Below are 144,179 nucleotides of genomic sequence, written 5' to 3' on the forward strand. Positions count from 1 at the left end.
AGAGGTGGGATGAGAAGGGAGATGGGAGGGAGATTTCAAGAGGGAGGGGACATATATATATATACACACCTATCGATTCATGTTGATACATTGCAGAAAACAACAAAATTCTGTAAAGCAGTTATCTTTTAATTAAAAAATAAAATCAGATTCAAAATCTGACTTTAGTCTCTGCCAAAGTCAGCTTCCTACTGGTGTGTGTCCTGTTTTGCTCTCCCAAGCTCCCCCCCACCCTGCCATGGCCTCTTTTCTCAGGCAGCGCCCCCTCTCCCTCCTCGGAAAAGTGTGGTCAGGATCCTGCACTGCTCCCAGTGAAACGTGCACACCCCCCTTCATTCAATCCTTCCATCCTTCCCCTCTTGTACAGGTGACACGATGTCAGCTTCCCCCTCTGAGACTTCCCACTGATGGCTTTACTATAACTATCCTCCAATTTGCCTTTTTTTTTTTTTTTTAACTACACCCACTCCCTGCTCGGAAGTGATCTAACACCCGAGGCGCAAGGGAACAAAGCAGAAAAGCCTAGAGCTCCCATCTCCCTCACTCAAAACTCTGAAGCCTTGTAACGCAGTCTCAGATTCCATTAGCTTTTTATGAACTGTCATGTCATCCCGCAGACCTGTATTGAATAAGGTCCCCAAGGCACTTCCCTCACGTGTTTCTACAAAGCCGAGTCGCCCCATCCTGACCTTGCACTTTGGTTGTTTGAGCTGATGCATGAGAGATCGCATTTATCGAGGTTCCGAGGCACAGAGGGTTTTGTGATCATGGTTCTGTCTTCCCCACTGGGTGCAGGTTCCTGCAAAGCCTTGGCCCTGTCCTGTGCACTTGGGAAACGCTAGGACCTGCCATAAAAAGTCAAGGACAATGGGAAGGGGGCTGGGGGAGCGACGGAAGGAATGATGGGAAGGGCAGCAAAAGCAAAAAAGGCAGGAAGGTTATGGGAAGAGCAGAGAGGGGATGGAGGGAACGTGCTGCACCTGAGGGGAGTCAGGTAGGCCTGAGGCATGATGGGAAGTGACCAAGGTGACCAGTGTGGCTGAGAGCGGTAGGCAGGCTCAGGAACTCGGGAGCCCAGCGTGGGTCAGGGAGGCCATCACTTGGAGGTTCTGGATGGCAGAACCTAGGCATGGGAGGGGACAGAGACCAGATGACGTGGAGGCAGGCAGCATGTGGTCCAAGGCCGTGCCAGCTGGTCTGTTCAGCCTCCTGGGAAGAAGATACCCTGCCTGCTCTCTGATGCAGTGGACATCAGGTCTCTAGACTACAAAAATCTAACACCAGCCCATCAGAAAGTGAGGTCAAGGTGAGGATTGTCATGGGGCCTGGAGTGAGGCTGGGCTGGATCCTCCCATGGGAGTCATACAAGAGGCTGTAGGGAGCCCAGGAGCTGGGAAACCTGAGAGAGCATGTGGAAGAGAAGACAAGGGATGGGAATTAAATGAAATGATCTAGGAAAAGCCCTCCACACTGTGCTCAGCACTTAGTAAATATTCATTTCATGGTGACAGTGATGGTGGTAGGGGTTGAAATGAGGGAAATCAGGAAGAAAAAGAGTAAATTAAAGAAAGAGGAGCAGAAAGGAAATAACCTGATATTTACCAAGGGTCTATTATATGCTCTTGGCACCTGCTAGCTGCCTTTGTCTTTTCTAGTTCCATTAATCCTGCTAAGCAGTTTGATGAGATGGGTGAACTTACTCCATTTTACTAATGGGGAAACCAAAGCTCTAAGGCTGCAGGCAACTGCCCAGCTGGAAATTACCAAGGCAGGATTCAAGGTCTGTGCAATTGGAAAGCTCCTGCCTTCTAGTGAGGAGGAGATACAGAAGGTGCTGATGACCAGCTCCAGAGAACCAGCTGGCTAGACACAGAAAATTCAATATGGGTTGTGACCCTGGAGATCTCCAAGAGGTCAGGGAAGAGGCTCTACACAATGGAGGTGGTCTGAACAATGATCCCATCAAATGCAGACCGTGCAGCAATAGAGGATACACAGCATCCTTGGAGCACAGAGGAGGCAGAGATGGAAGACTTCCTGGAGGAGGTGACATTTGAACTGAGCTGCATGATGACCATTTTTCCGGAAGATGGAGGCACATTTGGTTTCAGTTTAGTTCAGTCGCTCAGTCACATCCAACTCTTTGTGACCCCATTAATTACAGCACGCCAGGCCTCCCTGTCCATCACCAACTCCCAGAGTTCACTCAGACTCACGTCTGTCAAGTCGGTGATGCCATCCAGACATCTCATCCTCTGTCGTCTCCTTCTCCTCCTGCCCCCAATCCCTCCCATCATCAGAGTCTTTTCCAATGAGTCAACTCTTCGCATGAGGTGGCCAAAGTACTGGAGTTTCAGCTTCAGCATCAGTCCTTCCAAAGAACACCCAGGGCTGATCTCCTTTAGCATGGACTGGTTGGATCTCCTTGCAGTCCAAGGGACTCTCAAGAGTCTTCTCCAACACCACAGTTCAAAAGCATCAATTCTTCGGTGCTTAGCTTTCTTCACAGTCCAACTCCCACATCCATACATGACTACTGGAAAAACCATAGCCTTGACTAGACAGATCTTTGTTGGCAAAGTAATGTCTCTGCTTTTGAATATACTATCTAGGTTGGTCATAACTTTTCTTCCAAGGAGTAAGCGTGTTTTAATTTCATGGCTTCAATCACCATCTGCAGTGATTTTGGAGCCCAAAAAAATAAAGTCTGACACTGTTTCCACTGTTTCCCCATCTATTTGCCATGAAGTAATGGGACCAGATGCCATGATCCTTGTTTTCTGAATGTTGAGCTTTAAGCCAACTTTTTCACTCTCCTTTCACCTTCATCAAGAGGCTTTTTAGTTCCTCTTCACTTTCTGCCATAAGGCTGGTGTCATCTGCATATCTGAGGTTATTGATATTTCTCCCAGCAATCTTGATTCCAGCTTGTGCTTCTTCCAGCCCGGCATTTCTCATGATGTACTCTGCATATAAGTTAAATAAGCAGGGTGACAATATACAGCCTTGACGTACTTCTTTTCCTATTTGGAACCAATCTGTTGTTCCATGTCCAGTTCTAACTGTTGCTTCCTGACCTGCATATAGGTTTCTCAAGAGGCAGGTCAGGTGGTCTGGTATGCCTATCTCTTTTAAGGCAGTGCTTAGAAATGGGCAGCTCTCTAATAATCTGTCCTGCCTTCTGCCCCATTCCTAGTTCACCCACCTTCCACAACAGTCCAGATCAATGATGTGTGTGTGTTTGTGCTCAGTCGCTTAGTCATGTCCAACTCTTTGCAGCCCCATGGACTGTAGCCCGCGAGGCTCCTCTGTCCATGGGATTTCCCAGGCAAGAATACTGGAGTGGGTTAGGGTTAGGGTTCAATCCCTTCTCCAGGGGATCTTACCAACCCAGGGATTGAACCCACGTCACTTTCATCTCCTGCCTCATCAGGCAGATTCTTTACAACCTTAGAAGCCCAAATCAATGATGACTGCTCCAAACGTCACTACTAACATCTTCCTGGTCTTTGTTCCTCTTTCTCTCCAAGAAACTTTCAGACTCCATCATTCCTCTCATAGTACACCCAGCCTCTGGCTAGAAAAAGAGCTTTTTTTGGCCAAGCCAGCTACTGCAATGGGTCTCCATCAGAGGAGAAAGAAGATTCCTAGGTTTGGGGCAAGGGTATAAATCAATTCACAGAGTACAAGAGGAATAAAATAAATAGTATCTCACCCAAATCAGTTATGTAATATTTAAAAGGCAGCTCTCAATTGGAAGAACATTTATCTATTATGAACATTTTCCATTTTTAGTGGTAATTGAAGGTTTTCATCCATGCTAAAAGCACCAACTTATTGTGATGGTCGCCGCCCATCGAATGCAATTAGAGAATTTAATCAAACGCCACTGCAAGAGCAGAGGCAGCCAGGCTATTTTTGAATTTTTCCATCTAGCATCATTTGGGGACTTTTTAATTGTTAGTTGGGTTTATTTATTGAACTCAGGCTTAAAAGAAAATAAACAGCAAGGAGGCAAGAAGCGGCTGGAAAGGCAAGAAGAATCCAATCCGTGAGATTCAATAAAGTCTGCCCTTGTTAGTGCCAGCGGTGGGGAAATTCCAATGAAGTCAAATTTCAACTGGGTCTCTAAACATCATGTTATTTACATCTTTCATCTATTATGATATTTCAAGTAAGATTGTTATAAAATTGCCCCAACTTTGGGCAACCGCAGATCATAAAATAGGACCATTATTGCATTAAAAGAGAGGAACTGTATCTCATTGAAAACACATAAGCACATAATTTCATAGATGTATATCTGTAGCTGGATATCTATCTATGAACAATGAAATTGCCCCAAAATTAAAAGCCTTCTGGCTATATATTTGTAAACACAATCAGATCACAATCCAATAAAGGGGCCCTTTTGAATTAATGCGCATCACATGACCTTCCTATCATTACATTTATAACTTTCCTTTTGAACAGCTCACTGCCTCCTCTTTGTCTCTGTAAAAATGCAGGGGTTTTTGTGTGTGTTTTCTTGTTTCCTTTGGCTAATGGTATACAGAACCACGCTTGTTTTTAAGGCAAGAGAATTGGATCATAGGTGTGGAAAATACCAAAAGAAAGAAAGTCACTCTTTTATACCTGCATATATGGAGAGTCTCCATCTAATTTCTCATCCCTTCTGACATAAAACACTTTGCATTTTAAAAAGAACCTGTCACCTCACTCATTTTTATGGTTCTGATAATGAGAATGGGACTTACATTGTTAACCAGGAAAGCGCAGTGATTTTATATGCACATTAAAAGGGAAAGACCGTTCCTTTAATTTAGATCATTTAAAACAAAACTTTCCAAGTGCAACCTTTTTGTTGTAATTCATTCATCTCTTGCTGTTCAGTGCTCATGGGAAAGACTTTCCTGAGATACAGGATTCAAATAAGTGAATAAGGCATCTTCTTCCACAAAGTCACATCCTGAGGAGGCTGAAATATTATGTGAGTTTACTGCAGGGAATCCCAAAGAGTCCGGGGGAAGGAGTCCTCACTGGCAGTCAACAGAGCTAGTTACTACCTGTGCTCTGCCTCACATGAGGTTTCCAAATACACAAGAGCCACTCAGCCCCAAGTGACTGAAAACCAATTCAGTAAAGCAAAACTGAACTCATTGTCCTATGTATCTCCAAAGTATATGGTGGATAGAGTCAGGAACAGCTGGATCCAGGAGCTTCCACAATGCACGGGGAATCTAGTCTAGCCCCACCTCTTGGCTCTGTTTTCCTTCGTGTTGGCTTTATTCTTGGGATCTACGTGGTTGCCCTTAGTAGGTAGAGGCTTGCATTATCCTTGCTGCTATTTTGCTCTCAGAAAGTAGGATTCCTACTCACTGGTCACACCAGTAAAAATCCTAGTGTTCACTCCCATGGACCACCTGGAGTCATTGCCCACCTCTGAACTTAGCTTGGTGCCAGGGCAATGCCACACACTGTGAGCCCTTGTCCAGTGCTATCACATAGCCTTAGTGTATTGGAGTTTCATAAGGTGATGAACTACTGGCTTAGGAAATAAATTCTAAAGTCCAATCACTAATGTGCTGCATCCCACGCATTCATCTACAATCAAGATCTTGGTTCTTACTTGGAAGTTAGATTCCTGTGGGAGTTATTCAAACCTCTGTTTTCTAGTCTACAAATTGGTTATGACACTGCCTCTCCCATAGATTGTAAGTGAGATTACATATGTGAAAGTATTTAGCAGAGTGCAAATAAGGAGCATTATATAATACTAGACCTTAACAGCACATTATTGTTACGAGATCTTATGCAAAGTGAATCAACAGATGACAACTATCAGTATCCAAATGAGTCACAACAGGTAACCTTAGTCATACCTGCCCCCGTGTCTGACAATTCTCAAGGCAAGAAGCATTGGGGTCTGTAATACCATCTCATCATAGTGAAATAAAATGTTCTTTATAATCAGCTTCAATGTGTACAACCTTGTCCTTGACCCAGTGTTTGGCTCCACTTCTTTCAGACTTAACCCGAGTTATAAGGCATTTCAGCTATTCTTGGGAAAGATGTTAGAAACAGGAAAGGTCAGCTTATAGTCATTACTAGAATTCAAGTCCGGAGAATGGCAGCTCTCATCTTAAAATGGGGACGAAAAAAGAAATTAGCTTTGCCTCTTTTATCCATTGTGATTGCTTCTTTATTTTAGAATTTTGACTTAATTTATTTAGTAAGTATAATACATGATCATTGTGAAAATTTTCCAGCAACACAAAAGAAGTACAAAAGGGCTAGTTAAAAAATTCTGTAAAATTCCACCTTTCAGAAACAATGGTCATCAATATTTAGTAAACATTACTCCAGCCTTTATTCTGTTTAAAGGTAGATAAAAGGACAGAGACATGATAAAGTGAAAGAACGATATGGGGACAAAAACAGGAATATATCATGTACATTATTTTTAATATTTAAAAGTACTAAATTCTCTTTAAGTTTTAGTTGAATGGAGGAAAAAAGAAGCCAAAGTAAAATTGAAAAACTTATTTTAAATCCATTTTCTTCACTACAAGGAATATGATTTTTTTCCTAAAAGCTTCCTCTAAACTAAGAAAAGAGATTTTAATACACATTGAAGTCATCTTTAAATTATATTTTAGTTTTACACTATATTTCTCACTCCCTACCTTTCAACATACATCAGTTATGTTACTAGTATTCAGCTTTACAATATTTATGGCTTGTTCATTGAAGAAAATTTCACTGGATCAGTCTCAGCCTTATATTTAATGACTATGATGTTCACTGTCTAACCATGATGTCACAATCCCTGGATTTTTTACTTTAGTTCATCTTTTAGTTGTCTAGATTTAAACTACAAAATAAATTAGGATGTTTAATTGGAGAAATACACTGTGCTTATTTTCCCTGAAAGATTCCTAGGTTGATACAATTGGCAAGTCTGTGCATGTTTGTCAATACTTCTAAAACTTTTATATCTGAATTTTAAAACAGTGCAATTTGGCTTAAAATTTGTTTTGTTCTGGGACTTCCCTGATGGTCCAGTGGTTAAGGCTCTGCCCTTCCATTACAGAGGGAATGGGTTCAATCCCTGGTCAGGGACCCAAGATCCTGTATGATGCAAGATGCAAGCCAAAAAATTAAATTAAATTTTAAAATTCTGCCTTCTTCTGATTGAAATAAAGAGATTTTTGTTTCAGGTTGGTTCATTTCAGGTCAGTCGCTCAGTCATGTCCAATTCTTTGTGACCCCATGGACTGCAGCAAGCCAGGCCTCCCTGCCCATCACCAACTCCCGGAGCTTGCTCAAACTCACGTCCATCAGGTCAGTGATGCCATCCAACCATCTCATCCTTTGTTATCCCCTTCTCCTGCTGCCTTAAATCTTTCCCAGCATCATGGTCTTTTCCAAAGAGTCCATTCTTCTCATCAGGTGGCCAAAGTATTGGAGCTTCAGCATCAGTCCTTCCAATGAGTATTCAGGACTGATTTCCTTGAGGATTGACCGTTTTGAACTCCTTGCAGTCCAAGGGACTCTCAAGAGTCTTCTCCAACACCACAGTTCAAAAGCATCACTTCTTCAGTACTCAGCTTTCTTATGGTCCAACTCACACATCCATACATGACTGCTAGAAAAACCATAGCTTTTCCTAGATGGATCTTTGCTGGCAAGGTAATGTCTCTGCTTTTTAATATGTTGTCTAGGTTGGTCATAGCTTTTTTTTCCAAGAAGCAAGTGCATTTTAATTTCATGGCTTCAATCACTATCTGCAGTGATTTTTCAAGCCCAAGAAAATAAAGTCTGACACTCTTTCCATTGTTTCCCCATCTATTTGCCATGAAGTGATGGAACTGGAAGCCATGATCTTCGTTTTTTCAATGTTGAGTTTTTTTTTGTTTTTTTTGTTTTTTTAATTTTTTATTCCTTTATTTCTCATGTGTTCCCCATCCTGAACCCTCCTCCCTCCTCCCTCCCCATACCATCCCTCTGGGTCGTCCCAGTGCACCAGCCCCAAGCATCCAGCATCGTGCATTGAACCTGGACTGGCAATGTTGAGTTTTAAGCCAGCTTTTTCACTCTCCTCTTTCACTTTCATCAAGAGGCTCTTTAGTTCCTCTTCTCTTTCTGCCATAAGGGTGGTGTCATCTGTATATCTAAGGTTATTGATATTTCTCCTGGCAATCTTGATTCTAGCTTGTGCTTCATCCAGCGTGGCATTTCACATGATGTACTCTGCAGATAAGTTAAATAAGCAGGGTGACAATATACAGCCTTGATGTACTCCTTTCCTAATTTAGACCCAGTCCATTGTCCCATGTCCAGTTCTAACTGCTGCCTCTTGACTCACATACAGATTTCTCAGGAGGCAGGTCAGGTGGTCTGGTATTCCCATCTGTTTCAGAAATTTCCACAGTTTGTTGTGATCCACATAGTCAAAGGCTTTGGCGTAGTCAATAAAGCAGAAGTAGATGTTAGAACTGGCTTAAAATTCTTGAAGCCCACCTTTTATTCCTATCTTTACCATTTGGCAGACATTAGACTTCTGGCTTGGATTATAGTTGTGGGAAATTCTAGGATAACCCTCTTTTTCTCCTTTATATCTTAAAACTTGCATTTTTCTCGTAGAAGCCAATAGAATTCTAGCCTTCTTGAAGTTCAGTTTTTTTGCAGTGGTGTACATTATTGTCACTCACTCATTCTATATCATGCTTTCCTGGGACACTATGCACTTTCTAATCAGCCTTTTATTTATCTAAGTAAAGTTTTCTTCCATTATATCATTTAATATGTTTCTGTATAATTTGTTCTGGTCTCTTCCCAAAGATACACAAATTTGTATATTTGTCATATTTCTCTTATCTACCTATTATAAACGTACATCATCTTTTATATCATTTTCATATCCTTATACTTTGAAAGTGGGAAGGTATCTTTGGTTGACACAGTAACTAGGGCAGGGATGGACATAACTGGCATTTGGGGGATGAGGGTTCAGAATCCTAAACGTCCTTAAACAATATGAATCTAGCCCTATGATGCACGACCTGTTCAAAATGCCAATGGGACCTGCAGAGCTAGCCAGGCCATCACATCTTTGATGACGCTTTCTGTCACATTAACTCTAATTTTTAAAAACTCTAACAGGGCTTTAATTTATGTAACATTTGTCTTTTACACATCGGTTGTTTTTTTTTCTTGAGTTCTGCCAGTTCACTTTGTGTTGTTTTATAATTTCTTCTTGTGCTCTATCTTCAAAGGATTATACTTTCAATAATGTTTTCAATATTATAGAGAAGCATTTGTCTACACTTTTTCACTATTTTCTTGGGCAATTTATGTTATATATTCCTTTGATGTGCCTCTTGCTGGACAGCTTTTTCCCTCCATGTTAGTTATTTCATTTTTACTGTATAGTAGGTAGGTCTCCGGAGAAGGTAATGGCACTCCACTCCAGTACTCTTGCCTGGAAAATCCCATGCACGGAGGAGCCTGGTAGGCTGCAGTCCATGGGGTTGCTAAGAGTCGGACATGACTGAGTGACTTCACTTTCACTTTTCACTTTCATGCATTGGAGAAGGAAATGGCAACCCACTCCAGTGTTCTTGCCTGGAGAATCCCAGGGACGGGGGAGCCTGGAAGGCTTCAGTCCGTGGGGTCGAGAAGAGTCGAACACGACTGAAGTGACTTGGCAGCAGCAGGTAGGTCCCAGCCAAGTTCCTCTGAGTAACCACCCATGTGTTGACTTGGAGCAGAGGGTAAAGATAATTAACTGTAGACATCACCTGTGGTCTGGAGTCTCTCGGTTGCTACATGTGATTTTTTTTTTTCTTTCTTTTTTTTTTTTTTTTTGCCCTGAGTGATGTCTCTATCCTGCTTGACTTTCAAGAGGGAACTTCCCTTCACCACTGGAGGTCTCTGCATTTGGTCCGGCATTTCTCACTTTCCTGTCCTCCTCCAAGTTGCTTTATACCCAGCACTTCCCTCAAACCAGGAACCTTAGATCAGGGTATCAGAAGCAGCATGTTGGCTTAGAGTACCCTGTCCCTTCACCATTCCATCACCGAGTGATGTCAAGCGGAGTCCACCTGTGTCCTAGATGATGTTGTCATGATCAATGGGTCATTGGCTGTGCTTTTTAACCCTGGGTCACTTATTCTTGGGGAAATGAGTGTCCTACTCAGGGTTCAAGGAGATGGGTTCCAGCTCTGGGCACTCTCCAACAATTAACATTTCACAGGTTTTGGAAGGCATGCTTTACATACTATAGTTTGGGACTCTGCCTTATTCTGATTTTTAGGAAAGTAAAAAGTTATTTTCATTTCTTTGTTGGCTAGGAAACATTTTGAAAAATAGTAATACAGAAAAATATCCTAATCAGAAGCTTGACTTGAGTCTTATATAGAAAAAAAGAATTTTCAATTTCAAAGGGTCTTCATGCAACTCAGATCAAGCTGCATAACCTCAATCCTCAGTTTTTTAACTCTGTCTCAACTTCCTCATCTACTTCCTCATCTAAGTGAGCATAATAATCAGCCCCAATCTCCATAGATTTGTCTTGAGAATCAAACAGATGCATGAAAAAACATCAACACTGCCCATGGCACCAAAGAAGTACTCAGTAAATACCTCCTATTATTATTATTATTATTATTCTCATAACAATTCCATGAAGAAGATATCACCATCCTCATGTTACAGAGGCTAAATGGCTTTCCCAAGCTTTCATAGTAAATCAGTGCAAAACAAGCTTTCACAACCCAAACCAATGTTCTCCGTGTACCCAATGCTGGAAACATATTCTGCAAAGAGCTTCTCATCAAACAGTTTCAGATTCAGTAGAATTTTGAATCAAAATGTACCCATTTTACAGACGAAAGACACCAAAAGCTGAGTCCTGTAAGGCCAAAGAGCTAATAAGTCACAGAGTCAGGACTGGAACATAGACCTCTAGCAATCCAGTATATCTGGAAAGATGCGAACAGGCCAGTGAATTTATGTCCCAGTGGTATCTGTACCTGAAGATAGGTATGGAGAAAGAGAAGGCAGGGAGGTGACAGGAAGGCACGTGGCTCCCACGTTTACCCTAAGAACTGTAGACTAGTCATTCCACATCCCGAAGCCTCCCATGGAAAGTCGGCATCAGAAGCTCATCGTCAATGTCAAGTGAACAAAAAACCCTGCAAAACAGAATCTGCTCTCTTCCCTCAGTTCTGTTTTTAAAACTGTCTATCCATCCGTGTGTGTGCCTCTGTAAGGTCGTCTCTCTTTCTCAGATCTAACTGCTTATCTGTCTAAACATCAGGAGAGCGTAAACAAAACGTACTTGTGTGTCTTTTTCTGGGTGGCAAGGATACAGGTGATTTTAATTTTCTTGGTACATTTCTCCACTTTCAAACTTTCCTGTAAAGAAAAGAACATGTGTTATTTATATTACCAAAGGAAAACGCGGGTCTTACAAAAATATTGACCTTGTGGTGCTGTTGCAGCGTACCTGAGACAGCAAGGGGGCTGCAGGCGCTTGAGTTCACTTCCCTGGGCCCTGGCCTCTGATCCCCGGTGCGTTTCCTGCCATCGCTGGACCCCCACCTCCTCCTAAGTTGAGGGGGGGACGACACTGACTCCTGGGTCGGGAGGACGGCTTACGGGGATTACCTATTTAAATGTCTCCCAAGGAGGCAGGGCACACAGTAGTCACTCTCCCAGGTCAGTTCCTTTGCCTTTGCTGAAAATTCCAGCTGGATCGTCTGCAAGCCTTTGAGACATACCGGCCAGAACTGCAGCCAAGGAGAACTCCTGAACAACACTGTTTATTTATACAGCGGGAAGATTGAAATCATTACGCTTTGACTGGCAGGAGCTATTTATAGGCCTCGTTCCCAGCAAGCTGTTGGGAGCAGGGCTCTCCCCAGCGAATTTACCACCTCCCTCCCGAGCTTGGCCGTAAACCCCGTGGATGTCTGTGTGGGCCTCTGCTTCCCAACCACATGAAAGCGGAATCCCTTCCCCGTTCTATTAAGAGAAAATCCTTGACTGCACTCAACAAGACAGGAGAGGGAAGGGGCCAGAGAAAACCCTCCCAAAACAATGAAGCGGAGCTTAGCGGCCAGCGCCAACGTCAGCAGCCCTTTGCACAGCTCAGCGTGCTGAGTCTGAAAAGGGCCGGTTATGGGTTTCATCACAGGTCCTGGCTCTGCCGCAGCCCCATCTCGCTGGGAGTCCTTGGACATCCCTCCAAGTGTTGATGGAGCACAGATTCTGGGCTGTGTATTGTCGGCGTGAATGGACAAGATTCGGATAAAGCCTGGGACAGGAGCATGCCAGGTAGAGGAAACAGCGCGGGCAAAGGCGGAGAGGCGGGGACACTGAGCGGCTCCACTGCATGCAGCATGGGATAAGAAAGAACCGGCACAAGGAGTTCAGATAAAACCCACCAAGAATGCTGGCACCTGGGAGATGCCCCGTGCTTGCTCACTGACCGGATATTCATATACCTCAGGCAAAATCAGGATGGATGGGAGGATGCCGAAGCTCTAGTTTTTCCCCAAATCTTCAGCCTTTCCCTAAGCTCAGAGCTGCAGAAAACCAACCTGGGTTCAGTGCTCGTGGGACTTGGGGGGCCCACACAAGTCCCTTCTGCCTCCTGGCCAACTGGAGACATTTCCAGAGAGCCCACGTACTCTGCAAATACTTCAAGCCAAGTTTTCAAAGTCAGGGCATTGAGTAAAACCCAGACTGTTTCTCTGCATTTCTTTTCCTAAACTTTCCTTTAAGTTCAACATGCATTTGAATTCAGGGGAAACACGGACCACATGTTTCTAATCCATCGACACTTAAATCATCAAAATGCTGGAGGCTGATTCTTTGGAAGCCAACAGGAACACCAGAGCCTTTTAAAGACTTTCTCCTCCTTCTCCAGCAATCAGGAAGTAGCCTTTTTCCAAGAGGAAACCGAATTTTGACTCCAAAGGGGCTTCTGCATTCAGTGCCAAACTTGGCACGCTCCGAGGCCGAGGTGGATCCAGACCTACTGCAGTGGCAGGGGAGAACGGGTTTGCAGGCTGAGAGGCCCCCTCTTCTCGCCCATCCCATGCCACCAAAGATGGAGAAAGGGGGTGGGGTGGGGAAAGGAGAGAGAGAGAGCAGGAATGGGCTTGAAGGGACAGGCCCAGTGAGTGGTGGAACCCAAGCCAACAGAGAGGCAAATGTGGATCCTGGCTCCACACACATGTCCTGCATGGACCACAGGCTGCTTCATCTCTGCTTCTACTTGGGAGAACAGAAATCAACCCTCCCTGCTCAGGGCTGTTCCAGAAGAGGACAAGAAAGTGAAATAAGATGAAATGATGTGCTAAGTAACTTTAGTCATGTCCGATTCTTTGCGACCTTGTGGACTATAGCCCACCAGGCTCCTCTGTCCATGGGATTCTCCAGGTAAGAATACTGGAGTGGGTTGCCATGCTCTCCTCCAGGGGATCTTCCCGACCCAGGTCTCCTGTGGCTCCTGCATTACAGATGGATTCTTTACCGCTGAGCCACCTGATGAAATGGAGTATATGCAGATAAATAACAGGAAACCAGCTTGGCCAGACAGAACTCCATTCGCTTTGTCTACACTCGGGAACAAACCCTGCCTCTGATCATCATGACATCTCCCATCCCAGGAGCTGTCCCATCCCGTCCCTGGCTAACTGGCTGGAACAATGTGTTAGCAAGGATCACCAAAGGGTGAATCAATAAAGGTCGGAAGCACCCCCTGACCTCCCATGGAGCCAGGACCACACAGAGTATACTGCGTAGTGACCAGAAGGACCTTCTGGTATCAACCACGTGAGAACCTCACTGAGAAATGGTCCAGCAGCAGCAGCAGCTATAACTGATAACTGTCTGTCCCTGTCCACCTAAGATTTATTCTGTGGCCCTCTTTCTGTGTGCCCCAGGCTGTCACTTCCGTAGGACAAGGGTCTGCTTGTATGTGTTGGTGACACAGCCACCCACGACCATCCCTGGCCTGAGGGAGAGCACTGCAGCTCAGGCTCTCGTGCATGGAAGCATGCTCAAGAGAGCAGTGTTCATAGCAGTGTTAGAGCTGCAGTCTGGATGTGCAGCCCTCCCCAGGCCCCGCTCCCAGTCAATATCTCTGTCCCCAGTACCTACCACAGTCTGGGGGAACCTCTCCCTATTAAGTAATTTGCAATCTGAAGAAATGGATAATAGCTTGGACCCTGGAGTCAGACTATTAAATTTTGATTTCTGGCTCCATCACCTCTGAGCTGTGTGACCCTAATCAAGTTATTGAACATCTCAGTGCTCCAAAGCCCTCTCCTGTAAAATCGGATAGTAAGAGGTTCCACTTGAGAATATTCCTATGAAAATTAAATTAGTAAGTACATGCAAGTTCAGTTCAGTCACTCAGTCGTGTCCAACTCTTTGTGACCCCACAGACTATAGCATGCCAGGCTTACCTCTCCATCACCAACTCCCGGAGTTTACTCAAAGTCATGTCCACTGAGTCAGTGATGCCATCCAACCATTTCATCCTCTGTTGTCCCCTTTTCCTCCTGCCTTCCATCTTTCCCAGCATCAGGGTCTTTTCCAATGAGTCAGTTCTTCACATCAGGTAGCCAAAGTATTGGAGTTTCAGCTTCAGCATCAGTCCTTTCAATGAATATTCAGGACTGATCTCCTTTAGGATGGACTGGTTTGATCTCCTTGCAGTCCAAGGGATTCTCAAGAGTCTTCTCCAACACCACAGTTCAAAAGCATCAATTCTTCGGCGCTCAGCTTTCCTTATCGTCAAACTCTCACATCCGTACATGACTACTGGGAAAACCATAGCTGTGACTAGACGGACCTCTGTTGGTCCATGCAAAGCACTGGGAATAATTTCCAGTACATAGCACCCCTGTATGCACTTGCTGCCCACATCATTGTTATTATTGGCCCAGAGTGACAAAATCTGTGGGCAGGAATAAAGCGCATAGCACTGAGGACGGTCTCAGCAAACATCAGGGGTCTTTCTTCCTCTCTGCTGTGTTGCTCCGATCCACCAAGAGCAAACCCTGATGACCTGGGAAGACCGAGGTCATGGGATCTGGAGGCTGGAGAGTGAGGTCAGATCATCTTGTCTACATACTGCCTTCGGGATATTTTGTCTCTCTTTTTTTTTTTTTTTTTCCCCTTTTAATTTACCATGGCAGTTGAGTCTCTGATGTTTTGAACTCTCCTGGGAAGATGTTCCCACATATGTCAGCAGCCCATCTCCCTAGAGCTGGAGATGCAGAGAGCAAATGCTCTCAACCGTCTAGACCACCCACAACAGAGCCCTTGACCAAGCGGCCCCACCCATCTGCTAATTGAGGCTTGGAGAGCAGGCCAGGGGAAGGTGGGCGGGGTAGGTGAGGAAGAAAGGGAAGGAGATGAGCAGATAAAAGGGGAGTTGGTCCAGGAGGAACTGCAAATCTTAATCTTTTCGTTCTGCCGTCCCATCCAGAAATGAATCATCGCTATTTGGTTAAAAGTTGTTTTTAGAACCTCAGAGAAAGGTTATGTTAAAAAACAACAGGTCTGGCAGCCAGACAGAGGATGAGCAGGCCCCTGTCTTGGGGAGGAGAATTAAACATCAGAGTCAACCAAAGACATCTCAGAGAAACTGAGCATTTCCTGGCATTCAAAATCTTAAAAAAAAAAAAAAAAAATTTGAAAAGTGTTGCAATGGCCATTGTGTCAGGGAGCAATATGTCACTCTGACAGTTGGGAACAGCTCTGACCCATGAACAAGATGTGAAGCCAATTACAGAGGATCCCGTCTTTCCTGTTGCCACGGCAGAGGGTAGGGATGGATACAAGTGTGGACTGGCCGGCTCACTCGTATGGAGATGAACCGTCACCCTGGGCCTCCTCCTCTCACCCCCGCCTCCTGCAACCACGGCGGGCAGGTCTCAACCTCAGGCCGAAGAGCTGACGCTGAGGGAGGGGTAGCCAGATGCCAGCGGTCAGCCAGAAGAGGTAGATGCAACACCAGCCGAACTCGGGTCCAACCTGCCGCGTCTAAAGTGACTGGGGTCATGGAAGGGAGGAGCGGGGAGAGGGGCGGAACCGCAGGCGCAGGCGCACACCGCCAGCCTTGGGAGCAGGGGCGCTGCCGTCGACCCGGAGCTTTGGGAGCCCCCAAGTGCTCCCGGAGCAGACGAGGAGCCCGGGTGCTGGTGGTCGGCAGCAATGGTGAGGCTTCCCCGCACCAGGTGCCGGAACGAGCATCGGTTCAGACGCAATCTGAGCAGCGTCCTCCTCAGCATTGCAAGGCCCCGTTTCCCCAAGAGTCGATGGTCTCTGGTGATTTGCAAGAGAGAACGGGACAGACAGATCCAGACATCCAGAGGGAGATGTAGAGAGGAGAGAGCAAGAGGAAAAGGAAAGACGGGAAAGGGAAGAGAAGAGAAAGCAAGACAGAAAGACAAGAGGAGACTTTCCACGGTCAGAAACTTGGGGAACTGGAGAGAGAAACTTAACTCCGAAAAAGACGGAGCATCTTTTCCAGGTCCTTAAAGTGCCGATGTGCCTTGTAAATCCCCGAGGAGGTAGCATCTGCCTCACCCCTGCTTCCTTGACCCTCTCCCGCACACGCCGTCCTTCAGGGGACACACACAGTAGGTGAGACACGCCATGGGCCGGGGGAAAGCTGAGAGGAACCTGCTTCTGGAGGAGTTGTGGTCAAGCGGATCACATTGAGCAGGACCATGCTGAACATCTGGGCTTCATGATTGCAAACCAGATGCCTAACTTCTCTCTGTGCCTCAGTTTACTGATCTGAAAAGATGGAATAAGAAAACCAAGCCCCTCGGTTCACTAGGTTCGATCCCTGGGTTGGGAAGATCCCCTGGAGAAGGGAATGGCAACCCACTCCAGTATTCTTGCCTGGAGAATCCCATGGACAGAGGAGCCTGGCAGGCAACAGTCCATGGGGTCGCAAAGAGTCGGACACGACTGAGCAACTAACACACACAGATGTGAAGAGCTAAGTGTGGACTCACCACCCGAAGGGTAGCTCACTCTTGTCACACTCAGGCCATCATGCGCTCTGGCCTCCCACGAAAGGGCACTGGAGGTGATTAACAGGAAGCAATTCACTAGGACCCTTACCTCATTTTTTCCAGAAAGACCAAAGCAGGTCTGGATCAACCAGAACCTGGTCTCTCATCATGGTATGAAAAAGCCACTTTGCTACTTTAAATCTGGGTTTCCTCATCTGTTGAATGGGTCTACGAGTCCCACCTCCAGGACTGGAGCTGATAAAGGACAAGGAATGAGGCACGGTTTGTCAGCCTCAGAGAACCAAGTGGCCCAAAGGGAAATGGATGCTTTCTGGCGGGGGGGGGGGGGGGGCGGGGAGCGGTGCGGGGCGGTGCCGCGTGGGGTCTGGGGAGCCTTGCAGGCATCTCACATCACACCCGCGTGCAAGGTGCCCAGAAACCTTCTGAGCGGTCATTCTGAGGTCAGGCCTGTGAGGCGACTCAAGAACAGAGTCGGTCACAGGCGAGAAGATAAATGAGAAGGGAAGCTGTTTGTCTCACAGACAGGAGCGCATGATCAGTCAGTCCATCCAGAAGCAAGGCCAGGATTTATGACCAAGTCCTTTCTCCCCACCCAGAAAGTCCTTCATATTTTATAACCTGGCACGTCCTTGAAGGCCTTCAGACGGAACCAGAAACAAGTTCAGTCCTGAGCAGAATGGCCATGGTGTAAATGAAATAAGATCCACCTTCCTAAGACCATTTCACTCCTGGGACAGCACCCTCACCCCACCCCCGAGCTCAGTAGATGACGTGAGTGAGGCCCCCAAAGGGCAATAGAAAAGAAGAGTAAGTTCAAAGTCAGAAAGAGCTGGCTTTAGCTCCAAGCCCCACTGCTTAGAACGGAATGTCCTTCACTCACCTTTCCAAAGGGATCTTCGAGTTGACGTGTAGTCAATGTGGGAGCACAGAGCCGGGGTCACTTCCACAGTCTCCACCCCCAGCGGGGAAGCCAGAGGCTCAAATCTGGGTGCTGAGCCTCCCAGGAGCTCCACGGGCCTGGTTGAAGGGCTTGGCAAACAACTTAGGCGTTTCCAGGAAAAAACAGAGCCCAGCTTGGGGCCATGGAAAGCGCGGTCCCCAAAGTTGAGTCAGCCTTGAGTCATGAGCTAAAAGCATGCTTTTGCCAATTACAGCTCTCAGCAGCTGTAATTAATGCAGGGCTGATGAAAACTGCATTTTTCACTCAACAGAGGAGGGTATTTCAGGTAATTAGACATAACCTCATGTACTGGTAACTCGCCTTTACACATGAGCTCTAGCCGCCTTGTCCAGGCCCTACCTCCAAAAATAACTTACACCAACATTAACCAACAAGTTGGGTCTGATTTCAAAAGATTACCCTTTCTCCATAAGTATTTTGAATGCAAAACGCTAAACACACAAAGGCCCTTAATGGGTTTGTTCTAATCCACCGACCTGAGCCTCTGAGAGATCGCCTCTGCATCTGGGCCAGGTGGCCACCCTGTCTTTAAAGACGACCCTCCTCTGAGCTGACCCCCGTGCCAAGCATTCTGTGGGCTGGAAAGAAGCAGGGGAGGTGTGCTTTGATCCATAGGCCCTTAATCATTAATCCATTGGCTCATATCAGTGCTACTGGGGCACACCGTGCTCCATTCTCTGGGCCGAATAAGGAACCAAGAGCCCAATATGGTGGTACTGGTTGAGTCACCAAGTCATGCCCGACTCTTGCAACCCTATGGACTGTAGCCTGGCAGGCTCCTCTGTCCATGGAATTCTCCAGGCAATAATACTGGAGTGTTGCCATTTCCTTCTCCAAAGAGCCCAATATAGAGGAATTTAAGCTTGATGTGGGTATTAGAGGACGAGGTGCATCGCCTCCTTTATAGACAGGAACCCTGAGGTCCAGACTTGCCCAGGATCATCCAGCAAGTGGATGGTGGAGAGAGGAGGAGGAGCTGGGTGTCCACCTCCTGGCAAGCCCAGAGGCCTCAGGAGTCCCACCTGCAGCAGCCCCCCTCCTGCCAAGCCCGGGCGGCCCTTCCAGCCTCTCCTGGGCACACAGAGATTGCCAGGTGTGTCCCCAGGCAGGCCAGGAGCTCTCCTGCCAGGTGGTTACTTGCAGAGCAAGGTCCTTCCCGCCAGGCCTCTGACTAAGCCCCGATCTCACCGTCCAGACCCGGCCCGCCTGCAGGACGCTCCCGGAGAGCTTCCCGTGTTCCCATGACTCAGGTGGCCCTCCCAGGACCGCATTCTCCTTCACTCCGGGCTGAGGTCACCACACCCGGCCAGATGAGGCAACAGGGACTCTTGGTGTCAGCCAGCACTTCCAGAAAAGCCCAGGGAAAACTGCTGAAAGCTGGAATCCCTCAGGGCTGACCCCCGGCTCCCCTGGACCCACCCGACTGTCTTCAGCATCCAAACCCCCTTTCCTGTTCTGTTAACTCTCACAGCCTCTACAGAGAGACAGAAATAAAAACAGCAGTTCAGGCTGGCTGAACGGGACATGTTTTGGCTCCAAGGATCAGAGAGGTAAGGGATTTCCAAAGTCACCCAAGGAGTACCAACAGATCCGAGTCTGGAAACAAAGGTCTGTCCAATCATGACGATAATAATACCAGCTAATGATGGGAGCTGTCTGCTCAGCCCTTGGTGGGTGTTACTCCTTTAACCTTCATGGGCCCCAGGGGAGTCACACCCAGGCCCTGCATGTCTCCAGCATACTCGCCTGCCTGCTGGGCAGCTCCTCCTGCAGGTCCTGAGTCCCTTGTGCCTACGGTCTGGTCACTTGCCCTCTCTGGTCTTCAAGTTTCCTTCTGTGAAATGGGACCACGATGCCTCCCTCACTATAAAGGAGACAAGGGGACTCAGGAAGCACTCGGTTCTCTTCTCTTTTTATCCCCACCTACCAGCCCATATCTTGCCCAAAGCCCATGTGGTTTCAAAGCCTGGATGTCCTGGAGACCCCCTGAAGAGCAGCTATTTTATGAAAGTACAGTCTGAAAGCAGCTGGGACGAGCCCAGGTTTGGCACTGACTGCTAGGCGCCCTCAGCATGTCCCTTCCCCAGGCTGGACCCACTGTTCTTATCTGTGACATGAGGGCCCTGAAGCAAAAGAATAATTCATGTCCCTTCCAACCTTACCATGTGATGGCTCTAGAATTCAGAAGTTATTTTCAAGTTCAGTTCAGTTCAGTTCACTCGCTCAGTCGTGTCCAACTCTTTGCGACCCCATGAATCCCAGCACGCCAGGCCTACCTGTCCATCACCAACTCCCGGAATTCACTCAAACTCATGTCCATTGAGTCAGTGATGCCATCCAGCCATCTCATCCTCTGTTGTCCCCTTCTCCTCCTGTCCCCAATCCCTCCCAGCATCAGAATCTTTTCCAATGAGTCAACTCTTTGCATGAGGTGGCCAAAGTACTGGAGTTTCAGCCTCAGCATCAGTCCTTCCAATGAACACCCAGGACTGGTCTCCTTTAGGATGGACTGGTTGGATCTCCTTGCAGTCCAAGGGACTCTCAAGAGTCTTCTCCAACATCACAGTTCAAAAGCATCAATTCTTCAGCGCTCAGCTTTCTTCACAGTCCAACTCTCACATCTATACATGACCACAGGAAAAACCAAAGCATTGAATAGACGGACCCTTATTGGCCAAGTAATGTCTCTGCTTTTCAATATGCTATCTAGGTTGGTCATAATTTTCAAGTTACTTAGGTCCTAATTCAATTGACCAGGGGTCTAACTGTGTTCATTTCCTTCTCTCAACAGAAGGCAGCCAAAAATCTTTTCCCGAGCACCTCTGATACCCTGAAGAATGCTCAATAATTCTTGAGTGAGTAAATGCACTTAGCTGATTTGTGCATTCCCTCACAAATAAGTGAATGGATGGATGGATGGATGGATGGGTGAAAGGATGAATGGATGGATAAAAGGATGAGGATGGATGGATGAATGGATGGATGGATGGATACCCTTTCTAAGCCCAGAGCTTGTTCTCTAGCAGATGTGGGCACTGAGTCAGCCACATGGATGCTCTATGGTGACCCACAGTTAAGGAGGCACCACCGCCAACTCGATCACACTTGAGCAAATCTATGGGAAGCTATGAACCTTCATCTTCTTTTTTGTAAAATGGAGTTGGAGCTGTTGGTGTCTATTTTAACTAGGTAGCTGTATGGATTCAATGAGATGCCTTGGTTGTTGGTAAAAGTGCCTGATGCCTGAATGCATCTGCCACGCAATAACGACTGCCTTTATTCTTTATTTTACCATAAATCACTAGAATTTAAGGCAGAGAAGTGAGCACTTGTTAGAGAGGTCAATATCCCCTTTCTTTCAGGGACACATGGCATTGACCAGAGCTGCCTTCGGGAGGGACTTAGGTGTGGCACAGGAGAGGGTATTCTGGGTGGGGGTTGGCAGGGGGTGCAGAGTGAGGAACCATAGGTCAAGACAGCAGCTGTGTCACTCACTCATGCCATCGTGGGCGTGGTGGTCCGGGGGATCGTGGAAGGCCCAGGCCACCTTCTGCAACTAGGGGTAAGTTGAATTGAAGAGGGAGAGGTTCACACTTCCAGAAGGAGGTTGACAGCTCAGTCGTAGAGAACCATGACTCCCACAATAAGGAATTGAAGTTCTCTTGTTAGCAAAGGGAGCCATGAAGGATTTTTGGCCAGAAAACTGTACTAATAAAAACCAGCTTTAGAAAGATACACTTCACAGTGGTTTGAGCAAAAGATTTGACCTAGGAGAGACCTGGAGAGACGAGAAGGGGGGAGTCACCCGGGATTCCAGGTAAGAGATGAAAACAGCACAGAAGTCATGGATGGAAAAGTGACTGTGGACATGAATCCAATTGGACAGAGTGCGGGGCCAGGGGGAAGGTACCAAGGAGGCCAGGCCAGGGCACAAGAGCCAACAGTGTCTACAGAGGAGTCACCAGCTGGGGAGCCCAGGTCAGGGCATTGGGAGCCATGTCTGGGCCACCCCAGAGCAGGGTTCTCACCAGCAGTGGAAGTTCAGGACAATGGTCCCCAGTGGAGATCAAGGCTGGAGGTAGTAGGGTGCTACCTATGACCCAGAGTGGGGAGGTGACATCATCAGCTCCCCCAGGGGAAGAGTCAGGACAGCTCAGGGTTGACGGGGAGAGAGCCTGCAGGGAGCCACCAGGCCACACTTAATCCCAAGTTCCTTCAGCCTCTGAAAAAAAGATCTTTGTTGTTGTTGTAAGTCTGTAAATCCTATCTAACTCTTTGCAACTCTGTGGACTGCAGCATGCCAGGCTTCTCTGGCCTCCACTATCTCCTTGAGTTTGCTCAAATTCATGTCCATTGAGTCAGTGGACTTGACCATCTCATCCTTTATCTTACTCAAATATGGCTTGTGTGTGTATATGTGTGTGTGTGTTATTTCTGAGACCCACTATAGCTCCAATACTTCAGCCACCTGATGCAAAGAGCTGACTCATTGGAAAAGACCCTGATGTTGGGAAAGATGGAAGGCAGGAGGAGAAGGGTTGGAGGATGAAGTGGTTGGATGGCATCATCAACTCAATGGACGTGAGTTTGAGTGAACTCTGGGAGATGGTGAAGAACAGGGAAGACTGACCTACTGCAGTCTGTGGGGTCGCAAAGAGTTAGACATAACTTAGTGACTGAACAACTAGAGACCTTGTGGTCTGATTAGAAACAGAAAGGGAAATCTTTGGTTTCCCTCTTCTCAGAGCTTCTCAACCTCGGCAGTATTGATGGTTTGAACCAGATCTTTGTTTGGGGGTTGGGAGTACGCTTAGACAATGTTCAGCAGCCTCCTTGCTTCTACCTACTAGGTGCCAGGATGGCCCACTCCCCACGATGGTGACAACAAAAATGCCTCCAGACAGTGCCAAGTGTCCCCTGGGGGTGGGGAGGAGCAACTCCACCCCCAGCTGAAAACCACTGTCCTCTGTAAAGGGAAGCTTTCAAATTCAAGCCCTCACCTTTCTCATCTAATACTCATAAGAATTTTAAGAAGTAATAGTAACAACAAGGAGGGCTTTGCAGTCAGACCCCAGGGCAAAGCTGTCCCCCGCCCCCGCCAGCTCTCCGCCCATGAGGCCATAGGTAAGTGGCTACAGCTGTGGCCAGCCTCGGGGTGTTGGTGTCTGTAGAATGGAAGGGGGAGTGAGCAGAAGACCCCCTGAGACAGGGCTCCCACGAACAGCTAGCCAGGAAGCTACAAGGCCTTCCCCAGGTGAGTCAGGGCCACTGCACCACTATCATTTTCTGGCTGGAGTCCCTGTGACTCAGCTGGAAGGGTTGCTGCTGTTTACAAAGGAGGGTGGACCCAGTGAAGGGAGAGCTCGGACCTGCCCAAGATGCTGAGAGCAGCCCTGAGCCCTGCCTGGCTGACGGAGCTCTCACTTTCTAGAAATCTCTGCCTCCCCAGCCATGACTGCATCAGGAGGCTTCAGAGGACTCAGGGCCCTTGGTATTTCCTGGTTGTGCTTGACTAGAGGCTGAGGGCATGGAGTGAGCTTCCCGGCCACTGCATGGAGCTCAGATGGCTCATGAGACCTCAGGAGGGTGGCCGCTCCAGTCCTTCCTAGGAAACTGCTTGCCCGAGTCCCTCTCGTCCACCATGGGCAGATACTTATCAGCTGGGCGGGAGTGGGTGTGGGCAGGAAGGATCCAGCCCGTCATAGGATTACAACACTGGGAGGCGCCTGAGAAATCACCGTCCACTATGCCCAGGCCCCAGCCCAGCCGAGATCAGGAGCCACGTGGACAGCTCTTGCCTGCCGGCTGACAGAGACCAAGAGCAAGCAGAGCCTGGAGAGGCAGCATCAGTCCCCTGAGAGCGCCGCCAGTAAGGGGTTGCACTGAGCTCCTCCCAACTTCAAAGCAGAAGCCAGCACACCCTTCCAGCTGACTTTACCAGGGGCTTGGTTGGGAGCCATCCCCCTGAGCTCGCTCAGAACCCTTGGTGAAAGCCTTTTTAACTAAGAGCCCAACCATGTAATCCCACCTGGCATCCAAACCTACGTCACTGGGCAACGCACGTGGGAAACAGGCCATCATGTAGCCCAGCCAATGGGTCCTTCAAGACAGGAGAATGCATTACAGTCATTAAAAATCATTAGGGCTCTGAGGTCAGATCAGCAGGATAAACACACTCGGAGGAGCTGATTCTGCCTTTTCTTGCAGCTGCTCTCACTCATCCAACTGCAGCACCCAGACAATCAGACTCCCCCAAGAACCTGCCGCAGGGATCCCGGTGGCTGCCCGCCCTGCCACGGCGCTTTCTTGAAAAGCACTTCAAGGATTCAGTTAGTTTTCAGAGATCTTTTACAAATGGGCAAGGTGAAAAGACTCCATCCAAGGAAAATAAAATAAAGTGTTATTTTCTTGGGCTCCAAAATCACTGCATATGGTTATTACAGCCACGAAATGAAAAAACGTTAGCTCCTTGGAAGAAAAGTTATGACAAACCTAGACAGCGTATTCAAAAGCAGAGACATTACTTTGCCAACAAAGGTGTTTAGAGTCAAAGCTATGGATTTTCCAATAGTCGTGTAAGGGATGTGAGAGTTGGACCATAAAGAAGGCTCAGCACCAAAGAAATGGTGCTTTCAAACTGTGGTGCAAGAAAAAATTCTTGAGAATCCCTTGGACAGCAAGGAGATCAAACCAGTCAATCCTAAAGGAAATCAACCCTAAATATTCATTGGAAGGACTGATGCTGAAGCTGAAGCTCCCATACTTTGGCTACATGATGTGAAGAGCCAACTCATTGGAAAAGACCCTGGTGCTGGGAGAGATTGAAGGCAGGAGAAGGGGATGACAGAAGATGGGGATAGACAACATCACTGACTCAATGAACATGAATTTTAGCAAACTCCAGGAGATAGTGAAAGACAGGGAAGCCTGGCGTGCTGCAGTCCATGGGGTCACAAAGAGTCAGATACAACTCAGAAAGTAAACAACAACAACCCCCAAAGAAATGTCCTTAGATCAGTTTCCTCCGTCCCACCCATCCGTTTTGGCTCAGCTGGTAAAGAATCTGCCTGCAGTGCGGGAGACCTGGGTTCGATCCCTGGATTAGGAAGATCCCCTGGAGAAGGGAAAGGCTACCCACTCCTGTATTCTGGCCTGGAGAATTCCATGGACTGTATAGTCCATGGGGTCGCAAAGAGTCAGACACAACTGAGTGCCCTTCATTTCACCTCACCCATTATACCCAGAGGCAGAAAGAGAGATGCATTTTTACACAGGATAAATCATTCTGGACTGTATCTTCTAATCCACTGTCCCCACAAGAGACCAGCAGTCTCTGTAGGGCAGGGACCACATCTTAGTACTAAATGAAAGTTGCTCAGTCGTATCTGCCAGTGGTTCCATGCACCAAGTATTCTACACGCATTATCTGTGATCCTCACAAATAACCCCGTAAGGGGAACATTATTACCCTGATTATCCAGATGAGGACCCCGAGGTCACAGAGTTGAAATGTCTCACCTGAGGTCACGGTTAGTAGATTGCAGGGACGGATCATATTGGAGTTCGCCCTTTCCCACAGCCCCACCCCCTCCCCACTCTTTTCAGCGTCCCTGGGGAGCAGCAGCGACCTCACCCATAGTAGGTACTGGCCACTTGTTTGCAGAAGAAGTGACTGAGTGAGTCAACAAAATACATTTGAAAACTTCAGTTACTTAATTTGCATTTTCCAAGCTGAGTACATCAGTGTGGCTGCGAGGAAGAAAACAGACTGTTGATTAAATAGTCTCCTGGATTTTTGAACTCAGTGAAAACAGTCTCTAAATAATTTTGTGACTTGTGGCCTCTTCTTAGCACAACAAAAACATTTTAATTGAAGTTTATTCCTAAGCCAACTTTTCTTTCTTAAGATATGGGGAACTAAGGTTCACTGAGCATCTACTATGGATACACACACCACGGTCAGCACACACTCTTCCCAACAACCCTGCAAATAGGCATCAGTACCAGGTTCCAGAGGAAGAAACTGAGGTTCAGAGTGGTTACGTGACTTGCCTGGGGACACACAGCTGGGTGAAGACAGGAAGGTGAACTGCCAAACTATATGAGTCCACACGCTGCCTCCAAACACCTTTTGGCCCCAATCAACCCTCCTCTCTTCACATGGCAATCTGCAAGCTGGCCTTTTTTTCCAGAATCATTGTTTATCCATTAGGCCTTCTAAATATGTGCTCCTCAAATGGCAGCCCACTCCAGTGTTCTTGTATGGAGAATCCCATGGACAGAGAAGCCTGGCAGACTATAGTCCATGGGGTTGCAAGAGTCCGACACGACTTAGCAACTAAACCACCACCACCAGGAATCAGAGAAGTAGAGACACGCAAATGAAATAAATAAAGAGAAAGAATCCAGACACTTCCCTAGCAGTCCAGTGACTGAGGCTTGGCCTTTCAACAGTGGGTGCAGGTTCGATCCCTTAAGCTAAGATGCCACGTGCCTGATGGCCAAAAGTTCAAAACATGAAACAGAAGCAATATTGTAACAAATTCAGTAAAGACTTGTAAAATGGTCCACATCAAAAAGAAAAAAAAAAAACCTTTAAAAGAGAAAAAGAACCCAAAAGTCAAAAAAGAAGCTGCTTATTTCCAGCATTCGTTAACGCTTAGTGTTTTCAAAAAAAGAACGATTGTCTTTTGTGGTTTGAGTATTGACTCTTGAACGGCAGGTGAGGGGTGGAGAGGAGACCTCAACTTTTTCAGTTAGAGGGCCACAATATCCAGCCTAGTCTCTCCCAGCAAATGAGTCTTCACCCAGGAAATGTTTCCAGTGGAGGGAGGGGCACCGACCAGTCAGTTCTGGAAGAAGGGTCTGTGCACAGAAGCTCGACCCTCCGCCACGCCCCGCCCCACACACCCCCCCCGCCCCCCGCCCCAACCAGGTGAGCCCTACCACACCCCACACTCATTCCTGCCCCAGGACCTGCAAAGACAGGCAGGGGAGTCTGGGCACCACAGAGCCCCAACGGCCGGCCTGGGGCCTGTCGGGACGCCCTTGGCACGCGGCCATCCCAACAGCGCCTGGAACCTGGCTCCTCTCCTCGTGGGCACGAAATTGATGGCGGAGCCCCCGCCCTGGAACCAGGCAGACAATCCCCTGTGTCTTGCCACCTTCCCACCCTGGCTGCCAAGAGCCGGCCCTGTCTTGGAGATGCTGAATAGGCCATTTGTTGTGAGATCAAAGGGCCACCTGCGGGAAGCACCCCACCGCCTGGAACAGGCCCAGGCCACGTCCTGCCCCAGGATGAGCTTTCCCCAAACGGCCCACCTTGGCCAGGCAGCTCTCCGCTCCCAGCTCCCACTCACGGTTCCTTTCCTAAGGACACCTCCCCACCCTCCCCAACTCTCACAGGTCTCCATGCCTCCCCGAGTGCCGTTTTCTGCAGCCAGAGGGGCTCAAGTCAGGCAGAATTCCTTCCCCTGCTCCTCGGGGGGCTCAGGGCTCCCAGAGGGCGAGGGAGCTCCCTTATCACTGCCAAAGCTCCCCACCAGGCTGCCCGGGACAGTGGGGATCCCCGGGGGCCTGCCCTGGTCGCAGGGGTGCTCAAAGACCCAGAGCCCTGGGCACAGCCCTCTTGCCATTTCATCAACCTCTAGTGGACTGAACGAGGAGGCAGAAGACACCTCTACCTGGTCGTCAGAGAGAGACCCAGTAAAGAATGGATGAATGGCCAATACAGTATATTAACACACACATATGGAATTTAGAAAGAGGGCGATGACGACCCCATACTTGAGACAGCAAAAAAGACACAGATATAAAGAAGAGACTTTTGGACTCTGTGGGAGAAGGCGAGGGTGGGATGATTTGAGAGAATAGCACTGAAACATGTACATTACCATATGTGAAATAGATGACCAGTCCAAATTCGATTCATGTAACAAGGCACTCAAAGCCGGTGCTCTGGGACAACTCAGAGGGATGGGCTGGGGAGGGAGGTGGGAGGGGGGTTCAGGATGGGGGACACATGTACACTCGTGGCTGATTCATGTCAGTGTATGGCAAAAAACCACCACAGTATTGTAAAGTAATTAGCCTTCAATTAAAGTAAATAAATTACTTTTAAAAATAAAGAATGGATGAATGGGCACTGCTCCGAAACAGGTCTGGAAACGAGCTAAGATGAAGCACTTCCCACTGAGCCCCATGAGGACCAGCTCTGTTGCAGCCCTGTCTTAATCCCAGCATCTCTCACTAGGACCATAGCCCACGGGCCGCTTCTGCTCCTACGCCTCCAGTCAGTCCACACCAAAACCACGTCATCTTTCCAAAGTGCCGATCGGCCACGTCCCACATCCCCACCAAAAACATGCTTGAGGCCCTCACCGGTACCTTGGAGGCACAGACAGAACCTTCACCTCGGCTCACAAGCCTTGAAGCCAGGCTTTGAGGCTCTTATCTTTTGGGCATGGAGGTATTCGGCTTTTCCTCCCTTTTTATTATTTTCTTCTTTCTCACTTTTCCCCAGAGTCCCCCAAGATGTCATTGAGTCTCTGCTAAAGCCAGAAGGTCATTTTCACCAGCTTCCCCAGCTCTTACTGCTGATGCTCTGATAAATGCCTGACTCCCTCACTGGAATGTAAGCTCCAGGACTTTGTCGTGTCCACAATGCCAGGTGCATACACCTGTTCAGTTAGTACGTGTGCATGAACGGCCACTCCAACTAGTAGATTGTCTGTGCAGAGTCAACTCTGGGAGATTTGACAAGGCTTCAGTGCCCTTGATCAGCCCCTCATCTCTTGGGGCTTTGGTTCACCTCTGATCCATCCATCCCCTGGGGCAGAGAGAACAATTTGTTCACCTGCCCCACCCTCAGCCCAGAGCAGGGAGCTCCGCCCATCGGAGGCTTGATTTTTGAACAAATGAAGGAGCAGTGGCTACTGCGTCAGAGGAGCGCAATCCCTGATGTTGCATTCCCGTGTGCTGCCTGGGAGCCCTGATGAGTGGGCCAGCCTGAGCCCTGGGGAGCTGCCCGGTCTGCCCCTTTTCATTTTCCATTGGCCCTGCCTCAGCCCTCCTGTGCCATCTTTTCTGAAATCTCGACTGAGTCGAAAGTGAATTGTGGCCAGCTGGGCGGTGGAGGAATGCAGACTTACTCTCCTACTTGGAAAAAGGTTTGTTTGCCTGTTAGCAGAGAGGATATTCTGATTGGTCATGGTTTGCCCTACCCCACCTCTGGTGGCACCTCCAGCCTCAGCCTCCATCCTGCGAGATGGAGAAGAATGGATTTAGGAGTGAGACACCACCTTTCAAATCCCATCTCCAAGGCCACCTGCTCCCGGAGTCCATCCGGGACCTTCTGGGTCCCCTGGGGAAAAGCAGGCAGGCCTCTGGGCTCCGCCAGCACATCACTTGCTCCTGCCCCTGTGGTGTGTGACTCTGTGCTTTTGCAGTCTGATAGCCCTGCATCCGTGCCTGTTCCTTCAGTTGGGACTGTGATTGCTGTCCTTCTATGTCCATCTATTCACTTAACCAATACTTTGGCCACTTGGTGTGAAGAACTGACTCGTGAAAAGACCCTGATGCTGGGAAAGATTGAAGGCAGGAGAAGGGGACGACAGAGGGTGAGATGGTTGGATGGCATCACCAACTCCATGGACATGAGTTTGAGTAAGCTCTGGGAGTTCGTGATGGACAGGGAAGCCTAGCGTGCTGCAGTCCACGGGGTCGCAAAGAGTCGGACAGGACTGAGGGACTGAACTGAACTGATACACTTAACCCACCTGGCCTTTATTCCCCACCCAGTCCTGGCACTGTGGATGCAGAATTGAGTTAAATGTGCGTCCTCCATTGGCTGAAGCTCTAGTGGGAGGTCAGACAATCAGCCCTCACCGTGTAGCATGATCAGAGCTCTCAGGGCGCCGGCGCCGGCCTGTCACAGCAGGGTAACCACTGACCAGCCCAGGAGGACGTGCAAGTCCAGAAGGAATTCTCAGAGGAAGGAACATCTGAGAGGGGTTTGCAAGGATGTGTAGGAGTCTGTGGAGCCATCAAGGAGGGAAAGTGCAGACCAGGATCAGGAAAAGTTACCCAAGGACTCAGTAGTCTGGCTGACCACAAGCAGCCCAGGGCAGCCGTCATGTGAGGAGGCCCATAAAGCATGCTGGGAAATTTCTTCTTTCTCTCGTTTACCTTTCTGAGGCAAGAAAGAAGGGTCAGGCCAATGTGCGAGACGCAGAGGGTGTTGAGGAAGCGGATGTGTGGTGTCCATTCAGTTGGTTTTCTCCCTGCTGCCCCTGATCCTCCAGGAGATCTGAAGCTTCTGGTTGCTTGCCAAGGCCCAGATACTGCTGTAGTGCGGATCCCCACAGCAATGGACACACTCGTGACACTTAATAGACCAAGACACGGGTTCAATCCCTGAGTGGGGAAGATCCCCTGGAGAAGGAAGTGGCAACCCACTCCAGTATTCTTGCCTGGGAAATCCCATGGACAGAGGAGCCTGGTGGGCTACAGTTCTCAGGGTCACAAAAGATCTGCTTTAACCAACACGTGCACGATGCACTGGGCTTGGCTAAGTACCCGTGACCCGGGGTAGCTTCCACCTGCCCCAGGTCTGGTGATGTGTTAGGCACGCTTGCATGTGCTACTTACCTGATGCCATTTGTCACTGGTAACAGCACTATGAGGTTGAGAGGCCACCTCTATTTTTTAGGTGAAGAAACCAACGGTCAGAGGCAACTTGCAGGCTTGTCTGACTGTGTGATCCCAAACTTTCACATCGGTTCCCATTTCACAGGTTAGACAAACTGAGCTCACCTCCCTTGCCCTGGTAGAGAATAGTGAATTCAGGGGGAGAAAAAAAAAAAAAAAATACATGAAGCATGGCTTTTTTGGCTTGGCAGAGTTCCCAGCTCAAGAAAGATGAGTACCCACGCATTTCATCACTCGTGGGCCTTTCACATCGAATCCTGCAGGGACCCAGTGGCCAAGCAACTCCTCCTCCAACCCCACATGCCCAGCCCAGCTCCAGCCACTCGGGCTTGCTGAAGCCAAGCAGCCTCTGCCAGCCTCTGTCTGTGAGGTCCTGGACACCAGGGAGGGCTGGTGCCCACTCGCCCACCCACTGTGTGGCCCTGCCTCAGGAAAGACGACCTCCTACCAAGCTGCCTGAAGCCCATGAGGTGAGAATAAAGGCATCCAAGTCGGCCCCCACCCTACCCTTCCATCCCTGCCGTGGATTTAAGAGGCCTCGGGGCTGAGGCTTAGCCCTGACACAGGCCTGTCACCTGGCCTCGGTATCCACTCTAGAGAAAGGGAAAAACCACACGGACCTTCCTGCACGTCGAGAGGATGAAGAGAAATGACCGCAGCACGGACCAGCCCAGCTGCAGCAGAGACTCCTGCTGTTGTTCAGACACTAACTCGTGTCCAACTCTTTGGGACTGCGAGGACTGCAGCACACCAGGCTTCCCTGTCCTTCACTCTCTCTCGGAGTTTGCTCAAACCCATGTCCATTGAGTCAGTGATGCTATCTAACATCTCATCCTTTGCTGCCCCCTTCTCTTGCCCTCAATCTTTCCCACGATCAGGGTCTCTTCCAGTGAGTCACCTCTCTGCAGTCAGGTGGCCAAAGTATTGGAGCTTCAACGTCAGCATCAGTCCTTCCAATGAATATTCAGGGTCAATTTCCTTTAGGATTGACTGGTTTGATCTCTTTGCTGTCCAAGACTCTTAAGACTCTTAAGAATCTTCTCCAGCACCACAGTTCGAAAGCATCAATTCTTCAACACTCTGCCTTCTTTATGGTCCTTACATTCGTTCATGACTACTGGATAAACTATAGCTTTGACTATACAGACCTTGGTCAGCAAAGTGATGTTTGCTTTCTTTAAAGATCTCAGAGACTCCTGGGGGCACCTTAAAATGCATACTCCCTGGCCGACGCTGCTCACCTGAGCCTGGGGCCCAGGGACCTGTATTTCCAACAGATTTTGCAGATGATTCTGGTGGGGAAACCAGGCAGGGGATGCAATGAGATCACGGGCACAGGAGATCCCAACACCCCAAATGTTAGTCCCGGGAAATGTTGTTAATCCCCCAAACTCCGGCCAGCCCTCCGCCTGTCTCTGATGGTGTTGCCAGGCCAGGGCCCAGAGCAGCCCCACTCCTCTCCCTCCCCACTATACCACCAGTTTTCTCTCTAGCAGGAACCTCAAACCTCCTCCCTCCGTCCCCCTCCCCTCCATCCCTGCAGTGACCACTGGGCCCAGACCCCACTCACTCTTTGCTTGACCAGCACTGCAACCCTTGCAGGCTCCGCAGCTTCCAGCCTCTCCCCAGTGCGTCCATCTGTCCTGCTGTATTCCTCCTCCCTAAACATGGTCCTGCTCCCATCACCCCCTTCAGGAGACACTAACATCCTGTAGAATCAGACTCTTTTGCAAACAAGGAATCGAGCCAGACCTCTCCAACTCACCTGTGCCTTCTGGGTGCTCATCAAATCCACGTGCCTGCTCCTTTTCCCTCGCCCCCTACTTCCAACCTGCACACTTTCTCCTCTCCAGCCCCTTCCTCATCCTGGGCCTTCCCCATCGCCATCAGCTCCTCCAGTCCCAATTCTTCACTCGCATCAAGGCCATCTCAAAGGTCACACTCTCTACAGGATTGGCCCCTGGGTCTCTGAGGAGCACTCAGGTGCCAGAGCCGCCCCAGTCTCCTCTTAGAGCCATGGTCCATTCCCGAGCACCTCCTCCTCTCTCCCTCTGCCCTCCAGCCTCCTCCTCTGGGTCCAGTACGCCGGTCTGAGAACCAACAGCCCTCGCTCCCCCGCTTCCTCAAGCTGCTGCCCCCAGGGCCTCCCTCCTTCCTCTCCACCTCTGCACAGGGCATGGGGCACCACAGTGTCTCTTAGATTCTCCCTGATCCCTGCTCAGCCTTTGCAGATGGCATGTCTATTCAGTTCACCCCAAGTGACCCAATTTGAGGGTGCCATTTCCTGCCAGGGCCTTACCAATGAGCATCCTGTACCCAAACAGCCAGGCTCAAGTGGCTGCATCAAACGGGCCCTCCCAAACCACCTGCTTCCTCAGGCAGATCACACCATTTCTCCATCCAGGTCCAGGGGCACCTCTGTCCCCTTAGAGAAATAACTTTCTAGACCCCCAGGATGTCCAGTGGTGAGTTCAATTTCTGTGGAGGCACGAAGCCCTGTTGTCTGGAAATAGGAGGGCAGGGATGGCCCAGGGGCTGTTGGTGACATTGGAACCCATGCCCTAGAGAGGACAGGAATATGTCAATTCCCCAACTAATGCTCACTTCTTGGGGACACTTCTTCAGACCCTTGAGTGGGAGGAAGTTTGAGTATGTGGAAGCGCAGAGGGAGGAGATAAAATGTCCCTGATATTTCCCCAGACTCCCCCAGAAAACCCCACTGGGCCCACCCTACCCACCCACTCAGCATCTCAGGGAGAGAGTGGGTCAAAAAAGTGACTTGAAAATCCTACCAACTCAGTGCATACAGGTCTGTGGTCTAATAAACAGATTCTAGAAGGGTTCGAAGTTTGATTTCACTCTGATCCTTGGAATGGCCCAGAAGGAATTTGACAGGAGCATGTCATAACCACCCCAAACCTCCTCCTTGGTTTCCCAGCCACCATGCACTCTGAAGACGCATACCCCAAACTCAGAGCCCACAAAGATCAAAAGATCCCTGAATGCAGGTTCCAAAGAGACACAGACGTTATTGTGACATCCTGACCCATCTCGGGCATAAATTCCATTAACGTTCACAAAACAATAAGCACATGTTTGAATTAATACCAATATTTATTGGTGTTTAACAAGAATCCACACCGGTACATATCTCTGAGGTTTATCTACATGTCCCTTACAGAGTTATTAAAACACCAAAATATAATTTTAACCATCAGCAGGATTTTAATTAACACACAATAATGATTCCCGTTCAATCGGACTCTTCAGATTCAGAAAGTAATTACTCACTCACAACACTAAATTTAAAGTGTTACCACAGATCTGTATCTCCTGAAGCCACATGAAGTTAGATCATAGTATTTCTTGTTAGAACTCATAGAGCATGCTCACTTCAGAGGGAAGATGGAGACCAGGCCCAAGGGAGGCGGGAAGAGATGGGAAGAACTTGGAGCCAGCTGGGTGGTCCCCGAGGGAGAACACATCCCTGCGCTCGGCAGCTCATGGGCTTTCTGACAGTCCTGGCACGGTCCTCTGCCCCACGCCTGGGGGTCCCCAAGGTTGAGTCCTTCTGGCAATAGAGAGCTCATTACCACAGAAGGAAAGTGCCCTGTGTAACCTTGAAAAGTCACTTCTCCTCACCTCACCCCCGCAATAAGAGACTGCTCTTGTTGTTCGGTCACTAAATCTGATCAAAGTGCTCAGCTCTTTGAGAACCCATCAACCTCAGTATGCCAGGCTTCCCTGTCCTTCACTGTCTCCCAGAGTTTGCTCAAACTCATGTCCATTGAGTCAAGGATGCCATTCAACCATCTTATCCTCTGTCGTCCACTTCTCCTCCTGCCCTCAATCTTTCCCAGCATCAGGGTCTTTCCCAATGAGTCAGCCCTTTGCATCAAGTGGCCAAAAGCTTGGAGCTTCAGCATCAGTCCTTCCAATGAATATTCAGGGTTGATTTCCTTTAGGATTGACTGGTTTGATCTTCTTGCTGTTCAAGGAACTCTTAAGAGTCTTCTCCAGCACCACAGTTCAAAAGCGTCAATTCTGCAGTGCTGAGCTTTCTTTATGGCCCAGCTCTCACATCTGTACATGACTACTGGAAAAACCATAGCTTTGACTCTACAGACTAGCTTCTTAATTTAAATACACCATCTCCATTGACAGGAAGGTGACTATTTTAAATAGATATTATTCCACCAAATCACTATCCCCATTCTACAGATGAGGAAACTGAGGCCTCTAATGGTTAAATAACTTGTCTGTAGTCACATGAAAAGATGCAGAGCTGAGCTGATCCATGAGCCGTCTGCCTCCCAGGATCTTTGTAAGACACCATATCTCATCCTATGGCAGGATGCTGAATGTTTTCTGGAGTTTAATCTGAATGTTTCAAAGCCTAAAAATAGTAAATTGCCTCTGCTCTAGAAATCTGCTGCTAGATATTTATATTAAGGAAATCATCAGAAATGTACACAAGGACTCCACTTTAGGAAGTTCCAGGGCTTCCCTGGTGGCTCAGTGAGAAAGAATCCACCTGCCAATGCAGGAGACACAAGGTCAGTCCCTGGTCTGGGAAGACCCCACATGCCAAGGAGCAACTAAGCCCAGGTACCACGACCATTATGTCTGTGCTCTAGTGCCTGGGAGCCACAGCTACCGAACCCAAGCACACTAGAGTCTGTGCCCCACAGCAAGAGACGCCACCGCAATGATAAGCTCGTGCACTGCAACTCGAGAGTAGCCCCCACTCACTGCGACCAGAGAAAAAGCCCACACAACAGCAAAGTCCTAGCACGGCTATAAATGAACAAATAATTATTCTTAAAAAAAGGAAGTTCAAGCGAGAATTGTTCAAAATGTCCAAAAACCAAAGATGATTAGATAAATCATGGCAGTTCTAAAAAGGAAAACTTGGTAGGCGCCGAAAACGACATAATGCAAGAATATTCAATTATGTAGAAAGATGATGACAGAATAATGTTAAGTGAAAATTTACAAATAAATCAATTTATTCTTCATAATGCCTTTTTTTTTCTCTAATTTTATTTTATTTTTAAACTTTACATAATTGTATTAGTTTTGCCAAATATCAAAATGAATCCGCCACAGGTATACATGTGTTCCCCATCCCGAACCCTCCTCCCTCCTCCCTCCCCATACCATCCCTCTGGGCCGTCCCAGTGCACCAGCCCCAAGCATCCAGCATCATGCATCGAACCTGGACTGGCAACTCGTTTCCTACATGATATTTTACATGTTTCATTGCCATTCTCCCAAATCTTCCCACCCTCTCCCTCTCCCACAGAGTCCATAAGACTGTTCTATACATCAGTGTCTCTTTTGCTGTCTCGTACACCGGGTTATTGTTACCATCTTTCTAAATTCCATATATATGCGTTAGTATACTGTATTTATGTTTTTCCTTCTGGCTTACTTCACTCTGTATAATAGGCTCCAGTTTCATCCACCTCATTAGAACTGATTCAAATGTATTTTTATTTAAAAAATTAAAAAAATTGCAGAACATGAGTACAGAGAAGAAGGACTGGAAGGATGTGTAACCAAAGACTGAAAATTGTGGTCATCTGTAAGGAGTGTCAATTTTCTGTAACTAACTTGCTAATTTTTATAATATAAAAATCATTATGAAAAATAAAATTTCTTTTTTTTTACAAAAATTACATGATCTGATTAAAAAAATATAGGACTAAATTGGCAATATACTGGACACAGACAAGCTATCCAATGTGGACTCATACAAGGGAGAGAATTAATAAAGTCCAGGTGGCAGATTTATTAATAATGTTAGAGCTAGAAGGGAAACTTCTGAAGCTCCATTTATATCTGGAGTTTGAGCCCCAGAAAAGAGGAGGGTGGGCCTTGACCCTGAGGCAGCCTGACTCTAAAGACTTCCAATATAACTGGTTGTGATTTTTGTGGCTTCTTCCCCTAAGTTCTATCTTTGAGAAATTGGCTGGGCTCAAGCATGAGTACCAGAGATTCACCATAAGGAGAAAAAAATGATCAGAAAGCATGAGGGTCATTTGTCTAGTTTCCTTGTGCTGCCCAAATTACATATGTAAGCATAGATTTTGGAACTCCACCTGAGCCAAGGAGATGATGTTGTCATCTTCCCCTGAAGGACAAGACAAGGTTGCCTGTGAGGGAAGCAGACATGAGCACCACAGCCAAGAGGACATCACAGAAATCTCCAACACGGTTTCTGCAAATCCAGTTGCTTCTACACAACATGGAAGATAGACTTGTCTTCAGTGCAACATGGAATCCCAAAACTTTGTCATTGAAGCCTAAGAGCTTAACTTTGGTAGCAAAAGGCATTTATTCATCATCACAGTTTCAACAAAGGGCTGCTTTCTCAGGTTAAAAAATACACATCCTCTCCTCCTCAGTCATGTGATTCCTGCTAGTGATAAATTATCATCCTTCATGTACTGTCCTTTAATTCCTCACCACCAACCCTGCTTCTGGGATGGAGAATCAGCTCCTTGGCTCCTGCCTCAGTGAACGGCTGGCCATAGGACAGATTCCTCCATGTTCTTGTAAAATATTCCACACAAAAGAAATCATTTTAAATTCTGCCACCCCCACCACACATCCCCTTGAGAGCCTTAGGGAGCAGTGGAAAGGAAATTGTTGGCAGATCTGTGAAGATTTTTGAGACTGTCCTTCAGTGAGTGGAGACACAGTAATGTCTTTTCAGACCCACAAAAGCGGAAGGATTACCTCACCAGTAGACCCGCACTGGAAGAACCGTTGGAAGTTCTTTGCGGAGAAGGAAAATGACACTCAGTGAAAACTTGGATTCACATGAAGGAATGAAGAGCAACAGAAATGGTAATGCCATGGGTAAATATAAACACATCCTTCTTATTATTCAAAATTCTCTGACAGATAATCAACTGCTTAAGAAATAAGTAAAACCAATGTATTGTGGAGTTTATGGCATAAACACGTGACAATAGCTTGAGGTCAAGAGAGAGGAAACAGAAGTGGACTGTCGTCAGGTTCTTATCCTAGACGTTAAATTAAAGACACATATTAAAAACCCTAAAGCCACCACTAAAATTATTCAGCAAAAAAAGTAAGGCTAACAAGCCAATCAAGGAGACAAAATACAATCATCATAAAAGTATTCCATCCAAAGGAAGTCAGAAAAGGGCGGGAAGTTCACCGAACAGAAGAGACAAACAGGAAACCAAGAGCAAGATGGTAGATTTAAATCACAGCAGTGATGGTACTAAAATCAACTATCTAAACACCACAATTAAAAGGCGGAGTTTGTCAGACTGGATAAAAAACAACGAAATAAGTCCCAGTGCTATCCTGCCACAAAAAGAAAACTCACTTTAAATATAAAAAGCCTAATACCAAACAAAAGAAAGTGGATGTGGCTACATGAATATCAGACAAAGTGGATTTCAGAGTGAAGAATCACAGAAAGATAACAAAGGGCATTTCATGATGAAAAGGGTTTGATCCATAAAAAAGACATTCTACTCTTAACTGTGTATGCACTTAGTAACAAAACTCCAAATTACATGAAGTAAAGCAGAACTGGATGGAGAAATAGACAAATCCACAAGTTTGGAGATTTCAGTATCCCCTTGTCAATAACTGACAGAACAAGTAAATAGAAAATCTAACAATATCCCAATACTATCAATCAACTTGACTTTATTGATATTTGGAGAGTACTTCTCCAAACAACAGTGGGATATACATTCTTTATAAATGCTTATTAAATAGTCCCCAATATAGAACATATTCTGGATCACAAAACAAGTCTCAATAATTTGAGTCATACAAAGTATGTTCACTGACCACAACGGAATTAAATTGAACATCAATAACACAAAGATATCTAGATAATTTATAAGAATTTGGGAACTAAGTAGCATACCTCTAATAACACATGAGTCAAAGAAGAAATCAAAAGGAAAATTAGAAAGTAGCCAAGAAATGAAAATAATCAAAATTTATAGGATATTACTAATGTATCACAGTAAAAAGTATAGCATTAAATGCCTATATTAGAAAAGATGAAATAAAAGATCTCAAATCAATGATCTTTGCACCTTAAAAACACATAATCCCAAAATTAAGCAGGCAAAAAGAAAATAAAAGAGAAATCAAAGAAAGAGAAAATCAATAAAAATCAATAGAAAAAAATTTTTAAAAACCAAAAACTGATTCTTTGGCAAGATCAATAACTGTTGACAGTCTAGCTAGACTAATTAGAGAAAATGCTGCTGCTGCTAAGTCACTTCAGTCATGTCCGACTCTGTGCGACCCTGGAGATGACAGCCCACCAGGCTCCCCTGTTCTTGGGATTCTCCAGGCAAGAACACTGGAGTGGGTTGCCATTTCCTTCTCCAATGCATGAAAGTGAAAAGTGAAAGTGAAGTCGCTCAATCATGTCCGACTCTTAGCGACCCCGTGGACTGCAGCCTACCAGGCTCCTTCGTCCATGGGATTTTCCAGGCAAGAGTACTGGAGTGGGGTGCCATTGCCTTCTCCATTAGAGAAAATAGAGAGAACCAAACTACCAACATCAGAGATAAGAGAGTTGATATCACCATAAATTCTACAGATATTAAAAGAATAATCATGGAACATTATTAAAAATTTTATGACAAAAAGTCAACAATTTATGTTAAATGGACAAACTACCAATACTTAGAGGAATCTTTCATCCCCAGGTGGCTCAATGGTAAAGAACCCACCTGCCGATGCAGGAAGCACTGGTTTGATCCCTGGGTTTGGAAAATCTCCTGGAGTAGGAAATGGCAACTCACTCCATTATTCTTGCCTGGACAATTCCACAGACCGGGGAGCCTGGTGAGCTGCAGTCCTTGGGGTCACATAAGAGTCAGATACAGCTAAGTACATGTGCAACAACACTTAAGCAAGAAATAAACAACCCAAATAGTACTCTAATTGTTAAAGACATTTAAATTTTAGTTAAAAACTTTCTCAAAAATAAAGACCAGGCCAGATGGTTTCCTTGGTAAATCCTACTCAAACATTTCAGGAGATGATATCAAATTCTTCCAGAAAATAAAAGAAGGAACATTTCTCACTGCATTCTATAAAGCCAGCACAAACCTGATACAAAAACAAAATTAAGATATTAAAGAAGATGATAGTACAGTGACCCACATGAAAATAAATGAAAAATTCTTTCTAAAAAAATTTTATGCATGTAAAAAGAACATCACAATCTGGGAATATGAGATTGGTTTAATGTTTGAAAATCAACAATATATTAATAATTCATTATATTAACAGGCCACAAAATGAAAAACCATACGATCGTTTAAATGATTATAAAAAAGCATCGGCTAAATTAAGCATCCAGTTTTCAGCAAACTGGGAATAGAAAGGAACTGCCTCAATCTAATATGGAGAAATATTCCAAAAATACATGCTAACATCATATTTAATGGTGAAAGATGAACTTCTTTCATCCTTAAGATCAGGAGGAAATCACAGAAGTTCACTCTCACCAGTTCTATTCACCACTATACTGGAAGTTCTAAACACTGCAATAAGACAAGAAAAAGAAATCAAAGGAATCCAGATGGAAAAAAAATGTAAAATTGTTTTTTTATTCACAGGCATGATAGTCTACATAGGAAATTCTATGTAATATACAAAAAAGTGACTAGAACAAATAAGTGAGTATAACACAGTTGTTAGGCATCAGACTGATATTAAAGAATCAATTCTATTTCTCTATACTAAAAACAATCAGATTGAAATGGAAAAGAAAAGTTACAATAGCATTAAAAAATAAGAAACACTGGGAGATGTAGAAAGATATATAAGGCTCAAGCACAGAAAACTACAAAATATTACTGAGAAAAATTAAGGTCTAAGTGAATGAAGATTTTTATTATAATCATGAACCAGACTCACTCTTTTTAAGCTATAAGCTCTCCCCTAATTGATCTATAGCTTCAACACAATCTCAAGTAAAATCCCAGCAAGCTTTCTTATAGAAATTGACAAACGCACTCTAAAATTCTTTTGGATGTGAAAAGGGCCTAGAATGAAAAAAGAAAAAAAAAAAAAAAAAAAACCTTTTAAAAAGAAGATTATAACTGGAAGATTAACACTCTTGACTTTAAGATTTATGAAGCTACTATTATAAAGACAGTGTAGTACTGCTGTCAAAACAGGCAAACAAGTCAGAGTCTAGAAATAAGCTCACATAATTGAAATTGATTTTCAACAAAGATGCAAACATAATTCAGAGGAGGAAAGTTGGTCTTTTCAACAAGAAGTAGCACTTCCTATGAAAGAATCATAGGAAACAAAAAATGAGCTTTAATCCATTTACCATATTTGAAATTTAACTCATAACAAATGATAAACACAAATATAAAACATTTAGAAGAAAACTTAGAATAAAACCTTTGTAACCTTCAATTTGGAGAAGGCAATGGCAACCCACTCCAGTACTCTTGCCTGGAAAATCCCATGGACGGAGGAGCCTGGTGGGCTGCAGTCCGTGGGTTCTCTAGAGTCAGACACGAATGAGCGTCTTCACTTTCACTTTTCACTTTCATGCATTGGAGAAGGAAATGGCAACCCACTCCAGTGTTCTTGCCTGGAGAATCCCAGGGACGGGGGAGCCTGGTGGGCTGCTGTCTATGGGGTCACACAGCAGCAGCAACAGTCTTAGTATGTTCTCCTTGCCTTCAGGGACAAGTGCATCAATGCACTCCTGCCCTTCAAAAAACCACCACATAGAACATTCCATGCAACAGAACAGAGCTTCCAGCTGGGGTCCAGAGAACTGGAGCCTGCTGCCACCCTGTGACACTTGGTCTCTTCCAATTCTTCCATCCATCAAGCAGATCAGGAAGCTGAAACGCAGAGATGAAATCAGACTTGCCCAAGGTCCCACTGAGAAGAAAGTGAAAGCAAAAGTCACTCAGTCGTGTCCAACTCTTTGTGACCCCATGGACTATACAGTCCATGCAATTCTCCAGGCCAGAACACTGGAGTGGGTAGCCTTTCCCTTCTCCAGGGGATCTTCCCAAACCAGGGATCAAACCCACCAGGTCTTCCACATTGCAGGCGGATTCTTTACCAGCTGTGCCACAAGGGAAGCCCAAGAATACTGGAGTGGATAGCCTATCCCTTCTCCAGGGGATCTTCCTGACCCACGAATCAACCTGGGGTCTCCTGCATTGCAGGTAGATTCTTTACCACCAGAGCTATCAGGGAAGCCCACAGAGAAGAGCTAGGGGGCAAAATCTGTACTTAGACCCAGATCTGACACCAGAGCTGTGCTTGTTCAGGGGGCCACGTGTTCATCCCAGGAGGGCCCCCAAGACATGTAAGCAGGCAGCATTCAGTGAAAACAGAAGTTGACCTCCAAGGTTCCAAGGTAGAACCACCAGCTCCTAGAATGTCGTGGCAAAACTTTAGTGTTTAAACAACAAGGTCCTACTGAATTGCCCAGGGGACTGCATTCAATATCTTGTGATAAACCGTAATGAAAAAGAATATGAATAAATACGTGTGTGTGTGTGTGTGTGTGTGTAACTGAGTCACATTGCCGTATGGCAGTAATTGACACAACATTAAAATTCAACTGTGCTTTAATTTTTAAAAAAAATTAGTGTCAGACTTCCCTGGTGACTCAGTGAATGGGAATCTGCCTGGCAATGCAGGGGATACCAGTTTAATTCCTGGTCCAGGAGGAGTCCACATGCCCTGAAACAACTAAGCTTGGGCACCACAGCTACTTAGCCCATGCTCTGCTGCTGCTGCTGCCAAGTCGCTTCAGTTGTGTCCGCCTCTGTGCGACCACATAGACGGCAGCCCACCAGGCTCCTCTGTCCCTGGGAGTCTCCAGGCAAGAACACTGGAGTGGGCTGCCATTTCCTTCTGCAATGCATGCGTGCATGCTAAGTCACTTCAGCCATGTCCAACTCTGTTCGACCCTATGGACAGCAGCCCACCAGGCTCCTCTGTCCCTGGGAGTCTCCAGGCAAGAATACTGGAGTGGGTTGCCATTTCCTTCTCCAAGCACATGCTCCAGAGCCTGCCAGCCACCACTACTGACGCCCGTGGGCCCAGAGCCTGTGCTCCGCAGCAAGAGAAGCCACCACAATGAGCAGCTCGCACACGGCAACGAAGAGTAGCCTAGGCTCACCACAACTAGAGAAAACCCACACAAAGCAACAAAGAGAAATAAATAGTTTTGTTTTGTTTTTTTTTAATTAGCATCGACAGCTTAGTTGGGAGGACAGACATCACTCCAAGTGAATAAGCACTTAAAGTGTGTGGTGTTTGCTATGGCAGGGAAATATGTGTAATGTGTGAGTATAGGTAGAAGGAACAATTGAACTGAGAAGCCAAGGAGGTAGCGGAGCCTTCTTCGCCTGCCTTGTGGATTTCACAAGGTGATGTCTCGGATGTTGGGGGCGAGAGGATGTTTCGCAGCACCCCTCGCCCCCTGGCATTCTCTAACAGGATTAAAATTTTCGACTTACTGCAAATCGAGATGCCAGCTTCACACAGCAGTCTGTAAAGGGGCTAACAGCCAATTTATGTTACTAGGAAGTCTGCTGTGAACTTACCCAATTTGTTGCCACTGTCTGCATGTTTAATGTTTCCTGTTAGGAATCATCTGTGTTACTGTTCTGTCCCCGTCATTTCAAGCCCCCATCCTCTCTTCCTTCTTTGTATGAACATGGCACACCAATTAATATTCCGGCGGTTTGTGTGATCGCTCTCAATCCATGTGAATAACCACCCGCTATTTCATCACTTGTTAATGTCTGAAGTTTTTAACCTAGATTGGAATATTCTTTCCAGCGGGGCCTGGGGCTAGGCCTGGAGCTGCTACACAGTAAATGAATAAAACGCATTCTCTCTCTCCCCCTTAGAGAAAGCCCATTCCCCGAGCTCTGGGCCCTCCCTCAAAGGATGGAGAGAGAGAGGGATACAGAGAGAGGAGACAGACACAGAGAGAGACAGAAAGAGACAACAGGAAATGAAAACAGAGCCAGAGAAACAGGAGCAGAGGAAAGTTCCCCTTGCCATCTGAGGCATTCGGAGCCCTCTAGACAGCAAACTGTTTCCTAGTGCACTCGGAGGGGGTGTGATGTCAGAGTTCGTATAAGAAAGGAAGACAGTGTTACTCACATCCAACTCTTTGAAAGCCCAAGGACTGTACCCAACCAGGCTCCTCTGTTCGTAGAATTCTCCAGGCAAGAATACTGGAATGAGTTCCCATTTCCTTCTCCAGGGGATCTTCCCCACCCAAGGATAGAACCCTGGTCTCCTGCATTTCAGGCGATTCTTTACTGTCTGGGCCACCAGGGAAGCCCGAGTTCAAGTAAGGTCCCCAGCAATGCTTACAACCTGCTAACAGGGACATAAAGGGCTATTTTTTTTTTTTTTTTTTGACACTTTATTTTTTAATTGAAGGATAACTGCTTTACAGAATTTTGTGGTTTTCTGTCAAACATCAACAAGAATCAGCCATAGGTACACCCATGTCCCCTCCCTCCCGAACCTCCCTCCTAAGTGTTACTTTTGAATCAGCTTTGAAAGGAAGGAAAGAAGGAAGGGAAGGAGAAAGGAAGGAAGGAAGGGGAAAGGGAGGACTAGTAAAAAGCCTAGAGGGTCCAGGTTACGGCTGTATCCCTAGAGCCTGGTATATCACTATGGAGCTTAAGAAAGATCTGGAATGGACACCCTGGGGACACAATCAGGCTAGGACAGCAGTTGACAGCAGTTGATAAAAAGAGTATCCACCCGGACTTGCAGACACAGCGGGGGAAGGAGAGGATGGGACGAATTGGGAGCGTGGCACTGACATATGTACACTGCCATATGTAACATAGATAGCTAGCGGAAACCTGCTGTGTAGCCCAGAGAACTCAGCTCCGCGCTCTGTGATGACCTGGAAGGGCATGGGGGAGTCGGAGGGAAGCTCAATGGGGAGGGGAGATACGTACACGTACATAGCTGATTCACGTTGTAGAGCAGAAACCAACACAACCTTGTAAAGCAATTATACTCCAATTAAAAATAAATTTTTAAAAAACCCAAAAAACAGAGTACCCACCTTTTGTTAAATATCTATTCTATACCAAGTACCCATGTATGTACATCAGGATCATTAACTGCTGATTCCTAGCAAGGGTGTGTTGAAATAAGAATTGATAACTCCATTTTACATGTGGGAAAGGAAGCCCAAACAGGTGGAATGACCTTCCCACAGCCTGGGGCTAACTAATAACAGAGCCGAGGCTGAAACCCAGTTTCCTCCCCGAGTGTCTCAAAGGGTTCCTGCGTGGACCAGGTGACCGGAGGTGCAGCCTCCTTGCAGGAGGGAGCCAGAAGTGCAGCCTCAGCACCTTGGTGACCAAATCAGCAGGTTCCGCAGGGCCAGCCCAGCCCACAGCCACAGATCTGCCAGCCAGTCAGCCCCCAGCAGGAAGCTCCTTCTGCAACTCTTCTGCCCTTATCTCCAGCAGGGCTAATCTGCAAGGCCACTATCACAGCTCCTTATCAGAACATCTTCACCTCCTGGGGACACAGCCCAGCCAACAGAACAGCAATTTCCTCTAGGTCTTCCCCCGAAGAAGCCCCCACCGCAGGCATGGCAAATTAAAAGAAGAAACTCTAAAAACTGAAATCTGAGGTGGGTCCTCCCCAGCAGGGCCTGGCTTAGAGCAAAAGCCACAAGCAAATATATGTAGCAAGAAACTTTTCCTGTTTCTCCATCTGGTGAGCTCCTAACTACCCCATGAAACCCCAGCTCAAATGCCCTTCGCCCTGGAAGATTTCCCAAGTCCTCCCTGACCTCCAGGTGTAGTAGCGGTGAGCAGTCTGACATTTTGTCCACTTTTCTCCCTGGATTGCAATTATTTGATTTTGTGTCCATCTCCCCCACCAGACTATAACCTGGTGTGTATCAATACAGGTTGTAAGATCAAACCATTTAAGATGAATATGAGATTTAATCACAGCTGATCCAGTTACTAGCTCTGTGACCTTGGGCAGGATTGCCTTTCTAAACCAGCTGGCCCATCTGCAAAAAGGAGATAAAACAGGTCTCTCTATCACTGCAGGAACTAATTCCTTCAAGTGCTAGAAATACAGCAGCCACTAAAATCCATTAGTGAAACCCCCTCCCACTCCCTCCCTCTCATGCCAGCATACCTACCACCCTGAGATTCTCATCAGTGTTTGTTTAACGGGATCACTGATGGGTGGAATTAAATGAAATGTTGAGATTTTACTCAGTACATGATCTTTAGGAGAGCAAGGAGAGATCTGACTCAAGGAAAGGCTCCCAGTTTCAAGCCAAAGAAATGGATCCATGAAGCCAGATCCTACCACCCATTTCCTCTTCTTGGATTCACAGAAAGACTACATTTACCAGCATCCCTTACAGTTATGTTAGGATCATGAGACTAGGTTCTGGCCAGTGCAATGGGGGTTGACATAACAGGGACTTTCAGAAAATGGAAAGTGATCCTCCATTCTCTCATCTCTCTTTCTCTCTGATGGAGGTGAAGGTCTCTGAAATAGTGGAGCTGCAGGATAAAAGGAGCCCACTTTTCTGAGTCAACTCTTAAAGGAGAGCTACTAATCCTCAGTGGATGCTAACGTGGGTAAAAAAATAAACTTTTATTATAAGTCACTGAAGCACCAGCTTTTTTGTTATAGCAGCTAATGTTACTTATCCTGACAGATACGGAAATAGGGGACAGAAGGTCACTGAAGATCTAAAGTGAGTGATGTCAGCTTATCAATCAAGATGTGGGAAGTGAAGAAATAGATATACTAGAATGGATGGATGGATGGACATCTAGGTTATGCAGGGGTAAGCACTTTCTAAAACTATTGCCTATGATAATTCAGAGGGCAGAACCTGTACCTCCTGAATTTATGGCTCTAGAGAAAAAAAATTGAAAGCACAGCATTAATAATTTGTGTAAATCAGATACAGCTGGACACTGCTGTATAAATATGTGTTGTATATCAGATACAGCTTTACAATAGTTTCTGAGAAAATATTATAAAGAAAGATAAGCTCGAAAAAAATTAGTAATTGACAAATTGACAAGCAGAATAGAAAGGGAATAGAAAGTCCAGAAATTTGGGGCCTCCCAGGGTTGGAAAAGCCACTGTTTGTAGTCCCAAATAGAAATGGAAAGTTGGAGGTGCAAAAGCTAAGGAAATCCTCAAAATTGGATAAAGTGACTTAAAGCAAAGATCAGATTAAAGGTGTGTCCTTTCTGTTCAGGCTAAGGGGGAACTTAGGTGCAGTTTCTGGTAGAGAGAGTCCAGTTCAGTTCAGTTGCTCAGTTGTGTCCAAATCTTTGCGACCCCATGAATCGCAGCACACCAGGCCTCCCTGTCTATCACCATCTCCCAGAGTTCACTCAAACTCACGTCCATCGAGTCAGTGATGCCATCCAGCCATCTCATCCTCTGTCATCCCCTTCTCCTCCTGCCCCCAATCCCTCCCAGCATCAGAATCTTTTCCAATGAGTCAACTCTTCGCATGAGGTGGCCAAAGTACTGGAGTTTCAGCTTTAGCATCATTCCTTCCAAAGAAATCCCAGGGCTGATCTCCTTCAGAATGGACTTGTTGGATCTCCTTGCAGTCCAAGGGACTCTCAAGAGTCTTCTTCAACACCACAGTTCAAAAGCATCAATCCTTTGGTGCTCAGCTTTCTTCACAGTCCAACTCTCACATCCATACATGACCACATGAAAAACCATAGCCTTGACTAGACAGACCTTTCTTGGCAAAGTAATGTCTCTGCTTTTCAACATGCTGTCTAGGTTGGTCATAACTTTCCTTCCAAGGAGTAAGCATCTTTTAATTTCATGGCTTCAATCACCATCTGCAGTGATTTTGGAGCCCAAAAAAATAAAGTCTGACACTGTTTCCACTGTTTCCCCATCTATTTGCCATGAAGTGACAGGACCAGATGCCATGATCTTATTTTCTGAATGTTGAGCTTTAAGCCAACTTTTTCACTCTCCACTTTCCCTTTCATCAAGAGGCTTTTTAGTTCCTCTTCACTTTCTGCCATAAGGGTGGTATCATCTGCATCTCTGAGGTTATTGATATTTCTCCCAGCAATCTTGATTCCAGCTTGTGCTTCCTCCAGCCCAGCGTTTCTCATGATGTACTCTGCAGATAAGTTGAATAAGCAGGGTGACAATATACAGCCTTGATGTACTCCTTTTCCTACTTGGAACCAGTCTGTTGTTCCATGTCCAGTTCTAACTGTTGCTTCCTGACCTGCATACAGATTTCTCAAGAGGCAGGTCAGGTGGTCTGGTATTCCTTTCTCTTTCAGAATTTTCCATAGTTTATTGTGATCCACACAGTCAAAGGCTTTGGCAGAGTCAATAAAGCAGAAATAGATGTTTTTCTGAAACTCTCTTGCTTTTTCGATGATCCAGCAGATGTTGGCAATTTGATCTCTGGTTCCTCTGCCTTTTCTAAAACCAGCTTGAACGTCTGGAATTTCACAGTTCACATATTGCTGAAGAATTTTAAGCATCACTTTACTAGCGTGTGAGATGAATGCAATTGTGTGGTAGTTTGAGCATTCTTTGGCATTGCCTTTCTTTGGGATTGAAATGAAACTTTTCCAGGCTTGTGGCCACTGCTGAGTTTTCCAAATTTGCTGGCATATTGAGTGTAGCACTTTCACAGCATCATCTTTCAGGATTTGAAAGAGCTCAACTGGAATTCCATCACCTCCACTAGCTTTGTTCGTAGTGATGCTTTCTAAGGCCCACTTGACTTCACATTCCAGGACGTCTGGCTCTAGGTCAGTGATCACACCATCATGATTATCTGGGTTGTGAAGATCTTTTTTGCACAGTTCTTCTGTGTGTTCTTGCCACCTCTTCTTAATATCTTCTGCTTCTGTTAGGTCCATACCATTTCTGTCCTTTATCGAGCCCATCTTTGTATGAAATGTTCCCTTGGTATCTCTAATTTTCTTGAAGAGATCTCTAGTCTTTCCCATTCTGTTGTTTTCCTCTATTTCTTTGCATTGATCACTGAAGAAGGCTTTCTTATCTCTCTTTGCTATTCCTTGGAACTCTGCATTCAGATGCTTATATGTTTCCTTTTCTCCTTTGCTTTTCCCTTCTCTTCTTTTCACAGCTATTTGGAAGGCCTCCTCAGACAGCCATTTTGCTTTTCTGCATTTCTTTTCCATGGGGATGGTCTTGATCCCTGTCTCCTGTACAATGTCACGAACCTCCGTCCATAGTTCATCAGGCACTCTGTCTATCAGATCTAGTCCCTTAAATCTATTTCTCACTTCCACTGTATAATCATAAGGGATTTGATTTAGGTCATACCTGAATGGTTTAGTGGTTTTCCCTACTTTCTTCAATTTAAGTCTGAATTTGGTAATAAGGTGTTCATGATCTGAGCCACAGTCAGCTCCTGGTCTTGTTTTTGTTGACTATATAGAGCTTCTCCATCTTTGGCTGCAAGGAATATAATCAATCTGATTTCGGTGTTGACCATCTGGTGATGTCCATGTGTAGAGTCTTCTCTTGTGTTGTTGGAAGAGGGTGTGCGCTATGACCAGTGCATCCTCTTGGCAAAACTCTATTAGCCTTTACCCTGCTTCATTCCGTATTCCAAGGCCAAATTTGCCTGTTACTCCAAGTGTTTCTTGACTTCCTACTTTTGCATTCCAGTCCCCTATAATGAAAAGGACATCTTTTTTGGGTGTTAGTTCTAAAAGGTCTTGTAGGTCTTCATAGAACTGTTCAACTTCAGCTTCTTCAGCGTTACTGGTTGGGGCATAGACTTGGATTACCATGATATTGAATGGTTTACCTTGGAAATGAACAGAGATCATTCTGTCGTTTTTGAGATTGCATCCAAGTACTGCATTTCAGACTCTTTTGTTGACCATGATGACTACTCCATTTCTTCTGAGGGATTCCTACCCACAGTAGTAGATATAATGGTCATCTGAGTTAAATTCACCCATTCCAGTCCATTTCAGTTCACTGATTCCTAGAATGTGGATGTTCAGTCTTGCCATCTCCTGTTTGACCGCTTCCAATTTGCCTTGATTCATGGACCTAACATTCCAGGTTTCTATGCAATATTGCTCTTTACAGCATCGGACCTTGCTTCTATCACCAGTCACATCCACAGCTGGGTATTGTTTTTGCTTTGGCTTCATCCCTTCATTCTTTCTGGAGTTATTTCTCCACTGATCTCCAGTAGCATATTGGGCACCTACTGACCTGGGGAGCTCCTCTTTCAGTATCCTATCATTCTGCCTTTTCATACTGTTCATGGGGTTCTCAAGGCAAGAATACTGAAGTGGTTTGCCATTCCCTTCTCCAGTGGGCCACATTCTGTCAGACCTCTCCACCATGACCCACCCGTCCTGGCTGGCCCCACATGGCATGGCTTAATTTCATTGAGTTAGACAAGGCTGTGGTCCGTGTGATGAGATTGGCTAGTTTCCTGTGATTATGGTTTCAGTGTGTCTGCCCTCTGATGCCCTCTCACAACACTTACCATCTTACTTGTGTTTCTCTTACCTTGGATGAGGGGTATCTCCTCACAGCTGCCCCTCCTGACCTTGAACATGGAGTAGCTCCTCCTGGCCCTCCTGTGCCCATGCAGCCACGGCTCCTTGGATGTGGGGTTGCTCCTCTCGGCCGCCGCCCCTGACCTCGGATGTGGGGTAGCTCCTCTAGGCTGCTCCTGTGCTATTGCAGCCTGGCACTCTCGGTCGCCACCCCTGACCTTGGGCGAGGGGTAGCTCCTCTCGGCCAGGCTTCTGCGCTGTCTGACGCAGCTGGTACCAATAGAGAGTAGGGCAAAGCAAATTGATCTGGAGCACTGCAAAAGAAATCAAAAGTATTAGTAAATGTGAAAAGCCTTTCACAATTCAAGACTAAACATTTTGTTCTAGAAGAAAGCAGGAGAATAATCTCTGTGACCTTAAGTTAGGTAAAGATTTCTTGGATACAGTACTAAAAGTACCATCTTAAAACAAAAATCTGATAAATCAGACTTAATCAAAAGAAAGATTTATGCTCTTCAAAAGATACTGTTAATAACTCAAAAGATAAGCCAAGGACTGGGAAAAAATATTTGTAAATCACATATCTGATAAAGAACTTGTATTCATAACATATAAATAACTCTCACAACTCAAAATAAGAAAGCAACTCAATAACAAAACAGACAAAAGATGTGAAGACACACAGATGGCAAATAAACAGATGAAAAGGTGCTCAGTATCGTAAGTTACTAGGTAAATACAAACCACACACCTCTTGGAATGGCTAAAATGGAAAAGACAAAATACCAGGTGTTGACAGGAAGGAAAGCCACTGTGTTCCTTCACATTGCTGGTGGGGATACAAAATAGCACCTTCCCTCTGAAAAACAGTTCAGTCGTTTCTTATAAAATTAAATGTATGGTTGCCATATGACTCAATAATTCCCTCCTTAGGTTCTTCCATATGACTCAGTAATTCCCTCCTAAGGTTCTGTTGAGAAACTAAGGTTCCTCAACAGAACCTTAGTTTCATATAAAAACATATATGTGAATATTGACAGCAGTCCCAAACTAGAAACAACCTAAAATCTTTCAATGGGACATCCAATCAATGGAATACTTATTTGACAATAATACAAAAAAAAAAAAAAAAAAGAATTTTTGATGCAGGAAACAATATGGATATGTCTCAAATGCATTGTGCTGAGTGAGACAGAAAGTGTGAAGTGTGAGCCGCTCAGTCGTGTCCGACTCTTTGCGACCCCATGGACTACAGCCTGCCAGGCTCCTCCGTCCATAGAATTCTCTGGGCAAGAATACTGGAAGGGGTAGCCATTCCCTTCTCCAGGGGGTCTTCGCCACCCAGAGCTCAAACCCCTTACACTGCAGGCAGATTCTTTACCATCTGAGCTACCAGGGAAGCCCATGAGTGAAGTCTGACTCAAAAGCTACACTCTATTTGATTCCAAAACAGATCGGGTGGGGTGGATACTAGATGAATGTGGGGCAGTATAGAGAAGAGTGTGGTCAGACGGAGCTCCTGCATCAGACTCCACTTTGCTCCAGCCGGGACAGTGTGAACTGACCTCTGGATGCCAGACTGCCCCATGCCACTGGCAGAGAATCAGGGATGTGGCAGCCCAGGGATGAGCTCCAGGGACAGATGGGGGACGCTTCGATACTCTGTCACTCATTCATTGAGCAGAGCCAGGATCTGGTTTCTGGGAGAGTTTTCTACCACCACAGGCGTGAGGGGATTGGAACGACCTCAGTCGCCAAAAATCAGCTGCAGTAGAGAAACCTGCTTCCCCAAACTGGGACTCAGTTAGAAAACCAGGACCTGGGAGGAGGCCAAAACTCAAAGGCTACAAAAGGTCCACCAGGGCAGGAGGAGGTTAACCCCACGGAAAGGCAATATTGAGCTAAGAGTGGAGAGTTCCTTTGCCCCTGGCTCCACCAGCCAGGTGACTCTGGTCCTAGAGGCCAGCACCAGGGTTATGCCTGCTGGTAGGAGTCAAGTGGTCCCAAGGAGGGATCCTCAGAAGACGCAGGAGCCAGGCAGCACCCTTGATGTAAATTTCCGTATAAGAACATGAGATGGTTAGATGGCATCACTGACCTGCTGGACATGAGTTTGAGCAAACTCTGGGAGATAGAGAAGGACAGGAAAGCCTGGCATGCTGCAGTCCACGGGGGTCGCAAAGGGTCGAACATGACTGAGTTGAACAACAACAACAAATAAGAACTTTATCTCGCATATCAAAGTTCCCTAATGAGTAACGAGGGGTGTGTGCATTGGTAGGAGTTCTTTGGTAAACGGGAAGTCTAAGGGATAAAACAAGCCAAAGGAAGTATTGCTTTAAAGAACACGTAGATCGCAGACCAAACTCTCAGTGGTCGCCTCTAACAGGACAGGAACTAGACCGTAAGCGCCGTAAACATGAGACCCACATCTCTCTCTGCGATTGTTTGTTTTGTACTGTGTTTGGTTCCCGAAGTGTATAGACAGGTAAGTGGGTACATGTTCACTAAAGGCAGAAGTTACAGAAAACACATTTTGAATAATTAAATGGCCCTTCATGTTCCTAGCGAGTGGTAAAGTTTACACAATGCATTTGTATTGTCTGATACAATTTTTTCCCAAACCCTTAAAGGCAGCTGTCCATTCTCTACAGTGGGTAGATACAGAAAGAGAGGCGCAGAGTGTGGAACAAGAAGGAAGCTGGCATCTACAGGGCAAGGCTCTAACCACTGGCACCACTGACATTCAGGGCCAGAGGATTCTGTCATGAGGGCTGTTCTGTGCTTTGAAGATATTTAGCATAATCCCTGAAAAATAAGAAAGTGAAAGTGTTCCCTGCTCAGTCATGTCCAACTCTTTGCAAACCCATGGACGGTAGCCCATCAAGCTCCTCCATCCATGGGATACTCCAGGCAAGAATTCTGGAGTGGTTTGCCATTTCCTTCTCCAAGGGATCTTCCCGACCCAGGGGTTGAACCCATGCTTCCTGCACTGCAGGTAGATTCTTTACCATATGCGCTACCAAGGAAGCTCTTCCTAGCAGATACCAATAATAACACCCACACACAAGTTCTCTCTATATACATGGCTAATATCTCCTGAGGGTTATCCCCCGTCCTGGTGAGAATCACTGCTGTAGATGGAACAAATCACATCCCCAAGGCAAGGCTCTGGCCCAGGGTCCTTTATCTCAAACCCCTGGGGCCTGATGTGGTTTAGAATCCAGAATACTCTGGGTTTTAGAAAGACAAATATACAATATCCCAGTGGAGTCTGGGGCCTTCCTCCTCTATCCCAAATGTTACCATTTCTATAGCAAAATGCATGAATCTGAATTAAGCAAGATGAGTAAAGATTACAAAGTCTCACATCAGTTCAGGTCAGGTTCTGCTGCCAAATGAGGCTGCTGCTGCTGCTGCTGCTAAGTCACTTCAGTCGTGTCCGACTCTGTGCGACCCCATAGACGGCAGCCCACTAAGCTCCTCTGTTCCCGGGATTCTCCAGGCAAGAATACTGGAGTGGGTTGCCATTTCTTTCTCTAACGCATGAAACTTTAAAGTGAAAGTGAAGTCACTCAGTCGTGCCCGACTCTTAGCGACCCCATGGACTGGAGCCTACCAGGCTCCTCCGTCCATGAGATTTTCCAGGCAAGAGTACTGGAGTGGGGTGCCAATGAGGCTGCTCTAAACCTTCGAAAGAACTGACTTTGGAAAGATTTTGGATTTCAGAATTAGAGAATGGTTCATGACCAAGGGGCACCACAGGGAGATTAGGTGATGCGCCCAAGGTCACATGACCATTACGATGGACTGGGATTGGTTAAGTGACAGGCCTGAGGTCACATGACTGTGACTAAGGACAGGGATTTTGCCAAGAGCCAGTACTCTACCCTCAATCCACACCCACCCTCCACCACTGCCTTTCCATCTTCCAGGGCCCCATGACGGTGAACAGAGGACCCAGATGCAGGTCTTGGGCCTGGTCATGCCCCACCTGCCCCCAGCATACACTATCCAGCTTCCCTGGGGACCCCAGCTTGATTTCATTAACCATGGTCTTAATTATTTTTTTAAGGTTATCTCAGTTTCTGATCGGGCTTTCCAGATGGTCAACCCACAGGATGAAAATCAGTAAGGTTAAAGAACCAAGGATTTAGGAAACAGAGAGAAAAAAAGAGACAGTGAAAGAGGCAAAGAGGAGACCCCTCTTCCCCCAGAGTGTTGGCTGAAAGGCCAGCTCCACGAGCATCCCATGCAGGCATGAAGGCTCATCCGACAAGGGGATGTCCATCCGTGTGTCAGTCCATCACATACCACCTCCATCCTGCCGGTGACACCCCACTCTAAAGCAAACCTCACAGGGTCAGGTCTGTTTATTCCAGTATTTGTCCCCAAAACCGAACTGCAAAACTCATTAACCTCACCCAAGGCTAGGAACACAGATTTGTCTCCATCTCAAGAAGCGACTCTTCTGCTTTTGCCGTGGGGACCAATCAGAGGGTGAGATACTCCACAGGGAATGGGAGTCCATGGTATCCGGCCATCTGAGGGCCCCCGCTTTTCTCAGCCGATTGTGGAAGCCGGAGAGATTTTTTTTCCAGAGCTTGGTAGAGCTCCATATGGTCGAGATCAAAGGTGTTGCTGGGTGCATGGTTCTGCTTTATTTCCAAGCACTGCTGTTAATTAGAAAACAAGATCAGAGGCAGTATTAAAATCCAATTAAATTGATATGAACAGATTGCCAAGTGATGTTCACTAATGTATAATTGAGCACCATGCAAATTTCGGTGGCTGGCTTTTGTTTTTCTCCCCCACACTCTGGAATGAATGATGAGGCTATGAAGTCTCCCTTCATTGTAAAAAACAAACAAGTTAATGCATTGATCTAGGGGGTATTGCCCTGGTGATTGATGAAAATGAGAGAGGAATAGTAAATTGTGACTTTTTGAAGGGAGGGAGCAAGAATCCTTTGATTCGTCCTGTTTTTTCCTCTCTTTGGTTCCAGAGTCATTTCTTATGCAGGGTGTCAAGCCTAGCTTTCTGTTGACATTCCATCGTTAACGATCCAGAGAAAGTTCCTCTGGGTTTCAAGGATGGATTGGAAATACATTTTGGAATTTGAAAACAAGCATCACAGATTTTTAAAAAAGAGAGAGAGAGACCTATGTGCAGGTAGGTTTTGTTTAAGTGCTAATTGCTTGTTTGGGCCTTTTTGTATTAAAAAGATTTTGTCCTGGTTTGGGCTCCTGAGCAAAACACCCCAGGATATGGAATCTGGAAGAGGATCCCAGGAAATGAGGAAAAGCCAGTTTTACCAACAGAGGTCAGAGATCCCCCCAAAAAGAAGCCATTCGCATAAACAAACGTCAGGAGTTGACCGTCACTGTTGCAAGAGAGAACTGTTTGCTCACTGTGGATGCAGCAAATTTGCTAGCATGCTGTCAGCATAACGTTTAGAGGGAAAAAATACCACCAAGGACTCGAAAAAAGACAACGGCGGATGGCAGTGTCTACATATTCATGACATGCTGGTAGCATTTGGGGGTTTGCTTTAACTCCCTAAAAAGAAAGGAAAACCTAACCAACTCAAATTGCAATGGATGAGCTGGGCAGTAAGGAAGTGTCGAAGACACCCCAGACCTTGGCCTTGACCTGCAGGCACCCAGGGAGGAGGCAGGAAGTGTAATAAACACGTATCGTGAGACACGGAGAGAGGTGAGCAGTATCTAAGCATCCGATGCCCCGCTAGTCCCTTTCCTTAAGAAGCCCTGGTTTGATTCCGGAGACCACCTGCCTACTGGGGACCCCTACTGCTCATGACTAGTCTATGCCGGAGGGGCACTTCCACTGGATGGGACCCAGTGCTGGCCAGAGAGAAGTCATGTAAGTGGCCTCCACCCAGCGGGCTGCTAGGAAAAGTCTCCCAACTGACAGAGAAGCACGGGTTGCTGCTGCCACCATCCTGCCACCTACCCAAGCGTGACACCCACACATCCAGCAAACCTGGAGGTCCCAAAGAGTGAGCCTTCCCCCCGATATTCAGCACCGGAAGGCTACACACCTCTGGCCTTGTTCTTAAGTATGACAGCAAAGCACCCCATCATGTAAGCCTATCTGAGCTGAATTTTCTGAAAAATGTTGCCAAAATCGCCCAGTTGATCTTGGATGGGTCCCAGAGAGGAGGATAAACTTCTTGCCCCTGGTCAGATGCAGGGAAGCTTCCTGAAGGAAATGGCCCTACACCTCCTTGTGGGTGTCCACTATTGGAGATGGAGGGTGAGTTTGGCTGTTTGGTTGCTTTGCTGATTCATTTCAGAGAAAAGGATCTCTGATTCAGCAGAAGGTCTGAGGACAGGATAAGGTCATTAGCAACCACTGCTCTTTCCCACAGAAAGGGAAGGAGAATGGCATGTAGTAAGCAGCCCAACAACATACTTCCCAAATAACCACTCTCGAAAAAGAAAGGGATAAGTGTACACAGAGTCTCTCTTTTAACCTTCCCAATAAATCTCTGAGATGGATATTCAGTTCAGTTCATTTCAGTTCAGTCACTCAGTCATGTCCAACTCTTTGTCATCCTGTGGACTGCAGTACACCGGGCTTCCCTATCCATCACCAACTCCCAGAACTTGCTCAAACTCATGTCCATTGAATTTGTGATGACATCCAACCATCTCATGCTCTGCCGTCCCCTTCTCCTCCTGCCCTCAATCTTTCGCAGCAACAGGATCTTTTCTAATGAGTCAGCTCTTCACATCAGGTGGCCAAAGTATTGCAGCTTCAGTATCAGTCCTTCCGATGAATATTCAGGACTGATTTCCTTTAAGATTAACTGGTTTCCTTTAGGACTAACTGGTTCGATCTCCTTGCAGTCCAAGGGACTCTCAAGAGTTTTCTCCAACACCACAGTTCAAATGTATCAATTCTTCGATGCTCAACTTTATTGTCCAAATCTCACATCCATACATGACTACTGGAAAAACCATAGCTTTGACTAGGCAGACTTTTGTTGACAAGGTAATGTCTCTGCTTCATAGCATGCTGTCTAGATTTGTCATAGCTTTTATTCCAAGGAGCAAATGTCTTTTAATTTCGTGGCTGCAGTCACCATCTGCGGTGATTTTGAAGCCCAAGAAAATAAAGTCTGTCACTGTTTCCATTGTTTCCCCATCTATTTGCCCTGAAGTGATGGGACTGGATGCCATGATCTTTGTTTTTTGAATGTTGAGTTTTAAGCCAGCTTTTTCATTCTCTTCTTTCACTTTCATCAAGAGGCTCTTTAGTTCCTTATCACTTTCTGCTGTAAGGGTGGTGTCAACAGCATATCTGAGATTATTGATATTTCTCCCAGCAATCTTGATTCCAGCTTGTGCTTCATCCAGCCTGGCATTTCACATTATGTACTCTGCAGATAAATTAAATAAGCAGGGTGACAATATACAGCCTTGACATACTCCTTTCCCAATTTGGAACCAGTCCTTTGTTCCATGTCCGGTTCTAACTGTTGCTTCTTGACCTGCATACAGATTTCTCAGGAGGCAGGTCAGGCAGTCTGGTATTCCCATCTGTTTCAGAATTTTCCACAGTTTGTTGTGATCCATACAGTCAAAAGCTTTGGCATAGTCAGTGAAGCAGAGTAGATATTTTTCTGGATTTCTCCTGCTTTTTCTATGGTCCAATGGATGTTGGCAATTTGATCTCTGGTTCCTCTGCCTTTTCTCAGTCTAGCTCGAACATCTAGAAGTTCTCTGTTCATGTACTGTTGAAGCCTAGCTTGGAGAATTTTGAGCGTTACTTTGCTAGCATGTGAGATGAGTGCAATTGTGCAGTAGTTTGAACATTCTTTGGCATTACCCTTCTTTGGGATTGGAATGAAAGCTGACCTATTCCAGTCCTATGGCCATTGCTGAGTTTTTCAAATTTGCTGGCATAATGAAATGGGTATTACTCCCCCCATTTTGCAGATGGGAAAACTGAGGCTTAAACAAGTGAAGTACTTGCTCTGTTACAGTCTCTCCTAGTTCCCTCACATTTCTTTCATAATATTTACCCTATATATAGACAGCAAATGTTTTATAGCTGTTTTGTTAAGATCTGTCTCCCTGGACTCTGAACTCCAAAAGGAAAGGGGACATATGAATGTGGTCACCACTGCACACCCAATCTCACGCCTGGCAGGTGTCCTACAAACGCTCTGTAAACACAGTCAACATCACTTGGATAATGAGCGAGACGTTGAAGCCAATTCTGTCTGTCTCCATAGACCAAGGCTGTGACCACTAGCCCACAGTCCTTGCAAATACTCCTGTCACCCCAGCAGCAGGCATGCACCCCAACACAGGAAGGGACTCACTGCATGTTTGTTGAATGAATGTCCCCTTACACAACCAAAGTGGATAGTGCCCACCTAGAGTGTGGAGCAGGGAAAGTTGGATGAGGACTCTGGCCACCAGTATGTAGGATCCCTGGGTTCAGGGCAGGGCTCTGTAACTGAGGAGCTGTGTGACCTTGGGCAGGTCACTTCACTTCTGTGGGCCTCAGTCCCTTATGAGAAGAAGCACCCCAGAGATACATGACTCAAAAGAAAAGAAAGCTTCCAAAGGAAGATGTCCTCTCCCCTCTCAGAGCAGCCTGATTGCACTTCATTGATCTTTGCAGTCCTTATCCCAAGAGGATGTGATTGAATATCCCCAGGTCTCAGTTCCAATATACTTGTGGGGTCCAGTGCAAAATGTAAATGCAGAGACATTTATTTAAAAACGTTAAACATACCCTGAGAGGGACTGAAATACAAGCTCTTTTTTGACAGTCTTCCCTCTCCACTTGTCATGGTGTTTTAGCTTACTATTTCATGTCTTGCTAAAATAAATTAACAATTAATATTATTAGCATGAATTTTACCGTTCATCTTTATATTATGCAATTCCAGGTTCAAATGCAAATATAAGAGCATTTTATTCATGTGTGAAATAACCAAAATTATACAATTCATACATTACAGCTTGTACATGTATGTATATTTATTCTTACCAGAGCAGTGGAAACACTGCAGAAACTAACCTGTTTTATTTCTCTTCTCCTAATGCACCCATTCTACCAAAGCGCCATGGAAGCCAGAAGCTTGCATTCCATGAGTGCCTTTGTACTTGCTTAGACCGCTTCATGAGTCCACTGACATTCTGTGCTCATGGGGCATCGTGAATGATACACGTGAAAAGAGCAGGGAATGTAGACAGGCATAATGTAGGTATTCCCTTTGCCAACACACGAGCTCCACTGGCTCACTGGGTGTCACTTGCAGAATACAAGTTCAAAGATAAAACTATGTTGAATTAGCCGGAGCAGAGCATTAAAGCAAGCCAAGGCCCTTTTGAGTGTCGGGCTGTGCGACTGCCGAAGTAATCCACTCGTGAAGCCGGCCCTGGGCTTGGTACTGCTGTCTCTGCCATGTTTAATGACTCAGCCATCCAACCTAAGAGCACCCATAGGTGTTCAGTTGCCCATTGTCAAGGAAGCCTCGTGGATCATGACACTCTTTTCAGTTCAGTTCAGTCGCTCAGTCGTGTCCGACTCTTTGCGACTCCATGAATCGCAGCACGCCAGGCCTCCCTGTCCATCACCAACTCCCGGAGTTCACCCAGACTCATGTCCATCGAGTCAGTGATGCCATCCAGCCATCTCGTCCTCTGTCATCCCCTTCTCCTCCTGCCCCCAATCCCTCCCAGCATCAGAGTCCTTTCCAATGAGTCAACTCTTTGCATGAGGTGGCCAAAGTACTGGAGTTTCAGCTTTAGCATCATTCCTTCCAAAGAAATCCCAGGGCTGATCTCCTTCAGAATGGACCGGTTGGATCTCCTTGCAGTCCAAGGGACTCTCAAGAGTCTTCTCCAACACCACAGTTCAAAAGCATCAATTCTTTGGCGCTCAGCTTTCTTCACAGTCCAACTCTCACATCCATACATGACCACAGGAAAAACCATAGCCTTGACTAGATGAACCTTTGTTGGCCAAGTAATGTCTCTGCTTTTGAATATGCTATCTAGGTTGGTCATAACTTTCCTTCCAAGGAGTAAGTGTCTTTTAATTTCATGGCTGCAGTCACCATCTGCAGTGATTTTGGAGCCCAAAAAAATAAAGTCTGACACTGTTTCCACTGTTTCCCCATCTATTTCCCATGAAGTGATGGGACCAGATGCCATGATCTTCGTTTTCTGAATGTTGAGCTTTAAGCCAACTTTTTCACTCTCCACTTTCACTTTCATCAAGAGGCTTTTTAGTTCCTCTTCACTTTCTGCCATAAGGCTGGTGTCATCTGCATATCTGAGGTTATTGATATTTCTCCCAGCAATCTTGATTCCAGCTTGTGTTTCTTCCAGTCCAGCGTTTCTCATGATGTACTCTGCATATAAGTTAAATAAGCAGGGTGACAATATACAGCCTTGATGTACTCCTTTTCCTATTTGGAACCAGTCTGTTGTTCCATGTCCAGTTCTAACTGTTGCTTCCTGACCTGCATACAGATTTCTCAAGAGGCAGGTCAGGTGGTCTGGTATTCCCATCTGTTTCAGAATTTTCCACAGTTTATTGTGATCCACACAGTCAAAGTCTTTGGCATAGTCAATAAAGCAGAAGTAGATGTTTTTCTGGAACTCTCTTGCTTTTTGCATGATCCAGTGGATGTTTGCAATTTGATCTCTGGTCCCGTTGCCTTTTCTAAAACCAGCTTGAACATCAGGAAGTTTACGGTTTACATATTGCTGAAGCCTGGCTTGGAGAATTTTAAGCATTACTTTACTAGCATGTGAGATGAGTGCAATTGTGCGGTAGTTTGAGCATTCTTTGGCATTGCCTTTCTTTGGGATTGGAATGAAAACTGACCTTTTCCAGTCCTGTGGCCACTGCTGAGTTTTCCAAATTTGCTGGCATATTGAGTGTAGCACTTTCACAGCATCATTTTCAGGATTTGGAATAGCTCAACTGGAATTCCATCACCTCCACTAGCTTTGTTTGTAGTGATGCTTTCTAAGGCCCACTTGACTTCACATTCCAGGATACCTGGCTCTAGGTCAGTGATCACACCATCGTGATTATCTTGGTCGTAAAGATCTTTTTTGTACAGTTCTTCTGTGTATTCTTGCCATCTTTTCCCACTGGAGAAGGGAATGGCAAACCACTTCAGTATTCTTGCCTTGATAACCCCATGACACTCTTTTACTCCATGCCAAACAACTGGAGTTTTAAAATCCATATATCTTCCAGATGTTTTCAAACACTAGGGCTAAACTGTTTTATACTCAACCTTATTCCAAACTTGTTCTAAATCAATTCATCAAAATGCATTTAGTAAGATAAAAATGAAGATATCACTCAGGCAAAAGGACTTTCAGTTCAACTCAGTCGCTCAGTCATGTCCGACTCTTTGTGACCCCATGAACTGCAGAATGCCAGGCCTCCCTGTCCATCACCAACTCCCAGAGTCCACCCAAACCCATGTCCATTAAGTCAGTGATGCCATCCAACCGTCTCATCCTCTGTTGTCCCCTTCTCCTTCTGCCCTCAATCTTTCCCAGCATCAGAGTCTTTTCAAATGAGTCAGCTCTTCACATCAGGTGGCCAAAGTATTGGAGTTTCAGCTTCAACATCAGTCCTTCCAGTGAACACCCAGGGCTGATATCCTTTAGAATGGACTGGTTGGATCTCCTTGCAGTCCAAGGGACTCTCAAGAGTCTTCTCCAACACCACATAGTAAGAGGACTTTACTATTATTAATATCAGTACAACATCTTTGTCCCCTACCAGACGGTAAGATGATATCTTCAACAATTTTATGTCAACAGAATACATGACACTGTATTGAACACTTCGGTGACTAATAATTGCAGAATGACTAAATGAAATGTGCAGTCACCAGTTTTTTAAACTAAACTACACACCTTCCATGGAGAAGACAATGGCACCCACTCCAGTACTCTTGCCTGGAAAATCCCATGGATGGAGGAGCCTGGTGGGCTGCAGTCCACGGGGTCGCTAAGAGTCGGACACAACTGAGTGACTTCACTTTCACTTTTCTCTTTCATCCATTGGAGAAGGAAATGGCAACCCACTCCAGTATTCTTGCCTGGAGAATCCCAGGGACAGGGGAGCCTGGTGGGCTGCCGTCTATGGGGTCGCATAGAGTCGGACACGACTGAAGCGACTTAGCAGCAGCAGCAGCACACACTTTCCAATGGGCAGTTCCAATGGGCGAATTAACTGAGCTCGCTAGTTAAGCAGCCCACTGGTACTTGAGAAAATTTTTTGGGCTTCCCTGGTGGCTCAGACAGTCAAGAATTGGCCTACAGTGCTGAGACCCTGGGTCAGGAAGATCCCTTGGAGAAGGGAATGGCTACCCATTCCAGTATCCTTGCCTGGAGAATCCAAAGGACAGAGGAGCCTGGCGGGCTACAGTCCATGCGGTAGCAAAGAGTCGAACATGACCGAGCAACTAGCACGCACACACACACACACACACACATTTATTTTTTAATCTACAAAGTCTTTTTATGTGCTTATCTTATCCGATGTTCCAAACAAGTCTCCAATGGAAGCTATTTTAGTCCCACTTGGCATCAGCAGACCTGGGAAGGGAAATGACTTACCCATCACAACATGTAAGGGCTTCAAACCCAGTTCTTTCTGATGCCAGGATTTTCTATGACTTAAGCATTTGAGGTTATGAAACAATCATTTGGACCAGAGGAATTTAAAAAAGGAAGAAAATGATCTGGAAAGAAAAAAAAGTGAGGTTCCTTATAAAATGCAAATCACCAATCCCCCTGGCCAGAGCCCCATGAGGACCTAATGGATGACTCAGAACCCTGGAAGGGTGTGATGGGTCAGCTGTGAGTGTTGCTCCCCAGGATGATGCACTTGCCACACACAGAGAAGAAAACACAATTGCAACCAACCCCGGAAGACAGCTCATGAAGCTTCCAGACAAAGCATCTGATATAGGCAGGCTTCCCATCTTCATCCATGAGGCCAATTAAGGGATGGAGATCGAGCATGACCTGGGTTGCTTTTCTGGGATCAGCACAGCTGATCAGACACCAGTTTGCAGTCCTTCCCAGCCTATCATCCTACATGCAGAGTGAAAGCCTGGGCAGCAAGGAGAGGCACAGCCAGGCTCCCCCATACGCACCCCTGCAGATCACTGGGGCTCAGACCCCATGAGGAGGCCAGGGATCTCCTGTTGATGAGGCCGGCAGGTCAATTCTTGAGCCCAGTGGCTTTCTCCTGCAGGACGTCTCAGGGCCTTTACGGTGTGAATGTTCATCGTGACTCTCCAAGGCAGGGGGAGGGGCATAGAACATACAGGGTTTCCCAGCTTACCTCTCCCCAGGGACTGTTGTCCCACTTCAGGTGATGTCATGGGTGAAGGGGGGTGGTGGCTTGAGACTGCCTAGTGGGTTGGCATGGTCCCTGCATGGGGATTCCACTCGAGAAAGGCAGCAGTCACCTTTGTCTGTGACATCTCCTCCCTGGGGTTCTCAAGCCCACCTTAATGGTTGGTGGGAGAAAGAAGGGATGGGAGACCCCATCGTGGGTCTGGGACAGGTACCACCATCCACCCTCAGACTCTCCCACCCTCTCTCCCAGCGGTGGCCACACAGACAGAGCACACCCTGACCCACTCACACCCCCAGCCCCTGACGGAGCCCTCCGCCCACCTCACACCACGTGTACACCCCACGGGGTCTTTGCTTCTCTCCTTCAGTGCCTGCCCTGGAGCCATAAAAGACAGCTTTGCCTGGAGCAGGTGGAGCCCAGAGCACAGGGTGTGACACCCACCTCCGGGGTCAGGAATCCAAACTGGCGTAGATTGGGGAATAATTCCAAGGCAGGTCCACTGTCTCCTCACAGAGCTCCTGCGGGAGGAACCCAGCTGCCCACGTGGTGGCCAGCTTGGCAGTGACCCTTTATGGGCCTTTCCTCTCTCCTCACCTCACTCGCCAGAATCCATTGCTTCCTGGGCTCACCTTCCAAAGAAATCCTCTGCATCCGACTTCTTTGGCTCCATCTCTACTTTTAGGAAAACACAAAAAGTTGGAAGGTGTGTGTGTGTATTTGTTCAGTTGTGTTCTACTCTTTTCTGGCCCATAGACTGTAGCCCATCAGGCTCCTCTGTCTGTGGAATTTTCCAGGCAAAAATGCTGGAGCGGGTTGCTATTTCCTACTCCAGGGGATCTTCCCAACCCAGGGACCAAACCCATGTCTCCTGCACTGGGAGGTGGATTCTTTATCACTGAGCCACCTGGGAAGCCCTAAACAGTCAGGGAGTGTGTTTCATGTCACAGCCTCAAAGTTCCCAGTGAACAGACTGGCCTGAAATGCAACAGCTGGCCCTGAGAGGTAGGGAGCTCTTGTCCGCTAGAAACACAGACATAAATGTGACTTTGAGCCCATCAATAGCCTGGTGTTAACAGGAGCCCAGCCATGGGTCAGGAAGCTAGAACAAGGGATGTCAAAATGCCAGTCCCCACCTGAGAGTCGTGGCTGCAGTGTGTTCGGGGTCAGTGTCCAGGAACTTGTGCCTGAGCAATGGGCTGGAGCCGGACCATCAGGACGGGCACAGAGCAAGGTGGGATGCCCATAGCCAGACTGGACATGGAGGTGAGGGAGGAATCCCCAGAAAGAAAAGATACTCAAATTCCAAGATTATTGAAAGCTAGACAGCTTCTCATCGACCAAAAAAAAAGTGAAACAACAATGTTCTCCTTTTTCTTATCAACTGAGCAAAGCTATTTTTTAAAAATGATTATAGCAGTAGCCAGTGAGCAGTGAAATGTATTGTTGTTCAGTCTCTCAGTTGTGTCTGACTCTTTGTGACCCCATGAACTGCAGCACGTCAGGCTTCCCTGTCCTCCACTATCTCCTGGGGTCTGCTCAAACTCATGTCCACTGAGTCCGTGATGCCATCCAACCACCTCATCCTCTGTCGCCCACTTCTCCTGCCCTCAATCTTTCCCAGCATCAGGGTATTTTCCAATGAATATTCATGGTTAATTTCCTTTAGGATTGACAGCTTTGATCTCCCTATAGTCCAAGGGACTTTCGAGAGTCTTCTCCAGCATCACAATTCAAAAGCATCAGTTCCTCAAAAAATTGTTAATGAAAGTATAATTTGGTCCTCGCCTTTCAGAGGTGAATTTAGCAATACATATCAACAAACTGAATAGTTAGGTTACCCTCTCAAGAAATGTATCCTAAGGAACTGGTAAAATAAAAAAATTTACCTACAAGGATGTTTAATGGGGTGTTATTAATTACAGCAAAACAGTGAAATCCCCCGAAGGTCAAGCAATTGTAAATCAGATATAAATAATACATAGTATATTCATGCACAAGAATAGTTTGTAAAAAGATATAGAAGACTCAGGATTTGGAAATATATTTACGATGTATATTCTTTGGAGGGGACAGGAAATAAACCGCTGTGATAGAAGGATCCATTTAAAAACAAAGGTAAAACATAGTGTCACCTAAAATGCTGTGGTCCAGGGCTTCCCTGGTGGTTCAGTAGTAAAGGATCAGCCTGCCAATGCAGGAGACACAGGTTCAATCCCTGGTCTGGGACAATCCTACATGCCTCGGGGCAATAAGCCCTTACGCCACAACTACTGAGCCTGTGCTCTAGAGCCCTCGATCTGCAACTACTGAGCCCGTGAGCCACAACCACTGAAGCTATGCACATATATATGCACACGTGTGCAGACATACACACACACTCGTGTAGGCTATCACTGTGCTGTATCCCTGAAACTAACACGATATTGTAAATCAAGTGTACTCCAATCAACAATGGCCCTGGCACACAGCATTCTGAAAGCACATTCTTGTCATTGCGACTACTGCTTTAGCTCCATGGACTAACAGGGCATCAGAGGGTGAGGGAACCTTGGAAACCCCTAGCCCCCGGTGACCTTAGCCGTGGACCCTTCTGACCAGTTACCGACGCCTGGCGCCCTCTCTCAGAATACAGTTCTACCTACATAAAATAAAATAGGGTGATGACAAAGGAAACCCATTATTTTGAAAATTATCAAATATTAAAAGCAGATTTGTGATCTAGAGTGCACGTGCTTCCTTATTAACGCATTAAATAATAAGCCCGACCAGAGGGTCTAATAACCACCAGAATTTCAGGGTAGCAAGGAGTGTTGATGGCATTTTGAAATTTCTGCAACAAAAGCAGTGGAAAAGGAAAATATCTGGGACTCCTATTGGCAACCAAGTCACAGGCGCTGCAAACCCTCTACTGAAATCACACCATCCCCATCCAGACGAGGGGCTCCACTCAGTCAGACGTTAGTGAGAATAAATGCGTAGTTTTATTATTTTCTTATCCAGATCTGTAGGCCTGTCCCCAGGCCCTCGCTTTCCCAGTGAGATGCCTGTCCTGGTCCAACCCCCTCTATCTGCGCCGGAGAAGACAGAACCAGAGAAAGACACACTGAACCCAGAACCCGGGGTCCTGCCTCTCCAGTCACCCTCCATCCTTTAGAGATAAAATGGAAAGTCAACTCAGAGCTTGGCCTGGGGGTGTCTCATCATTCAAGTATGACTGATTCATTGGTGCTGGGGCACACCAGAGCCGGCATGCCAATATGGTGTACCCACACACTGGCTCACCTCGCACACTGGTCCTGCCTGACTCCATGGTGCAGGGCTCAGCTCAGGGAGCTCCGCTGGACCCCACAGCCCCCGCATGGCCCTGGCCCAGGAGCTGGACAACCCCCGCTGCAGCAGCGGCCAGCAGGCCCCCGTCCACCCCAGGCTGGCAGGCTGGCAGTCAGCGGCTGCCCACCGAGCGCAGGGCCTCTGCCCACATTAACTTCCAGCTGGGATAATTCTTCTCCAGGTTTTTTTTAATCCAGCCACCAAGTGGGCCTGCCACCACACTGCTGTTTTTCATCTTGTTAATTGAGTCATTTATTTTGTTAAAAGGTGAAACTTTACCAGGGTTTATGTGCCAAGTGTGAGAAGGTATATTTAATGATACATCAAATGGCCACAGCTTCAGATGCTGCTGCTTCTGGAGACGATGCAGCTGGAGGAGGAGGGCGGGCAGCTCGAGGGGGAGGGCAGGAGGGAGCCCATCCCTCGCAATTAAATTATGCTGGTTTTACAAACAGCCACTAGTTAAATCCCGCCCTTGTAACCTTGGCCTCAGGGTGAGCCCAGAAATGCACACGATGACTGGGGACTTGAGCAGAGGATCCAGGCCCTGTTCATTCTGTCCCGAGGTTATCGCGGTGACACCACCCGGCTCTCCCGGGTGATCAGGCCTGAACCCTGGGCGGCTCCCTTCGCTCCTGGTCCCCCCGCCCCCCAGGCTCCAGTGTCCAGCATCTCTCAGGTGAGGGATCAATCGGCTCCCCCCACTCCTGCTCGGCCCCGCCCCTGACGTCTTCCCCGCCCACCCCCGGGACTCTCTCCCCAGTCCTGACTGCCAGCATCCCTACTGCGCCCTGAATCTCCCAGAGGACTTTCCAAACTCCAGAGCTCAGCTGGCCCTCCTCCGCCTATAACTTCAGCGCCCTCCTTCTCCTGAAACCTCTGCGTAAAGTCCGAACTCCCTGGACCGCGTCCAAAGTCTTGCCACTCTGGCCCCGCCTCGGTCCAGCCCCAGCCTCCACCAGCCCCACCCTCCCCCCCTGCAGGACAACCAGGCTCTGTGCTGCTTGAGAACTCCTTGCCTTGAAATAAAATCCTCCGCACCCCCATCCTCTGCATCGCTCCTGACTCTAAGGTAGTGTTTCTCTTCTCAACCCACTAGAACTGCTCGGTGAACTTTGTAAAATACTGATGCTTTAGTCCCACCCAAGACCAGCTGAATCAGAATCTCAGAGCTCTAAGCGCAGGTACCCTGGTGACTCCATGTGCAGCAGAGTTGACAACCCCCATTTCAACATTCTCCTCGCCCCTCGAGCCCAAACCCGCTTATCACCTCCTGCAGGAAGCCCATCTGGCCTCTGCACTCAAGTCCCTCACCAGCTGAGGGTGAGTGAGGCCCCTCCTCTGGGTCCCAGGTCTCCCCTTTGCAAACGTCACACAACTGTTCTGGTTATCACAGAGCTCCCTGTGCAGAGCGCTCCTGAGGGCAAGCAGTGGTCGGAATCAACAATTTGCAGCCTAGAGCCTGACCCACACAGGGTGCTCAGTGGAGACTCAGGGAGAGTCTGTGAGGCGTGAGTATATCCCACAACCCCACAACGACGTATGACCAAGGAGAGCTCCCAGCAAAGATGCCGGATCAGGGAGGTCGAGGCGCCTCAGCACGTCTCCCGAACAGGACGGGGGGGCGCAGCATGAGCAATGGTGTGGAGGCTGAAAACACCCGTCATCAGGGCCTCAGGGAACCTTTTCGTAGATTGACAGGAGGGAGCAAGGTGCTCTTGAAAGAGCCAGGTCCCCAGAGTTTCATCCAACCCTGCCAACTCCCAGCTGTGTGACCTGGGGTAACTCAAAACCTCTCTGAGCCTGTTTCCTCATCCATAACACAGGTAGTCCTCCAACTCAGGGGGATTTGGGGAAGATTTTGCAGCAGGACACGTGTGAAGGGTCGAGCACAAAGCTTCCGAGATGGCGGCATCCCCTGGTGACACCCTTGCTCCCCTCGGTTCTGGTTCCCTCTCCCCTGTGGACGCCCCTACGGCCCCCAGGCCCACCAGTCAGCGGCAGGTTGCCAGGCGGGCACCACGCCATGGATACCAGCCTTCCCCTTTGCACACCATGTGTCCAGAAGATGGCCAGGAGAGCGCAGTCCTCCCTTTCCTTCTGCCCGACCAGTGCCTCCAGAAAACACAACCGAACTACAGGGCCATGGGCATTTCTGTCAGTCTGACTCCCGCCTCCATCTGTCAGCAGGTTTCTCCCTGATTCCATCCTGACACACGTTTATGAGGCACCAGCTGTGTGCCAGGGGCCGGGCTAAGAGGTAAGGGGCCATGGGACTGTGTGCCTTTTCGTGGTCTAGCACCTGCAGTGCCAGCATGGGTGGGCCTCACCTGATCCACTGAGGGTCTGAGTAGAACAGACAGGTAGAGGAAGACAGGGGTCTGAGCTTCCCCTGCCATCTTCTCCTGCCCTCAGACACTGATATTCCTGATTCCAACTTTGGATTCCGACTGAGTTACGCCCCCGGCTCTCCTGGTTCCCCAGCTTGCAGATGGCAGATTAAGGGACTTCTCAGCGTCCACAGCTAGTGAGCCAATTCCTGTAATAAATCTCCATATATATAGACTTATATGGAGAGACAGACAGACATCCTGTTGACTCTGTTTTTCTGGAGAACCCTGACTAGCACACTGACCGTTTGACCCAGGGCAGTTCAGTCCATCTCTCTCTGTGTCCGTTTCATCTGAACGTGGGGTTTTCACCCCATTGGGTTATTCTGGGACTTCAACAGTGATAAGCAGCAGCAATAGATGGCCAGCCCTTGAAGTGGGGCCTGGGACACAGTGCAGGGTTACTGCGTCAGGGTGAGTTTAATTCTGCCCCCTCCCATCTGCACGGCCCACCCCCAGCCTCTGACTCTCTGCAGTTCACAGAACACAGAACAGAGTGGGCCTCAGGTTGGTCGCATCTGTTGCTCCATCTGCTTAAGAAATCACCCCGTTTTTCTCCCACCAGGACCCATGAGCAATCTCTCCGTGGGGGTACCCTCCTCCAGGAAGCCTTCCCGGGTTGCCATGTGGCTGTTCCTGTGGTGTCTGCTGGCTCGTCTGTCCCCTAACCCAACTCGTGGGTTACTTGAGAGCAGAAAACAGCTCCTTTCTCTTTCCCTGTCTCCTCTAAGCCTGGACCAGGACTTGGGAAGCAGACTCTCAATATGTATTTGCTGAAGAAAGAGGAGGAGAGGGGAGGAGGGAGGGAGGAAGAGAAGAAAGAACCCCTCGGCCTTTCAACCCGCAACCTCAGTGCTTCTTACACATCACACAGCTCCACGGACGCAGGTCCATCCAAGCCTCCCTTGCAGTTGACATGCATCCTTGGACACAGGACTGTTTCTCTGTTCTCTCCATCATGGAGGATCCAGAGTCCCCCTCACCCTTGAGCAGCCCAGGAATTCTAAGGGTCCTGGGAATTCCTAGGACTCCTCTAGCTGGTTGGTTTTTGCTTGGAAACTGCAGGGATCAAAAGATAGACTGTGGCTTTTTTTTTTTTTTTTTGAAAAGCTTAATGTTGTCTTTCAATAAGAGAAACCTTGGTAATAAAACCACCAGACCCCAAAGACCAGGAGTGACTTGAGGAAAGACTCAAGTGGGAAATACCAGCTCAGCTCTTCATGAGGGCCATTGGATTCACCAGATTGTTTGGTATTTTGTGTTCAGTGTTTGGGTCAACAAGCAGCTGGTTGTGCCCTTCCCAAGAGTAGCCTATTTAATGCTTGTGTGCTTAGTCACTCAGTCATGTCTGACTCTTTATAATCTCACAGACTGTAGCCTGCCAGGTTGTCTGTCCATGGGATTTTCTAGGCAAGAATACTGGAGTGGGTAGCCATTCCCTTCTCCATGGGATCTCCCCAACTCAGGGATCGAACTCAGGGACCTTCCACATTGCAGGCAGATTCTTTACCAGCTGAGCCATCAGGGAAGCCCAGGGTGGGAATGAGGAGAGATGTTCCCCTGAGACAAGACACCTCCATTCAAGTGTTGTGATGCCGTGGGGGCGGATCCAGCCTTCAGAGCCCTCCGTAACCCATGCCCCACAAACCTTGGCATTGGAAGCCCACTTTTTCCACCAGGACCCATAATGTGGTGGCCAAGGCGGCCTGCAGTTCCTGCACAGCCAAGCCTTACAGAAGTATCACGTCTTGGTATTCCTTCCAATGCTGACCTTGTCTGTTGACCTCACCCAGACAGCTCAGCCACCTGCAGCCATTGTCTTTCAGTACTCAGAGGAGGTAGGAGACTTTCTCCTCTTCAGAGACCCAACCTTCCATAATTCCTGGGGAAACATGGAGATGCGGGTTGGGAGAAGTGGGGCTTCAGCATCTTCAGGGAATTAAAACTCTGTTTGCCTTGTTTTCTTTAAAAAATTTTATAATTGAAGTATAGTTGATTTGCAACATTGAGGTTTCTTATGCTTTGAAGCCCAGAGAAGCCATTTATCTTGCAGGCTCCAGATGAGGACATTTTTGCTAATTAGAACCATGGAGATTGTATAGAGGGAGGTGATACAAATCTCAGACCAGGGCATTTATCCCAGGGCATGACCCCAGAGCATGGCCAGGAAGATGCTTAGAATTCAGCTGGTAAAGAATCTGCCTGCAATGCAGGAGACCCCAGTTCAATTCCTGGGTTGGGAAGATCCCCTGGAGAAGGGATAGGCTACCCACCCCAGTATTTATACTTACCCCCACTTCACAGAGGAGGAAACTAAGGTTTAGAAAGAGAATTTGGTGGGTGTTCAGTCACCGGGTGTTAAGTGCTTCCTGTGTAGCACAGGAGCAGAGACACACACCAGATACACAATGCCTTCTCTAATCCTCACACCAACTCTGCCAGCAAGGATTACTAATCCCATCCCATCCTGATTGCAGAATTCAGACTTAAGTTGAAGAAAGTAGGGAGGACCAATAGACCATTCAGGTATAACCTAAATCAAATTCCTTATGTATATACAATGGAAGTGACAAATAGATTCAAGGGATGAGATCTCATAGACAGAGTGCCTGAAGAACTATGGACGGAGGTTCGTGACTTTGTACAGGAGGTGGCAATCAAGACCATCGCCAAGAAAAACAAATGTAAAAAGGCAAAACAGTTGTCTGAGGAGGGCTTACAAATATCTGAGAAAAGAAGAGAAGCTAAAGGCAGAGGAGAAAAGGAAAGATATGCCCACCTGAATGCGGAGAATAGCAAGGAGAGATAAGAAAGCCATCAATGATCAATGCAAAGAAATAGAGGAAAACAATAGGATGGGAAAAATTTGAGATCTCTTCAAGAAAATTAGAGATCCCATGAAAGGGAACATTTCATGCAAAGACGGGCACGATAAAGGACAGAAATGGTACGGACCAAACAGAAGCAGAAGATATCAGGAAGAGGTGGCAAGAATATACAGACAAACTATATAAAAAAGATCTTCACGACCCAGATAATCATGATCACTCACTTAGAGCCAGACATCCTGGAGTGTGAAGTCAAGTGGGCCTTAGAAAGCATCATTATGAACAAAGCTAGTGGTGGTGATGGAATTTGAGTTGAGCTATTCCAAATCCTGAAAGATGATGCTGTGAAAGTGCTGCACTCAATATGCCAGCAAATTTGGAAAACTCAGCAGTGGCCACAGGACTGGAAAAGGTCAGTTTTCATTCCAGTTCCAAAGAAGGGCAATGCAAAAGAATGTTCAAACTATCTCACAGTTCTACTCATCTCACATGCTAGCAAATGCTCAAAATTCTCCAAGCTAGGCTTCAACAGTTTTGCTGGAGCAGCCATGAAGAGATACCCCATGCTCAAGGTAAGAGAAATCCAAGTAAGACGGTAGATGTTGCAAGAGGGCATCAGAGGGCAAACACACTGAAACCTTACTCACAGAAATCTAGTCAATCTAATCACACTAGGACCACAGCCTTAGCTAACTCAATGAAACTAAGGCATGCCTGTGGGGCAACCCAAGACGGGCAGGAAATGGTGGAGAGATTTGACAGAATGTGGTCCACTGGAGAAAGGAATGGCAAACCACTTCAGTATTCTTGCCTTGAGAACCCCATGAACAGTATGAAAAGGCAAAATGATAGGATACTGAAAGAGGAGCTCCCCAGGTCAGTAGGTGCCCAATATGCTACTGGAGATCAGTGGAGAAATAACTCCAGAAAGAATGAAGGGATGGAGCCAAAGCAAAAAGATTACCCAGCTGTGGATGTGACTGGTGATAGAAGCAAGGTCCGATGCTGTAAAGAGCAATATTGCATAGGAACCTGGAATGTCAGGTCCATGAATCAAGGCAAATTGGAAGTGGTCAAACAGGAGATGGCAAGAGTGAATGTTGACATTCTAGGAATCAGCGAACTGAAATGGACTGCAATGGGTGAATTTAACTCAGATGACAATTATATCTACTACTGTGGGCAGGAATCCCTCAGAAGAAATGGAGTGGCCATCATGGTCAACAAGAGTCCTAAATGCAGTACTTGGATGCAATCTCAAAAAAGACAGAATGATCTCTGTTCGTTTCCAAGGCAAACCATTCAATATCACAGTAATCCAAGTCTATGCCCCAACCAGTAACGCTAAGGAGCTGAAGTTGAACGGTTCTATGAAGACCTACAAGACCTTTTAGAACTAACACCCAAAAAAGATGTCCTTTTCATTATAGGGGACTGGAATGCAAAAGTAGGAAGTCAAGAAACACCTGGAGTAACAGGCAAATTTGGCCTTGGAATATGGAATGAAGCAGGGCAAAGACTAATAGAGTTTTGCCAAGAAAATGCACTGGTCATAACAAACACCCTCTTCCAACAACACAAGAGAAGACTCTACACATGGACATCACCAGATAGTCAACACCAAAATCAGATTGATTATATTCTTTGCAGCCAAAGATGGAGAAGCTCTATACAGTCAGCAAAAACAAGACTGGGAGCTGACTGTGTCTCAGACCATGAACTCCTTATTGCCAAATTCAGACTTAAATTGAAGAAAGTAGGGAAAACCACTAGACCATTCAGGTATGACCTAAATCAAATCCCTTATGATTATACAGTGGAAGTGAGAAATAGATTTAAGGGCCTAGATCTGATAGATAGAGTGCCTGATGAACTATGGAATGAGGTTCGTGACATTGTACAGGAGACAAGGATCAAGACAATTCCCATGGAAAGAAATGCAAAAAAGCAAAATGGCTGTCTTGGAAGGCCTTACAAATAGCTGTGAAAAGAAGAGAAGGGAAAAGCAAAGGAGAAAATGAAAGATATAAGCATCTGAATGCAGAGTTCCAAAGAATAGCAAGAAGAGATAAGAAAGCCTTCTTCAGTGATCAATGCAAAGAAATAGAGGAAAACAACAGAATGGGAAAGACTAGGGATCTCTTCAAGAAAATCAGAGATACCAAAGGAACATTTCATGCAAAGATAAGCTTGATAAAGGACAGAAATGGTATGGACCTAACAGAAGCATAAGATATTAAGAAGAGATGGCAAGAATACACTGAAGAACTGTACAAAAAAGATCTTCACGACCAAGATAATCACGATGGTGTGATCACTGACCTAGAGCCAGACATCCTGGAATGTGAAGTCAAGTGGGCCTTAGAAAGCATCACTATAAACAAAGCTAGTGGAGGTGATGAAATTCCAGTTGAGCTATTCCAAATCCTGAAAGATGATGCTGTGAAAGTGCTACACTCAATATGCCAGCAAATTTGGAAAACTCAGCAGTGGCCACAGGACTGGAAAAGGTCAGTTTTCATTCCAATCCCAAAGAAAGGCAATGCCAAAGAATGCTCAAACTACCACACAATTGCACTCATCTCACATGCTAGTAAAGTAGTGCTCAAAATTCTCCAAGCCAGGCTTCAGCAGTATGTGAACCGTGAACTTCCAGATGTTCAAGCTGGTTTTAGAAAGGCAGAGGAACCAGAGATCAAATTGCCAACATCCGCTGGATCATGGAAAAAGCAAGAGAGTTTCAGAAAAACATCTACTTCTGCTTTATTGACTCTGCCAAAGCCTTTGACTGTGTGGATCACAATAAACTATGGAAAATTCTGAAAGAGATGGGAATACCAGACCACCTGATCTGCCTCTTGAGAAATTTGTATGCAGGTCCGGAAGCAACAGTTAGAACTGGACATGGAACAACAGACTGGTTCCAAGTAGGAAAAGGAGTACATCAAGGCTGTATATTGTCACCCTGCTTATTCAACTTATCTGCAGAGTACATAATGAGGAACGCTGGACTGGAAGAAACACAAGCTGGAATCAAGATTGCCGGGAGAAATATCAATAACCTCAGAGATGCAGATGATACCACCCTTATGGCAGAAAGTGAAGAAGAACTAAAAAGCCTCTTGAAGAAGGTGAAAGAGGAGAGTGAAAAAGTTGGCTTAAAACTCAACATTGAGAAAACAAAGATCATGGCATCTGGTCCCATCACTTCATGGGAAATAGATGGGGAAACAGTGGAAACAGTGTCAGACTTTATTTTTTTGGGCTCCCAAATCACTGCAGATGATGACTGCAGCCATGAAATTAAAAGACGCTTACTCCTTGGAAGGAAAGTTATGACCAACCTAGATAGCATATTCAAAAGCAGAGACATTACTTGTCCAACAAAGGTTCGTCTAGTTAAGGCTATGGTTTTTCCTGTGGTCATGTATGGATGTGAGAGTTGGACTGTGAAGAAGGCTGAGTGCCGAAGAATTGATGCTTTTGAACTGTGGTGTTGAAGAAGACTCTTGAGAGCCCCTTGGACTGCAAGGAGATCCAACCAGTCCATTCTGAAGGACATCAGCCCTGGGATTTCTTTGGAAGGAATGATGCTAAAGCTGAAACTCCAGTACTTTGGCCACCTCATGCAAAGAGTTGACTCATTGGAAAGGACTCTGATGCTGGGAGGGATTTGGGGCAGGAGGAGAAGGGGACGACAGAGGATGAGATGGCTGGATGGCATCACTGACTCGATGGACATGAGTCTCAGTGAAATCCGGGAATTGGTGATGGACAGGGAGGTCTGGCGTGCTGTGATTCATGGGGTCACAAAGAGTCGGACACAACTGAGCGACTGATCTGATCTGAGTCTTCAACAGTACATGAAGAGAGAAATTCCAGATATTCAAGCTGGACTGAGAAAAGGCAGGGGAACCAGACATCAGATTGACAACATCCATTGGATTATAGAAATTTCAAGAGAGTTCCAGAAAAACATGTTTTATTGACTATGCCAAAGCCTTTGACTCTGTGGATCACAACAAACTGTGGAAAAATTCTAAAAGAGATGGGAATACCAGACCACCCTACCTGCCTCTTGAGAAATCTGTATGCAAGTCAAGAAGCAACAGTTAGAATTGGACATGGAACAATGGACTGGTTCCAAATTGGGAAAGGAGTACGTCAAGGCATATGTTGCCACCTTGCTTATTTAACTTATATGCAGAGTACATCATGTGAAATGCCAGGCTGGATGAAGCACAAGCTGGAATCAAGATTGCCAGGAGAAGTATCAATAACCTCAGATATGCAGATAACACCACCCTTATGGCAGAAAGTGAAGAGGAACTAAAGACCCTCTTGATGAACGTGAAAGAGGAGAGTGAGAAAGCTGACTTAAATCTCAACATTGAAAAAACGAACATCATGGTCTCCAGTCCCATCACTTCAGGGCAAATAGATGGGGAAACAATGGAAATAGTGACAGATTTTATTTTCTTTGGCTCCAAAATCACTGCAGATGGTGACTGCAGCCATGAAATTAAAAGATGCTTGCTCCTTGGAAGAAAAGCTATGACAAACCTAGACAGTGTTCTAAAAAAGCAGACACATTACTTTGCCAACAAAGGTCCATCTAGTCAAGGCTATGGTTTTTCCAGTAGTCATGTATGGATGTGAGAGTTGGACCATAAAGAAAACTGAGTGCTGAAGAATTGATCCTTTTGAACTGTGGTGTTGGAGAAGACTCTTGAGAGTCCCTTGGACTGCAAGGAGTTTGAACCAGTCAATCCTAAAGGAAATCAGTCCTGAATATTCATTGGAAGGGATATACATCAGCATAGTGATACTGAGGTTGAAGCTCCAATACTTTGGCCATCTGACGCAAAGAACTGACTCATTGGAAAAGACATTGATACTGGGAAAGATTGAAGGCAGGAGGAGAAGGGGGCAACAGAGGATAAGATGGTTGGATGGCGTCACTGACATGATGGACATGAGTTTGAGAAAGCTCTGGGAGTTGGTGATGGACAGAGAAGCCTGGCATGCTGCAGTCCATGGGACTGCAAAGATTCAGACAAGACTGAGCAAGTGAACCAAACTGAATTGAAGATGAAAAGGACATCTCTTTTAGTGTTAGTTCTAGAAGATCTTATACGTCTTCATGCTGCTGCTGCTGATGCTAAGTCGCTTCAGTCGTGTCCGACTCTGTGCGACCCCATAGATGGCAGCCCATCAGGCGTCACCGTCCCTGGGATTCTCCAGGCAAGAACACTGGAGTGGGTTGCCATTGCCTTCTCCAATGCATGAAAGTGAAAAGTGAAAGTGAAGTCGTTCAGTCGTGTCCGACTCTTCGAGACCCCATAGACTGCAGCCTACCAGGCTCCTCTGTCCATGGGATTTTCCAGGTAAGAGTACTGGAGTGGGATGCCATTGCCTTCTCCGGTAGGTCTTCATAGAACCCTTCAACTTCAGCTTCTTCAGCATTAATGGTGGGGGCATCAGATCAGATCAGATCAGTCGCTCAGTCGTGTCCGACTCTTTGCGACCCCATGAATCACAGCACACCAGACCTCCCTGTCCATCACCAACTCCCGGAGTTCACTCAGACTCATGTCCATTGAGTCAGTGATGCCATCCAGCCATCTCATCCTCTGTCGTCCCCTTCTCCTCTTGCCCCCATTCCCTCCCAGCATCAGAGTCCTTTCCAATGAGTCAACTCTTTGCATGAGGTGGCCAAAGTACTGGAGTTTCAGCTTTAGCATCATTCCTTCCAAAGAAATCCCAGGGCTGATCTCCTACAGAATGGACTGGTTGGATCTCCTTGCAGTCCAAGGGGCTCTCAAGAGTCTTCTTCAACACCACAGTTCAAAAGCATCAATTCTTCGGCACTCAGCCTTCTTCACAGTCCAACTCTCACATCCATACATGACCACAGGAAAAACCATAGCCTTAACTAGACGAACCTTTGTTGGCCAAGTAATGTCTCTGCTTTTGAATATGCTATCTAGGTTGGTCATAACTTTCCTTCCAAGGAGTAAGCGTCTTTTAATTTCATGGCTGCAGTCATCATCTGCAGTGATTTGGGAGCCCAGAAAAATAGTCTGACACTGTTTCCACTGTTTCCCCATCTATTTCCCCTGAAGTGATGGGACCGGATGCCATGATCTTCGTTTTCTGAATGTTGAGTTTTAAGCCAACTTTTTCACTCTCCACTTTCACCTTCATCAAGAGGCTTTTTAGTTCCTCTTCACTTTCTGCCATGAGGGTGGTGTCATCTGCATATCTGAGGTTGTTGATATTTCTCCCAGTATTAAGAAGAGATGGTAAGAATACACAGAAGAACTGTACAAAAAAGATCTTCATGACCAAGATAATCACGATTGTGTGATCACTGACCTAGAGCCAGACATCCTGGAATGTGAAGTCAAGTGGGCCTTAGAAAGCATCACTACAAACAAAGCTAGTGGAGGTGATGGAATTCCAGTTGAGCTATTCCAAATCCTGAAAGATGATGCTATGAAAATGCTGCACTCAATATGCCAGCAAATTTGGAAAACTCAGCAGTGGCCACAGGACTGGAAAAGGTCAGTTTTCATTCCAATCCCAAAGAAAGGCAATGCCAAAGAAGGCTCAAACTACCACACAATTGCACTCATCTCAGACACTAGTAAAGTAATGCTTAAAATTCTCCAAGCCAGGCTTCAGCAATACGTGAACCGTGAACTTCCTGATGTTCAAGCTGGTTTTAGAAAAGGCAGAGGAACCAGAGATCAAATTGCCAACATCCGCTGGATCATGGAAAAAGCAAGAGAGTTCCAGGAAAACATCTATTTCTGCTTTATTGACTCTGCCAAAGCCTTTGACTGTGTGGATCACAATAAACTGTGGAAAATTCTTCAAGAGATGGGAATACCAGACCACTTGATCTGCCTCTTGAGAAATTTGTATGCAGGTCAGGAAGCAACAGTTAGAACTGGACATGGAACAACAGACTGGTTCCAAATAGGTTGGGGCATAGACTATCATATTTAGTGGTTTGCCTTGCAAAGGAACAGAGATCATTCTGTTGTTTTTGAGACTGCACCCAAATACTGCATTTCAGGCCCTTTTGTTGACTATGAGGGCTACTCCATTTCTTCTAAGGGATTCTTGCCCACAGTAGTAGATGTAATAGTCATCTGAATTAAATTCACCCATTCTGGTCCATTTTAGTTGTCTGATTCCTAAAATGTTGATGTTCACTCTTGCCCTCTCCTGTTTGACCACTTCCAATTTACCTTGATTCATGGACCTAACATTCAAGGTTCTTATGCAGTATTGTTCCTTATAGCATTGGACTTTACTTCCATCACCAGTCACATCCACAACTGGGCATTGTTTTTGCTTTGGCTCAGCCTCTTCTTTATTTCTGCAGCTATTACTCTATGCTTCTCCAGTAGCATTTTGGGCACCTACCAACCTGGGGAGTTCATCTTTCAGTGTCATATCTTGTTGCCTTTTCATACTGTTCATGAGGTTCTCAAGACACGAATACTGAAGTGGTTTGCCATCCCATTCCCCAGTGGACCACGTTTTGTTAGAACTCTCCACCAAGACCGGTTTATCTTGGATGGCCCTACTCAGCCTGGCTCAGAGTTTCATTGAGTTAGACAAGGCTGTGGTCCATGTGATCAGTTTGGTTCATTTTCTGTGACTGTGGTTTTCATTCTGTCTGTCCTCTGATGAATAAGGATAAGAGGACCTCACTACACCTTCCTACCTTCACCTCTCAAATGAGCAAACCCCACCTTCTCCACTTAGGGGAATTATATGATCTACTGAATGCCACCTGGTGGGTGCTCAGCAAACAGTGGATGCCCCTCCTGCCTCCCTACATTTGTAAGTACCTAAAAGATCAGCATGACATGTGAGTCTTAGAGAGGGCCACACAGCTGACCAAGGTCTATGGGGCCTGGGATTTTATACGCAGCTGTGGAAGCCCATCTTCCAAGGACTGTGTTGACTGTCGCTAACTGGCAGGAAGACAAAACCTTACAGCAGCATGTGAACTCAAGCACACGGTAGAAGTCTATGCACTGGGGAGAAAACCAAGCTGACATGACTTGCCCAACATCACAGCAATTCCTAACGTCCTGGCTTCAGGAAACATCTGCCTCAGTGTTTCCCAAGCCACCTGGGATCTATATGGAAGAGCTCCTGGGCACTTGACAACAATACAGAAGGTCTACCTGCCCACAGCATCCCATCTGCCTAGACCTAGCGGGACTTAAGAATGCCCTTGCTCACCTGACACTCCTATTTTTCCACAGGGTCAGCTTGAAGTTTCCCTCCACTAGCCCCACTAAGCCCTATTGCTCCTATTGAGTGTCTCCACTTGTTGTGCTCATCTTTCCCAGAACAGTGTGGGCTCCCTGTGGCTGTGGACCCATCCCTGTATCCCTGTTATCTGACCCAGGGAGTGACACCCAGTATGACCTAGTTAGACCATAAGACCACACCAACAACCCAGACTCAAGTTTCTTTGTCATTTGCAACATGATTGATGCTCACAAAGGAAGGAAAAATAAAAGGGGACATTTGTGGTCAAATTGGTGGGAACCACAGAGCTAGTTAAAACTCTTCCTTTTCCACAGAAGCAACCAGAGGCCCTTATGGGAAGTATCTTGCCCAAAATCTTCAAAGAAGGTGGTGACAGAGTGAGAAATCTGACCCAGAAATATGACTCAGAGTCCCCACTCCACTTCCTCATTGAGAATTGAGGGAAGGTGGGTACCAAGAAGAGGAAATGCCTCATTCTGGGAACATTGCTTTCTTTAATTAACTAGGGGCCCTGGGGTCAAAATTCTTCTGGGCTTCAAGCCCATCTTTAAACCTTCAACCAGTGTTAATTAAAAGAGCTTTTTCAGCACTCACCGGACCAGCCTCTGCTGAGAACTGAGTGGCCTCCATGTACACAAACAGCATCTTTCACATACCAGGTTGACTGCTTTCAGCAGAGTGGGCTGCAACCTCCTAAGGGATAAGGAGAATCCAAGAACCATTGAAGAAGTACATGGTCTGTGAAAGGGAGGTACTTGCCAGCCCAAGAGGACTGAAATTTTGAAGCTGAGCAGGACCTTGTGGGATCCTTCTGGGTAAAAAAGCCCTCTGTATCCCCTGTTTCTTGTTTGTTAGGAAAAAATTTTCAGGCTCACAGACCTTCCCTGAGTCCAAACGGCAGATACAAACAGTTTCTAATTAGGGAAGTGAGGGAATGCAGAAATAAAGGAGGACCAATCAAGAAACATGATGCAGGGTCCTGATTCCTCCTCAGTTAAGTTCAGTTCAGTCACTCAGCCATGTCTGACTCTTTGCAATCCCATAGACTGCAGCATGTCAGGCTTCCCTGTCCATCACCAACTCACAGAGTTTGCTCAAACTCATGTCCATTGAGTCGGTGATGCCATCCAATCATCTTATCCTCTGTCATCCCCTTCTCCTCCTTTCTTCAGTCCTTCCCAGCATCAGGGTCTTTTCTAATGAGTCAATTCTTCTCATCATGTGGCCAAAGTATTGGAGCTTCAACTTCAGTATCAGTCCTTCCAATGAATATTCAGGACAGATTTCCTTTAGAGTTGACTGGTTTGATCACCTTGCAGTCCAAGGGACTCTCAAGAGTCTTCTCCAACACCACAGTTCAAAAGCATCAATTCTTTGGCACTCAGCTTTCTTTATGATCCAACTCTCACATCCATACATGACTACTGGAAAAACCATAGCTTTGATTAGACAGACCTTTGTTGGTAAAATAATGTCTCTGCTTTTTAATATGCTGTCTAGTTTGGCCATAGTTTTTCTTCCAAGGAGCAAGTGTCTTTTAATTTCATGGCTGCAGGCACCATCTGCAGTGACTTTGGAGCCCAAAAATATAAAGTCTGTCACTGTTTCCATTGTTTCCCCATCTACTTGCCATAAAGTGATGGGACCAGATGCCGTGATCTTCATTTTTTGAATGTTGAGTTTTAAGCCGGCTTTTTCACTCTCCTCTTTCACTTTCATCAAGAAGCTCTTTAGTTTTTCTTTGCTTTCTGCCATAAGGGTGGTGTCATCTACATATCTGAGGTTATTGATACTTCTCCTGGCAATCTTGATTCCAGCTTGTGCTTCATCCAGCCTGGCATTTCACTTGATGTACTCTGCATATAGGTTAAATAAGCAGGGTGACAACATATGCCTTGATGTACTCTTTTCCCAATTTGGAACTAGTCCATTGTTTCATGTCCAATTCTAACTGTCTCTTCTTGACCTGCATACAGATTTCTCAGGAGGCAGGTAAGGTGGTCTGGTATTCCCATCTCTTTCAGAATTTTCCATAGTTTGTTGTGATCTACACAGTCAAAGGCTTTGGCATAGTCAATGAAGCAGAAGTAAATGTTTTTCTTAAATTCTCTTGGTTTTTTTGTGATCCAGCAGATGTTGTCAATTTGATGTCTAGTTCCTCTGCCTTTTCTTAATGCAGTTTGGACATCTGGAAGTTCTCAGTTCACATACTGTTGAAATCTAGCTTAGAGAATTTTGAGCATTACTTTGCTGGTGTGTGAGATAAGTGCAACTGTGAGGTAGTTTGAATACTCTTTAGTATTGCCCTTCTTTGGGAGTGGAATGAAAACTGACCTTTTTCCAGTTCTGTGGCCATTGCTAAGTTTTCCAAATTTGCTGGCACATTGAGTGCAGCACTTTCACAGCATCATCTTTTAGGATTTGAAATAGCTCAACTGAAATTCCATCACCTCCACTAGCTTTGTTTGCAGTGATGTTTCCTAAGGCCCACTTGACTTTACACTCCAGGATGTCTGGCTCTAGGTAAGTGATCACAACATTGTGGTTATCTGGGTCATGAAGATCTTTTTTGTATAGTTCTTCTGTGTATTCTTGCCACTTCTTCTTAATATCTTCTGCTTCTGTTAAGTCCATTCCATTTCTGTGCTCAAGGGATATACATAACAATATCTTTGAGTCCTTCTACAGGAACTAAGACCCCTACCCAAGTGGAGGATGGAAACTTCTGACTGAGCACAGGACTCCTGGAGCACTGCTCTGTCACCTCACCACCAATCAATCTGAAGAAAGTCTGCACATAGTAAAAGATGAGGCAGACTCTGACCCCACTCCCCAAATGATTAACTGTGACTAACTTCCCCTTTCTCTCTTTAAAAATTTTCATGATTCTTAGAATCTTCAGAGCTGGTTCCTGGACATGAGTCCACCTTCTCCTCAGGTTGCTGAATTCCTGAATAAAACAAACTTTCCTACTCCAACCAACACTTGTCTCTAGAGTATTGGCTTTCAAGTGGCAAGGAGCTGAACCTGAGTTTGGTAACAATTTAAAAGCCAGTTGAGTTAACTAGAAAATGAAGGTAGAGCAAGAGAATGAAGAAACAGAAAAAGAAAGCAGCAATGGATTGGGGGTAACAGGGAGCAAGGTGAGGGAGGCAGGTCAGAGGTTTGCAAGGGCCATGTTGAAGAGTTTGCTCTTAACTCTGTGTCAGTAAATCACCAAAGGGTTTAAACAAGAGAGGAGCATATCAATTTTTTTTCCTTTTTAAATGATAAAGCAATTGCATTAAAAAGAATTTTAAAGGGAAGAGGATTGCCATCATATCTGAGAGTCTTTAAAAATTGGGGGATCCCCAAGCCCATTCATAGATAATACATTAAAGAGACGGAAGTCAATGAAAGCTATTAAATTCGTGGTTATTTTTTATTACAGCTAAAGGACAGAGATTAAAATCAGCCAAAGGAAGAAGCATGCAGGTCTGAGACCAGGAAGTGAAACCAAACAGGACACTGTGGGGCTGCTGGGTACTGAAGCCTTTCTGTGTCCCCTGTTACTTGTTTAGGAAATAGGCTTCAGTTAGGCCCCATGACCTTCCCTGAGTTCCAAAGGGCAGTTTAAACAATTGCTGATGAGGGAAGGGAAGGGATGCAGAACCAAGGTGGGAGGGGTGGAGAGAAGCCGAGAAACAGCAGTGCAACCTGGCGGCGGGGTTCCGGCTCCCCTAAGGGATGGGGGGAGCCTTAACATTGTCTTTGAGCTCTTCTACAGAACTAAAACCCACACCAAATGGAAGATGTTAACTACTTGATGAAGCATTCTTCATTCCAGAGAAAGTCAAAGTTTAAAAACCTTGAGAACCGCAGAAACTCATCAAGAGATCATCTGAGCCCAGATTAAAAGAGTGCAGACTCTGCACACATCTTGATCCTTATTAGCAACTCCACCTTGAACCTTTGCTATAAAAGTCCTCACCAAATACCCCCTGGCTTGGAACACAGTTTTTGAGGGAATGAGCCTGCTCTGTCCCCCTTTGCCTGGCAAAGCAATAGAGCTATTCTCTTCTACTTCACCCAAAACTCTGTCTCCAAGATTTAATTCAGCACTGGTGCCTAGAGGCCTAGATTTTGGCATCAGAAGGTTCCAAATGCAGAAATTCCAGTTGTCCTCTGTCCATGGAGTCAGAGATGACAAACCATTTCCAGCATCAGTGTGTGACAATATGCAAGAATGTTACCAACCCGTGAAGCTCACCCAAGCCTTTGTATCCATACTCCTTACTTGCGCTCATTCTGCCCATCCCACCAAAGGTTAAGCTGATGCCTTGTGAGCCAACGTTCCCACCCTAAATCACACCTCTGGTGTAGCCCAAAGTCCCCAGGGAAACAAGGACACTCCCATCAAGGCTCAGACATTTCCTGGAGGAACTGAGGGCAAAGGCAAGACTCACTCTGAGCAAGGTCAAATCCATTACTACACAAGAAGGGACTGGAGAGAGGCTGAGGTAGAGATGGGAAAGCACACAGGAAGTGACTGCATCGTACAAGCAAAAGATGGAAGTGGCCAAACTAGGATGGCGGAGGAGATGCCAGTGGTGGAGAGAGATCTGACTAGTTTCATTAGAGACATTTTTTTAAATTCTGGGAGAATTTTTACTCCAACCAAGATGGAATAGCAGAGACTGGATCTATTTTGCTGCCAAAGACCATCAAAATTTATTTACATATTTATCAAATATATCAAAGGTTTTCAAGACCATGAAGGACATCGAGCAAATAAAGGACAGTGGTCTCAGTGAGGTGAGGAACAAAGGAAGCTGAGTGGCACGACTGTTCTAGTTTACTGCCTTGAGAGTTCACAGGAAGAGTTGAGGAAATGGAGCTAAGAACAAAGGAGAATAAAGCGGACAGAGTTTGCAGAACAGAGGATGAAGAGAAGACGGCTGCAGTGAGAGAGAACTCCAGAGATGATGTGCAGAGTGCTCCCAGAACGTCAGCTAAGTGTGGACCAAGGCATGTATGTAAGGAAACTACCCAAGGCTGAGGAGGGAACCATCCAATGGGGTTAGAGGAACTGGTGCCTGGCCCTCACCCAGAGCCAGGACTAGTCCCATTCCCACCCACCAGACTGGAAAGCCTCATAACTCATGGGCTATTGGGTAGAGCAATTAGAAAGGTTTGGGGTTTGTAGAGAAAAACAATTAGATTATTTTTGGATTAAATACTAGTCTGACCCTCCCTAACAAAGCTTAAAGAAAAATATGAGAAGATCAAAATATTGTCAAGTAAATTAACAGTGTCACATAGCAAATTTCAAAAATATAAAAATAAAAAATATCTAGCCCCAAACAAGGTCAAATTCACAATGTCTGGCAACCAAGTAAAATTTACCAATCATGCAAAGAAGTAGAAAAGTATGACCAATAAAAACAACAGAATAGAGTTTCTAGTGATTAACACTATAACACCTGAGACAGAAAATTCACGATATTCTTTATATGCAGATTAGACCTTGAAGAAGAACAAAACAGTGAATTTAAAGACACAAAATAGAAACTATACAAAATGAAGCATAGAGGAAAATAATTAATGATGCATCAAAGAGTTGTGTTTGAAATTGTATTCCCAGAAGATGAGGAAGAGTAGGGTCAAATTTTTTTGAAAAAATTATGGCTGAAATGTTCCTTGAATCGGATGAAAACTATATTTTACAGATCCAAGTTGTTCCATGAATGTCAAGCACAAGAAACATGAATAAAACTATACCAAACAACAAATTGTCCAAAACCAATAATAAAGAGAAAACTCTCAAAAGCAGTAAGAGGAATACAACTTTTAAAAATTGTAGATCACTCTATTTACACCTTTAATTTACGTAACAGTGTATATCAACTATACTTCAGTTTAGAGAGTCCCAAAAAAAGCAGTAGGAGGACAAAAGAAAAGCTAAGACAAACAGAAGAGTAAAGGCTGTAACAGCAACATGCTGTTGTCAGAAGTGATACCTGCTAGAACACAGGGAAGAAAAACAAATTGTCAACCTAGAGTTCTATAACCAGCAAAAATATCTTCCAAGAATGAAGGGAAATCAATACTTTGGAAGACATGCAAAAGCCAAAAATGTATCTTCATCAGACACAAGGAAAAATATAGCAGGTGGAAATACGATACAAAAAAATAAAAATAAAAAATATCAGAAATGGTAAATATGGAGGTAAATGTATAAGATGTTTTTCTTATGATTTAATTCTCTTTAAATTATTGATGATTTAAGTAACAATAATAACAGTGCAGTGTGGAGTTTATAGGAAGTAAAAAGTAAAATATAGGACAACAGTCGTACCCAGGTGAGATGGGTAGACATGGAATTGTCTTATTACAAAATTCTTATAGTGTACTTAGAGACACAAAGTATCACTTCAAATTAGACTATGATAAAATTCAAATAAATCAGTTCAGGTCAGTCGCTCAGTTGTGTCCGACTCTTTGAGACCCCATGAACCGCAGCACGCCAGGCCTCCCTGTCTATCACCAACTCCCGGAGTTCACTTAGACTCACGTCCATCGAGTCAGTGATGCCATCCAGCCATCTCATCCTCTGTCGTCCCCTTCTCCTCCTGCCCCCAATCCCTCCCAGCATCAGAGTCTTTTCCAATGAGTCAACTCTTCCCATGAGGTGGCCAAAGTACTGGAGTTTCAGCTTTAGCATCATTCCTTCCAAAGAAATCCCAGGGCTGATCTCCTGCAGAATGGACCGGTTGGATCTCCTTGCAGTCCAAGGGACTCTCAAGAGTCTTCTCCAACACCACAGCTCAAAAGCATCAATTCTTCGGTGCTCAGCCTTCTTCACAGTCCAACTGTCACATCCATACATGACCACTGGAAAAACCATAGCCTTGACTAGACGGACCTTTGTTGGCCAAGTAATGTCTCTGCTTTTGAATATGCTATCTAGGTTGGTCATAACTTTCCTTCCAAGGAGTAAGCGTCTTTTAATTTCAAGGCTGCAGTCACCATCTGCAGTGATTTTGGAGCCCCAAAAAATAAAGTCTGACACTGTTTCCACTGTTTCCCCATCTATTTCCCATGAAGTGATGAATAGTTAAGGCTAATAATTCAACAAAGGAGACAAAAGGTAATCCTAAAAATACTCAGTTGATCCAAAATAAGGCAGAACAGAGGAAAATAAAAACAACAGGCTGGACCAATAAAAAAAAATGAAATAGCAAGATGATAGGTTTAAGTCTATATCAATAATCATATTTAAAAGGTCTAAACATCACCAACTGGATGATCTTTTTAAAGAGCATGATACAATAAATGATGCTGGAAATATTGGATCTATATGGAATCTGTAAAGCAAAAAGTAACCTCAATCCATACCACATACCATATATAAAAATTAACTCAAAATGGATCATCGACCTAAATATAAAACCTAAAATTAGAAATATTCTAGAAGAAAACATAGTGATGTCTTCATGACCTTATTTTTTTGCCTCTGGACATTTTCTCAGGCTATCCTCCCTACCTGGAGTACCCTTACCTTCAACTCTGTGTCTCAAGATGTTACAGGAGTAACTTTTTTTCAAGTGTATAATTTTTCAGGATGCAAATCAAATATGATCTCTCCCACATTCTCTAAACTCTTCCAGGTAGAATTTATCTATCCTGTTTTGAAACTTCTCAGTTTGCTCTAGTTTTCTGCATTTCACACTGACTGTCTAGAATTAAATATATATGTTTAATACATACTAACATTAATATATAAATAAATATTACATATGTTAATTTTAGAGTACGTATATATCATAAATTTCCTATAAGACAATGAGCTCCTTGAAGGCAGAAATCAGATATAATTTATATTCTAAACTCCCAGTGTCTAACAAGATGCCTGACACCCCATCACTAACATTTATTAGGACTTTATCATATGCCTGGGAAGTGATGGAGGTGAGAGTGCAAAGTCAGCCTGTGTGTTCTGTTGCTGGGATTTTAAGAGCTAGAAACACATCTGATAGACAAGCCTGTCCAATGCCTTGATGATCACTATGAATATCCATCATTTCTTTTTCTTTTCCATTATAGGATATTAAACATATTTCCCTGTGCTATATGGTAAGACCTTGCTATTTATCTGCTTTATATTACACAAAGTAATGTGTATATGTTACTCTCAAATTCCTAATTTACTCCTCCTTCCTCATTTGTGAACCATAAGTTTATAACCTGTTTTGTAAATAGGTTCATTTGTATCATTTTTTAAATTCCACAATTAAGTGATATCATATGATACTTGTCTTTGTCTTTCTGACTTACTTCACTTAATATTGTAATCTCTGGGTTCATCCATGATGCTGCAAATGGCATTATATATATATATACACACACACACACATAAAACAGACTGCATCTTCTTTATCAATTCATCTGTCAATGTACATTTAGGTTGCTTCCATGTCTTAGCTATTATAAATAATGTTGTAATGAACATTGAGGTGCACATATCTGTTCAGCTAAGAGTTTTCTATGGCAAATATCCATCATTAAACTCACCATTTTACTGTGAATACTGAACAGTGTAAATTTGAGCAATTCAACATCTTCACCCCAAATGTCCAGTCAAAGCACACATGTAATGGAATCATTCAAGAATTGCATTGGTCATTTTTATATTTTTTTCTTTTTTTAATGTTCTTTCTATTTGGTGCCACTAAATCACAGAAACATTAGCTTGGCCTCAATTCTAGCATCACTGTGGGCAGAAGCAGCTGGGAATTATAGGTTTCATTATAAATTTGCATGGAAGGAGATAAGAACATGGGTTTCCAGGACCACGGAGGATTTTCCTGATATAAGGAGGCTCCCAAGGAGCCTAGATCTGTCCTCAGCCGGATCCAGGAATTAGCTGGGAGGAACTGGCATCTGTGGCTCTGCCCATTAAATGCACAGATGGATATGCCAGCTTCCGTGCTGGTTGCCTGAACACCACCCAGCCTCTCCTGGAGACAACTTCAATGCAACAAATGTGCAAAACCATGGTAAGCCCAGGAACTCTGACCACAGAGAGGAAGGGCACCTAACTCAGTCCTGGGGGAAAGAGAGAGGGCTTCCTGGAAGAGGAGTCAGCAAGGTAGATGCAAGGAAGCCACCAACTTAACCAGAAGCAGGTTGCACATGCAGAGCTTTTCAGGCTAAAGCTCAGATGTAGGAGAGCAGACGGCCTCCCTGGGCCTGTGTGAGAAGAGTGGGGTGACTGAAACCAAGAAGTGAGGAGCTAGAGGTGGAATGATCTGGAACAGGAGGCTGGAGCCAAATCCCAAAGGACGGAGGCCCCAGGGTGCTGAGCTCAGTGTTTGGCTTTACCTGGAAGGCAGCTCACTGAAGTTAAAATACATGAGAGAAGACATGTGATTGGCTGCTCTAGGTGGGAGGAGCTTAAAGGACCTCAGAGAGACCTGTAGAGCCTGTTTCTACAAAGAGGGAAAGCCATTGTAAATGGGTGGTATGGGCAGAAGTGCCCAGATGATAGTCAAGTCCTCAGAAAATAAACATCACATTACAAGCTGAGATAAATGTTAGGAATCCTAGGCTTCCCAAAGAAGTGACATTTGGGTGGAGACCAAAGAGATGAGAAAGCTGGGTGACCACTGCTAAACCTTCCAGGCAGAGAGCAGCAGGTTCTAAGGCCCCAAGGCAGGAGGGACAGTCCTGGCCCCTCCTCGTCTCTCCACGCTCATCTCCCAGGAACCCCACACTCCATCACCTTGGGTGCACCCCATGCTTGCCTGCCTTCCCATCTGCCTTACTCCTCCTTTCCCTGGCCCCCTGGGGTCCAATCCCAGGGGCGCCTCCTCTGTGAAGTCCTCAGTATCTCACTAAGCACTTGGCCCATCAGTGCAATGTGTCTCCACAACCCATCCACCTCCCTTCTGGCAGTGATCATTTCTGAATGGATTCACGCATTTGACGTTCCCACTGAATTACAAGCTCCTTGAGACCAGAGACCATGTTTTTGTTTTCACCTGGCATGTGGCAGGCCCTCAATAAGCCAGAATGTTTGCATTAAGAAATTAATCCAGGTTTCTCAGTCTTGGTGCTATTGACAGTTAAAGCTGATACTACTTTGCTGTGGGGAATGTCCGGTTTGTAGCAGAATATCTAGTACCATCCATTCTTCTGTCTATTAGATGTCAATATCATCCTCCTATAAGTCGTGACCACCCAAAGTGTCTCCAAGCACTGCCCAATGTCCCCTGGGAGTAAAGACTGCTCCCAGCTGAGAACCACTGTATTCAGCCAATCCACGCTCTTACTTTTTTCCAGGCAAGGAAACCAAGGAACAGGGACTGTTCGTTGGCCAGTCTTTTTCTCCTTGAAGGACTTCTAGTCGACAAGTAAACAGGCAGAAGTGAAAGTAAAGCAAGAGGGAAAGGAAACGGGCCTCCAAAATCACACAGACTTTCTTATCTGAAGTCTTCTGCCAACATCAACTATTTAACCACGGAGTTGATTCTCATCTTGTAAACAAGAAGGAAAGTGGTTTGCCAGATAACGCTCTCCCTCCCAGGCACTGAGAAAGGCCTGGCCCCTCTCCAAGGCAAGGACAGGTGGCAACTCTGAATGTGTGTGCCCCCACAGGACATGGGAGCCACCGCGCTCCAGCCTCCGAAGCTTCCGCTTCGCACAAAAATTTTCCCAGAGAGAAGAACCTGGTTTAATGGTTGAGCATGTAGACATGGGGCCAGCTTACACAGATTTGGATTCTGGCTCTGTCACCTACTGGAAGCATGGCCCTGGCCACCTTATGCAGCCTCTCTGAATCTTGACTTCCTCACCTGTAAAAAGGACATCTTTAGAGGACCTCTGACTGTACACTGGGAGGACTGATGCTGAGGCTCCAATACTTTGGCCACCTGATGTGAAGAGCCAGCTCATTGGAAAAGACTGACATTAGGAAAGATTGAAGGCAAAAGAAGAGGGTGGCAGAGGGTGAGATAGCATCACTGGCTCAATGGACATGAATTTGAGCAAACTCAAGGAGACAGCCAAGGACAGGAAAGCCTGGCGTGCCGCAGTCCATGGGGTCGCCAAGAGTTGGACATGACCTAGTGATTGAATAACAACAGACACCTCTAAGAGTTGGTTGTACAATCCTTAGCACAGTGAAGGCCAAATACAGGGCATGCACATAAATGGACACACAGACCAGCTCAAGGGATGAAAGATTTTTACTATTTTAAGAAAGAGAAGAAGGCAGCGTGAGAGGTTGGAGTTGGATGACAGATGAGGAAAAGCCCAGATCTGCCACATTAGTGAGGTCTGATTTTGGTTTCCTCATTGAGGAAAAGGAGATCACGAAACCTCCCCTGCTTGTTTGTCAAAGCCATAATGAGACTCAAATTAGAACAATGTTTTCCTAACATTTTGGACTGCTATCCACAGTAAGAAATATATTCTACTGACAACAAAATCTAGAACACACACACAGAGTTGAAACAAATATTTCACAATTCTTACCCTTCTGTGTGTCATGCACTCTGATAAAGTCTATTCAGTTTGATTTAATTTTTTGCAGCCCACTAGAATGACCTTATGATCCACTAATGAGTCATGACTTTGCACTAGAAAAACACTGGATTTTAGAATAAATGAGAGAGTAGTCGGTAAAATCATAGAGTGATATTCAAGTATGAGTTTGCGTATTAGCATTATGAGCAGTGCTCCCATTAACCACTGCAGCTTAACAAGAACCTGAAAACTAGTCATTTAAATCAATACTTTATTATTAACCATCACACTTGGGATGGTTCATTGAGTTGAACTGGGTGATTCTCTCTTGGTTCAGCTGGAACAGTACTCATCTGAAAGCTCAACTGTGCTGGACATCCAAGATGGTACCCCCAGAGGGCTGAAAGCCCCTGCTGGAGGTCCACGGGAAAAGATACACATGGCTTCTCCATGTGACTTGGACTTCTCACATTATGGTGCCTTGGTTCAAAGAGAAAGAACACCCAGAGTAAACATTCCCAAAAGCCAGAAGGGAAAGCAGCAGACCATTAAGGGCTCTGCCTAGAAGTGACACAGTATCATTTCTGCCTTAGCCTACTGATCAAGGCAGTCCCAACATAATCCCACATTGGGAAGGGTAGCAAATGTGCTCTGCAGAAGAACTTATGGGTTGGGAGACGTGACTGCATCCATCTTTGGAAATACAACCTGTTACAGCTGGTGATAGACTGTTCTCAAACCCAGCTCACTCTGACAGTGGGTAAATCACTTTGCTTGCCCAGCTCTGTTTTCTCATCAACAGAACAAGGGAATTGATTAAATGTATCAAAAGACCTTCTGACTCTAGACTTCTGTGTCCAAGATAAAGTTGAGGACACATCCATACCGTCTAACAAGGTATGCATTTGACATCAGCTAAAATCACCCTCTGGAACTCACCTGGATTCTTGGTTTGTATTTGCTAAGCCCTGAAATTTTCCCACTGGCTTTAAAATCAGAAAAGACACCTCTTTTTCCTCCTAACCAAGAATCATACTGAGAAGATTGTGGTGGGCCTTCCTTGCTTTTCACTCCTCGGACCCATCGCAATATGAGCAGGATTCTCTGAAGGACCCATTTGCCAAAACCAGTCACCCAGTGAATAGATGCAGCCAGCACGGTACTTTATTCTCTTACCCGTGCTGCACAAGCCACACAGGAAAGAAGCAAAAACCGCTAGGATTTTATGAAGCATCATTTTGTCAGGCTTAAGGAAGGTGGAAAAGAAACGCGGCAGCGACAAAAAGAACATATCTGCCAGACTTCAAGATCAATTCCAAATATAAACCAAAAGGACTGCTTCTCAGAGGGAATCAGATTCCTCGTCCATCGCATCAAGAAGCTAGAGGCACTAAAAGTACTTGAATTGGTTCCCTTTCTCCTTGGATACAATCACTAATCTCTCTTCCTTGCCTTCTTTCTTTCTTTTCTGGGGATGCAGCCCACTCACCTGGCACATAAAATACTCATATTATGACACTCAGGCTTTAGAGATTTACATGAGAATCAGCAAACTTTATTTTAGCCCAATATAGAGCATGTGCGATGCATGGAGCGAACTCTGGGCTTATTCCCCAGATAAGTCATTTATTTCTTTCCTCAAAGAAAAATCCAATATCCTGAGATCAGATGCATATTGAAGCTTTGGTTGGAAAAGAACCAGACGGGGCTGGATTAACATGTTCACGTCAGCCTCTCCCCACAGAGTGAACTGGGAGGCAGAGGGAGACTCAGTGGAGGAAGTTTCCACGCGGGGCAGGGCAGTGCCTCCGACCTGCTCGTCTGCCACAACCTCGAGCATCCCTCCTCATCTGAACAATACCGGAAGCACTTTCTGATTTACCAGCTCGGAGAGATGCATGTGTTTTCTCTCTGTACCCTGAGATGCTATTTTAAAAAAACAAGCAAAAGACAGCAAGCCTGGACTTCATGGACTTCCCTGGTCGCTCTATGGTAAAGAATTTGCCTGCCAATGCAGAAAACATAAAAGACAAGCATTTGATCGCTGGAAGAAGATCCCCTGGAGGAGGGCATGGCGCCCACGCCAGTATTCTTGCCTGGAGAATCCCATGGACGGAGGCGCATGGCAGTCCATGGGATTAGGAGAGTTAGAAACAACTGAAGTGACTGAGTATGCACCCACTGGACTTTATGCCTCTTCTGCACCCTCCTTCCCACTGATGGTCCTGCAACGCCCTCCAAGCCCAGCTAGTCCACCTGGGCCAGGCGGTGCTGGCTCTGTGCTCGGCATGGGCAGCGTCCTCTGCCCAACACTCTCCCCCTGCACCCATCTCCCCCGCCTGCACATCTCTGGGTCTTCAGAGCCCCCTGTGCCCAAATTCCCCTCCATGGAATTTGCGGAGAGCACTACACTCCCCACACCTGCACCAGGCTCCCCAGTGGTCCCTGAATTGAATTCAGTTATGCACTTTCCAATGCTGTTGCCTTTCTCACCTGTGTGCCAGCTTCTTAAACCAGAAACTCACATTTTTGTACCTGGAACTCCAGTGCCCCACACCATCGTAAACACCGGCACCTTTCTATCAAACTTGATGGACAGTGAAAAGGATGACCAGTCAGCCAACTAGACTGCAGGCTTTGCAGCCGGGACATAATCTTTCAGGCCAATCACGGTTTGGAACCAGCCCCAGGAAGTGGCACCAACCTTCACCCTTGATTCTCGCAGCAGAAACCCAGGAGTCTTTCTTGGTCCCCCTCTCTTCCTCGACCACACACTTCTCCCCATCCTCAAGGCCTGTCCATTCTATCATCTCCCACTTGGACCACCGGCCCACCCTGACATGCTCTCCTGCCGTCTGTTCTACTTTCAATGACCTGAGTCACATCTGTAAATGAAATCAGGTCATGTCACGTCCTATTTAAACCCTGAAGCAGTGCCCATGCCTCTTCCCATAGTATTCTGCTTCTTGTAAATGCTCACCAGGCATCACAGGATGGGGTTCACCTTCAAATCCACCCCACCCCTCTCCCCCAGGGCTCACCACTCTGGATGTCCTTCAGATCCGAGAATACTCCAGGCTCTTTTCTGCCTCAGAACCTCCGCCGGGAACCTTGTCCTGCATCTCCTCACTCCCCAGGACTCCAGGCTCCGCTAGCTCTGCCTCGAACCTCAGTCTAAATGTCACCTCCTTAGCATCCCTTCTCAACCTGTCCTCCAAAAAAATTATGTTTTCCCATTATTCTCTTTGGAGGAGGGCATGGCAACCCTACTGCAGTATTCTTGCCTGGAGAATCCCTTCAACAGAGGAGCCTGGCGGGCTATAGTCCATAGGGTTGCAAAGAGCCAGACATAACTGCAGTGACTTAATACACACACACATTATTCTCTACCCCGTTACTCTGAGTTCTCCTCCAGAACATCTATTGCAGTTTATAATCACATATTTATTTGTCTATTCCTTTGCTTGTTTCATGCTTCTGTCCCCACTAGAGGGAAGGCCCTAATAGGCAAGGACCCTGTCTGTTCTGTTCACTATGGTACACCCAGAACCTAAGTCAACACCTTGCACTGGGCAGGCCCTTGACCAGTGTGGGTGCATGAGCAAACTCAGGGGTGCTTCCCTACGGAGCCCATCACTGGTGAGTAAGAAATGGCTCTCAAACTGGAGCCCTTGGTAAAGCAGGTGCACCCCATATCAGCAGAAAGTGCTGAGGTCCAGCAGTCAGCAGCATCATGGGAGATCCTCTCCAAGGTCAAATGAAAAGTACTGTGTTGGGTTACCTCTTGCCACACAGTGATAACGAACCCAGCTGCCAGTGCAGGAGATGCAAGAGACGCGGGTTCGATCCCTGGGTCTGGAAGATCCCCTAGAGGAGGAAATGGCAACCCAGTCTAGTATTCTTGCCTGGAGAATCCCGTGGACAGAGAAGCCTGGTGGGCTACAGTCCACAGGGTTGCAAAGAGTCAGACATGACTGAGCGACTAAGCACACACATCTCCTGCCACAAAGAGGAAAACACACCTGTTGGCAGGCTTCTGATACTCCACACCCAGGAATTCTGCTCTGGCCCGTGTATCAGAGGACACAAAGCACCGCCAACTTCACTGGGGACCAGACTGCAGTATACGAGCCACACGGCCACTCCATCCGTGTGACCTGGAAGGTCTTAGGGTATCGGAAGTATTGGTGGTGGGAGGGGAGGCTCTGAAAATCTTCTGCCAAGCCCAGGCGAGAGAATCACAGTTCAGAAGGCTCCTGGGGGTCTGCAGCCAGATCATACCATCTACAACAGAAAACTAAGTGCTTTTTGAAAAATTAAATCCTGCCAGGCCACTGGACCCAGGCAGAGATGCAACACCAAGTCAAAGCTTAAGAAATGCCAAGGTGTCCAGGGCTCCCCAAACAAGCTGGGTCTGTCGGACCCGCCAAGACATAAGGTTGGGGACACCCAGAAGCTGTCCATCCTGAAAGAGAAGGGCGTGTGCCTCTGGAGTGGAGTGTGAGCAGGACCAGTGGGTGCCAGCAAGCTGCAGGAGCAGGTAGCCCAACCTTCCCCCGCCACCATCATGGAGCATGGCTGTACCTGCCCCCTTCTTCAGATCACACCTGTGGCTGCAGGAAGGACCCTCAGAAAACCTCCCAAAGGGTGGAGCTTTGAGTAGAGCACCTGGTCATCCACTTTGTGCAGAAGGAAAAGTGGTGTAGGTTAGACTATATACGGACTCATGGGCAGTGTTGAATGGCTTGGCTGGCTAGACAAGGGATTGTAAAGAGAAAACCTTAAGCCAGGGGACAAGGGGCTTGGGGTGCAGGCGGGTAGATGGACAGGTGGGAGTGGCCCAGGTGTGAAGGTCTTTGTGCCATCAGCCACCTCTAGGTGGAGTAACCCCAAGGGGAGAGATAGAGGCCTCCCACGGGCTCCTCCAGGGTTCCCGCCATGCTCTCTTTCTCAATTATAATGATGAACGGATCACTGCAAGAACCTTAGCCTGAGAGACTCATGGTGACCAGGGTCCCAGGCCATTTCATGCCATGAAGTGGACCCTGTGGCCAGCAGAGGTTCACCGAGGGGAGGGCAATCTAAGGTCAGGGGCAGGGGGACCCCCACCGAGAGCTACACATGGAGACTGGTTGCAGTTCATCCACTAACCTTGCTCTTCTGAGCCCCCCAGGAAGATAATGACCAGAATCCTGAAGGAGCCACTCCCCAGGGGCAGTGTGGAGAGGCAGGTCCCTCAATAGAAAGGAGGGGACCACAAGGGTGAGCCTGGCTGAACGTGGAGATGCACTACCGAGATTCCCCTTAAGAAAGGGTTCATGGCCTCTGACTGTCACCCCTTCAGGGGCACCCCCACTCTGCTGCCAAGATCAGCCTCACCCAAGAGCATACCACTCCCAGAGCAGCCCACATCAGACACTGATGAGAACAGGGGTGTGCGGAGGGTGAGGACCATACAGACGGGCTGGCTGGGGTGCTATCGGCCCGCGGCCCAGCTGGACTCCCTCCTCTGCCCCGCCCCGCCTCTCCTGCCTCCCACAGGTGTTGGTGGTTGTTCAGTCGCTCAGTCATGTCCAACTCCTTGCGACCCCATGGGCTGCAGCACTCCAGGCTTCCCTGTCCTTCACCATCTCCCAGAGTTTGCTCAAAGTCATGTCCATTCAGTCAGTGATGCCATCCCACCATCTCATCCTCTGTTGCCCCCCTCTCCTCTTGTCTTCAGTCTTTCTCAGCATCAGGGTCTTTTCTAAGGAGTCAGTTCTTTACATCAGGTGGCCAAAGTATTGGAGCTTCAACATCAATCCTTCCAATGACTATTCAGGGTTTATTTCCTTTAGGATTGACTGGTTTGGTCTCCTTGCAGTCCAAGGGACTCTCAAGAGTCTTCTCCAGCACCACAATTCAAAAGCGTCAATTCTTCAGTGTTCAGCCTTCTTTATAGTCCAACTCTCACATCCTTAAATGACTACTGGAAAAACCACAGCTTTGACTATACAGAGCTCTGTCGGCAAAGTGAAGTCTCTGCTTTTTAATATGCTGTCTAGGTTTGTCAAAGCTTTTTTTTTCCAAACAGGTATTCATCCCTAATCAATGCCCTGCCCACCAATCTCCAGCTCAGTGTCTGCCTCCCAAGGGGCTACCTCGCACAGAGAGAGGAGGTGGTACCCTACCCAGAGGCTGCACTCTCACTAGGTTCAGATATCAGGGTGCTGTCTCACTCCATCTGTGCTGCTGTGACAAAGACACCGCAGATGAGGGGCTTACACACACTTACTTCTCCCTGTTCTGGAGCCTGGGATATCAAAGGTCAGCAGAGTCGGTGTCTGCTGAGGGTCCTCTGTTGGCCATTCTTCTGTTGTGTCCTCAGGTGATGGGAGGGATGGGGGAATACTCCAGGGTCTTTTCTAGAAGGACACTATTCTCATCTACCTCCCAGAGCCCCTACTTCTTAATTCTACCACGTTGGAGATGAGGGCTTCAAGATGTGGATCTGAGGGGACACAAGCATTCAGTCTATTGCAGGTGCCATGATAAATTACCTTTTTCAAAAGAATGCACTGCTGAAAGTTATGAAAGCCTTTGCACTGCCCAGCTCTTCTTCTTAAATGCAGTGTTCCCAAAGAGGGCTGAGAAGAAGCAAGAAGAAGACGAAAAATACAGAGGAAAGAAGATCAAGAAAAACGGGAAGATATATGGGTCCCTCAGCCTAGCATGAGATCTTGAGTGATGCTCTGTTTACACTTTGCCCTCCCTCCCACCTTGTCTTACACACACACACACACACACACACACACATACACTCTGCACTCCAGTTGTCTCTCCACTAGACTGGAGCCCCTCAAAGTCAGGGATGCCCCCATTTCTCTGTACAGCGCAGGTGGGACTCAGGCAGGGCTCATTGCACTTGCTCAGTACTTGTCTGATGAACGATGTTGTTAGGGCTTTCAGGTGGTTCATACGCTAGCATCGTTCAGCTCACTGTACCTATAGACTAAGTCTCGAAGTCAGGCAAAATGACTTCTCCTACTTTATTTTAATATTCTTTTTTTTTTTTTTTTTGGTCACACTGCACAGCATGTGGGATCTCAGTTCCCCATCCAGGGGTCAAACCCACGTCCCCTGAATTGGGAGTGCAGAGTCTTAACCACTGGACCACCAGGGAAGGGTTAGTTTCTTCTACTTTATTCTTCGTTTTCAAAATAATTGTCCATATTCTAGTTTTTTGCCTTTCCATATGAATTTTAGAATCATCTTGCCTACAAAATTTTTGCTGGAATTTCCATAGCAGTTGTGTTAAATCTCTGTATCAATTCAGAGAGAATTTATGTTTCACTGTGTGTTGTCTGCCAACATGAACACAGCATGTCTCTCCCATTTATTTAGGTCATCTTTGATTTCTTCCATCCATACTTTGCAGTTTTCAGCATATAAGTTCTGTACACGTTTTGATAAATTTACACCCAAGTATTTTTTTTTGAGTGTTTATAAAGGGTATTGTATTTTTTTATTTCAATTCCATGTAGTCATTACTAGTATATAGAAATGCAATTTATTTTTGTGTGTTTATCTTGTATCCTACAACTTTGCTGGGCACTGTTATTAGTTCTAGAAGATTTACTGTAGATTCCTTGAAATTTTCTATGTAAACTGATGTCATCTGCAGGTATGCTTATCTTGATTATTCCCTTGTATTTATAGTACATGATCCAATCTTCCATTTATAATGATAGTATAATGTTGTTATGTGCAATACTATATATAAGGATTCCCTTATCCACAAGGCTTCCCTCGTGGCTCAGACAGTAAAGCGTCTGCCTGCAATGCGGGAGACCCAGGTTCAGTCCCTGGGTCGGGAAGATTCCCTGGAGAAGGAAATGGCAACTCACTCCAGTATTCTTGCCTGGAAAATCCCATGGACAGAGGAGCATGGTGAGCTACAGTCCACGGGGTGGAAAAGAGTTGGACACGACTGAGAGACTTCCCTTTCACTTTCACTTTCACTTTCACATATAAGGGACTTCCCGGGTGGAGCTAGTGGTAAAGAATCCGCCTGCCGGTGCAGGAGATGAAAGAGATGCGGGTTCAATCCCTGGGTCTGGAAGATTCCCTAGAGGAGGAAATGGCAACCCTCTCCAGTATTCTTGCCTGGGAAATCCCATGGACAGAGAAGTCTGGTGGGGCCACAAAGAATTGGACATGACTGAGCTACTTGAACAAACTATATACAAGTAGATAAGCAACAAGGACCTACTGTATTACATAGGGAACTATACTCAATATTTTGTAATAACTTATAAGATAAAAGAATCTGAAGAAACTGAATCAATTTGCTATACACCTGAAACTAAGAAGACATTATAAATCAACTATGCTTCAGTAAAATTTTTATTAAAAAAATACTGTAATGTTTCCATTTTAAATAAATTTATGTAGAAAAAAGTGAATTTTTTTTAATTGAAGGATAATTGCTTTACAGAATTTTGTTGTTTTCTGTCGAACATCAACATGAATCAGCCATAGGTATATATATATCCCCTCCCTTTTGAACCTCCCTCCTATCTCCCTCCCCATCCCACCCCTCTAGGTTGATACAGAGCCCCTGTTTGAGTTTCCTTAGCTATACAGAAAATTCCCATTGGCTATCTATTTTACATATGGTAATGTAAGTTTCCATGTTACTCTTCCCATACATCTCACCCTCTCCTCTAGGCATATACCCTGAGGAAACCAGGGGTGAATTGGCTTAAATAAGAATATTAGAGAGTGGTAGAAAAAGTGCACAAATAGGGCAAAATTTATCATGTGAGACATGGGTTGAGAAACCCTGAATTATACGGTGTAACACTCACAGTCACCCTGCCAGGCAGGTTTACAGGAGGAAATGGAAGCTCAGAGAGATGAAGCAACTCATCTAAGATCACACAGGAAATAAGAGTCAGAACTGAGCTGCACACCTAAGCCCGCCTGCCTCCTTGAGCCCTGCAGCCACCTCCGCTCCCCTTACCATGGAAAGAAAAGGGTGGGTGGGCCATGTGAAAATATCAGGGATGGGCCAGCAGGGCTTGGAAAGAGCACATAGGAAGAGAAGATGTTAGTATCACTGGTATTAGTGGGTTTGGCCTTATTTTTAAGGCACTAACTCCTTAAAAACCCAGGAGTTGGCCAGTGAAGCCAGCAGTAGGTAGAGACTCTGAAAGAAGTCTTTTGCACGCGGCTGCAGAAGCCAGAGGGTCTTCGCCAGTGCAACTGCTGCACCAAAGCCCTTCCATTCACCCTTGCCTCTCTCTCTGCCTGGCATTCCGATTAACTTTATGCCAACAGCCTCACCAGATCTAATAAAAACCTCTCCCTCCAACAAGACCATTCATGACATCACTCCCCTCCGGGGAAGCTGGTGAGATGACCTTCCACTTGATGAAGGAGGAGGAATCATTTTTACGGTCTGGCCCCCGCTAATGTGTGTTTAGACAGAGCCGGACGATCAATAGTCGGGAAAGGATGCTGATCTGACTCACCGGAGTTGAGGCGAGGATGTTGCCTCCCCGTCCATTTTTATAAATCACTTTAAAGGCCTATCGATCTCTTCCCTGGGCACCGAGGGGGCACAAACCCCTGGGGCAGCAGCCCGCCAGGCCCCTTAACCCTTTCTGATGTCCCCGCTGCCACAGGAGCCATCAGCCCGTCACCGGCCCTGGGACAGCAGCTCGCTGAGCGTGGGGCTGAGACAGCCCCTCCCGGGCCCAAAGCCTGGCGGAACCAATTCACAAGCGCTGCTTGCCAAGCACTGGAGAAGCCCTCCCCCTACACACATGCACGCACGTTCACGTAGGCGCACCGATTTACACATGCTCTCTCTCGGACACGTGTACAGAAACCCACGTAAACCAGGACAGTGAGCTAAAACAAAAGCAGGGAGCTTTTGGCAACCACTAAACCTCCAACCGTCCCCTAACACCAAGACCAAAGGGCCACTTAGCGTCTCTGCAAATGTGTTCATTTTGACCTGATCCCTCCCCGCGCCAGGAAGGTGGGTGATGGAGTTTGCTCTGGGTCACCCCAAATCGCAGGGATAGCTCTCATGTGGGTCACCCCAACCTCTGCCCAGAGGTGTCACCCACACACCTAACAGCTCTTAGCCAAATGTTACCAAGCACAGATGCACCATGGAGATAGCTCTTGGAGATGCCCCACTTTGTTACTGAAAAGAATCATTTACAAGAGGACTGGAGGATATTTTGATAACTTAGAGCAGAGTCCGTCCCTGGAATCACATCACTGCCAAGCATTAGAATCCCAGCCTGCTTTCTTCAGTTGGAAACCGCTCACCCTTATGGCCTGACATGTCTACCGTGGCCACCCCAGTGGGCCTTCACCATTTCAGCGTGGACTGTATACAGCGTTAGCGGGGTTGGGGTCTGCACATACCTTGGAGGGATGGGAGGCAGAAGGCGGGTGAGGGGGCCCCTACGGTGAGCCTCCATCGTACTCAGTGAAGCCAATCTCGGGTGGGCTGCAAGGGGTCCTCGGTTGGCCATTCCAGGGCCCAGTGGACACTTCTCAGGGGTCAGGACCAAGAGCCCTGCAGGAAAGAGGAAGCAGGAGGTGGGCGGCAGGGAGGGCTAGGGACTTGCTGTGTCCTTGCCCTGACCTTGAGGCTGTCTCTCTCCTTATCTTAATCACAACCAGCTCTGTTGCTTTCATGGAACTAAAACCGAAACTTCCAACGGGGGTAGAATTAGATTATATCTAATTCCATAGGAAAGGAAGGTGGGGAGTGTAGGGAGGGGATGTTCTTGCCCAACGACCCCTCCATGCTCAGCCCCTTCCCCTCATTGCTCTTCCTGCTCAATTCTCGTCCCCCTGCCCCGTGGCCGCCCTCTCCCGTGTAACGAGCGGGGTGGCCTTCCCAAGGCCCCGACAGACCATGTCACCTCCCACTTGAAACTCTCAGTCTCTACCACAAAGAGCAGTAATTCAGACCTCTCTACTAGCTTTCAATGTCCTTGAGAGTAGCGGTCCCCAACCTCTGTGGCACCAGGAACCAGGTTCGTGGAAGACAATTTTTTCCACGGACCAGGGGCAGTGGATGGTTTGGGGATGATTCAAGCACACCATATTTATTATGCATTTATTTCTATTATTTATTACACCAGCTGCACCTCCAATGATTAGGCATCAGATCCTGAAGGTTGCAGACCCTCGCTTTAGAGTCTGGTCCCAGGGGACTTCTCCAGAGCAGACCCCCACCCTTCCTAAGACACCCTTCCCAAATATTGGTTGTTCAGGACCCCCTCGAGGGGTCCTTCATGGCCACCTGCTCACATGCCTTCACGTTCCTGCACCGTCACCCTCGATTTCAGGTGGACAAACCGAGATCCCGAGAGACCGAGTTGTTGTCTGAAGTCGCACTCTCCTAAGTGACAAACTCAACGCCCGCGCCTTTCCTCCCAAGAGGAAGGCATGGAGGTTTCCAGGCCTTGACTCACATGCTCCGTGGTGCAGCCCAGGCGGCCCCGTGCCCAGCTCACGGGCAGCTGCTGCTCTTTCCCAGCTTCCCCCTCTTCCGGCTAGGTGACCTTTGATGGGTCACTGAGCCTCTCTCAGTTCAGTTCAGTCGCTCAGTTGTGTCCAACTCTGCAATTCCGTGGACTGCAGCATGCCAGGCTTCCCTGTCCATCACCAACTCCTGGAGCTTACTCAAACTCATGTCCATCAAGTCGGTGTTGCCACCCAACCATCTCATCCTCTTTTGTCCCCTTCTCCTCCCGCCTTCAATCTTTCCCAGCATCAGGGTCTTTTCCAATGAGTCGGTTCTTCGCATCAGGTGGCCAAAGTATTGGAGTTTCAGCTTCAGCATCAATCCTTCCAATGAATATTTATTTGTAAAGTGGAGCTAAAAACCCAGCCTGGGATTACTGTGGAGGGGGCAAATGTCACTTCCAGGGCCCCTGGTTAATTGTGTGGTGACCAGCAGCTACAACATCCTGTCAGCCAGATGTTGCTGCTTGGGAGGTAGAGGGTAGGTAGACTGGAGGGGGTGGGTGATGCCAGCCATCCCAGGGACAGCTCTGATCTGGAAGCCCCTGGGACATCCTAGAGTCCCCACCCCACAGGATTAGCAAAAGTACATGCATGCCTGCTGGAAACCAGGAGTTCTGGGATCAGCGCCTGGGCTGGGAGGATGGGAGGGAAAGAGCTGGGTTCTTGCGGAGAAGTGCTGATGTGGAGAATCGTTGGCTTATAGGAGAATCTGTTTACCTGTACCTTGCTGTGTGACCTTGGGTGAGTTCCTGAACTTCTCTGAACCTCAGTTGCTACTGCTATGAAAACAGAACACTGAGCTACCCTCTGAGATCTTTTCAGACATGACACGTTCATGAAGCATTGTGCCTGCTGCCCAGCTCTGTGCCGTGAGACACCCTGGGGGATGTCAGCAGTCCCATTTTCAAGGTGGGCAAACTGAGAGGCCATGACCCCATGGTTCCCAAAAGTTGCAGAATGAAGGAGGGGCCAGGCCAGAAGCAGAACCGGCTCCATCTGCCTCCAGGGCGGTGCGCTGCCTCCCTGCAGGCGCTGGCCTGAACCGGCTGGCCGGGCCCCCAAGCCTCCCATGCTGGTGGGAGGCACGCCAGTCACAGCCCGTGTGTCCTCCACGGCGGCGGCCGGTGCCAAGCGGCCCTGCCCAGACCGCACGAGGAGCTGGCCGCAGCCTGCCAGCCTGTTTCTCATTTAGAGCGAAGCCCGGCTGCAGCCCAGACATTCCAGAGGGGACACAGACGCCAACCCTGCCCAGGGCTTGGGAAACCGGGCTGCAGGCGGCCCGTGGTCAGAAAGCATCGTGATGTTTTTCTCTTCTCCGTCGGCATGTTTCAAGTCGCTTAACCCCTGAAGGAGTTCGGTCCACTCTTGCCCCGCAACCAAGCTTGGCATGTGAGGCCCCCTGGCCAAGAATGAAAGGGACCAGGTAGATGCGGTGGGAATCCTGTTGAGTCCCGCACTCTCACGGTCATTCTCCCCATCCGCCCTCAGGCTGGTCTCCACCTCCCGGGACCCACCCCCAGCTGGGAGTCCAGAATCTTCCAGGGAGGGGAAGCCCTGGAACAATACAATTGCCATTAATTACGCGTCAGCTGCTGGCTGGAGGGAGGTCTCCTCGCCCCCTCCCGCGGAGGGCAGGTGGACTGTCTCTGGCTGCCCCAGGAAGAGGCCTCCGCTTCGCACAGCCTCTGCGTGAGTTAATTATAGATTGCCGCCGAATGACGGGAGTAGCACTCCTGAATTCCACCGAAGTGCCAATGCTCCGTCCACACAGAGCCGGCTGCCGGCTGCTGGCCGGCCGGGCATCGGGCCGAGAGGCTCCGCCCCCGCCGCCCGGTGCCCCTCCACCTCCTGCCCAGCTCCAGGGATTATCCCTGATTGGCTTGTTAGTCAAAATAAATTCTTTCTCCTGTCAGGACTACCGTGTCAGCCCCCAAGGTAGGGCTTTTTCCTTCTTCCCTTATCTTTTTTTAAATCTTATTTATAACCCTTTGCTTGGACGGGGAGGAGGGGTGGTTTTTTTAAAAAAGTAGTTCTCACAATATGTGTGTGCATCACTTCGTCTTGAGGGCTCTTTGCGACCCCATGGACTGTAGCCTGCCGGGCTCCTCTGTCCATGAAATTCTCCAGGCAGGAATACTAGAGTGGGTTGCCATGGTAGAGTGGGTCCTCAAAAATTCAGAGATGGAAATATCATAGGATCAGTGAGTCCACCTCCTGGTTCGCACCCAGAAGAACCGAAAGCAGAGGTTTGAATAGATACCTGTACCCTCGTGTTCACAGCGTCATTCTTCATGCTAATCAAAAAGTGGAAGCATCCCAAGAGTCCACTGACATATGAATGGTCTATTCAAACAATGGAATATTCAGTTCAGTTCAGTCACTCAGTCGTGTCCGACTCTTTGTGACCCCATGGACTGCAGCATGCCAGGCTCCCCTGTCAATCACCATCTCCCAGAACTTTCTCAAACGCATGTCCATTGAGTCTGTGATCCTATCCAACCATCTCATCCTCTGTCATCCCCTTCTCCTCCCGCCTTCAATCTTTCCCAGCATCAGGGTCTCTTCCAGTGAGTCAGTTCTTCGCATCAGGTGGCCAAAGTATTAGAGCTTCAGCTTCAGCATCAGTCCTTCCAATGAATATTCCTAACTGATTTTCTTTAGGATTGACTGGTTTGATTTTCTTGCATTCCAAGGGAGTAGTGGAATATTACTCAGCCTTAAAAAGGAAAGAAACTCTGAACGTGCTATAGCATGGACGAAACTTGAAGACTTCATGCTAAATAAAATAAGCCAGTCACACACACACACACACACACACACAAATTCCACTTATATTCAGCACCTAGAGAAGTCAGATTCATAGAGACAGAAAGCAGATGGTGGGGACTTCCCTGGAGGCTCAGTGGATAAGAATCCGCCTGCCAATGCTGGGGATCTTCCCTGATCTGGGAAGATCTCATATATCACAGAGCAACTAAGCCCTTGCACCACAGCTACTGAGCCTGGGCTCGAGAGCCAGGGCACCACAACCCCTGAGCCCGCGTGCTGCAGCTACTGAAGCCCATCTGCCAAGAGCCTATGCTCTGCAGCAAGAGAAGCCACACAGTGAGAAGCCCATGCACTGCAGCAAAGGAACCCGGCCAGGGAGGCGTGACTCGTGGCCTGGTCTCCTGACCTGTCTCACTTTGCATCTCTCCCAGCTGCCTCACCCAGGGGGCAGTCTCAGGAAGCAGAGGGTGCGTCTTCCTTTATTGACTGAGTATGTTTTTCCACCCTGCAGAGAGAGTGAAGCTGTGGGGTCCTGGCAGGTTCAGATGGCGTGTGTCCCTGAGTCGATCACATCCCTCCCTCTTCATACTGGCTTCTCCATGAGGATGGAGGTCGGAACTGAGCCATCCTGGCCCCGTATCTGCACATGGAGAGGCTCTGACCTGCGGAGTGCTGGTTTCTCCGGCATCAGATTGACCTGTCAGTGACTATCAGGAACTTGAGGAACTGTTTGGGTTTTTTCAACCACTTTATTTTATCGTGGTAAAATAAATGTAAAATAAAATGTACCAAGTTAACCACTTTTTTAATTATTTATTTTTATTGTAGTATAGTTGATTTACAAAGCTGTGTTTGTTTCAAGTGTACGACAAAGTGTGTTGTGTTGTGTTGTGTTCAGTCACAAAGTCATGTCTGACTCTTTGTAACCCCATGGAGTACAGCATGCCTGTCTTCCCTGTCCTTCACTATCTCCCAGAGTTTACTCAAACTCATGTCCACTGAGTTGGTGATGCCATCCAACCATCTCATCCTCTGCCATCCCCTTCTCCTTTTGCCTTCAATCTTTCCCAGCATCAGAATCTTTTCCATTGAGTGATTCAGTTATAAATACATACATATAGAAACAAATACATCTTCAGATACAGAAATGGATGCTCAGAATGAGTCCCTGCCAGCTTCCACCCACTGGTGTCCCCTTCCTGTATCAGAGTGTGCTTCCTGCTCTGACAGATGACCTCAAAGCCTCAGTGGCTTAGCACAGAGAAGGTTTACTTCTGAGTCACTTCCAGTCCACTGCAGGGAAGAAGGGCTGGCCTGGCTCCAAGCAGCTACCTGCCTTCTATCCATCAAGTGAACCCATCACCTGCTCCCCTTCCTCGGACCTCAGAGTGCCCACCGGGGTCTGTGTCTGTGCCCGGTGAACAAGGAGAAGACACACCTGCCCACCCAGAGGAGACAGTCACATCTGTTCGTCCACCACTAGTGAGAGCCTGGCCCAGAAAGGGCTCGTCTTTCTACCGAGCCCTCCCTGGTGCTTCCACACTTGCCCTGCCCTCCAGACTGAAGCCGTTTGTCCCCATGCGCCTCCCCATCCTCCCCAACTCACCTACAGTTTCACTGTGATGGCTTGGAGGTCCTTCACCCTCCCTGAAGTCCTGGCGTGATTTGACGTCTAGCCCCCAGCACGGCGGGACTGGTACCATCTGCCCCACTCACTTTGGGAGGGGTTTGAGAGTGAAGGAGAGAGGGCTGGATAAGGACCAGGAGAAGGATGGATGCCAACTGGTGACCACAGCAGCTGGGGTGCCCACTGCTGCCCTGCTGGCTTCTGTCTCCCACCGCCTCTTCCTCCTCCATCACTGTACAGTCAGGATCCTAAAATGGGGACCCAAAAGGCACTTACACAACATGTGGATAATCCAGCTCATTGTACAGATGGGCAGTGAGTGAGTTACAGGGCTGGGCCCACACTCCTCACGGCCCCAGGCTTATCCCCTGGATCAGCTCCCAAGCCCTGGCCCAGGAGAGGAGGCAGGGCCAGGAAAGAACCTGCCTTTACAGATCAGCTGTTGAGCGCCCAAGCTTATGACCATTGCGTTTTGCATCATTTCACTTAATCAGCTTCCAACTCGACATGATAGGTAATACAGCAGGTCCCCCTGGAGAAGGGGATGTTTAGGCTCAGAGAGGTGAAGAGGGTAGCCGGCCACCAGGAGGACCAGGAGCAGAGCCAGAGGGAGCCCAGGGCCCCTGTGACCCACTCCCTGCCTGCCCTGGATCCAGGAGCACCAACGCCCCTGGACGCCAGCTCCAGCGGGCATGTGAGCTGCGCTCCTGCAGAGAAACACAGGGGCAGGGAGCACGCAAGCCCATCACATGAAGAGGAGGAAGAGGAGAGAAGAAAGGGAAAGCAACGGGGCTAAAGTGAAAGAAACTGGGAAAGAAAAGTTGAGAACAAGGACTTCCCTGGGGGTCCGGTGATTAAGCCTCTGCACTTCGAAGGCAAGGGGCACAGGTTCGACCCCTGGTAGGGAAACTAAGGTCCCACATGCCATATGGTGCAGTCAAGAAAATAAAGAAATAGAGCCTCCTAAAATTAAAAGAAAAATGTTTAAAGCTGAGAACACAGCCTGCTAAATCACTGAGTTAAAAACCCATTTTACTATAAACATGAATTAATCTGCTAAACGTCAAGCCCATTGGCTGGAGCCATCACCTTATTAATTCCACACTTCCCTTCATTACTGATTGGAGAAGGAAATGGCAACCCACTCCAGTGTTCTTGCCTGGAGCATCCCATGGACAAAGGAGCCTGGTAGGCTACAGTCCATAAGGTTGCAAAGAGTCAGGCGTGACTGAGCAACTCACACTTTATTACTGATACGGACTCAGCAGTATCAGAAGCTCTGTTATATTAATAATCCACTTCCCAAAACAGTCCAGATGAGCATATCTGTTTGAAACTCAAGGAGAATTCTACAATGACGGCAGCACATTCTATAGAAGGCCAGCAATCAGAGGCAAGGCCTCAGCCTCTCTGTCCCCCACCTAGGGCTAAAGCTCTGGTTCCAGGATGGAGCCTGTGGAATGCGGCCACATGTGGTCAGTGGCATGAGGAACACATGACTGACATGGCCTGGACTTGAACTGTGGGATTCTATCACCCTCTGAGGCCTCCTGTCTGCCTCCTGGAGCTCCATTCTCCCCTCCATGATCACCTGGATGGTGTCTGGGGACCCCTCCCCACCAGGAGGAACCCAGAACCCCAGCTCTGGTGTTCCAGCCCCCAGATCATCCCAATAAGAGCAGAAAAGACTCCTGTCTTGGGAAGACAGAGCATGAAAAATAAAGGCCACTCTTTGTCTAGAGGTGGATCCCTGATGGCTCAGATGGTAAAGAATGCCTGCAATGTAGAAGACCCGGGTTCAGTCTCTGGGTTGAGAAGATCCCCTGGAGAAGGGAAGGGCAACCCACTCCAGTATTCTTGCCTGGAAAATCCCAGGGACAGAGGAGCCTGGCAGGCTACAGTCCATGGGGTCTCAAAGAGTCGGACACGACTGAGTGCCTAACACTTTCACTTCGTCTGCAACGGACTTCCCTCCTCCACTACTGGGGTGTCCATCACCCATTTTTTTCCATTTCCCTCAGAGGCTGTGAAGGAAGGTGGTGCAGTTGAATCCACTGCACCTCTTTGTTTGTCGAGGGCTTCATCATCACTCGTTGTGACCGTCACACTAACACCCAAGGGGCCCACCTGGCTGCCGTCCCTCCCCTCCCATCCAAGTCAGGTCAGGGTGACAGAGAGCCTTCTAAAATCCAGATCTGACCAGGTGACATCCTGACTACAAACACCCCCAGGCCTGCTCAGGCAAGTTCCCTCTCCAAGAGCACAAGCTCCCACAAATGCTGGCCCACCCTGACCTCTCCTGCCTCTCTGCTCACTCCCCCAAGACCTCTCACCCTCCCTGATCTCTGGCCAGACTGAGTGATTCATGGTTCCTTCCAGCATGGTGTTTCCTTAGGTCTCAGGGCCTTTGCATGTGCTTTCTCATAGATTCCTCCTCCTGCACTTCTCTGCCTGACTCCTGCTCCATCCTTTAGGCAGTTCCTCCCTGAGAAAGCCTCTGCCAACCTCACACCGCTCCCCGGGCTGCCCTGTGCCCTGAACCATGTGTGCCTGGGCCCACAGCCCCAGACAACCTCTGTGATGACCTCTGCATTAGCACGGCCTAGTTCCGAGCCTGTGTCTCCGCCAGCCTGGCCAGGCTTTAGGGCCAAGACTAGACCCAAGTCATCTCTGTGTTTCCAGCATGTGGTGCAGACCTGGCACGCAGTAGGCACTTGACAAATGTGTGCAATAAATGAAAATGTGCTGGACTAGACACACCCACCCTCTGAGCGGTTCAAGGCTAAGAAGGGGTGATTCGTCAGCTTGGCCAGGCGGGGCTCTGTGACCCAGAATTCATTCCCTGAAGGCTTCCAAGAGGAGGGGCCCCAAGACACATCTCCATGTGTCACTTGGAGGGAAGGGGTGACAAGGCGGTAGGTGGCAGGCACGCTGCAGCCCACACACATTGTCTGGCCTCCACGTGGGGCAGTGGGCAGGCCTGTACCAGCTCCAATCCCCCACAACTCCCAGACCACCTCTGCTTCATGATGAAGGGTGCCCACTTCTCCAAGTGGGACCGCGCCTCCCCCCCGACCCAGAGAACGTGCCCAGGGTTGGAGGCAGCAAACCAGCCATGGTCCCAACTCATCCCGGTGCCTTCCACATGGCTGGGATCCCATCTCACTCCTGCCCCCCACCAGACCCCCACGTCCCACCTCAAGGCCCTTTTCCCTCCCCAGACACCTTCAGAGAAGACAGGAAGCTCCAGCATCGGAAGGGAAACCAACAGACACACACGGACTGCTTGCCCAGCCCGCACACTCCTATGAGCTCGAGCCCCTGCAGCCGATGCCTCCATAGCTTCACTCACACACCTTCCAGTGGTTCTGCCCACCCCCAACTGGTACAGAGACGGGCCCCCAACTGGCTCAACAACTAGACTCGAACATAACAAATGCTCTGAGGCCAGAAACACTGAAGAACCATGGACCAGGGATGCAGGAAAAAGAGATGAAGAATGACCCTGAGCGGCCCCTTGAAGGGCAGGGGCATCTGATGGAGGAGGTGGAGCCTACCCCCAGGCTGCGGGAGGGGCCCAAGTGAGGACCGGGTCCCACTAGGACCCATTGGAAGCAGCCCTCCACCCAAGAGTCTCAGTCGCCCACTCCCAGGCCTGAGGGTGACGCCATCCCAAACCTGGTTCTTTGATCTTCACCCAAGCCCGTGGTCCCCATCATTGTAGATCAATGTAGGTCAATCACAGGTCAATCAATGTAGGTCAATCACTTGCCAAAAATTAAGTTGGAGAGTTAGGGGCTGGTATTTTTTATTGAGAAGAAGCCCAGTGCTCAGTGGTATGTGGAGGCGTTTGGCCAACTCTGAGAGCCAATTGGAGCTCTGCCTTGCTTCTAGGAGAGCCAGCCCATGGTGTTGCTCCCACCCAGCAGGACGGCCCAGGAATAGTGATGTGACCACAGCTGCATGAGGGCCTGCAATGCCACAGACAGCTCTTAGTGACCTGGAAAGTGCCCCCTGGGCCTCTCTGCAGACCCAAAAGCAGCTGGGAGATCCTTGGGAAGGCAAGGAACCTGCCAGGGACCACACGGAGTCAGGAGGTCTAAGTGGTACCAGCACAGACAGGTGAGGACCACGGATGGACCATACACACTCCCCTCTGTGAACCCCTTAGGATGCAGACTCACCCGCAGGGCAAGAGGTCACCCTAAATTAACTGGGTTACATTTCTATCATTTGGAATCAAGTCCAGTCATAAAGCCTTCAATGGGGTCCCTGGCACACCCCTAGGTAGTGGCCTGAGATTTGCAGAGATAGACCTCCAAGTTCTATCTCGAAACGACCCCTGTGTATTCAGCAACATGAGAAATGTAGTCACCTCTGTAAAGGCCAATGGCCATGGGGGAAGGATTTCCAGCAGCAGTGGAAAAAGCTAGGTCAAGATTTAAAACTAACCAGCAAAACCAACTGGAAACAGCAGGGGAATTCGCTGTGAGCGTTGGTTTTCAGTGCACCCCGTCCATAATCACTCGTTGCAAAAGTCACGAATCTCCTGCCAAAATAGGGCCTGCCTTCACTGACGAAGCCCCGTTCACACCACTCTCTCTTTGCTCTGCAAGAAATGAATTCACTCAAAAAAGAAATTAGAAAAATAATTGATATAATAAGCATAACCTTGAAAATGCTTCTGTCAGAATTTAAGAGCAGAAGTGAAAGGAGGCCCAAAATAAAAGCATCGTGCTAGAAATTGAAAACCTAAATTAGATCTAAGCATCGGCTGCACCCACTTCTCCACCAGCTCCCTGAAGGTGAACGGGAGCAATCCCTGCTGCATGGCCCAGACAGCAGGACCAACTCTGCTTCAGAGAGCACGGTCCTCCAATCTCGAAAGGACCAGCTGGTCCTGCTTGTTTGTAGAGATGGGGAAACTAAGGCTTGTAGGTGTTAACAGTGCTCTTTCCAGGACACAATGAAACAGAAGGTCCTCACCAATCTTGAAATTAACTGTGATCATGTTGCTTTGGCAGGCAACATATGAGCGGAGCTGATGCCTCACTGTGGGCGGAAGCTCTAAAGCATCTCTGTACAACTCACCGTGCTCCCTTTCTGCTGCCTCAGTGAAGATGGAAGCCCAAGTCTAGGTGATTCTGCATCAGCCTGAGTTTCTGAGCCTCCAGGGGAAACAGAGCCCTCCCGCTGACCTGTGTTGACAAGTAGCAAAAGCCAAACTTAAACCTTTGTTGTATTTAAGCCACTGAACGTGGGGGCTGTTTGTTACTGCAGCATAACCTATCTTATCCTGACTGAGGCATCCTTTTGGGGTAAAGACACTGATTCACTGCTCTAGCTTTTCTTTATCAAGTTCACCATGGCTAGATTTTAGCTATCCTGACATCCCATGCCTAGCACATAGTTGGGCTCAGAGGCCTTTTACTGAATGAATGAATGAACAAAGACTCAATGGATAACCAATTAAGTTACAGTAGTAAGGACCTACTGTATAGCATAGAAAACTATATTCAATATTTTGTAATACCTATAAGGGGAAAGAATCTATAAAGTAATAGATAAATATATGTATAACTGAATCACTTTGCTGTACACCTGGAACAAAAACAACATTGTAAATCAATTACACTTCAATTAAAAAATACTCAATAGATAAGGAGCCAAAAACACAAGATGATGAAACTGACATTTCCTGAATCAGGGAGACAAATCTGATGCATGTGCGGAAAATGATGGTCCATGCTCTGGATGAACATGGCACACAGGCTTTAAATTCTAACCAAAGGTAAAGGCGGTGGGCCTGCGTGCTCAGTCATGTCCAATTCTTTGAGACCACATGGACCGTAGCCCACCAGACTCCTCTGTCCATGGGATTTCACAGGCAAGAATACTGGAGTGGATTGTCATTTCCTCCTCCAGGGGATCTTCCCCACACAGGGATCTTGCATCTGCTGCGTTGGCATGTGAATTCTTTACCACTGCACCACCCGGGGAGCCCAAATTCCAACCAAAAATCCACCTAATTAATGATTAACGATTGCCTTCTAAAGGAAAGGCAAGGAGATCCAGAGTGCCTAGGGAACTCACCCAAGGTCACAGCTGGTATCTGAGCAGCCAGCCCAACTCCAGAGCCAAGCCTGGGTCCTCTGCCTGCCTGGGCACTCACCCTCCAAGGCATGAGTCCCAGGGTGAAATCTAGGCCCTGGTAGTTCATCTGTCCCTCTCCGTCAAACCCACACAAGCAAAAGCTCAAAGATGAAGTGAGCAAAAATGTGTCAAATGTCAATCCCGAGTCAGCCTTCAGATTTTTTTTTTTTTTTTTTTTTGAGAACATGGGACCTGCAGAAGTTAGGGAGTCTTCAAGTCAAGAAGAACACTGAGCTGGCTCTCAGGAGTGTTCATCCTCTCCTGCCCTGGCTCCCATTCCTCCTACTGGTTCAACAGGTATACTGGACAGAGTCAGCCTTAGGACCTGTTCCAGCTCTCAAGTTCTCCAGTTCCTGTGAACATACTCTAACTGATGCAGGAAAGAAAGTCAAACTCTTTTAAGAAAATCACTAAAGCCCTAAAATTACGTGGAAGCCTTTTGAGATCCCTGCAAGAAAGGCATTTGTTAAATCCCCTCTATTATTTCCAAAGGATATTTTCTATTATTATTATTTACCAAAAGAATTTCTGGACAGAGTTTAAGTGCCCCAGAGCCTGCAAAATAATCATCTCTTCAAAACATAACAAAAGGGTATGAATATTCTTGGCTGATGACTTTTTCTTTGAAACATGTTCTCTGCTGAACAAAGAATTTTCTTTGTGTTTTTTTTTTCCCCCAATTTGTCTAAGTTTAAGTGAAACACACAAGCAAAACCTCGTTATGATTACTAACCTAGAAAAAATTTTACATCAGCAAATAGCCTAAGAATACATTCTTCATATTGGTGATTCTAGTTTCAAAGATGTCAGTGTCACCCACAGCCCTGGGGACTGGATATTAGGAACAAGACAAAAAACTGCATCTATTTTTTTTATATTTATTTATTTGGCTGTGCCAGATCTTAGTTGCAGCATATAGGATCTAGTTCCCTGACCGGGGATCAAACCCCAGTCCTTGAATTGGAAGCACCGAGTCTTAACTCCTGGATCACCAGGCAAGTCCTGGTATTTATTTACTAAGAACTGTCAGGCAAGCTCTGTGCCAAGACCTTTCCACGCACTAGTTCATTTTAACTCTTGCATGAGAGGGAGAGACTGAGACCAGAAGGTGTTTAGTCTATGCTGGCCGGAGATGACACAGTTGGTTGGAGATGGAATTGGGATTTGAACATGGGTCTACACAGACCCTCAAGTCCTTGCTCTTAGCCATCCCAGCACGTTCTCTAGCAGGCACAGCTTCGTTCAACCCTCACCCGAGCCCACAAGGCAAGTTTCTGAGCCCCGCTGCACAAACGAGAGAACTGAGGACAAGCCGATCCGCGGAAGGACACACAGAGTTAGTGTCCGCGGCTGAAGCCAGGATTGTAATTAGCCCGTCAAACCAGGAAGCCCTTTGCCCGCTTCCACACTACTTCCGGGTGATGTAGGCATTAAGGCTCGTACCACCCTGGTTTGGTCCTAGCTTGTGGTCCAAGGCGCTGCTCTTGCCAACTCCGCAAATTTCCAAGTCTTAAGGGAATGAAAGAACAGAGACTTCCTTGCAGTGCCAGTGAGCATGTGTGGCCAAAGCACAGAGTCAACCTCTGGAGCCAGGGTGGAAACATTCGCATTTGGGGAGCTTCCTAGTGTTGCTTCTTCTTGTCCAGGGACAGGGGCCCAAGCAGTTGTTCCACTGCGGGCATCTGTTTGCAAAGGTTAATAATCCAGCTCGTAAAAATGTGCGGCGAGTTGCAACTTGGCACCGGCTTCCTCAGACTGGGAGAGAAGCTAAGGTTTGCAAAATATGGTTCAAATAATCTCATTCCCCCTCCCCCTCTTTTTTTTTTTCTTCCTTCTTTAGTTTTAAGAGTGTGAGAAACATAGAAGTTTTGTGGTTTCGCACTGGTCTTTTTATGGCTCGAAAAACTCCAAAACACAGTTGATTAGAAAAATGCCTCTGCATAATGCTGGCCATTGTGCGGGCATTTTCAAGGAAGCATGCCATCCTGTGCTGAGACTTTGGGGACTTGGATGTTCTTCGTTAAAGAAAAGATTTTGTTCTCAAACAAAAGAGAGATCCTGACTCAACAACTGTTTGCATCTTGACCTCTGCACTCAAATCTCAAATCTGCTCACAAAAAAGCAACTTGATACAAGGCAATAAAGACGGACCTTGGATCCAGTCAGAAGGACCTGGCGGCTGGCTCTGCCTCTCCTTGACTAGGACTCTGGGAATCTGAGAAACCTCCGAGGATCCCTGTTGTTCCTCACCCTCATAATGAGCACAGTAAGTTCCACCTGTAGGGTTGTTGAGAGACTTGAAAGAGATAACATATGTTAGGCATGCATACATGCATGCATGCTAAGTCGCTTCAGTCGTGTCCGACTCTGTGCGACCCTATAGACGGCCTCCTACCAGGCTCCTCTGTCTCTGGGATTCTCCAGGCAAGAACACTGGAGTGGGTTGCCATTTCTTTCTCCAATGCATGAAAGTGAAGTCACTCAGTCGTGTCTGACTCTTAGCGACCTCATGCACTGCAGCCTACCAGGCTCCTCGGTCCATGGGACTTTCCAGGCAAGAGTACTGGAGTGGGGTGCCATTGCCTTCTCCAATGTTAGACATAGAGTCACTATTTCTTCCAGAAATAATTGTCGAGTAAAGTCAGTCCTCTACCTATGACCGAGTTTCATTCCAAGAGTGCATTCGTAAGTCCAGTTTGTTTGTAAGTCTAACAAAGTTAGCCTCAGTACCCAACTAACAAAGCTTCCCAGGTGGCACAGTGGTAAAGAACCTACCTGTCAATGCAGGAGATGTGAGAGATGCAGATTCGATCCCTGGGTCGGGAAGATCCCCTGGAGAAGGGCATGGCAATCCACTCCAGTATTCTTGCCTGGAGAAGCCCATAGACAGAGGAGCCTGGCAGGCTACAGTTCATAGGGTCGCAAAGAGTCTGACATGACTGATGTGAATTAGCACACACGCATGCACCAAAGTAACACAATTGGCTGTATAGTACTGATTGTAATAGGTTTATAATACTTTTCACACAAATGATATATACATAAAAACAAACACAAAAAATAAAAATGAAAAAATTGAATCTTACAGTTCAGTTCCTTGAAAAAGTCCAGTGTACAACAGTTGGCATACATGGGCTGGCATGCATGTTTACATCTTTGAAAGTTCACAACTTGAAGGTTTGTATGTAGGGGACTTACTGTGCCTACAAAATGTCAGGCTTTATTCTCAATACTGGAAAATCAACAGTCGAGCAAGGCAGACCCCATCCCTGCCCTGGTACAGCTCACATTCTTGTTAGGGAGAGACCATAAATGGATAAAGACATAAATGAGATCATGTTTGATGACAAAGTCTTGAATATCAGGGTAATGGAGGAGAGAATGACTAGGGGAGGGAGTTGGCTGCCTTGGCAAGAGTCATCAGTGAGGAGCTAGCACCTGAGCTGAGGCTGAATGGTGTGAAGGAAGTAGCCATGAAAAGATGGCTGGGGCAAAGGTCTGCAAGTGCAGAGGCCCTGGGGCAGTTGAGAAGACCAAGCTAGAACATGTGAACTCTCCGGGGGGTGGAGGATATAAGACTGCAGGGGAATGTGGGGGTGGATCAGAGGATGCCTTAAAGGCCATGATAAAGGGTTGTATTGGGCTTTGTTCTAGGTTCAGTGGGAAGCCATTGGTGGTTGAAGCTGAAACTCCAATACTTTGGCCACCTGATGCAAAGAGCCAACTTGTTGGAAAAGACCCTGATGCTGGGAAAGATTGAGGGCAGGAGGAGAAGGGGGTGACAGAGGATGAGATGGTTGAATGGTATCACCAACTTAATGGGTGTAAGATTGATCAAACTCTTGGAGATAGATAGTGAAGGATAGGGAAGCCTGGCGTGCTGCAGTCCATAGGGTCGCAAAGAATTGGGCACAACTGAGCGACTGAACAACAGCAGAAAAGCAGTGGAATTACAGGATTCATTTGTGTTCTGACTCGGTTAGATGAAGTCAGGATAATGGCAAGATAAGTTGGAAAATAAAGAGACCAGTTAAGAGAATTTCTCAGTCTAGCAAAAGATGATGGACTAACATGACAGCACTGGGGGTGGAGAAGCCATTTGAATTTGGGGATACAACTGGGAGGTGGGGCCATGGACCAGATGGTAGCCAGAGAAGAGAGCCCAGAGGTAGCCAACCTTCTGGAGCTGTGTAAAGGAGTATTCTGGAAGAGTTGCAAAGAAAGGGTATCAGGAAGAAGGGAGTAGTCACTTGAACTGAGTAAGAGGAGGGCAGCATTGGATTTGACCAGATGGCGGTCACATTGGTCACCTTAACACAGACCCTTTCTGTGTGGCAGATGCAGACAACTATCTCCATAAGTTGCATAAAACACACAAGGTTTTGTTTTTTTTTTAATCCCTCCTTTAGGAATGGAAACTGAGCCCCTCATACCTTCCATTGGTAGCAAACTTTAAAGTTCAGAAACAGATTTACATCTCTTGTCTCCTTTCTGGTGACAGGTGGCTCTCATGATAATAAAAATATCCATAATAGTTGATGCCCAGTCAATATGGCAGACTGAGCAGACCCCAAATGATTGTCCACCCCACTCACCCGCCAGTACAAACCAATAAAAATGTTGGGTACAATGTAACATCAGATTATTTCAGCACAAAGCCAATTTCAAAAGCAAGGAAAGAAAAATCTCCAGGAATTCAAAATGAAGATAAAACTCAAACCAGAGTAGTTGATAAAACCTGAAGACAAACAACTTACAGGGTATCAGTGTTGGATTATAGAAGCTGGAGTCTAGGGGAAGAAGGAATCTTCAGGCTTAAGTGAGGCAGAGTCTGTGTCTGACCCCCTTCCTAAAGCCAGGAGCCATGAAGCATGGATCACCCGTGAAACTCCAAGCTGTAACATTATTATACAATCCATCCAGAGCTGATAAAACCCACAGGATCCCAACAAAGAGGCACATATGAAACTACCAGAAGGGGTACCTCTAAAACTCAAGAGAACAAGGCTCCTGTGGAAAGCTGCCCCATTAAAGATGAGCTCATGGTAAAAACTACAATCCACAGCAGCAAGAAAAATCTGCCCTGAGGTCTAGTACAATCAGAAGACATAGCAAAATAGAGAAATTCACCCCAAGAACTAGAAATAAAAAGTTGAAACTTTAAGCATATGTAAAATCTTCAAAGAGAGATAGGAAGCTGCTGCTGCTGCTAAGTTGCTTCAGTCGTGTCCGACTCTGTGCGACCCCATAGATGGCAGCCCACCAGGCTGCCCCATCCCTGGGATTCTCCAGGCAAGAACACTGGAGTGGGTTGCCATTTCCTTCTCCAATGCATGAAAGTGAAAAGTGAAAGTGAAGTCTCCCAGTTGTGTCTGACTCTTAGCGACCCCATGGACTGTAGCCTACCAGGCTCCTCCATCCATGGGATTTCCCAGGCAAGAGTACTGGAGTGGGGTGCCACTGCCTTCAACAGAGTTGCATGGAAAAATAAGGGGACACCTGAAAAAAACTAGAGATGCTAAAAATGAAACGTATAATGAATAAAATCCAAAAGTTCAATGTCTATGTGTCTGTGTGTTCAGTCAGTAAGTCATGTCCGACTCTTTATGACCCCATGAACTGCAGCACGCCAGGCTCCTCTGTCCTTCACCAAGTTTACTCAAATTCATGTCTATTGATTTGGTGATGCCATTCAACCATCTCATTCTCTGTCACCCCCTTCTCCTCTTGCCCTCAATCTTTCCCAGCATCACGGTCTTTTCCAATGAGTTGGCTCTTCACATCAGGTGGCATTTCAGCTTCAGCATCAGTCCTTCCAATGAATATTCAGGACTCATTTCCTTTAGGATGGACTGGTTGGATCTCCTTGCAGTCCAAGGGACTCTCAAGAGTCTTCTCCAGCAACACAGTTTAAAAGCATCACTTCTTCAGCTATACTCCAATTTTAAAACAAACAAACAAAAAAAGAAATCCCCAGAAAGGAGAGACCTAGGATCCTGCCACACACATGGGGGCTCTACCCTCGAGCCCTCCACACAGACCAGCACGAGGAGCATCTAATAGCAGGTTGTAGCTGATGCACTCAGCTAGCCACTCGGCTTGAGAAATAAATCAAAAGCTTTTGTTACCAGAACAGCCACAGCGGCCAAACCCCCTTTGAGGTTTCAGGGCCGCACATGCTGAGGCTTCCAGTCCTGGGACCCGCGTGTTTGCATCTCCAGAGGGAGGGCCCTCCGGAAGCAGGGGTTAAACCTGCTGCAGTCTGCTGGCATGTGGCTTTGGAGTGTCCAGCCAGCCATCACCACCCTGAGAGGCCCTGAACCTGGACTCGAGTGGGTCTGGCAGGGAGACCATACTGGCAGATTTGGCAAAATCCTGGGGCATCATTCTGCTACATCACTGCCCCCCCTAAACCTCAGTTTCCTTATCGACAAAAGAATGATACAAACCCCTCCCCCAACCCCTGGGTTACTGTAACTTTTTAAAATGACATGCATACAATTGCTGACTTAGGATATTTATACCATCTTATTGCAGTATAACTGGGTTCTTCCTGGGAGCTGGCTACAGGCTCAGCTGTCTTCCAGCATCACACCATGCAATCGCTTAGCTGTACGGGTGGACATTTTTATTACTCCCATTTCATAAACACTGAGGCTCGGAGAGATTAACTGCGGGCGCATGGTTAGGACCAGGGCTTAAATCCCAGCACTGAGTGTGTGCAAGTCTCTGGTTGACAGAGGTTGCAAGAAGCAGCCGTGGACACACCCAGGGGCCCCGCCTCGCTCTTGACTTCGACCTCACCTTCTCTCCTTGTGTTCCAGCTGCCCGGGGCTCTTGCCTGGATGTCCCCAAACACCTTCGTTCTGAGGCACACCAGAAGCGTGGGCTCCAAGACAGTGAGACCCCAAATCCGACATGCCCAGGCCTGTCAAGGAAGAAGCATGAAAATGTATTAAGCAGAGTGGGAATGGATTTTTATGATTCTACCAAATGTCTGATAGTGGGAACATCGCCCACGACAAGTATGTATCAGCTCGAGAGAGAAGCAGGGAGCATTTCAGGACACCCTGTGCTCGCGACCTGGTGGTGGCAGCTTCTGGGTGGATGACAAAGCAGCCCAGAGGCCTCCTACCCTCTCCTCAGAGGCTCCAAGGGAGCAGAGCCTTTGCCTAAGCACCGTCTGCATGTCCTCTCCCTCCCCTCCACCTGCCCATTCCTGCTGCCCTTCACCCTACCCATTGTACAGATGAGGAAACTGAGGCTTAGAGTGGTGCTGCCACCAGGAGCCCATGGTTAACAAGCAAGGAAGCCAGGACTTGGCTCAGACCCAGGCTCCAGGCTCACACCCCTCACCCTGCCCACCCTCACTGCCCCCACAAGTCCTGGGAACCAGGGAACACCCAGGTGAGGGAATTGATCCCAGCTGGGGTGTTGGGGCAGGCTGGCTTGAACTGGGCTCCCTGGAGCTACAACCATTCTGCCACATGCAGGCTGTGTGACCCTGAGCAGGCATCAGCTGCAAACCTCAGTGCCCACAGCTGTAAGGGAGTCCATGAGCTCCTGGGAGGGTCAAGTGCAGCTGCAGCCTTGACTCTGCCCGGCAGCCTGCAAGAAACCTCGGACTTCAATCTGTGTCTGCAGAGCGTGCGCCCAGGCCAGGAGCTATGTTAAGCCCTCCATGAGCATTAGCTCATGTTCTTTGCTTTGATGGTGATGATTCGTCTCACCCACACAACAGCTCTGGGAGATCGCCAGGGGAGCAGAGCCACCTCCTAAGGACAAACTATTTCCTTGAAATAGTATTTCACTTGTCTGTGAAATTCACCATGTTCAACCTCACCAAGTCCCAAAGGCAAGTGGAAGTGTCTTACGCTGGCACGCTCACGTGCTCGGACGTTCAACACAAGTTAAGATGCCAACTAGAATGCAGACTCCTAGGAAGAGATGCTTACCTCTCCCTTGGCCTCTTTATCCCCATGGTTTGAGGAGGCCTGGCACATAGTAGGTGCTCAATAAATATTTCTTGACTGAACGAATGAGTGTAATAATCGTAATGGACATTTCTGTGAATCATTGTAGAGCACGTGCCAAGGCACACTGCCCAGCCACTGTCTTGCTCGATCCTGAAGAGAGGTGATGGTGGTCATGGTCCCTCTTTGAAGATCAGGAAATAAAGACAGAGAGAGCAACGAATAGGAATCTCCTCGCTTTCATGGCAAATCAAACCCTCTCTGCTTATCGGATTCCTTTTCGTCCATCAAGACCGAGGTTACACGTCACCTCCTCCAGGAAGCTGTCTCAATCTTCCCCACAATTCATCTTTTCCTCTCCTGTCTCCCAGAGCCCTTCACCAAGCTGCTATTATTTTTCATTCACTCTCAAAAGATACTGGGATTGGCCATGTACATGCCTGTCTCCTCCTAATGAGAGCGTCTTTTACTCCTCACAGCTCAATGCGATTTCCAGCACACAGTAGGTGCCCAATCAGTGTGTATCGACAGAAATATGTCCTCAGTAATATACCTGAGACTAACACGTCAAGGCTGTATATTGTCACCCTGCTTATTTAACTTATATGCAGAGTACATCATGAGAAACACTGGGCTGGAAGAAGCACAAGCTGGAATCAAGATTGCCGAGAGAAATATCAATAACCTCAGATATGCAGATGACACCAGCCTTATGGCAGAAAGTGAAGAGGAACTAAAAAGCCTCTTGATGAAAGTGAAAGTGGAGAGTGAAAAAGTTGGCTTAAAGCTTAACATTCAGAAAACGAAGATCATGGCATCCGGTCCCATCACTTCATGGGAAATAGATGAGGAAACAGTGGAAACAGTGTCAGACTTTATTTTTGGGGGCTCCAAAATCACTGCAGATGTTGACTGCAGCCATGAAATTAAAAGACGCTTACTCCTTGGAAGGAAAGTTATGACCAACCTAGATAGCATATTGAAAAGCAGAGACATTACTTGGCCAACAAAGGTCCGTCTAGTCAAGGCTATGGTTTTTCCTGTGGTCATGTATGGATGTGAGAGTTGGACTGTGAAGAAAGCTGAGCACCGAAGAATTGATGCTTTTGAACTGTGGTGTTGGAGAAGACTCTTGAGAGTCCCTTGGACTGCAAGGAGATCCAACCAGTCCATTCTGAAGGAGATCAGCCCTGGGATTTCTTTGGAAGGACTGATGCTAAAGCTGAAACTCCAGTACTTTGGCCACCTCATGCGAAGAGTTGACTCATTGGAAAAGATCCTGATGCTGGGAGGGATTTGGGGCAGGAGGAGAAGGGGATGACAGAGGATGAGATGGCTGGATGGCATCACTGACTCGATGGACGTGAGTCTGAGTGAACTCCAGGAGTTGGTGATGGACAGGGAGGCCTGGCGTGCTGAGATTCATGGGATCGCATAGAGTCGGACACAACTGAGCGACTGAACTGAACTGAACTGAACTGAACATGTCAGAGCTGGAAAAACTTTAAAGATCCTCCATCATTCCCTTATTTAATATTCTTGCCTGTATTATACAGAGAACCAGCAGCAACCCTGTCTCCTGAGTCCTAACTCATAGCTCTCTCCAACCACCAGACCTCAACTAACACCCAGACTTTAACCTCTAGGGCCAATTTCAGTGGATCAGCGATGGTTACCCCTGGCTGAAACAGAAAGTGTGCTGTGATCAATTAGTAATGGATGCCACTGACAGGATGGAAGTGTGGTAGAAGGTTGTCAGATGACCACAGCATCAGTTCAGGCAGTTCACATCAATTAGAACTACTGCCGATTGATAGTTTCCTCCACCCCAATGGAATTTACAGGTGACCCCTCCTGTTGTCAGATTTCCCCATCCAGCCCTTCCCTCCTACTCTGCCTGTTTGTCTCTGCAATTAGTTTGGGGTGTTTCTCGAGGGCAAAGACTGTGTCTGATTAATTTCTGCACTCCCACTGCCTGCGTGTAATACAAGGTCCTCTGTGAGTGTGGGGAGAAAAATAATTAAATTAAACTCGGTCCAACAATCATGAGTCCATAAGGTAAGTGGGTGGACATGCAAATGGACAGTGGAGTCTCAGACAACATTCCCCAAATGTCCTGCCTGCATCAGCCCTGCTGAGACGCGAACAGGAGTGGACCCGGTGCCCCAGGACTCCTGGATTCAGGCTTCTCACCAGCATCCAGGAACGCTTGCCTGAGCTCCCGTTTTAGGGGCGTGGAAAACACACACTCATCTCTCCAGCTGCGGGTTGGCACAATAGCAGAATATCCACAAAATATAGGTTTGGGGAAATCATCCTATAAAATGGAATGAACCATTTTCCAAAATAGAAAATTGCCCAATCGTTAAAGTGCTTTTTTTTTTTTTTAACCATTCACATAGCCATGGCCTTTATTCCCAACAGCCCTGTTCCTGCTGTGTTATGGAGGGAGGAAAATGTGGATTTATTTGCATTTTATAATATCCCATTCTCTGTGTGAGGCTCACATGCCAAAGATGTGTGAAGAGACATAAATATTGCAGTTCAGTTGTAAAAGCATGGAGATTTGGAATTCTGAACCTCCTGATTTCAATTGTTTACAAATTCTTTCTCTGTCCTGTGATTTGTTCAAGGTACTTAATAAGCAGACAGGTCTATAAAAAGAGAGAAGGCACATTGTTTTCCATTAAAGATGACCCTGGGATCTCAGTCTTTCAAAAATAGATTCTGCTTTTGCCTTCCCTGGAAGAATGGAAACCTTTAGGGTTTTAGAAGCAAGGAAGGGAAAAATGAAGTGCATAAATTGTAAACAAACAACCTCAAACAGAATGAAGTATTTTTTAATTAAGTCTAAGTTATAGTTCCAAAAGGTGCCTCTTGCAGCTTCATTCCCGTGAGTATCTAAGAACCACAGAGAGCATGGCATCCCACCCTGGGATACAGACATCATGTTAGTGGAATGAGATGCCAATAAGGATGAAGCTGGATACAGCCGGGTACCCAGAACCACGCACTGGTTTCACATCTTCTCGTGATTAGCCTTTTCTCGTTGGGGGACATCTCTGTTTCTATGTTCCCTGTCAGTGTCCTCGATCAAGCATTCAGTCCTTATTCCAAGTCGGGTACGAAGCATCTATTTGGGACAAAGCCCTAGGCAGGAATCTGAGGACCCAGAAATGGATGAGATCAATTCTTGCGCTCCCAACACCTACAGCCAAGAACAGTGCCCCCAAATCCACTGAGTATGATGCAAGCGGCCCACCAGCAGGTTGGAGCTGCCTATGGGAGCTGGTGGGAGGTGTGATACGGTGATTTGAAACAAGAAACACATAACAGGTCTTTCTCCCTGCTTCCGGCATCGAGGTCCTAAAACCCTCAGTATTTCCTAAGTGATAAGAACGATAAAGGTGTCTTGATGCTCACAACAAACCTTTTCAACTTCACCTGAGTTTATGGGAAAGACATGACTTTTGGAAAGCACCTGAGGGTTGCCAGGGGAACCAGCCCTGTGATTGGAGGGCTGGGGGTTTCAGTTCCGCCCGCCTGACCTCAGGGAGGGCTGGAGGTGCGTGAACAACTGGAGATTCATTAGGGGAGGGGCGGCCTTATAGAGGGCACGGAATTGCCACATCTCTTCCTGCACCCCTTGCCCTGTGCGTCTCTTCCATCGGGTGGTTCCTGAGTTACAGCTCTTTCTAATGAACTGGTGATATAGTAAGTAAAACGTTTCACTAGCTCTGTTTTCCGCTGTAGCAAATCCGTTGAGCTGGTAGTGAAGCGGCTGCAGGGGGGCGGGTAGAGGAGGGCTTGGTGGTGGGGTGGGCTGGGGGGGTTCACCAAAACCTCCAAGAATCGCCAGTCAGAAGCACAGGTGACCACCTAGACTTGTGATTGCTGTCTGAAGTGGAGGTGGGGGGCGGTCTTTCGGGACAGAGCCTTTAACCTGTAGGATCTAACTCTGTCTCCGAGTGGGTAACACCAGAACTGAGTTAAACTGTGGGACACCTAGCTAGTGTCGGGAGAATTGCTTGCTGGGGAGAAAAAATCCACACGTGGTGACTGGTGATCAGAATCTCCCAGGGTTTAGAGGCCCGGGCGACACACGTCCAAGGAGTCATTCTCTTTCTCAGAAGCCTTCAAAGATCTCTTTGTACACTTGCTGTGAATTTCTTTAAATTCATAGATTCAGTGATTACCATGTGGCAGGCATGCACTGGATCTCCATGGATGCTAGCTTAACCACTTAGTCACATCAGGTGTGCGTGCATGCGTGCCAAGTCACTTCAGTCATGTCTGACTCTTTGCGACCCTATGAACCATAGCCCGCTAGGCTCCTCTGTCCACGGGATTCTCCAGTCAAGAATACGGAGTGGGTTGCCATGCCCTTCTCCAGAGGATCTTCCCAATCCAGGGATCACACCCTCATCTCTTTCATCTGCTGCATTGGCAGGTGGGTTCTTTACCACTTGCACCGCCTGGGAAGCCTGGTCAGATCAGGAGTGTGTCATTGTTTGGTCACTCAGTCGTGTCTGATTCTTTGCCACCCCATGGACTGCAGCCTGCCAGGCTTCCCTGTCCTTCAGCATTTCACGGAGCTTGCTCAAACTCATGTCCACTGAGTCAGTGATGCCATCAAACTGTCTCATCCTCTGCCACCCCCTTCTCCTCCTGCCTTCAATCTTTCCTAGCATCAGGGTTTTTCCAATGAGTTGGTTCTTTGTATCAGGTGGCCAAACTATTGGAGCTTCAGCATCAGTCCTTCCAATGAATATTCAGGGTTGATTTCCTTTAGGGTTGACTGGTTGGATCTCCTGCTGAGACTCAAAGACAAGAGTAAATTGTCAAGATGAGGTGGCAGATCAGGATCCATCCCAGAGCTTCTAGTTACAAACTCGGGGATGCTGTCTCCCCAGAACCACATTCTGCCTTCAGAAATGAATCCTGGGTATCTTTAAATGCTTAGCCGACTCCAGACTTCAGATGAATAAACTTGATGGCAGAGTGTGCATTGGAGAGGATGCCAGCACCAGGTGAGTGATCCAACTACTTCGTCTTACAAAAGAGGAAATGTGGCCCAGGGAGGGAGTTGACCTTCCCAAAGTCACACAGCACCCGGCCAGGCCTCGAATCCGGGTGTCCCCACTCAGCGCTCTGTGCACAGCCCCAGGCCACCGGCACGTCTCCTGTTCCTCCCTCATCCTCCAGTGACATGTGGGCGCAAATCAAAAACCATCTCAATGGAGTCGCTGTAAATATTTTCCATTTGGCTTGCAGGTTGGCAAGGTTCCTTTTCTGCCTCGCCGTTTTAGACAATTTACGCTTCCATTCTCAAAACGGATTTCTATCCTAATAAAGGCTTTTATTACTATTATCCACCTGTCATTACAAGGCATTAGGCAATTACAGAGCACAGACTGACTCTCCCACCGAGTGCCTGCCCCTCCACTCTTGGCAGGGGGAGGGGCACACACAAACAGAACATTTCATTAAAAAACTAGAGATGAATCTTCCGTTTTTTTAAGCACTGCCAAGACGGTTACCTTCGCTTTTGAAAACTTTGTTGTGAAAAGTCACTGGCGTGAGCGCAAGGGGAATAAAAAAGGAGTGTGGGCTAGAAAACCGTCTCCAGCCCCGTTTTGATTGCCAGACGATTGACAAAATAATTTGTACCCGTCGATGCTCATGAAGGGAATTTTTACAATGGATTTGCCAAGCAGATTTTTAATTTTAATCAGTAATGAAAAAATGACAACCCGGATCACAACAAGACATCAGTCGCCGAGCGGGCTTTGCAGTCTCTGTCAGGCAGCCTCCGTCAGGGACCCGCACCTCCGTGAACATCAATCACGGGTTTCAAACTCCTGTACATCTTCGGGATTTAATTAGACATTTACGTTCTTTACCCGCAATTTGCAAAACTGTCACTTACCAAAACCGCAAGTCGCTAAAAAATGTTCTGTGTGAGTCCCGGGAGTTTGTTTATTAACAAGCTGGAAATTAACCTTCGGACACCCACTAGGCACCCTCATTCGGCTCCACCCTTTGACGCACAACTATAGATATTTTAAAAAATCAATACATTAAAAGTTGATGAGTGTGGTAAAAAGCAGCACCCAACTCTGCCATGGGAAGACAGAGAGAGGAGGAATCGATGTGATGGAATGGGACTTATTTTGAGACTTTCTTGGGCATGATGACTGGCCATGGTACAGAAGATGGAAGGGCTTTAGAAGCAGGTTTATGTCCTGGCTCCATTCCATACCTGCTGTGTGACCTTGAGCCATCGCTTGGCCTCTCTGAGCATTTGTTGTCTATACACCTAGAAATAGATAAGCAAAAACATGAATAAATAAATAACCACCCCTCGTTAACGAATTGCAACCATTTATACAGAATGGCTGTAGAGTGCCTTGTTGTTGTTTAATCTCTCAGTTGTGTCCAATTCTTTGTGACCTCATGGACTGTATCCCACCAGGTTCCTCTGTCCATAGCATTTCTTAGTCAAGAATACTGAAGTGGGTTGCCATGCCCTTCTCCAGGGGCTGTTCCTGATCCAGGGATCAAACCCACGTCTCCTGCATTGGCAGGCAGATTCTTTACCACTGAGCCACCAGGGAGGCCCTGTGAAAGGGAAAGAAGCAAACTTTCATAGGGCTGGGAAGCCCTCGTAGAGTGCCTAAACAGAGGTTAATTCCACCTTGCTTGACGGGTACTTTAAGCTTGTGCAGAGGATTAGGAAATGTCCCACCCATGTGAACGAGGATGTAGACAGACACTCACGGTTCACGAATGCAAAAGACAGATCGGTGCTGTGGCCTGCCCCGGCAGGAAGAAGGGTCCCTCACACCAGCCCGGCACAGTGACCTGCTGTCGCAGGACCACTGGCCAGCAGGTGTGGCTTGCAAGACATACAGTATATTTACCATCTGGAGCTTTCACGTTCCCCTTCAAAAGCCCCTAAAGCTGTGTTTGCTTTGAAATCTTTGGGACTTGGAGGTTTTCATTCTGTTTGGTTTTCTGGTCTAAATGTTACAGAAATACGCCTTCTCAGTTTAATTTTTCATTGACAAGAAGGTGACTTGGAAGACGAGGCTCCCAAGGTTTGCTGCGCCTCTTAGCTGGGTTGTACCACTTGGGAAATAAGCAGGGCCTTCTCCTTTAAGAGAACCTTGGCTTAGCCGGGTGCATTATTGAAATGAACATAAAAGGTGGATTGTGAAAAACCTATTACTCACAGATAAGAAATGCACCCCAGGCAAAGCTGAGGAGGGTAAACTTCTTTTCCAGCTGAAGTTTCTTTCAAGTAATGGTCCCTCCCTGCCCCCAAGAGCGGTGGGATGGGGAATTACGGCACCTGCAAAGGGCCCTTCTCACCTTGCCCAACTGTCCGCAGTAAGACAGGCCCCGGAGTTAAATCAGTTCACTAGTCAAAATGGCAACATGGATTTTGCAGTTTCACCCCTGTTGAAATTACCTGTCCTCACCTGGCTGAATCCGCACCGCCTTCCTGCAGGAGACGGACCAGGTGCTGTCTCATTACCTACTAACCATCCTTCCATTCCCGTCTTCCATGTGACCACAAGGCCCTTTGCAGACTCAAAGAACCCAAATCTCAGGACGCAAGAACTGGCAGACTTGGCGAGTCCAGGCTGGGGCTCTCAACTCTATTCGGGTGCCAAACTCTGCTGTGTGACAGTGGCTAGTACTTTCTCTGGGCCTTGGCTTCGCAGCTTCTCCTCTGGTTTATGCAGCCACGACCGTGGATGAAAAAATGTGAATCTACGGGGGGAAGAAAAGAAGTTTGAGAATCAGCAGACCTAGGTTTCAATCAACTCTGCCATGAGTTTCTGCCTCTGTGAGTGTGTATATGTGTATATACCTGTTTTTGTGCATCCACAGAGCCTGGCCCATTGTGGGCTGTTGACAAACACTGATTGACTAAAAGAACAAATGTGGTCCTCTTTTCTGCCGCCAACACATGCAGCATCCTCCGGGTAACACCTACTCCGGTTTACAGGGAACCTGGGACCTGGCTTCCCACACCGATGCTGAACAGGATCTGGGCATCATTCCTTCCAGACGCCTCCTTCCCACCAGAGCCACAGCCTGTGACCAGGAGCACAGCAGAGGTGCAGAGCAGCTGGTCCCATCTCAGTGAAGGCAGGCGCAGGGTCCACACCCACAAAGGTGCCCCTGGGCAGCACCACCCTGGGTGACCTCCCTGGTGCTGTGGGAATCATGGCTGGGCAGAGCGATGCCAGCCCTCCGTGGGCCGGGGCGGGCCGGGGCAGCAGGTTCATGCACTTCAGACCTGTGTGTGTGAGCACCCTTCATAATAGGGCTTTGTCCCGGCCCCAGTGAGCCAGCGTCTGCAGAGCCCTGGGAGGCCAAAGGCGTCAGCCCACATACACAATGCCACCTTTCAGCTCTGAGAGGTTCGGTCCAGAGCCCAGAAATGCAAGGGCATCCAGAGAGGAGCAAGGCAGGTCCTAGGAGGCCACCTGCCAATGCCTATCCCTGGGGCTGGAAGAGCACCAGGAAGTCAACACTTCCCCCCTGGCCATTTGGAAAGAGGAACGTGATGTGGACCATGAGGAAGAGGAAGGAAATCTCTATCCATTGGGTGCTTGCTGTATATCAAGCACTGTGCCAAGCACTTGAGATTCTTTGTCTCACCTCTGGGAGGGTACATTATCATACCCATTATACAGTTGGGTAGACTGAGGTTCTGAATAGTAAAGTGACCTGCCCACAATCCCCAAGAACCCAGGTGTCTCTTCCTCCAAGGCCTGTGCTCTTTCCCCTTTTCCTTGTAGAATCTCCCTCCCCAAACATCCACCTACCTCTCTCACCTCTGCTGGAACAGACCCAGCTGGGTGGAATGGCATTTGGATCCCTGAGCACCCCCCCAGCCCATCCCCCGCAGCTTCAACCTCGCTCAGCTTCTTGCTCCACCTGAGTCATTCTGAGCACGGGGATCTTGCTACAAAACGTTCTTTCACTGGCCACCCACCAGCTGCCCTGCAATACCCTCTCTTCTCCCAGGATGAGCATGAAAGGCATCAGAACCTGGCCTGTCCCCAAGGCTCTGTCGCTCACCCTTCACCAGCTGGGCTGTGGCTCCAGGGGCAAACAGTCGGTGCTTTCCTCAGACCAACTGAGGGCCGGCTGGACTCCCCTCCAGGGAGAACTGTGGTTCACCGCCCCCTCCTCTCCCATGGGCCACGTCTCAGCATCCACAGATGGTGAGAGGGGTGAGAAGACCTGCCCAAGGCCATTGAGGCTGTAATCAGGGACAGCAACGTGAACTCTGAAACACTGGTCCAGTGTTCAAGCTCACCATCCACACCAGGCATTTCTCCATCTCCATGTGCGCTTGGCAGGGCATCCAAAATAAGATTGGCTTTTGTAAAAGCCTGAGGACTAGAACTAGAGATTCTTTGCCAACAGAAGGCAGCAGAAGGCATGTGAGGAGACCAGCAGTGGAAGAGTAGGGAGGTGACTTGAGTGTTAGAAGCAGAAAGACCTGGGCTCGAGTGACAGCTCCACCACTTCCAAGCTGTGTGACCTAGGGTGAATTCCTTAACCTCTCTGAGCTTCTGTTTCATCATCTGTATTTGGGGCAAAGCATCTTCATCATCAGCCTACCTCGTAAGTATGTTGTATGCTCTTGGCACATGACAAATGCTCGAAGAAGGTTTTCTATAAATGTTACTATTGACCGTCTTTATCATCACCCTCATGCTTTAAGGCTGAGCTGGTGTTTCTTGTTGTCTGGGGAACCTAGACAACTGGGTCCCCTTTCCTTTATCTAGAGAATGAAAATAAGACTCTCTACTATGGAAGGATGCAATAAGATAACATGCATTAATGTTTTGTGTGACAACCAAAAAGAATCATACCATCTGCTCTCTGATCAGTTTAGTTCAGTTCAGTTGACTCTTTGCCACCCCATGGACTGCAGCACGCCAGGCTTCCCCGTCCATCACCAACTCCCAGAGTTTACCCAAACTCATGTCCATTGAGTCAGCAATACCATCCAACCTTCTCATCCTCTGTCGATCCCTTCTCCTCCCGCCTTCAATCTTTCCCAGCATCAGGGTCTTTTCAAATGAGTCAGCTCTTCGCATCAGGTGGCCAAAGTGTTGGAGTTTCAGCTTTAGCATCAGTCCTTCCAATTCAGGACTGACTCTCTAATAGGTGTGTGCTTGTTTCATTTGTCAGATCAACTCGATATGTCTGATCCTCAAAGATAATGATACTCAGGGCCACCGCTGATGGCGAGCTGTATTCCCAGCCCCGGGGCATCAGTGGTGTGGGGATCTGACTCACACCAGGAGTTGACGGTACTCGTCTCTTCCCAGCTCAGTGCCCAGCAGCCTCCTTGAGGAGCTTAGAACTGGCTAGAAGTATTTACACCATGGAAAGTGGCAAAAGCTCCAAATCAGGAGTTTTTTCCCCAGAAAGTCAACTGTTGCACATCAACAGTGCACCAGAGATCAGAGCCTTCATTTCATTTCTTCCCACAACCTCAAGATCCATGTAGCGATGGCAAGGACCAAGGACCTTCCAGCTGGGTATCCAGGAGGCTTGGACCACTGCTGCCATACCAGCCTCTGGTCGAGGGGCCCCATCTAACAGCTGAGTGAACATGGATCCAGACCACACTCCTCAGAACAGGCATGAGTCCTCCGGTGGAGTGACACCAGGTCATTAAGATGACTGGACCACCAGGAGGTGCCAGGCAAGGGGACACAGACCGCCACGGGCTGCATCACAGCAACTCAAGTGGCAAAATCAGAGCTATGCCCGCATCCAGAGGACACTCTGCCTGGAAAGCAGCCAAATCTCGATGCCACAGAGTGCAGCCATGGGAACGGTTCATCTTCAAGGTGATCTTTGGGAACCATAGACTGGAAATACAGACAGTGAGCCAGCCCTGTCTTCCTTCCATCCACACAGCTAGCTGCAGGTCAGGGAGTGCCTATGAGGGGAGGAAGATCCACCAAATCAAGGCACTTCTCAGGCTCTGCAGGACTCTCGTCTCCTCCTGGCCTCAACCTGCCCCTTCCCACCCCTGCCCCAACCCCAGGCTCACCCGGGGCAGGGGTGAGGGGGTGCTCTATGCTCAGGGCACCCTCAGTTTCCTCTCCATGCTCCCCACACCTGGCTCTCGCCTCCCCTCCCTCCTCCCCTTCTCCCTCCTCTTTTCATCCGTCTCCTCCCTTCCTGTTCTCCTCCATCCCAAGTAGTGAATACTTATGGACACGTGACTGTAGGACACGCCCAAGGGGGTCAATCCATTATGATGTCTCCTCTCAGCACCCCAGGAAGGAGGTGCTGCCACACCCTCACTCTGCAGCCCAGAAACCAGGCCTCAGAGGGGCCAAATAACATGGCCAGGCTCACTCGACTTGATGGACTCAACGACAGAGGAACTGCAGATTCCGAGGAAAGAACTACCCAAGGAGTATTCATCAAGGGACCGACTGAGAGACTAAAGGTACAAGTGAATATTTGAAAGCCCAAATTGGATCTTGCACCTGCCCAGGGCAAACCTCTGACAGGCCACGGTGACTTTCAGACTCCAGCCCAAGTCCTCGCCTGGCATTCAAAGCCCAGGTGTTGGCTTTTGCCCACCAGCAGCATCTTCTCCCCAATGGCCCAGTGGCAGGAGGTGCTGCCAAGCATTGTGGGCAGCCTCCTCTGCCAGCCATGCTTCTGAGCTCAGCACATGGTCAGCCAGAGGGCAGCCCTCTGTCCACTCACCTGGCACTCCAGAGACCCCTGCTCCACCCTACGCTCTTGCCTACATATAGTCTCCTGGGAAGGCCTCGGGTCCTCCCAAGCGGAGTCAGTGGCTGCTCCCCTGCTTCCGAGGTTCTGTGGTCCAGGTCCTCTGTGATGGTCTGTGGATGCTGCCTTCCCACGCATCCTCTGTGCCCTAGTGTCTGGGGCTGGATTTCGTCCTCCCAAAATTCATATGCTGGAGTCCTCATCCCCAGCGCCTGAGGACGTGATCAGGACTGGAAAGAATGTCTTCACAGAGGTTAAGTTGAGGCCATCAGGCTGGGCCCTGATCCCATATGACTGGTGATCTCAGAAGAAGGGGAAATTTGGGCCCAAGAGAGACAGACATGTGGACATGAAGACGGCCATCAACAAGCCAAGGATGAAGGCCCGGCTGGATTCCCCCTCACGGCCTTCAGAAGGAGCCCACCCTGAGAGCACCTTCATCTTGGACTTCCAGGACCATGAGATGATCCATTTCTGTTGGTTAACATGCCCACTTGGTGGTACTTTGTCACAGAAGCCCCGGAAACTAACCCACCTGGGAACCAGAATTCCATGTCCACCTCCATGTCCGTGTCCCTGAGGAGCAGATGCTGGTGAGAAGACTGAGGGTGATGGGCAGGTGAGCCCAGTGTTTTAGGGTCAAAACCTTAACAGATCTTTGCACCAAATTAATCTGGTAATTGGAGCTTTTTTCCTCTGCTGGCTAGCAATTTTCAAATAATACACCCTGGCAAAGAGAAGTGGGGTGGGAAGCAGGGGCCTTCACTGAGTCTAACCCAAGAGCACTTATTGAACACCTGCTGTGTACCTAGGATAGGCTTCCATGAGTCCCTAAAGCTCTGGAGCAGACCCATGATGAGTTATTGCAATAGAAGACTTCTCCCAACACAAGTGCTCATACACACACACACACACACACACACACGTGCTCACACACATGTACACATGTGCTCACACAATGCACACACAAGCACACGTGTGCACACATGTACATACTCACCTACATGGACACTTGCTCACACATGGACACATGCGCTCACCTGCATGGACACATGCACACTTACAAGTGTGCGCACGCACGCACACACACATATTAACAGGCAGAATTTTCTGTTTCAAGTTCTTCCTCTCCTAAATTTCTCTTAACCTTTTGACTTCTCATGCTGGCAGAAGATATCACCTAACACAGGTTCAAACTATATTTAGCGCATTTAGTTATTTTAGGTTGGAAATGCCAACAGGGTTTCACGACATTCCACACAGTACGTCACGACCCTTTCTTTTTTGAACTCGACAATGTCAGGAGTTTCCAAACTGCTGTCAAAAAAAAAAAAATTTGTTTGTTCTGAGGAGATGTAAGAGTCTACATAGCCATTTACCAATTCAAGTTCATTCACTAGTTGAAGAAACACCAACGAACCCTACTATGTGTGGGGCACACGGAGCAAAAGAGGCGACCAAGAGCAGGGACCGTGTCTCCACGAAGACCCCCGAGGCCCAGGGCGTGCGAGGCCCTAGCAGGCACCAAGGGGAGACAACTGGACAGACGGTCCTGTCCTGCACCCGCCTGGGCCCTGCCCTCGGGGCCAGCACAGCCTTGGATGCTGGGCAGTGGGGCAGCAGGAGATCGGCCGGGCCCCGGGATGCACCTTAGCTGCCCAGTGCAGCCAAAACCATGAAAGCAAGCCTTGGGTAAGAGCATCCGTGGGTCAGGAGGTGACCAGAGAAGGCAATGGGGCCAGATGGAGATGGCAACCCAGGAGATCTCCAAACCCCTTTCACCTGCAATTCATCATGTGCACGTCTGTCTGTCTGCCCCCTGTGGGCTGTTTGAGAGCTCAGCCTGCATCCCTGCCCTAGCCTGGCGCCTGCCCCAGGGGAGTGCCCCACACACCCAGCCTACAGCCCATGTCACAGCAGATCTTCAGGGTGGGGTCTGATTCCCTTGGAGCCTCCAGGGGCTCTGCCTTTCCTAGCTCAGAAACCCTGCCAGCCCAGCACAGTGCCCGCCCCACTGTGTGCTGACCATCCCTCCCCCTGGGACCCAGACCCAAGCTGGAGTCGTGAGAAGTGATGGTGGCTGAGCAGCAGATGTGTGCAAGCACGTACTGGGTGCCCACTGTGCCCTAGGAGACGTGGGCGACCGACCCCACACACCCTGCGTGTGCCACTGTGAGCACATGCCCAGAGCAGCCACAGTCTGCACACCCACAAATCTGTCTGGTCTGAACTCTGCATTGTTCATGGACCCGAGGATGACGAGGACGACAGTGATGACACATGGCCTGAGACAGTGCACTTCCCACAAGCAGGCACGTGCCAAGCACCAGACACTTACTTTCTCCTGGAGTCCTTGCCAACCACCCCTGGAAGGAAGCATTCTTATGCCCATTTGACAGATGAGTATACTGAGGCACAGCCAGGAAGCCATGCAGCTCACGTTGGCCACGCCAGCTTCCCCCGGACTCTGACCTGCTCTGGCAACCATTCCGAGGACTTCCTCCTCATGCGTGGGGGTGCTGGGAGGTTGCCCAGAGAGAGCCCTATGAGAGCCACCCCCATCCACAGGCTCATCGTCCCCACCTCATAGGGGAGCTGGGCCTCCTGGAGCCTAGGAAGGTGGCCAGTGTCAGAAGGTGGTAGGAGGAGGGTCCTCACCATGGTCAGAGCCAGGTGAGGGTGCTTGGAGGTCAAGAGCCCTTGTCAGGAAGTCGGAATCATGTTGGGGAAAAGCCAATTGGATGCAGAGTCTGGGACTTGCTGGGGAGATAAGAGACAAAGACAGGTTCCATCTGACCTCCCGGTCCACTAAGGACCACAGCTGTTTGAGTCTGAGGATGAGAACTAAATGTCTCCCACTCGCACCCAAGGGCTTCTCAGGTGGCACAGTAGATAAAGAATCCGCCTGCCAGTGCAAGAGACACAAGAGAAGTGGGTTCAATCCCTGGGTCAGGAAGATCTCCTTGAGGAGGAAATGGCAACCCACCCTAGCATTCTTGCCTGGACAATCCCATGGACAGAGGAGCCTGGTGGGCTACAGTCCATGGGGTCACAAAGAGTCAGACACGACTGAGCGCGCGCACACACACATACACGCACCCACAGGTGAAGCAGCCTCCTGTACCCTAACCTCACTGAGGGAGAGCACACCCTGGAGCCTGGTTTGAGCCCAGCTCCAGCCATCTGTGAGCTGCATACCAATGGAACATCAAGGAACCTCGCTGAGCCTCAAAGGCTTCCCTTGAAGAATGGAGACAGAAGCTTCTCAAGACTTCTTTGTAATTTCACAGTGCCTGGCACTTAGTAGGAAAAACCAATCCTCTTTTCTCTGGGAAGAAGCTAGAGCCTTCAACCAGTTCTCCTCCTCCCAACCCCAGCCCTTTGCATGTTCACTGGGCTAGCACGTGCATGCTAAGTCACTTCTGTCATGCCCAACTCTTTGTGATACAGTGGGCTATAGCCCACCAGGCTTCTCTGTCCATGGAATTCTCCAGGAGAGAATACTGGAGTGAATTGCCTGCCCTCCAGGGGATTGTCCCAACCCAGGGATCGAACCTATGTCTACTGCAGCTCCTACATTGCAGGCAGATTCTTTACCACTGAGCCACCAGGAAAGCCCTCACTCGGCCAGGCCCCTACCTAGTCCAGCCGAGCTGAGTCCATGGGAAGGAGGCAGCCACCACGGGAGCCTTCACCATGGTTTCCAAGAATCCCCGGGGACCCTACTCTCTCCTAGCCTGAGCTTGCCCTTGATCTCTTTGAGGAGGTGGAAGAAGCACAGGGCTATACCCATGTCTCATTTGGAGCCCTTACCTGCCTCACCGCATAGACCCATCATGCAACTCCACAAACACACCATGGTTCCCATTCTGCAGATGAGCAAAATCGAGGCTCAGATGTTGGACTCCCTCAGCTCACTTAGTTGGATCCAAACCCAAATCAGCTGAACCTCAACACCCAGCCACACACCCCAGAACCACATGGGGCCCAACCTCATGGCAAGTTCATCACACACACTCCAGTTCTGGAAATGAGAACCACTCCTCGGCTGGAAACATGCAAGAGCGACCCGCGCCGTGCCAATCATCCGGAGGAACATATGCATTTCAAGGATGGAACAGTTGCATGCTCTTTTCTACCCAAACTTAATATTTTGCATGTTCCTGTCTCAAACACCACCAGCTTTCCCGACGCCATGTTGCGTAAGCCCCAGAGATATTTTCTCTCTTCTGTTTTACCCCACACAGCGGCTGTCTTCTGAGAAAAGAAATCGACCAAGGGACAGAATCTTGTAAATATTCCAGCCATTCACTTATCCAGCATAATTACCCTGCAAAGAGCAACATTTGGGCCTCCATTCACTAGCAGATCACTAACTGCATTATGCAATCAGACGGCACGTGTGGTTAGCAGGTTTGCAACGTGCCCGAGCTCACCAGGTCACCACAGGCTTCCAGGAGTCCCCGTGGACCCCGATGGACATGGGCCAGTGACACCTGCCTGGGGGAGGGCCACTGGGAAAAGTGAAGGTGAGCTCCTGACATGGGCACTTCACCTCCTTCCCTCCACCCCATCTTTCTGCACCGGGGCCCAGTGACTTAGTCTGCTCAGGCTGCTGGAAGTAACAAAACAGTCAGGGTGAGCTAACACAGAGACATTGATTTCTCACGGTTCTGGGGAGGGCAAGTCCAAGATCAAGGTCGATTTGGTTCCTGATGGGACTCCCTTCCTGTAGACAGCCACCTTCTCCCCGTGACCTTACAAGGCAGGAGAGAGGGTGTCAGTCCTATGGAATTAAGGCCCCACCCTCGTGACCTCACTTGATCTTTATCGCCCTCTTATTGGCACTGTGTCCAAATACAGTCACCCTGGGAGTTAGGGCTTCAGCATATGAATCTGGGGATCTTTGGGACCCAGACCGTTAGTCCATAACATCCAGGGTCAGCATTTCCCCCCTAAGTTATCACAACAGCCACCTACCTGGCCTCCACCCAGTGGCCAGTGAGATCTTCCTAAAACCCAGATCCAACCAGATCCCTTCTCTGATTCTGTGTCACCCATCACGTTCAGAGGATAGTCCCCACAACACAGGTTTTCACGGTCTACAGTGCCCACACATCCGACCAGCCTCTGGTTTTGACAAACCCAAGTGCCCCCACACACACTCACCCCTCTGCGTGTACACACACACGCAGGCACACTTACACAAGCACAATGCCATCTCCTCTGCCTGGGCTGCTTGTCTCTGTTCCCGCACTCCCATCTGTGAGTGAACAGCTACTGACCCTTCCAGTCCAAGATCAAGAATCTCATCTTCCCAGGGGCTTCTCGTACCTTCCCTCCACCTCCAGGCTGGATCCCATATGATGGTGTGCCAGCATTACATCAAAGCTGCCTTCTTTACAAAGATGACTCTATGTTCCAAAGAGTAACCATTACTATTATTTTTAATTTTGCTAACCTAATGGGCAAAATATAAGGCGCATTTTATTTTCATGCTCTGTCTTGTGAGATTAGCTGTTCTTCTACATACTTGCCAATGGTATACCATCCTGTTAGGATGATCCATTTAAATTGTTTACTAACGGAGTTCTGCTAGTTTTCTTGTTAATTTTTGGGAGCTCATTACACAAGCTAGGGACCCAAAGATATTCACTTCCACATCATTTACGACAACAAAAATACTGATGATCAAGAAGAGAGTCCTTTAAACATTGATAGGGCAACACTTCAGTAGAATACTGGACAGCTGTCAAAAATGATTACTCTACACGGGACTTCACTGGTGATCCAGTGGTTAAGAATCCACCTTCCACTGTGGGGTATGTGAGTTTGATCCCTGGTCAAGGAAAGAAGATCCTGCAACCCACTAAGCCCTTGAAGCCCGAACCATAATGAAGAGCGAGGGTTCTTCAAAAATTTTCTTAAATGACGATATTGCAGACTTTGTACCCGGGACAAGTGCTCATCGTGTGATGAGAGGCCAAGGGGGCTGCATACAAAATTGCTTTAATATCCCGAATACAACTTTGCAAAATATATTGTGTTGGATCCTACAGCCAAAAGGGTGAGCTAGACAACCCAGTACACAAATACATGAACAGCCTGCTTGAATGCCATATGCAAATACTTTGAAACAGAGGACCATAGAAGATCCTGGAAGCTCTAAGTAGAGGTCTAAGGAAGGAAGACTTCCTGTCTGAGTCGAATCCTGAAGGAATGAATTATCACTATTGTAGCCAGTGTCTGCCAGACCTGGAGCCCCGATCACCTGATGTTTGAGTATCACTAACTAGTCCTCTTGGGGGCTGAGTCTACTCCTTACCACCTGTAAATGGAGAACTAAAGCAGCTCTGTGTGCATGATCCCACATTCCTCCAGCAACCCTCCAAAGTGGACGTTCTCATGGCTCATTTTACAGCAGGAGGAAGCGAAGGTCAAAGAGGTTAGATCTCTTGGGCTGGGTCACAGCAACTTCAAACCCACAGCGGAAAATCACCAGGTCGTGCCCTCAACCCCCTGTGCACACATTTCTGAAACTTCCGACACCAGAACCCGATGGAATGACTGTTAAAATAAAGACTCCAGGACCCTCCCCACAGGACTGAGTCAGAATTTCTGGAGGTTTGGTCAGAGTAGCTGGATTTTTTTAAACAGGCCTCCTTGATAACATGTTCAGACACTGAGGTTTGGGAACCACTGAGCGACATGCTGAATAACCACTGGCTGAGTTATTCCAGGAAGAGCTGTAGTCACGCCTGCCCGATTTAAAGGACTCCGTTCCCGTGGCCTAACCCTCCACATCCGTGGTCATTACTGCTCACGCTTTGCCTGTATTTCAGGACAAGATGCACTCGAGGCATCACTTACAGGCAGCACATGCCGTCAGCCCACTCCTCTCCCAAGAGTGCTTTCCCTTCCTGTTCCTATTGGGCTCACTGTTTGGAGCTACCTTGCAACCAGCCTTCCTTTCTCTCTCTCTCTCTCTCTCTCTCTCTCTCTCTCTCTCTCACCAGCAACAGTGAGACATCTTCTATACCAAATGATTTATGTCCATCATCGCTTAAAAAAAAAAAAATCCACTTAGCCCCATCAAGCCTGGCACATGATGGGGAAGCCCACATGTCACACACTCACACCAGCAACAGAAGCCACAGCCTGGAAGGCAGCCAGGGAGGAAGGCTTGACACCATTCAATGTCATCGGCTGAATCCCGGACTTGAGTCATGAACCAAAGTTGAGGGAGCAACCCAGAGTCACATAAACCTGGGCTCAGGTCCTGTCTGCCTTCTGCAAGCCCTATGACCTTGACCTCCTCCTTCAGCTCTGTGGGTCTCAGTTGCCTTGCACCCGGTCAAAAGCTGCTCCCAGCGACCTCAATGAGTGTCCAACAGAGGAGGATGAGAGACATGGAGTTGAGTGGCTTCTGAAGTTTGGTTTTGATGGCAAAGCAGCTTCCTCCAGGCTTGCAGGACACTCACTCTTGGAACCCAGTCAGTCACCATGCCATGCAGGAGCCCAAGGGCCACAGGAAGGCCACGTGTGGATATTCCGGCCCACAGCCCCTCTGAGATCCCAGCCCACTGCACCCACCAGATGCACAAGGATGACCTCAAGTGTGTCCAGGGCAGCCTGCATGTGAGCACACCCCCCTGAGCAATGAAGACCGAGAACTGCCCAGCTGAGCCCAGTCACCCCCAGAAGCAGGAGCAATAACAGTACTAAATGAGTGTTGCTTTATTCCACTGCGTGGGCGGGTCTGCTTCACAGGCACAGACAAGCAGAACCTCACCTTATGAAGGAGTAACGAGCTCAGAGTTGTGAAGAGACATATCCACAGGAGAAGTCGAGTCTCCACACCACACATCTGACTCTCCACTACTTCCCAGGAGCAGATGGAAGGAGGCGGAGGCCATGACTTTGCACCTTCCTCATCCTGTTGCCTGTGTTCCATTCAGTTTATTAAACCTCAAGTGCTTCTTTGACTCAAAGAAATAGAGGAGGGATGTTTGCTAGCATCGTTTCTGCATAGTTAGATACATACAGTCTAATCATGTTCTGTAATGACTACTCATAGAAAAATGATGTGTTCTTCACAAAGAACCTCTCTCCTTTTTTCTCTCTCCCAAATCCACCCAAACCGCAAGAACTATGAAAAGTACAGCCTCCGAGCTGATATTCAATCTGTCAGATTTGCACTTCTTCAATTTCAGCAAAATCGCAATAACTAAAAGATAAGGCTGAGTATGGCAAAGTTCATCACTGAAAAGGGCAACCTCTCCAGTCCTTCTGTCCATGGTAATGGCCGGGCCAGGTGGCTGAGGTGGAGGAAGCAAAACCTGGAGGCAGGAGGCAGTTAAATGCCCCCGTCAGTGGGGATGCCAGGAGTCAGAGTCCACCAGAGCCAGTGCGACCGCCCAGGCAGAGGCTGAACAAATTCCTTCCCACACACTTTCTGGTTTCTTCTCAAACTTCTCCAAGGCAACAGATTTTCAATTTCTTTTAAGATTTCTTTTTGCTCAGAGAAAGAAAGAAGATGGCATAGACTGCATTATGAAATGCCGGGTACCGTGCTGCCCACACACATCGCATCTCCAAGCTCTGTAACCACTCTGGGACATGGGTATTACTATTGGTGGCAGGGGCAGGGGCTGTGGAGTCGAGACAGAATCAGGTTCAGATCCTTTTTCTGACTTTTGGGAGTTGTGCAGACTTGATGCTAGATAAGGGAATGGCTTGTTTGTTTTGTTTGTTTGTTCATTTTTGGTCACACTGCATGGCACTTGAAACTTCCTTGACCAGGGATTGAACTTGTGCCCCCCTGCATTGGAAGGGGGTCTTAATACTGGAGTGGGTTGCTATTTCCTATTCCAGGGGACCTTTCCAACCCAGGAATCAAACCTGTGTCTCCTGTGTCTCCTGCGTTAGCAGGTGGGTTCCTTACCCTCTGAGCTGTAGGGGAAACCCGTAATTACTGAACCACTTGGGAGTCCTAAATGAGTCCTTCTTGAATGAAAAAAAATAAAAAGCTTGCCCTCATTCTCTCCCCCAACCTCATCTCTCTCACCATCACATGTCCAGGCCCATATATAAATGCATCCAATTTAATCTTACTTACCGGTTGCACTGACAGTTCCCAAGGTGGAGCCAAGGCAGGTGACTGCTTCTAAGCCAGGGACCCTTATGCACCATTGTCCATAAGCCTGATCTGTCTTCCCCGGACTGGGGGGAACCTGCAGAAGAGGGTCTGACTCCTAGGCACAGGTATCAGCACCCAGGAGACCATGGGGTATAGGACATGGAGTAGGTGGAGGAGGTATCAGAGCAACCTGAATTAGGCACTTGGAAGAGCTGGATGTGGCAAGCAGTCATAGAAGATTCCAGTAGGTGAGCAGCAGCAGCCAAGGCTTCCCAGGTGGCTCAGTGGGTAAAGAATCTACCTACAATGCAGGAAACGCAGGAGATGCAGGTTCAGTTCCTGGGTCTGGAAGATCCCCTGGAGAAGGGCATGGCAACCCACTCCAGCATTCTTGCCTGGAGATTCCCATGGACAGAGGAGCCTGGTGGGCTGCAGCCCATGAGATTGAAGAGTCAGACACGACTGAAGTGACTGAGCATGTCAGCAGCAGCAGCCAGGATGCTGGGTACTTCCTGTCGTCCCAGCCAGCTCTTGCAGAGAACAAGAGAGCCTGTTGGCCACAGACCAGCTGTCACCAAGACCCCCTGATATTTATGAGCCAGGCTGCACACTCTCAAGTACCCATCATTCCCTTATAATGACACTGTGTGTATAAGTGCTCAATCATGTCCAACTCTGTGACTCCATGGACTGTAGACATCCAGGTTCCTCTGTCCATGGGATTTCCCAGGCAAGAATCCTGAAATAGATTGCCATTTTCTTGTGCAGGGATCAAACCCACATCTCCTGCATCTCCTGCCTTGGCAGGTGGATTCTTTACCACTGAGCCACCCATGAAGCCCTCTAATGACATTACTGATTTCTAAGTTAGTAACGACACATTGTAACTTGCACACTCCATCCGCACCTTAACTCAAAGTTGCGTCATAGTGCTTATAACTCAGGGCTCTCAAGCTCCATCTCATTTATACGATTATGGTTATTACCAGGGGCCATTGGCCTAGAGGGCTGAAGCTCACCTCAAAGGAGATTTTATCCAGGAGCTTCCTAATGCAAACACTACAGAGGGACTCAGTAAGTATCTGTGGGTGGAGAAGGA

The sequence above is a fragment of the Bos indicus genome, chromosome 21 (assembly GCF_029378745.1).
Source record: "Bos indicus isolate NIAB-ARS_2022 breed Sahiwal x Tharparkar chromosome 21, NIAB-ARS_B.indTharparkar_mat_pri_1.0, whole genome shotgun sequence".
NCBI lineage: Eukaryota > Metazoa > Chordata > Mammalia > Artiodactyla > Bovidae > Bos > Bos indicus.